General features: G+C 37.2%; 1 protein-coding gene across 3 annotated transcripts; it reads left to right on the top strand.

Moving 5' to 3' along the window:
- The first annotated feature begins 2,083 nt into the window (after positions 1-2,083).
- On the top strand, positions 2,084-73,257 carry LOC149830604 (protein SPIRRIG-like). Of its 3 annotated transcripts, none has more exons than XR_016433903.1 (19): positions 2,084-2,529; positions 4,371-4,440; positions 4,547-4,632; positions 22,425-22,560; positions 22,643-22,699; positions 23,182-23,358; positions 26,937-27,128; positions 27,231-27,296; positions 29,522-29,636; positions 29,817-30,973; positions 31,848-32,559; positions 32,665-32,767; positions 32,862-33,970; positions 34,086-35,736; positions 35,839-38,908; positions 70,220-70,528; positions 70,678-70,984; positions 71,076-71,222; positions 71,344-73,257. XR_016433903.1 is itself a non-coding variant. In XM_090016633.1 (19 exons), the coding sequence occupies exons 1-19, from the start codon at positions 2,369-2,371 to the stop codon at positions 72,556-72,558; spliced, it is 10,836 nt and encodes a 3,611-aa protein (XP_089872759.1). In that variant the 5' UTR covers positions 2,084-2,368; the 3' UTR covers positions 72,559-73,257. The 3 variants fall into 3 exon arrangements, 2 of the variants coding, with proteins under 2 accessions (XP_089872759.1, XP_089872760.1); XM_090016633.1 differs by having other exon boundaries at positions 35,839-38,904; XM_090016634.1 differs by lacking the exons at positions 2,084-2,529; positions 4,371-4,440; positions 4,547-4,632; ... (2 more) ...; positions 23,182-23,358; positions 26,937-27,128 and having other exon boundaries at positions 27,238-27,296; positions 29,481-29,636; positions 35,839-38,904.
- The last annotated feature ends 41,133 nt before the right edge of the window (positions 73,258-114,390 follow it).

The raw sequence follows: 114,390 nt of genomic DNA, 5'->3' as shown, positions 1-114,390 counted from the left end.
AAAGCTGACTGGTTTGCAACTAGGGATGTCATTGTCTGACTCAATTGGATTCAGAGTAATTGAATTTGTTAAGCCAAAACCATATCCGATTATAACCAGATGCAAATATGATTTTGATTTTTTGTGACCGAATCTGACAAAGATTCAAATTTCCAATTCATTTACATGTAAAAAAGTGGATCTGGTATAAGCGTTTCACAATCCGAAATTCCGAATCTGTTTTTCTTTTGTCGGGTCATGTTTGATCATGCTGATTTAGGATCCAGTTTCATCCCATTATATAAATCTAGTTCAAATTGGAATTTTGTTTTGAATCTGTTTCTATGATTCATACTGCATCCGATATGTAGGGTTTAAGCGCGTTCGGATACCTGACCAGAGTTGACGTCCCATAGAAATTAGACCCAACCTGACCGGACTGGATCTTGACAGACCTGTGGTTTTCAGGCAGGTTTAAAATCTAGATCCATTTTAAAATGGTTCAACTCTTAGATAAGAAAATTTAATAGAGACCCAAACCCCATTACACCTGACATGATCTTATTGCTGATCCATTCAGTTATATAAGATCTGCATCCGAACTGCCTTTAAACCAAACTCATCTTCTACTGGACCTGTTTTTGACCCAAACAATTTTGGACCTGACCTATCTGGTGATTTGAAATGTGTACCCAGAGCCAGTTTGTACTCAAACATGTTTCATACCTGACACCCAAAGGAACTGAACCAATTCGTGCTTAAAAAATGATTACACCTGATCCAATTTTAACCATATTCACTTAGACCCGATTTGACACCTAATTTTATATGTAAACATCATTAATATTATAGTTACTTTTATGAATCAAAATCTAACTACACCTAAAGATTATAAACCCGATCCATTTTATACCCAACCCTTTTCGTACCTGAACCTATAAAAACCTGAGCCAGGGCATACCCAAAGCCAAACCTGAACCCATAAATTCCTGACCGAGTTCATACCCAGAACCAAACTTAAACCTGAGCCATTTCAGTTAATGGAAGGGTTCAACTTTTAAAATGGATTTAAAAACCGGTCTGTTAAAATCTATAGCCTATTATACCTCAATCAAACCAATTGACTCATACAAATGTACTAGTTCAGTTATACCCAGACCCGAACCTGAATTCGAATAAAATTCGGGTTGGTTTTGGATCCAATATTTAGACCTCTTTCAAAATGAAAGCCATCGTTAACTGACCCAATTACACCTAGGGGGTGTTAATGAGCTAGAGTTTCACCGGACCTAGGTGGGTTCAGATCCAGATCCGACTTTGACATGTTGCAGTTGGGTCCCCACCCAGGTCAAAGTGGACCTAAGAAAACCATATCCAGATCCTATAAGAATGACGTAAACCAGACAGTGTCCATATCCAGTAAAATAACAGTTTGCATATTTTTTACATTGCAAAACTACTGATCTTAATGAGAACTCGGGTTGAATTGGATCTGTTATGAAACTTCATCAACCATGCCTGATTCCATTTGATAATTGGACCTCTTTTTACCAAATCTAGATCCTATCAAATTCGATATGGATCATGATTGTCTTGAACCAGCCGTTGCAACCCTGGTTTTAGGGCTGTCAATGGGTCGGGTTTGTATCAGGTTCCCAATCCAACCTAAACCCAAATCTCGGGTATGGGCATAAAAAACACTGACCCAAATAATATTCAGGCCAACCTGAATCCGATCGAGCAATATGGAGGCAAGATTTGGGTCATGATTTTTGCTGGGTATCCTAACTGATCCGAGTATTTTATATATGCATTTTTAATAAAAATAAATTTCTGAAATTATACGAGTCCTGTTCTGAGATTTCATTTTCGTGACCCGACAAAACCCGAACCCGGAGATTTGTTATTTGTGTGGGTCCGGGTATATCCTGATGCGTTGAGTACAACCGGCCAAGCATGTTTTTGGAACATAAATAAAAAAAAACCAAGCTAAGTATAATAATATTAAAATTAGGCGCATTTTGTAAATTACCAAAGTATAGAGAGAGATAGAGAGCGTTATTTCCTTTCTTACAAAAAAACGCGGGGGCGGAAAGCTCTTCACGTATTCTCTGTCCCCCTCTCTCTTCTTCTCCGGTCGCCGGAATACTCACTCCGGTCACCGGAATACTCACTCCGGTCAGTTTTCCATCCGTGCGACGCCCATTGAGATCTGATCGTCGGATCGATCTCTCCGACGGGAATTCTTCTCCGTCTTCTTCGTTCCCTCGCGTATTCTCGCGGGAGGATCGAAATGAGGGGTTTCGCGCTCTCTCTGGTGGTGGATTTCGGGAATCCTAGGGCTTAGACTCGGATCGACTGTGGCTCTAGGGCCACAGATGACAATTCGATGTTTCCCTCATCGGGCAGAAAGCTGAAATGGGCGTCATTGCTCAAGGACATCAAGGAGAAGGTAGGCCTCTCGCAATCCTCCGCGTCCTTGCTCACTTCCGCTGCCGTCGGAGAGGCTGACTGCTCGCGGCCAGATGGATTCTCCGGGTCTGCCTCGAGGTACTTTCTTGCTCCTATGGCGGGCTCTCGATTTAGTTTTCGTTGAGGTTTTCGATCTGTTTCTCTTGTTCTCGTTAGTTTTTTCTTGTGGATGAATGCGGTGAAGAATGATGACGCTTACGTTTGTGTTTTTTTCGTGATTTCTATGACTTAGAAAGATAAAATGATCGATTGATTAATCAAAAGGAGAGCTGTTTGTAGTTTCCTTTGAGAGATGATCCGAAATTTTACATTTACCGATTTGCTTATTTGTTATTTAATTAGTTTTTTGCGAGAAATTTCGGAAGTTGATAGATGGGAGGATTTTTTTTTCTGGATTAGGCTTAACTGGTAGATCAGTCTGTGGTTGATCATGCCTTTTGATGAAAGTTTTCGAAAATTGTGATTTTGGTTGGATAGTTTCTCGAGCAATTTTCGTTAGAATTGAGTTGATTAGATGCTTGCAGCTAATAATTTTCAGTAATTTAGACAAGGGTGATTGGAATTTAAACGTGTTTTGTAACTAGACTATTGATTTCACTCATGGTCTTGGAGTGGATGCTACAACCTTGAAACAGATGGGCATTGATGATTTTCTTTGCTTAGTAGATGGGACTCATTAGCATGGGTTGGACTTCAATATCTTTCAAATGGTACATGTATATATCTGAGGTAAAAGCGTAGTGGTACTATCGGTTCTTTGTTTCTGAAGCAGTTAAACATGAGTGTAAACTATGTGTTCCTTTGTAAAACTCCTATCGCCTTTGTTAGAGATGGTCTTGAACTCTGTTTCGAGAGAATTGGCTGAACATGTTGCTATCGACACTCGAGTAGGATCCTTTTGTAGGCCCCCATCTTGAGAATCTCTCAGTTGGCTCTTCTTAGCGCTTGGAGATTGACTGCCTGTTTTCTACAGGAATAGACCTTTATGTAATGAAACTGTCCTAATACCAAACTGGGTTTTTACTCATACATGATAGTTTCCACTATCTGATTGACAATGACCATAATGTTATGTAGCTGTAAAACACTATTGTTAACGGTGTTACTCAAGAGGAACTCTGTGTGAATCTTGCTCCCTTTGTTTTCTCTTTTTGATGCGTTCCTTCTGGAAGGCCATGTATAGCCTCATGCATTTGACATGTTATGAGAAATTTAATAGTGAGACTTTGACAGACTGTACTCCCTAGTATAGAGATTCCGTGTTGTGTGTAGACTCATTTTCTAATGGAAGTCTTGGAATTACTAAAGTATTTTTCTGTACTAATGCATTTATTCATCCCATGAATGCGTTCTATGACAACTGAAGTTTCCCATTGACCTTTTTGAAAGTTTAGACTTATGATTTTATAAGGTCACGGTAACCCTTTGTAGCTTAATATTCTTCAGGATTGCTGGGATGGTAATATATAAGGAAAATGAACTAAGGGGGATAGACATGGATGGAGGTGCAGACATGATATGTGTTTGAGGGATATGCAAAAATTGGGGGATGATTTCAGTATGGGGTTTACCACCCAGGGTGGGCCCCAATGTGGCTTGATCATGGATTCATGGGTGGGTTTTTTATCATCATATATATTATATATATATATATATATATATATATAAAATATGTATGTATGTATATACATGTATATGTATTGAATGGTCATTGCAGATGTATTACCTTCCACATTGGCATTCATAAACAAATGTGTCTGTTCCAACTGTTGCTCCCCTGCTTAACAAGATGATAGGCTAGTTCACTTCAGGATAATATGTGCCTGCGTGTACATGCATGCGTGTGTGCTTTCTTCCATGTTATACACATTCAAGCTTTTTACAGATTACTGAATCTTTTGTTTGGCCTTATGGTGCAGGGAAACGTATGAACTGGAGTTGGTCTTCAAAAGAAATTGGGAGCTATTTCGCTCATCCATCTCAGAAAAGGTTTCTTCCTGTGTAGAATTGATATATATATATATATATATATATATCCTTTTCCATCAGAGCGTGTTATTTTGGAGGCTAATGATGTGTATCCTTTCATGTGAAGGAAAAAGAAGATGCCCTTAATATGGCTGTTGATATCTTCTGTAGACTAGTGAAGCGGCAGACAAATGTACCTCAATTGATCAACATGTATAAGGCTTCTCGTCTCATGCTAATTCATATTTGTGGATTTCTTTTTTGGTACAGTTTGAGGCATGCTAATTGCATTTGCTGACAGACCATAGTTAGCAACATTTCTGATATTGTAAAAATATCACTTGATGTTATCATTTTTCTGTAACAACTGATAAAAATGTATAAATATGGTGATATTTTTAAAATATCTCCATATTATTCTTTATTTATCTCACATTTTGAATACTTTTCTAACTGTTTCTTTTTATTTCACGAGAAAAGACTAGTAGGATCCATTATTTCTCATTGTTTTTGTTATTCTTTGCATTTTCCACAATTTTTTAAATGCTTAGTTTTTTCTGTGAAAAATCAGCTTTTCTAGTCTTTTGAGAAAAACCCCTGCTGAGGAATTGCCAAGACTGATGATTTTGCAATAGACTGGGCTAAACCTAAAGCTGTTCCATATGCATCATGTTTTGTCCTTCTGGATTATATCAAGATTCGAATGCTTGTTAGCTGCTAGGAAAATTCAAGATTTTAAGGTATACACTAACTATGTTCTTCAATTTCTCAGAAATACTGTTGGTGAGGTCCACTTAACAATTGATCATTTTGTACTTCTTCTGATAATGTGATTGTATCTGTCTGTTAGCCCATTGTGATCTACATTATGTAGCTTGCATATACTGCATAGTGTGGGGTGGAAAGTTATCACAAGCTATATTTCTTTCTCTGAATGTTATTATTTTTGGGGAGAAACATAAAGTTATTAGAAACAATAAAGAACACAAAGAGAGTAGATAAATAAGGGCAACAACTAGTTGATGAGGGATCTCCACAACCAAAATAGAAAGCTAGAGCATTTGACCAACTCTCAACGGCCCTCTATTTGTAAAGCAACTTTTTTTTAGTGATTCAATCTTTTTCTGGATCTTTCAAGACTTGACAATCTCCTAGATTTTACTAGATCTTGAAATTTGGGGTCTAGGATCACTTCTGTTTTGGTTTTCTTTGCAAATGAGAAGGATTTTCTCATATGTAGATTTTTTATGTCATAGAATATATATGTATATATATACATATATATATGGGATAATATTGTTAAATTGTATCTCGTTTTATTGTACACACACACACACACACACACACACACATATATATATATATATATATATATATATTATTTTTCCATCATGTAAATCCCCAAGGGTATTTCTGTCTTTTATTCTTTTTACGCATATCCACATTAGTGTATATGTTTGTAACTTTCTTTTTTCTTTTTCCTTTTTCTTTCTTTCTTTCTTTTCTTTGTTGACTAAGTCAACTTGGAGGGGGTCCAAACTAGACGTTGGACCCCTCCAACGGTTAGATTTCTAACCGTTGGAGGGGCTCCAACGTCTAGTGGGAGCCCCTCCAAGGTTCTCTCTTCTTATAAATAAGGGTGAACCCCCTTCTTAAATGTAATTCAATGCTTGGGCCATTGTTCTCCATTGTTCAATAAAATTCTTTATATTTTTGCATTTGTGTTCCCTTTTTGTACCTTGAGTACATCTTGTTCTAAGTGTTCTTGTGCCTTTGTGCACATTTCCCTTTGTGGTGGTTGTGCTTTCTATGCACATTATCTATTTTGAGATATTTTCACATGGTATCTGAGCAAGGTTAAAGCTTGAAGATCGTGTTATTCCTCGTATTTGCAAGTGCCTCGAAAAGCGTGCCTTTGGTGTCTTGGTGAAAGACGTGGGGGCTTCTCTTCCTTCAATATTTTGGAAGTTTTTTACATCAAGTAAGATTTGAAAGATCCTTAGTGGTACATATTTTTTTTCTCCACTCTTCCCTCTCTAATGGGTGAAAAATAGTCTCATTTTTCACTTGGTTTTAAATTAAATGGCTCCAACTACCATGTTTTGGGCCGGGTGAAAAAGTAGTATTTTGTATAATATCACGTGTTACCGAATGTACCATGTACCGGGGCTGGATATCGTAACAGACCCGGACCCATATTGTAGGTTAAAACTTTAAATACAGGTTCTAGGTCACGATTTCATCAAGGAAATCATGACAGCCGCATCCCCTATTCTTCTCTTCTTTTCTCTTTATCACAAAACAGGTTCTAGACTTCTAGTAAAGAATCTCACATGGTATCAGAGCCGAGATCCACCTAGGGTTTGAAGGGGCTTCCAAAAGGTGCGACCAGAGGTTTGAGGTTTCGTTTTCTCTCCTTTCGTTTCCTTCATCTCACCTTTCGTTTTTTTTTCTGGAGAATTCACGTCTTACGTGAATCCCTAAAATCATCACGTCTCACATGAATCTCTTAAACTATCCTATTTCTTACTCTTGTATTGAAAAATCACGTTTCACGTGAATTCCTTTTTTCACGTCAATCCCTAAAGTCGACCCATCTTCTTCTTCGTCTGGGATATTCAGATCTGGTCGTGTTTTTGCACCAGATCTGAAGCACTTCATCTCTGCGCATTCTCCTTTTCACTTGAACCGGAACATTCAGATCTGAAGTTGCATCAGATCTGAAATATTAAGTTTTTTTTTTTTCTGTCCAGACTTGATATTTGACAGCAGATTTCAATCTGAGTTTATTTCTATCAAGCGTCTCCACTTTATAATATATTTCTTCTTGCTGTCACAACAGATATTCACATAGCAGTTGTCTGTCCACATCATACCCATCTGCGTTTTGTCTGAAAACACAATTAGTTTCAAATTCTGTTCAACATGTGAGAAATTCTTATTGCGTCAATAACAAACCTTATAAATAAAAAAAAGGAAGGGGAAATTTTAGGTCTGGTTCTTCTTTGAATCTGACAGTCTCTGATCGCCAGTTTCTTGAAGGTTGCTCAGCTTCAAAAAAAAAGGGGGCCGACCAGCAAACTTCTTTGGCAGTAGACTGGGCACTTCCTGAATACCCTTGTTAAATTTTTTGCACTTCGTGAATACCCTTGTTAATTTTTTTTTCTTCATGGATTCTCATTCTTCTCAATCGAGTCTTCCTTTGAGTTTCCTCAACCAGCTTATTTCTGAAAAGTTAACCACCTCAAACTTCTTGATTTGGAAGAGACAAATTATTCCTTTTATAAGGAGCCATGGTCTCTTAGGTCATCTGGATGGAACCACTCCAGTCCCGCTAGAATTTGTTACGAGAGAAGAGAAAGATGATAAAGGGGCAACTTCAATTGTGTATGTCAAAAATGCAGAATATCTTAACTGGGAAAGGAAAGACCAATCAGTAGTTGCATACATTACCTCTACCTTGTCTCAAGAGGTTCTTGTTGCAATTCCTGACAATTGTACAACCCTGCAACTTTGGGAGAGATTGGTTCAGACGTATTCACAAGTTTCACATGCGAGAATGGTTTTTCTCAAGAGGAAATTTCAGCTGCTGAGAAAAGACTCTATGACCATCATGGAATATCTAAACAAGATGAAGACTATCACAGACCAACTTGCAGTTATAGGGTGTGCAGTGAGTGACAGTGATATGGTGCAACAAACTCTGAGTGGATTGGGATCCAATTATAATATGATCGTCACTTTACTATTGTGCTTGCCTGCTCTTCCTACTTTTGATGAGTTGCGGGCTAAATTAATTCAGTATGAAATGACTCTGAAAGGATTTTCTGAAGAAACCTACGCTCATGCAAATTCTCAAGAAGTTTTTGCCACAGGGGTGACTTATGGTCGAGGACGGGGTGAGGAGGACAAGGGCGAAATGGACACGGAGGACGTGGATTGCTTCCCACTCCAAATATGTCGACCCATGCTCAGGGACAGAGATCTATCCCCACTTGCTTTCTTTGTAACAAAAGGGGGCATATCAAGGCGAATTGTTGACACAATCCTGAAAATAAAGAAAAGACTCCACAAACAACAAAAAAAAAGTCCAGCAATATCAGAGACAATGGAGAGATTAGAGATTTGTTGATATCCGCTTTGTCAGAATTGAATTTAAAACAGAATGATCAAGGAACTTGGTTCGTTGACTCAAGGGCAGCAATTCACGTGACTCGTGATGCAAGTAAACTTTTTAAACCTATTCTTTATTTTGGTAAAAATAAGATTGTCACTGGAGATGGATCCTACCATCTTGTTTCTCACGTTGGAAAATCTGTCATTCCCATGTCACATTCTACTTTTGAACTTTCTGATGTTCTTCATACTCCCAATATCAAGAAAAATATTGTCTTTGTTTCTAAACTTGTTGATGATAATCATTTTTCAGTCGAATTCACTCTCTTCTCTATGCAGGTCAAGGACCTTCGCACGAGAGAAACATTCGCTGAAGGAAAAATACAAGGCAATATGTATGTCTTTCAAGAAGCTCTATGCCATCCCGTCCGCTCTACTCATCTGGATTTGAAGTCTTCATTAGAGTTGTGTTCTTTCTCTTCAGCAAATGTTTTTAGTATTTCTGAATGTAATAAGCCTTTCCTATGACACAGTCGGTTAGGACATTGTGGGAGTCATTTTATTGAGAAACTTGTTTTTAATAATCTCATTCCAAAAGAAAGTCTCAATGTGGATGAGAAAAGTCAAAAGTGTTCCAGTTGTCTTTTATGCAAAAGTCATGTATTGCCTTTTCACTCTGTTAACAAGAGAGCTTCAAAGCCTTTTGAGATAATATGTTCTGATATATGGGGACCTGCCCCAGTTGCCTCTAGATTTGGAAGCAGATACTACTTAATTTTTGTTGATAGCTACTCTCGATACACCTGGATATATTTCATAAAAAATAAGTCGGAAGTTTTTCTTTTGTTTCAAAACTTTCTTTCCTTAGTAAGAAATCAATTCTTTGAGTCCCGGCAATTTTTTCAATGTGATGGAGGACGGGAGTTCTCATCTAGTGACTTTATTTCTTTTCTTCAAAATAATGGGATAGGAAGAAGGGTATCCTGTCCACACACACCTTAACAAAATGGGATTGCTGAGGGAAAACACAGGCATATCGTCGAAAGTGCAATGAGTATGCTCCATGACAGTAATCTGCCAATCAATCAATGGACAAAAGCTTTTCATTCTGCCGTACATGTGATAAATAGATTACCTATGATTGTTTTGAAAAATAACTCTCCTTATTACTGTCTTTTTGGAGTTCATCCTAGTTATCATGATTTACATGCCTTCAGATGTGTTTGTTATGTGCACATTGATTGGTCCCTAAGAAACAAGTTTCAGGACAAGGCTCAGAAGTGTAGGTTTGTGGGATATGGAGACGACTATAAAAGATATAGGTGTTATGATCCCGTTAACAGGCGTATCAAAATCTCAAGACATGTTGTCTTCGATGAACAAAATTTTGATCATAAAGCTGGCACAACAGATATTCCTTCTACCACAACTGAAGTTTATTATCCTTGGCTGAACTCAGAACTTTTTGCTAGTCCCAATGAAGTCTGTTCTTCAGACTGCGTGCAACCGGAAGAAGAAAGGTTTGAAACTATTGGTGCACCGAGATCACAGAATGGGGAAGAAGTACCATCATCGGTACCGGGCATTTCCTATACTAGACAAAGAACGACCGCGTCAGGTCTTTTAAATCACGCCCCAGCAGCTGCACCTACTTCCTCTCATATTCTTGAGGTCAGAAGATCCAATCGCATGCGACATCCTATTGATCGGTGGATTAGCTATAATAACTTCTCCTTGGATTTTCAGCTCTTTTTAACTGCCCTCAATAAGGAAGATTAACCTATTGTGTACTATCAGACAACCACTTCTACCAAATGGGTAGAAGCCATGAATGATGAAATGCAAGCCTTGCATGAATGTGGAACCTGGGAAATTGTTCCTAGACCACCTGACAAAAATGTTGTCGGATGCAAATGGCTCTACAAAATAAAGTATAAACCAGATGCGACCATTGAACGATACAAGGCAAGACTAGTGGCAAAAGGGTTCACTCAAGAAGCAGGACAAGACTATGATGAGACCTTTAGCCCAGTGGTGAGAATAAGAACGATTTGAATTATTCTTTCTTTGACTGTTGAACATGGATGAAAGCTAAGTCAACTTGATGTAAAAAATGCATTCTTGCATGGGGATTTGAAGGAGAAAGTTTACATGGAACAACCACCTGGATATCATGAGCAAGATTGTCAAACACATGTATGCAGGCTAAAGAGAGCTATCTATGGCCTAAAACAAACATCTCGTTCCTGGCTGTCATGAGATTAAAAAGCATGACTTTTTATGCTCTCTACTAGATCACTCATTATTTATTTTTAAAAGGCAGAATGTGATCACCCTATTACTAATCTATGTGGATGATATTGTCATCACAGGAAACTCTGGAGATCATATCAAAGAAGTGAAAAACCTATTAGGTCAAGATTCAAAATGAAAGATCTTGGTGCCTTGCGTTATTTTCTTGGGGTAGAAGTCGATAGCCGGGCTGATGACTTGACTCTCACTCAACACAAGTATACGATAGACGTTCTCAGCAAGGCAGTGGTATGAAAGACTGCAAACCTCTAGGAACTCCAAGTGTGCTCCACCAAAAATTAAGTACTCATGATGGAGACCTGTGTGAGGATCCCACCAGGTATCGTAGTCTAATAAGGATGTTACAATATCTCACATTCACTCGACCTGATATTGTTTATTCAGTTAATCAAGTGTCTTAGTTTATACATGCACCACGTACTGGACATATGAAGGCGGTTAAGAGGATACTCAGATATCTGAAAGGAACAATTGGGGATGGGTTGATATATTCTCCAAAATCGTCTGGCAAGGATATGCGTGAGCTTACTGTATATTGTGATGCAGACTGGGCAGGGGATCCAGATGAACGAAGGTCTACATCAGGATATTGTATCTTCATTGGAAAAAACTTAGTCTCTTGGACTAGTAGAAAACAAAAGGTCGTCGCTAGATCAAGCACTGAGGCCGAGTATAGATCTATGGCTGCCGCTACTGCCGAAGTCACATGGGTCAGGCAATTACTGATTGAAGTGGGAGAAACGATCTCTTGGTCTAGCTTGTTGTGTGACAATCAAAGTGCTCTCAACATGTCATTCAATCCAATACATCACAATCGCGCCAAGCATATTGAGATCGACCAATATTTTGTAAGACAAAAAGTTGAAGAAAAAGAGATCGAGTATGAATTTGTTAATACTGAAAGACAAGTAACAAACATATTTACAAAGGGCTTAACAAAAGATCATTTTTGGATGTTTAAAGGCAAGTTGTTCATGGTTCAAAACCATGATCAACTTGAGGGGAGGTGAAAAAGTTGTATTTTGTATAATATCACGTGTTACCGAATGTACCATGTACCGGGTCTGGATATCATAACAGACCCGGACCCATATTGTATGTTAAAACTTTAAATACAGGTTCTAGGTCATGATTTCATTAAGGAAATCGTGACAACCGCAGCCCTCGAGGCTCACATTAAGGGGAAAGGTCTTTGGGGATACGTCAAAGGAACCGTTCCCGAACCCGAACCTAAGATCACCATTATTGAGAGGGGTGAAACCAAGTTCTTGATGGTGAAGAGAGAGAAAAAGCCTTTGAAGAATACAACAAAAAGCATGAAGAATGGGGTACGAAGAATTACAAAATTCTTTCATGGTTCTTTTTTTCCGTTGAAACGAAAATAAATGCCAATATTTTGAAGTTCAAAAAAGCCTTTCAAGTATGAGAGTATCTTGAAAGAATGCATACTTCAAGAGACTTGACCCATAAATACTATCTCCAAAACAAAGCTTTAACTCTTCAACAAGGAGAAATGTCCGTTAGAGAATATTTTGCCGAGCTATCCACTATTTGGGATGAACTTGCTCTCCAAGAACCTAAATGGAGTGGAGAGGCTATTGAATTGAGGGCCAAACAATTAGAAGATGATCGTTTCTTCAACTTTTTAAATGGGCTTAGACACGAGTTTGAACAAACTAGATCCTCCCTCTTGTCTTCTTTCTCTTCTCCTCCGTTGGAAGATGTGCTTACCAAACTAAGTGGAGAAGAAACTAGATTGGGGATGAATAAAACCAATCTAAGTGTAAAACCCACGTTAAAAATAAATAAATAAATAATTATCGGACCCGAGCTGGGTCGGGTCAGGACCCGACCCGGGCCCGTTATCGGTAGGGTTTTAAAACCCGACACAGAGGGAGGAAAACAAATCCTCTCCCCTGTGCGCCGCACCTCACTCGTGCCGCTCCACCCCCCCTCGACAACAGGATAAGGGAGCCTTCTCCTCCCCCGCCTTCTGATCCTCTTCCCGCTCCCTCTGCATCTATCGGAGGCCCGACAGGTGGCCTACGGGGCCCCTGTCGTCTCCCCCTCTCTCTTGAAGTTGCCGGAGAGCCGGCAGGGGGCCAGTCACCCCTGCGGCACCCTCCTCTTCTTTTTTTTTTTCTCTTGGAGGGTGGCAGGGGATCGACACCCCCCCTGTCGCACCTTCCCCCTTATTTTGCCTCTGTTCCGTCAGGCAGGGGCCGGAACCCCCCTGCCATTATTTCGTTTCGTCAGGCAGGGGCCGAGGCCCCTGTTGTCCAGTATTGTCAGGCAGGGACCCAAGTCCCTGCCATTTGTTGTTTTCGTGAGGCAGGGGCCGAGGCCCCCGCCATTGGCTGTTTTGTCAGGCAGGGGCCAAGGCCCCTGCCATTTATTTATTTCGTTAGGCAGGGGCCGAGACCCCTGCCGTTTGATGTTTTGGCTGGCAGGGGCCGAGACCCCTGCCGTTTGATGTTTTGGCAGGCAGGGTCCGAGACCCCTGCCGTTTGTTGTTTTGGCAGGCAGGGGCCGAGACCCCTGCCGCTTGATGTTTTGGCAGGCAGGGGCCGAGACCCCTGTCGTTTGTTGTTTTGGCAGGCAGGGGCCGAGATCCTTGTCGTTCGTTGTTTTGGCCGGCAGGGGCCTCGGCCCTTGCCATTCACTGTTTTGTCAGGCGGGGGCTGAGGCCCCTGCCATCCGCTGTCCTGTCAGACAGGGGCCGAGGCCCCTGTCATTCGTTGTTTGGTCAGTCAGGGGCCGATACCCCTACCACTCATTTGATTCCGCCGACAGGGCAGGTCTTACCACTGCCCTTCTGTTCTTTTTGTCAACTACGTCATTATAACTCTCACACTCTTGCAGATTTACGCAATAGGTCCCGTTCGTGCTTCGCGGTCGGACCCTCGTATTATCCTCACGCATAGGCGTACGCAGCTACACAACATTCCGAGGTAGGATAAAGTCGCACAAAGGGCAATAAATGAACCTATTTAAGTTGAAATAATTAAGATGCCCATGCTAGATATGCTTAGATTTATATTGCTTCTGCATTACATATTTTCTTGTCTGCATATTTATGAGTCGATGTATGATTTTACTCTTTGAGTATTAATTTGCGTATTTGCTTATGTGGTTGAAGGTGGTTTCGTACTTTTTGCAATACTTATGCCCTTAATTGATTGTATATATACTTGCCTGTACGTTCCTATGGGTCGATGTACAATTTCATTCTTCGATCATTATTTTGCATAGTTGCTTATGAGTTGAGGTGTGGTTTCGTATTTCTTGAAATACTTATGCCCTTGTTTGCTTGCATCCATTTTTGCTTGCACATTTCCTTTGAGTGAGGTACGACTTCGTGTCTCGTGTATTACTTATGACCTTATGTGTTTGCCTATCTAAGTGATCAAGGTATGGTTTTGGTACCTCGTGTGTTACTTATGTGCTTTTCGCTCGATGTGCGGCATCACAAGTCGAGAGTTGTTTGTCGTCATGTTATAACCTGCATATGTTGACACTTATGGTAAATATGTACCTACATAAATGTAGTATTGTGCCGATCCTGATTTCACTTGTTTTCAAAACACTAGAAGTTGTGCTTGTGCATTTCAGTTCTTTAAAAACGAGTCTCCTTCTGCGAACCCGGTGCTCTTCAAAATGCACAACTTTTGCAAAGTTAAGTTTTAAGTCCTATCAGATTGCGAAGTCACATTTGGGCCTTTCCAAGTACACACTTGGGAGAAATGTTTTATAACCTTGATTCGAGTTGCGACCCAATTCGAATAACCCCGATCAGGGGCATGAGCCTATGAATGAGTGGGGTTCTGTTGAAGGACCCATTCTTCATTTATCAATCTAGTGTCGCATGTCGATACTAAGATAAATTTTAGATGTAAGATTGATGGTGTTGTGCCTTGCGTGAATGACTTAATGTGGCATTATGGCTTTTAAGGATGAATCGTGCCAAATGAGCACTCCTATATTCTTTGGATCTTTATGAAGTTGTGTGTTGGGTGTTCCTTTTGAGAATCCCATACACCTCCCTTGTTCAGTATAGCGTACTTTTAGACATGCACAACATGTTAAGTACTTTATTGATCAGACGAGATATTCGAGACGACCTTGCATCATGAAATATGCAAAATATTGTTGAAGTGAATTCAAGTCTTATCTTACCAAACTATGTTGTATTGATTCTTTTGTAGATAATATCTGTTGGGGTTTCTTTTGTGGAACCATTTCCCTTTCATCGTAGTTGTACTTTTGACAAGTACGACCGTACTTTTTGACAAGTACGTCTTCTTACGTTGCGATGATTGGATGAGTAGGTTGTGACAACCTTGACGAGTGCAAATAACAAAATGCTAAGATCACCTAAATGGGTGATGATTTCGCCTTCACCGGCAAGATACTCGAGTTTGGTCGAAAGACCAGAGTATGTAGAATGGGTCTTCAGTTAACTACCCCTGATGTACTCATTCGAACCGCTGACTCCTGTCAGGAGAGAGGACGGGAAGGTACAAAAACTTCGATGGACAAGCCAGTAATGGCAGTTACGAGCAAAAGACTCGGCTTCCCCAGTCATCGGAGTTAGGGGAAAGGGACTACCATAATTATCCTAGGTGGTAGCTCTCCATGTTCGGGATGCATCCATTGTTTATGCTCCTTTGGGGATTTCTCTCTTGGTCACCGACCGTCCCCTTAGGTGCGGACTCAGTCAGCTATCCAGGTTATCATAAAATACATAGCATAATAAACCCCCGGACCAGTCTAGGCTGTTTCTAGAGTCGTGCCTTGTGCGTACCCACTTGGCCAGTTAATATCGAAACATAATTTAAATCCGATCACACAATTTGTTGAGTTATGCGCGTATGAAAGTTATTGTGTACAACATGTTCAATACTTATGAAATTGTGTGTGTGGTTGATGAAGCATTGTACTTTGCTAGTTAAATTTCTTATGCAGTTCTTTGCTTGTAATAGTTAGCCTACTTGTGCCAGTAAAATGCTTGTAATAATTTTAGCATTGTGCTCATGATAGTTGCTTTGTGAATCTGGTGGAATTAAATTGCTATATAATTGCCTGTCTACTTGACATATTAAATTATTTTGCTTAATTATGTTCAATATTGTCCAGTATGTGCACCTACCAGTTTTTAGTGAAACTGACCCATTTTATGGGCAGGTGATGTATAGGTGATACACTCTGTGATGACACGATGGCGCGATGAGTTCAAGATAGAGCTCTTTCCCTGACGTTTCGCTCCTGAGGACATGGTAAATTTGGTATAAAGTGTATTTCAAAATTTCTCTTTTTTATTAAACCTTGAGTTACTAAAACTGTTTTAGTAAACTTGTTCTTGGTTTCAACAAACAAATTCTAAATCATTGAAATTGCATTTTAAAACCCTTTGATTTCAATAGTTGTGCGGAATTCGGTAAAGGAAAGTTTACGCTGTAATGCGCTCAAGGTCCATCGACTTGTTGTTTTAAAAATATCATTTTCCGCTGAAGTACTATTTAGACTCTGATAATTGTATGATTTCAAAGCTTTCTAAACTATTCTAAAAGTTATAAGTCCTGGATTTTTGGGGCGTTAAACTAAGTGTGTTGGCCGTTCCCTCTAAGGATGAGGATGAGGGTGCTTATGCCGTCTCAAGACCGAGTAATAATGTTAAAACTTATAAACCCCCTCATTTCAACAAAAATTAAGGAGGAAGAGAAAATGGTGGGCATTATGGAAGAAGAGATTATAGTAAAATCATATGCCACTTTTGCCAAGAACCGGGACACATTAATCCGGTATGCCCTAAATGGAAAAAGATGGTGGCTATGTCTACAACTTTCCAACCAACCAAAGAGGAAGGACCATCAACTTCCAACAATGCTACTTTGTCTCTAAATCAAATCATGAAAGCTCTTCAACCTCTCCTCAAGGGATCCGTTTCTGGAGCCGCCATGACCACCTTCTCTCCTCCCGGTAAGACACTTTGGCTCTTAGACTCGGGTGCATCTTTTCATATGACTCCAAATGTTTTTGCACTTTCTAAATACTCAGAAAATTTGTCACCTTCTTTTGTCTCTACCGCGAATGGGGCTTCTCTTGAAATAAAAGGAATTGGTGATTTTGAAAGACAAGGTTTTTTTATTTCTAAAGTTAGATTTATCCCCAAACTAAATTTGAATTTGCTTTCCGTCTCTCAACTATCGGATCATGGGTGTGATATCAAATTCTCAACAAATAAATGTTGGATACAAGATCGTCGGTCCGAGAAGTTGATTGGGGAAGACTCTAGGAAGGGAGATTTTTATCTTAAGGAATTTCTTCAAATTCCAAAACCCTCTTTTTGTAATGTTGCCTAACATAAAGATATAAATGTTTGGCACAAACGCCTTGGGCATCCAAATATTGTCAAGCTTTCTTATTTACATTTTGCTAAAATTTTAAGTAAAGACAACTTTAATTGTGATGATTGTATTTCTGGTAAAATGTGAAGCTTACCTTTTGGACAAAGAACTATGTTTTCAACTAAGCCTTTTGAAATTGTGCATTTAGATGTTTGGAGACCGACACCCGTAGTGTCTAAGGGAGGGTTTTCGTATTATGTTATATGATTTCTCAAGATATAGTTGGATATACTTCCTCAAACATAAACATGAGGTTTTCTCTACTTTTAAGGTCTTTCATATTTCATATGATGATACAAAATCAATTCAATAGTAAATTACAAATTTTTAGAATCGATTCCGGGGGAGAATATCTCTCAAATGATTTCAAAAGTTATATTGAAAATAATGAGATTGTTCATCAAAGGTCTTGCCCCAAAACACCTCAACAAAATGTGTTAGCCGAATGAAAACATATGCATATAATAGAAACTACAAGGACTTTGCTCATTTCTTAAAAAATTCTAAAAAGATTTTGAGCCGAAGTGGCTCTTGCATCGGTTTACTTCATAAACTGACTTTCATCCAAAATTTTGAATCAAATATCTTTATATGAAACCTTGTATAAAAAAGAATCCGATTACAATAGGTTAAGAATTTTTGGTTGTAAATGTTTTGTCCTCACCGACAAAAATGATAAACTATCTCCTAAAGCTATTCCTTGTGCGTTTTTAAGATATTCGAAAACACAAAAAGGTTTTAGGTGTTATGATATTAAAAATGCTAAACTATGTCTCAAGAAACGTAAGCTTTTTAGAAAACATGAGTGGTTTTGAAGAACACAAAACTCATGAAGATAATGCCGATTACTCTTTCTTGTTTGAACTATTATTTAGAAATGATGACCTTTTTAGCGATGATGAATTGAATGAGAATGAGGATATAAGTGAAAGTATTCTTCAACCCATCCAACATGAAGAAGAAATGATTGTTGAACCAATTACCTATACACATAGAGATAAAAGTACTTTTAAAAGTGCGATGGAGAAATATAGTGACCCTAGTGAACCTTCCAACCACTCTCGAAGAACTGAAAGATTTATGAAAAATCCTTCTAGATTTATATCCTATGAGTCTTTTTCTCCAAAACATAGGGCATGTCTTAGTGCCATTCACTCATATCAAGAATGTAGAAATTTTGAAGAAGCTAAGGAAATGATAGAGTGGAGGGATGTCGTGTAAGGAAACGGCTTTGAATATATTAGGTTCAATAATGAACCAATACACATGCACATAAAATGCGGATATACCCACTAAAGGGAAAAACACAAGCACATAATGTGCTAACACATAAACCCACAAAGGGGCAAAAATGCCTATAAGGCATAAGTTGATATTATTGAAGAGAGGAAGGGTGTAACACCCATTACATGGAGCAAAAGCTCCTCTAAAGGAGTGATTAAATTACAAGGGGGAGACCCCTATTTATAACAAGAGAGGAGCCACATAGGGGGCTCCCAAAGGAGTCATTGGGAGCCCCCAACGACTCTTTGGGGAGCCTCCCTATGTGGCGCAAACCACAAAAATGAAAAGATAAAAAAAAACAAAAACAAAAGTAAAATTACAAACATATTCCAAATGGAATATGCGTAAAAAGGGGAAATGACTAAACTACCCCTATGCCTAATAATAGAGAAATATATATTTTATATATATAATTAGGAAGATACATATGCATATATGTATATGTATCATCCTTTATATATATAAAATATATATAAGATTACAAAGATTGAATGATACATTTTAACAGCCATGGACAACGAACTTAAAGCCCTCAACAAAGCCAAAACTTGGGTCTTCCAATATCTTCCAAAAGGAAAGAAAATAATAGGATATAGATGGGTTTTAAAGTCAAAACCAAGAGTGATGACACTCTTGAAAGATATAAAGCTTGCCTTGTCGCAAAAGGATATAGTCAAGAATACGGTATTGATTACGAAGAAACCTTTGCCCCTGTTGCACGGATGGTCACTGTAAGATGTTTGATTACCATTGCATCTATTAAAAAATGGAATATTTACCAATTAGATGTTAAAAATGTTTTTTTTAAATAGGGACCTTAAAGAAGAAGTTTACATGAATGCTCCTCCTGACATGGTCGTGCCAAAGGAAAAAGTTTTTTGCTTGCAAAAAGCGTTCTATGGTTTAAAACAAGCTCCTAAGGCTTGGTATGATCGATTTAATGAAGGAATGGTTCAAGATGGTTTTACATCATGCTACACTGACACTGCTCTGTTTGTCAAAAAGTCTGATGTAGGTATTGTGATTAGACTGTTGTATGTTGATGATATGTTGATAACAGGTAATGACATAAGGGCATCAAAAGTATTAAAAACACTTTAAAAGAAAGGTTTGAAATGACAGACTTGGGATATCTAACATACTTTCTTGGTATTGAGGTAGCCTACTCTCATAAAGACTATTTTTTGTCTCAAACTAAACTTGCATGTGAGATTCGTGACAGATCAGGTATTACTGATGATAAATTCTGTGAGACCCCTGAAATTGTGGGATAAAAAATGAAGATCGATGATGGGATACTTTTGGAGGATCCCACTCCCTACCGGCAACTTGTGGGGTCCCTAATGTACCTTAGCATCACAAGGCCAAACATCTCAGACACCGTGCACACTGCAAACCAATTCCAGCATGCTCCTACATCCGTCCATATGGGCGCCGTTCTACGCATTGTTAGATACATAAGGGGAACTTTAAACAAGCGAGTTTTTATTTCTTCATCTTCTGAGTTAAATTTAATTGCCTATACTGATTCTGATTGGGAAGTTGACCAAAATAATCGTCACTCCACTATAGGTTTCTGCATATTTTTAGGTGAATCCCTGATCTCATGGAGATGCAAGAAACAACAGAAGGTGTCTCTATCATCCATAGATGCAGAATATTGAGCCATGACCTCAACAACCATGGAAATTGTGTGGATTTATCAACTGCTACAAGACATAGGGATTCAAGTCCAAGGACCCCCAAAGTTATATTGTGATAATAAGAGTGCAATCTACATTGCTAAAAGTCACACGTTTCATGAATGCACAAAGCATATTGAGATGGACTGCCACTACGTTAGAGAAACATATTTGCAAAAAATTATAGATCTTCCTTACGTCACCTTAGAATATCAGTTGGCAGACTTCTTCACCAAAGCGCTTTGCTCCCCAAGATTCAACTTTCTTCTCGGCAAACTCTCGGTCATTGCACCTTAAGTTTGAGGGAGGGTGTTAAATTGTATCTCGTTTTATTGTACACACACACACACACACATATATATATATATATATAAAGAGAGAGATATCATACGTATATGTATATGTATCTATCATTATATATATATATTATTTTTCCATCATGTAAATCCCCTAGGGGTATTTCTGTCTTTTCCTCTTTTTACACGTATCCACATTAGTGTATATGTTTGTAACTTTCTTTTTTCTTTTTCCTTTTTCTTTCTTTTCTTTTTCTTTTCCTTTTTCTTTTTCTTTCTTTCTTTCTTTTCTTTGTTGACTGACTCAACTTGGAGGGGGGTTCAAACTAGACGTTGGACCCCTCCAACGGTTAGATTTCTAACTGTTGGAGGGGCTCCAACATCTAGTGGGAGCCCCTCCAAGGTTCTCTCTTCTTATAAATAGGGGTGAACCCCTTCTTAAATGTAATTCAATGCTTGGGGCATTGTTCTCCATTGTTCAATAAAATTCTTTATATTTTTGCATTTGTGTTCTCTTTTTTACCTTGAGTACATCTTGGTCTAAGTGTTCTTGTGCCTTTGTGCACATTTCCCTTTGTGGTGGTTGTGCTTTCGATGCACATTATCGCTTTTGAGATATTTTCACAAATATTTGGTGCTATTGAAGGCTTGGAACTATTGAGCTGGAAATAATAGGCTCAGGCTTTATCAACTCAATCTGATCACTTTGCGTTGTATGTTCGCTAAGGATCAAACCTTGGATAGTGTTATTTCAAGCTAAAAATATGATTTTTTGAGTCATAAAATTTTAATGCATTGTAGCCATTGATTTTTTAAGCCTTTAAAAAACCTGCTTATATATCACAGTCACATGATTCAAAACTCATTTTCTACTAAACAAACCTTGTAGATCACATCCATAAGGTTCGATTTACAAAAATCTAAAAAATATGAAAAGATAGTGATTTATACTCAATAGTTCCATGCCTTCAATAGCACCAAATATTTACCCTCTCTCTTTCTCTCTCTCTCTATATATTGATATATTGAATAACTGCAGAAAACACCTCACTCACTCGCAAGCTCATAGGTGTAAAAACCCCCATCCCTTGCCCAGCAGGGAGTGCATCCAGCTTCTGCTTCACGGGAGGGGATGTGCATTTGTGGGTTTCAAACTCATGACATGGCAGCATATTTAGCTTGAAGGAACAAAGAGGAGATTCCCTTTTCAAATCCATAAGGAAAATCACACATACAAAGTTTTGTGATCTAGCTTGATGAGGAGACTTTTGCACTGGAAATTTTTTTGGAGCACCTTTGTTTTTTTTATATTTTTTTTTTTATTTTGGATCTAGATCTTAGTGATCTCTTTAGAAGAGTTTGGTAGATTTCTGTTGCTTGATTTCAGTTGTAACTGTTAACTTTTATTCTGCATAGCATGCCTTTTCATGTGAGTTCAATATAAGGTTGATCGATTTGTTTAAATATTTTATATTTCACTTCATTTGTTAACTTATGGATGGAGGTGATAGGAAAGGATATGAATGCTTTGAACCTCACCGAGGACATGGCATTGGATAGAAATGATTGGAGGAGAAGGATTCATGTGGAAGACCCAAAATGATTTTCTTTTTTGGTTCATATCGCCGACCCCAATTGTTTTGGGATGAAGGCGTAGTTGTTGTTGTTGTTCATTTGTTAACTTATGATTTGAAACCTGGTCTCTTAAAAATTTAGTTTGAATTTATACTTCTGGGCAAGCTCTGCTTTATGGTAGCTGACTATCATCCGGCAGGACCCACTTTACTATCTGAATCTATGCTTAGGATTTAGTCTTTGTAGTTATGTTTTGTAGCTTGTTAGAGCGAACACTTTTTTTGTTTCTTGAAACTTTTGCTTGCTAAACTTGAAGGTTTTTGATCTTGCAGGTTAGTCGAACCTCACATATTCTCTTTTGTCATTGGAAGAGCATTTGTTGCAGATATTGAAAAGTTAAAGAGCTTAAACAAGAACAAGTCTTTGCATGTTTCAACCATATTAGATTCTTTTACCAATGTCATCAAGGTCTTATTTTTCAGCAGCTATGTGCTATATTTTTAAATATATTCATCCTCTTCATCTTATCTTAATGTTATAATTTTGACAGGAAGGCATTAATCCTGGATTAAATTTACTGTATGCTGTTCAGGCTCTGGTTTCTGGGGTATGTATATGTTATCCACTAAGGGGCTGGATTCTTGTAAATGAATTTGTTCAGTACACTTCTGTGCTTGAGCATTTTCCATGCAAAGATGTCTTGATTGAATGGAAACTAAGACTATCAGTTTAAAGATTTTTGCATTTTGTATCCTAATATGCTATTAACTTATTGTCATAAAGTTTCAAATATGTTGGATTATTCTTACATACTTCCGTTATGTCATCTAAGAATTGTAAAAAAGATGGTCAATTAGTCTGAGATTATGAACATTTCTTCTGATTCCTACCCTACATTTGTGGTTCTATGAGCATTTTTCATTAGTGCGTGAGGCTTTGATTGTATATTATTACTAAGTAGGGGACTGTTTTTGGATTAAGAAAATCACGAAATACATTAAAAAGAAAACGTCTTGAATTGCTGTTCTTTTACTTATAATCTGAAGCCTGAATTTATGTCAGCTTCCTTTTTTTTTCTTTTTTTGACAGCCTCTTGATAAGCAACCACTTTTGGATTCTGGAATTCTTTGCTGTCTGATTCATATTCTCAACGCTCTTCTCAGTCCTGATAATGCAAATGATCAACCACATGCTGCTATTTCAGCAGCATCAATATCACAGGAGAAAGCTCAGAATGGCAATACCACACATGATCGCCAACTTGAGGTAACTTTTCAGTACGACTACGACATGTCTCAATAGTCTAGCCATGCTTTCTAGTTATATTGAATTCATTGGTGCTGTCTCCTCCTTCCCCTTCCTCTCTCTCTCTCTCTCAGAACATCTGGCACAAGCCAGGTGATACATCACGCATGCCTGAATAAGACCAAGGTGTGGTCAGGCCTGTGTTTTTTCTACACAAGTCTGCTTCGGACGTGGGTTGTTTTGACCCAGGTCTGTTTGACTCGGGATTCAGACCTGGGTCTATTTTACCTTAGGTTAGATTCAGACCTGGATCAAAGCAGACACAGCACACACACACACACACACACACACACACACATATATATATATATATATATATATATGGAAAAATATTTGCTACTAATGAAGGTAATGAACTAATGAGCTAGAAATCATACATATATAATGTATTATATTATATATTATGTATTATATTATATATTATGTATTATATTATATATTATGTATATTATGTTATATATAATATATATACATGGGCCGTACTTGGCCCAAGGGCGGCCAGTGTCAGGCCAGGCCAAAAGCCCGGTTTGGGCCGAGCTTGAGCCTAATTTATAGGCCCAAGCCAGGCATGATGCCCACCCCTACCCTTGATTTTTGAACCCCTTTAAAAACCTAATTACTTGTTATAATCACATGATTCAAAACAAGTTTCCTACTAAACAAACCATGTAGATCACGTCCGTAACATTTATCTACAAAAAATTGGAAATTTTTGAAGAAAAGTGTGATTTCTACTCATTAGTAGCCAATATTTACCATATATATATATATGCTGCAGTCATTTGTAGGTACAAATGTTTTTTTTTCATTTTTGGTTGCTTTTTATGAAACTAACCTGACAGATGAGATCTGCATGTTTCCTTAGTGGGAATCAGCTCTTAGATCATCCAATTACGACACATTGGAAGTTTTCTTAAGGCTTCAAAATCAACAATGTGATTCTTTCCCAGACCATAAATTCATGTTTTTTCGTCCAAAAAACATGATTCAAATGCTTATCTCCACTATTTTGGGCATGTTGTATCCACCTGTGAGGTCCGATTAGATCAAAACAAGCTGCAACATAGCTTATTCTCTGCACCTCCGCACCATGTTTTTTCAAAATTTCTGCGTCGCATCCTCCACATCTGCACATGCAACCATGTGACAGCTTTGTACTTATGTCCGACACTGACTCTGAAATGAAACAATAAAGAAAAGGTACACAAATACAATAGGCAATATGTCAAGAATACAAGCCACTATGGGCAACACAAAGGCCACTATGAGCAATACACAAGCCGCTATGGGCAATAAAACGTATTAAGGCACAAAAGAGGAGAACAAGAATACGTAAAAAATAATATTTTATTTATCAAATGCTCACAATAAGCTTGCATAACAACGAGGGCTTCAATGTCCTTTTTATAGACTACAAGGGGCCCAGAGCTAGCTGTTGAGAGTGCCCAATGGTTGGTCAACTAGCTGTTGGAGAGTGCCCAATAACTAGTGTAACAGCCAAAAAGCAACAAAAACAAAATGAAGAAATGAAAAAAAAGTATAAAATATATTATATATAATATGTATACAACATGTATATACTAGATAATATATACTCATTTGTGTGTGTATATATATATATATATATATACATTTTAACACTCCCCTTCAAACTTATGGTGAGATCATCTAAAGTTTGCTAAGAAGAAAAATAATAAAGGTAGGGGCTTTAGTGAAGAAATCTGTGATCTGTTATTTAGATGGTACATATGACAAATCAATGGTCCCTTTCAAGTGTTCTTCCCGTGCGTAATGGCAGTCCATCTCGATATGCTTGGTCCGTTCATGAAATGTATGATCATTGACATTGTATATGGCGATCTTGTTGTCATAGCACCACTTTGAAGGTTCTGAAATATCAACTCCCATATCTTTAAGCAAGGACCGCAATCATACAACTTCAGTTGTTGTTGTTGTAGCCATCGCTCTATATTCAACTTTCGTGGATAACGATACCTTCTGTTGCTTTTTATACCGTCAAGATATAAGAGAATCACGTAGGAACAACATAATCAATAAGATTTAAAGATGAAGAGGAAGACATAATATTTTTTATGTATCAGAAGAGGAAGACAACTTAGACAAGAAAAACTCTTTGGATATAATATTCTTTATGTATCAGACTATCCGCAATACGACACTCATGTAGACAGAAGTTGGCACATGCTGAAATTGACTTGCAGTATGTACTACATGCGCGATATTTGGTCGAGTGATGGACAAGTAAGTTAATGATCCAATAAGTTGTCTGTACGGTGTTGGATCATCCAGTGTATTCCCATCTTCAGCTCTCATCTTGGCATTAACTACTTCTGGTGTGTCAACATGTTTATCATCTATGATTCCTGAGCGTGTACCAAAACCGACTGCAAATTTCATCTGAGACAAAATGTATTCTCTTGAAAAATAGGCTTCTTTAATACCTAAGAAATATCTCACAAAACCAAGATTAATCATATCAAAAGTTTCTTTAATCATAAATTTAATTTCTTCAACCCCTTTCTTATTACTCCCAGTGATGATCATATCATTGACATATAGGAGTGGTATAACAAAAGTGGAACATGCAAATCTTACAAAAAGAGCAGTGTCAGTATAACATAATCTTAAACCAAGATCCAACATAGTTCTACTGAACCTATCATACTATGCTTTTGGGGCTTGTTTAAGCCCATACAAAGCTTTGCAAGACGGAGAACCATACTTTTCTCAATACTTAGACCAAAGGTAGGATCCATGTAAATATTTTCATTCAAATTTTCATTTAGAAATACATTTTTAACATTTAATTGGTATATGAGCCAATTTCTAATATATGCTACTGCAACTATAGTCCTAACAGTGGTTATGTAGACAAGTGGTACAAAGGTTTCTTCATAATTTCTTAAGAATATCTTTTTGCAACTAGCCTAGCTTTGTATTTTTCTAATGTGCCATCACTCTTTGTCTTTATCTTAAATACCTACCTACATCCTATAGTCTTCTTTCCTTTTGGTAGTGGTTGTATTTCTCAACTGTCGGCTTTATGTAGGGCCTCTACTTCTAAATTCATGGCATCGACCCATTCTTTTATGTCTTTGGCCTTCCTATAATTTGAAGGTTCATGATATGAATGTATAGCTAAAAGGCAAGATCTATAATTGGGTGAAAAAGATTCATAAAAAACCAAAAATATTTGGGGGTCTAGAGATATGTTCTGATCTCCTAAGACTAGGTTCTTCTATTTCAAGTGGTTGACTATATTTATTAAATGCACATTGATGATCCCCACCATCGCCTCTAAAGTAATATTGAAGCTCTCGAGTAGGTTCTCTATCAATAATTGGTTCATGAATCGGTTCCACATTATCATAAATATCAGTAGAAGCATCATCATCAACATTCTCACTAGAATCATGATTCACAGTGTTATCATTTTACTTAGGTAATAAATCAAACAAGAAAGCATACTCAAGATCTTCCTTAGATTCTTGAAAATCAAATCCTTTTTCTTTTGGCAGGTTGAAGGAATGATAGTGCATATAATAAAAGCATTGGCCAGCCAACCTTCAGCTGCACTGAGTTTGATTGACGATGATTCACTGCAGCTGCTGTTTCATATGGTGGCAAATGGATCTTTAAGTGTCTTTTCATGGTTCAGACTTGGACTAATTCCTTTGCATACCATTCAGCTCCATCGGCATGCTATGCAGGTGCAATGTCTTGTTTCTTGCTAGAACTTTGTATATAATAAAGCATGATGATATATCTCTCCTCAAGCCATTTCTTGATCCTATTACCCATGCCTTCAACAGATACTTGGTCTTCTTCTGGCTAAAGACAATGGGAGCACTGTAAAATATATACACAAGCACCATCTGGTTTGTTTTCTTTCCTTTTGTCTGAAACTGTGTCACTGCAACTCTCATTCAGAGATGGTTGTTCATGATGATGTAATACAATTTTCTGCTAACCTTCTTATGATGCTTGCTTAATAACAACATGCTTATTGTTTTTTAAATTACAAAAGAGAGCATTTACTGAGTTGTAATTACCCTAAATTGGTAGCTATCACATTATGCTATTTATTCATGGTGCAGTTTGCAAGCATTACTTATTCTTGTTTCTCTATCTTAATCTAAATATATCGTGAAATCCTCTAGGGTGAACTATTCATGGTTATTTTCATTGTTTATAACCTTTAGGATATTCAAGATTTGTCAGAAATCTGTTTATCAGATAATCCTCTGTATGTGTAAGATTTCTCTTTGGTACCTTTTTCAAACTGCAGGAGTCTATGATCTTTATCAGGGCAAGTCTCTTTATCATTCTGTTGCTTGTGTAGTAAATGATACTATCCTTTGTGCTGTTATTTCTCGATATTGGTTATTCCTAGTGATGGCTAGCAATCATTTCGTTAGTTCTGTTGCAAATGCACAGGTGTGGTAGTTTCTGTAGGCATTTACGCTGGTTGGTCAGATGTGTTCCAGTTAGATTATTTGATGGTAGTTGGACACTAACATTGACAGTTTCTTCTTGTGTGGTTGTGAATTGTAGAGGATGCATTGCCATCACTACTGATGCTACATGAGATATGTCACATAGTGATGCTTTCTTGTTAATACTGTTGAAATAACATAAGGTGTTTGCTTCTTTTATGATTGACTTGTTCTTTGAGTTCTGACTGCGGACATTAGTAAGGATACATGAATGATTGGTTCCTCATTCATTTCCATTCCATCCTTTTTGTGCTACTGAGAAAAATCCAATAGAGTATTATTAACATTGCTTCTTCCAGTTTTTCTACATGTTTGTCATGGCACATTTGGCTTGGCCACAGCAAGGTTTTAAAACCCGGTGACTCGGTGCATTCCTTGAGTGACTAGTGACTCGGCCGGGTCAACTCGGTGACTTGGCCGGGTCATGTTAACTTTATATTTTATATAAAATATATAAATATATGTATATATTATCTATATTTTATAGTATTTTACCAATATATTATATATAATATACATTATATGATATTTTTTATAATATATTTAATGTATACTTTTATTAATACATATATAATCATACTTTTATATATAATATACATAATATTTATATTATATTTCATATAATATATGTAATTATATATAAAATATATTATATACGTATATATATATATAATATATGTAATTATATATAAAATATATTATATATATATATATATATATATATATATATATATATATATATATATATATATATATATATATATGCATGACTCGCCCATGACTTGGCCGAGTTTTGTTAAAGATGAGTTAAACTTGGTTTTTGACCCGGTCACTGGGCGATCCGGGCCGAGTCAACCGAGTCACTGGGTCAACCCGGCGAGTTTTTAAACTATGGGCCACAGGCCTACTTTCTATATCTCAACTTGCTAATTATGTTTTGACTGTTTCTTCTTTTTCTAGAATCCATAAAGTGCTTAAATTTCCATATTCACGGAACAAATGGTTTTTATATGTTGTGAATTGGTTGAGATTTTCTTTTTCCTAGTGTTTCTTTGTTGTGTTTCATGCAAGATCAGGGGTTGGGCTGCTCAGGTTGAACTTAATAAATGAACAAATCTCAAGTCCGAGTTTGGATTTATTTAGGGAAACTTGTTGAGTGAGCTCATTAGAAGAACATTATAGCTTGTATGTGAATGCAATAAAATAGATCTGGGCATAATAACCATCTTCGTGTGGCTTAGATTTGGGGCTGGCAGGTACAGTTACTGTCCCCTATTGACCACAAAAAATAAAAGAACAAATATTTTTTGGGGTAAACTGGCTTGAGCTACGTTGAGTCAAGCTTGTTCATGCTGGGCTTGATCGAAATGGTTCAAGTTTGAGTTGAGCTCGAGACATTCAAACTGTACCAAGATAAGTTTGATCCTGGTTCAAACTGTACCAAGATAAGTTTGAATGGCCAATATTAGTTTTTTTTTAGCTGGTATGCAACCCTAATTACAGGGTTGCCTCATGCTTTGAATTTCATTTTTTTACAGCTTATTTTCTTTGCCAAATCTTATTCAGGAATCTCATCTTATATGGTACGCTGTTGAAATGCTTCTCAGATAAAAGTTTTCCTCATGGCTGTGAAGAATTTTAATCCTGAGACTGGTGATTCTGCATATACTGTTGGGATAGTAGACTTGCTTCTTGAGTGTGTGGAATTGTCATATAGGCCAGGTTTGTTGGATTATTTTTCTGCTCTTGTATTGAATAATTTATACCTTGTTGGTGGTCTATATTTCTTGAATATAACGTAATATATATTAGTAAACATTTAATTCCCTCAAATAATTACCTTTTTCATTGAATACATTATTTTCCTGAATTTGTGCTTCATTTCAAAATTTTAATGTGTAGAAGCTGGAGGCATCAGGCTCAGAGAGGATATCCACAATGCACATGGATATCAATTTCTTGTACAGTTTGCTCTTGTATTGTCTTCATTACAGAAAGTTCATTCTGTTGATTGCAAGTTAGCTTCCGATGAAACCTGTGCTTCAGATGGTCCACATGCACCTTATCGCATAACAAGCCAAAATTCTTCTGGCAGAGATCTTTCACTGCCCCACCTTTCACCTTCGCTGTCCAGGTTACTTGATGTCTTGGTGAATCTAGCACAGACGGGCCCAGCTGAAAGTACTACAGTTGGAGGGAAAGTTCTCAAATCCTCCAATAGCAAGACTACTGGCCATCACGGACAACTATCTGCTGAGAGAATTGAAGATACACGGGAGAAAGGGAGTACTCAAGTGAAAGATTTAGAAGCCATCCAGATGTTACATGATATTTTTCTTAAGGCCGACAGTGTAGATTTGCAGGCTGAGGTACTAAATAGGATGCTTAAGATATTTTCTAGTCATATTGATAACTACAAAATATGCCAGCAGCTGCGGACAGTGCCTCTTCTCATCCTGAACATGGCAGGGCTTCCCTCTTTCTTGCAAGAAAAGGTCTTGAAGATTTTGGAATATGCTGTGACTGTTGTTAATTGTGTCCCTGAACAGGAGCTCCTTTCTCTTTGCTGCTTGTTGCAGCAAGCTGTAGCAACAGAACTTAAGAATTCAATTCTTTTCTTTTTTGTAAAACTCTTGTCCTTTGATCCGCAGTACAAGAAAGTGCTGAGAGAAGTTGGTGTTTTAGAGGTTTTATTGGATGATATCAAGCAGCATAAGTACCTTTCTGGCATGGAGCCTGATAGTACAAGTTCTAGTATTTCTCAGAGTTTGTCTAGTTCAAACAGTTTCGCGAAACACAAATACAGCAAAGATTCAATTCTTTTTTCACCCAGGATAATGGGGCCTGCTTCAGGGAAGTTTCAAATATTTGAAGATGAGGGCACTATTGCTGTTGCATGGGATTGTCTCATTTCTTTATTAAAGAAAGCAGAAGCAAACCAATCAACTTTTAGGATGTCCTATGGTGTCACTCTTATTTTGCCCTTCTTGGCGTCAGATACTCACAGAAGTGGGGTTCTCCGGTTATTGTCATGTTTAATAATGGAAGATGTTCGACAGGTTTATCCCTCTGCTTTCTATTGTTTGTCTGTTGGTTTTATGAAATTAGGTTAAACATTCATATACTGCGGTCATGCTTATCCTATGAACATCTAACATGTTTATTTTCTTATATGCCAAAAGTCTCATCTTGCTTTTCTGTGTTGAAATTGTGCCTGTATAATTGTGTGCTCTTGCATTTAAGTAGTTTTTATGAATTTTTTTAATCTTATGTCACTTCCCATCCCAGCATCGCACTTGGTTTTCAGGTTCTACACATGGTCTGTTCATTTCAACTATTAAAGGATCATGTAAAACAAAGTTTCTTGGGATTTGTAATAGTTTTGTCCTCCTATTGTCAACTTCAGGCTAGATAATTAAATGGATAATTGTCTATCAAAAAAATTAAATGGATAGATTTATCTGACAAATTCTGTGGAAAGGGCAAGCTGCAAGTTGGTTTCATATGTAGTTCATTTGTTGTTTTGGACTATTATATTCCTTGTATTTTAAATACTTTTTTAGTTTGAATAGTGTGATGCATGCATGTATGCACCTATGCCCATTTGCTCACACATGAAAAAAAGGAAAAAACAGACATATTTTCTTGATTTCAGATGTTGTTTAGGTATGCCTTGGAATACAATGAAGACAGATCTAAATGGTACATTTTCCATGAAAGCATTTCAATTCCCTGAAAAAGCCAATAGTTTGAGGTGCTCAATGTCACCATCTGCTAAAACTTTTTCTGTTTTTTTTTGAATAGTGTCGGTGTGAAAATTTTGATAAAATCATCCCTAGATGGTTATTGCTTAATGAGGATGTGTTTATAGATTATTACTGTTATTTTGAAGAAAGGCTGTTTGACATGGCTGACTGTTATATACTGCTGCAGGCTCATCCAGAAGAACTAGGGGCACTCATTGAGATCCTCAAGAGCAGCATGGTTATAGGCATATCAGGATCTCAGTACAAGCTCCATGATGATGCAAAATGTGATATTTTGGGAGCCATTTGGCGTATCTTGGGAGTTAACCATTCAGCACAGAGGGTTTTCGGAGAAGCCACTGGATTTTCACTTCTACTAACAATACTCCATAGTCTTCACAGTGGAGTAGGGAATGATGATGGTCAATTTTCCTTAATTCATTTGAAAATCTTTTGTTTTTTACTGCGTGTTGTGACTGCTGGAGTATGCAATAATGCTATGAATCGAGTCAGCTTACATGCGATCATATCATCACAAACATTTTATGATCTTTTAAGTGAATCTGGTTTGATTTGTGTTGATTATGAAAATGAAGTTATCCAGTTGTTGCTGGAGCTTGCCCTTGAAATTGTGATTCCACCCTCCTGCATCAATAATGTGCTACAAGCAGAAAGTGTTCCATCTTCTGAAATTATTGAAGCTGGCTCAGCAGGTTATCTTATTAGTTCATCATCTGAGACCTGGCCTGATAAAGACCTAGTCTATAATGCAGGCGCTATTGTTGTATTGATCCGGTCGCTATTGCTTTTCACTCCAAAGGTTCAGCTTGAATTACTGAATTTTATACAAAAGCTTGCTCAGAGTGTCTCCTTCAATCAGGAAAATCTAACATCCATAGGTGTGTAAAATGGACTTCTGTTTTTTCTTATGTGTATTAATGAATTATTAGCTCTCTCTCTCTATTGCTTGCTCACTTTTTTTTCTCTGCATTATTCATGAGTAGGTTGTGTGGGACTGCTTCTGGAGACGATCTATCCATTTCTTTTAGGTTCGTCACCATTACTATTGCATGCTTTGAGAGTTGTGCAGGCACTTGGTGCATACAGGTACCTTGGCTGTTATTTTGTCTGTAATATTGTTCAAGCTTGCTAAAAACCATCCCTTTTGCTATTTTATGTAATATCATGTTCACTATGACAGATTGTCTTCAGCAGAGCTCCAAATCCTTGTTACGTACATCCTTCAATCGAAGCTGATAAATTCGGGCCACAGTCTCCTAGGAATGATGAGAAGGTTGATTGATATGGAGGAAATTACTTCAGAAAAGGTTGCCTTAGCACCTTTTCTAGAGATGGATATGAGCAAGATGGGGCATGCATCGGTTCAATTATCTTTAGGGGAAAGAACATGGCCGCCTGCTGCGGGGTATTCATTTGTCTGTTGGTTTTGGTTTACTAAATTTATGAGAAGTCATACAGAGGAACAGGAACATCAACATAAAGCTAGGACCGTAATGGCTACTTATGGAGTCCAGAACATGGGAAAACAATCACTCCAAATCTTTTCTGTTGGAACTTTTGAAGATATCAATACATTCTATGCTGAGCTCTATCTTCAGGATGATGGCGTATTCATTCTTTCAACAAGCAACTCTTGCTCTCTGTCATTTCCCAGTCTTGAGCTGGAAGAGAATAGGTGGCATCACCTTGCTGTGGTACATAGCAAACCAAATGCCTTAGCTGGTCTATTTCAAGCCAGTGTAGCTTATCTTTATCTCAATGGAAGGTTGAGACATACAGGGAAGTTAGGGTATTCTCCATCGCCAATGGGCAAACCATTGCAGGTAACAATTGGAACTCCAATTTCCTGTGCCAAAGTTTCTGAACTATCCTGGAGGCTGCGGTGCTGCTACCTCTACGAGGAGGTACTTACCTCAGGGGATATTTGCTTCATGTACATTCTTGGAAGAAAATACCAGGGCCTTTTCCAGGATCCAGATTTGTTGCAGTTTGTACCGAATGAGGCTTGTGGTGGAGGTATCATGGCTATCTTGGATTCCTTGGATGCAGAGTCACCTGCGGCGTCCAATATCCAAAGGCTTGACAGTGTTAGCAAGCAGGGAAACCTTAAGGCAAATGGAAGTGGGATGATCTGGGACTCGGAAAAGCTATCTAGCTTCTCATTGCAACTCTCTGGAAAGAAGCTTATATTTGCATTTGATGGAATATCCGAGTCCTTCCGAACATCTGGCACATTGTCCATGCTCAATATGGTGGATCCTATGTCCGCTGCAGCGTCACCAATTGGCGGTGGGGGTGTTATCTGAATTTCTATGTTTTTACTAGTTATACATATTCTCCTCTCAATTATGTTGGCATTTTCATAGTGGATGTTTGTCTAACAAGTGATATTACTGATTTTCAGGAATTCCACGCTTTGGTCGTCTTTATGGTGATATCTTTATCTGCAGTCCATGTGTAATTGGGGATAGCATTCGTGCAGTTGGTGGTATGACTGTCATACTGGCTCTAGTTGAAGCTGCTGAGACTAGGGACATGCTGCATATGGCTCTGTCTTTGCTTGCTTCTGCTCTCCATCGGAACCCTCAGAATGTGCATGACATGCAAGCATGTCGAGGATATCACTTGCTTGCTCTTTTTCTGCGTTGTAGGATGGCATTTTTTGACATGCAATCACTTAATATCTTTTTTCAAATTGCTGCTTGCGAGGCTTCATTTTATGAAACACAGAAGCCCCAGCAAACTCAAAACATGTCATTCTATAGCATAACAGCTTCTGAAGTCACCTATGATGATGGTGCTATGACAAAATCCATGGATGATTTTTCATCTATTGGTTCTCATGGTGATCTGGAAGACTTTGTGGAACAAAAGGATTTACTCAGTAATATTTCAGAGCTTGAAAATGCTGATATGCAGAAGGAAACTTCAAACTGCATAGTGTTGTCAAATGTAGACATGGTTGAGCATGTTCTCTTGGACTGGACGGTGTGGGCTACAGCTTCTTTTCCTATTCAAATTGCACTTGTAGGTTTTTTAGAGCGCCTGGTTTCTATGCACTGGTACAGAAATCATAATCTTGCAATCTTGCGGCAGATTAACCTTGTCCAACACTTACTTGTAACCTTACAGAGGGGTGATGTTGAAGTTCCTGTATTTGAAAAATTGGTGGTCTTACTGGGAGTTATATTACAGGATGGTTTTTTTGTTTCTGAACTGGAACTTGTGGTCAGGTTTGTGGTTATGACATTTGACCCACCAGAAGTGACACAACACCATCAGGTTACTCGAGAAACTATGGGGAAACATGTTATTGTCAGGAACCTGTTACTTGAAATGCTTATTGATTTACAGGTGATAATAAAATCAGAAGAGATGCTTGAAGAGTGGCATACCATTGTTTCATGGAAATTGATTACATATTTTCTTGATGAGGCTGTTCACACAACTAGCATGCGATGGGTCATGACACTTCTGGGAGTTTGCCTTTCTTCTTCTTCTACATTTGCACTTAAATTTCGTAGTATTGGGGGTTTCCAAATGTTGTCTCGCATCCTTCCAAGTTTCTATGACTCTCCTGAAATATACTACACACTTTTCTGTTTAGTATTCAGAAAGGCTGTTTATCCAAGGTTACCAGAAGTTCGCATGCTTGATTTTCATGCTCTCATCCCAAGTGATTTAAATAACAGTGTGTTAAAGTTTGTGGACCTTTTGGAATCCGTGATTGCCATGGCCAAAGCTACATTTGATAGGTTGAGCTTGCAAACTATGCTCGCTTACCAAGCTGGTGTTCATTCACAGGTCAATGCTTCCTTAGCAGCTGAGCTTATTGAAGGAACAAAAGACATGGGTGGAGAGCTTCAGGGAGAAGCTTTAATGCACAAGACTTATGCTGCTCGCCTAATGGGTGGGGATGCATCAGCTCCAGCTGTTGCCACTTCTATTCTAAGGTTCATGGTCGATCTTGCAAAAATTTGCCGCCCATTTTCAGCCATATGCCAACAAGCAGATTTTCTTGAATGCTGCGTTGACTTGTATTTCTCTTGTGCCAGGTAAATTTTCAGATAAGTATATGTGCTTATTCATGGATTTCAGTTAATACTTGATTTTTTTTCTTGTTGCTTTTCCTGAACTGATTAATGTATGCATTCTAGAGCTGCTTCTGCAGTGAAAATGGCAAATAATATGACTCCTCAGACATTGGAGGATAAGAACTTAAATGATTCTGATGACACACGTAGCTCTCAACATACATTCTCCAGCTTGCTTGATGAGCAGGAGCAGTCTGTGAAGACATCCATAAGTGTTGGAAGCTTTCCTGAAGGCCAGCTAAGTGCTAGTTCAAAAGATTTGGCTGGTTTCCAGCATGTTATATCTGAAGACTGTAGAGACCAAAGAACCAGCTCTCCTCTCAATTTCCGCAAGCCATTTTTGGGTACTGAGGTGCATGCTAATGGTCATATTCTTGACCAAGGATCTAGGATAACTGTTATATCTCAAAAACTTGGGTTTCAGAAGAATGATGAGACACATAGCCCTCTTCAGCAAGCAGATTCGTTCAGTTCTGCATCTTTAATCATGCCTGATTCCCTTGCTTTGTCTGAAAGATCCAATCTCAAGGTTGGGAGTGTCACACCAACTCCTTCACCAGTAGTAGCATTGACATCCTGGCTTGGTAGTACAGGCCATTCCGATAGTAAACCACAGGTTTCTGCTACTCCTTCCATGCGTTCTTCAGTACCTCGGAGTGAAGTGGAGTCATTGCAAGATTTAAGATGCGGCTATCAGGGATCCTTGGTTGCAAATGTGCTTTTCGCCATTAATCCACAACTTTTGTTGGAGATGGATGCTGCTGGTTCAGGAGGAGGTCCATGTTCTGCATCAGCTAGCACGGTTCTAGATTTCATTGCAGAAGTGTTTGCTGATATGACGACAGAGCAAATTAAAGCTGCACAAGTTATTGAAGGCATTTTAGAGACTATTCCTTTGTATGTTGACACAGAGTCTGCCCTTATTTTTCAGGGTTTGTGCCTCGGTAGATTAATGAACTTTTTGGAGAGGCGTCTGTTATGCGATGATGAGGAAGCAGAGAAGAAGCTTGATAAGGGCTGTTGGTTTGTAAATCTTGACACAATATCTTGTATGATTGTAGATCGTGTATATATGGGTGCATTTCCTCAGCCTAGTGGAATCATGAGGACTTTGGAATTTTTATTATCCATGTTGCAATTTTCCAACAAAAATGGGCGTATTGAAGAAGCTATACCTGCAGGAAAGGGCCTTTTATCCCTCACAAGAGGAAGCAGGGAACTTGAAGTATCCATACATTCACTCCTGAAGAATACCAATCGCATTATAATGTACTGTTTCTTGCCCTCATTCTTGAGCACAATTGGTGAGGATGATTTCCTATCAAGATTTGGCTTTCAAGTTGAACAACGAAAAGGTGTATTATCAAATCCTACAGAAGATGATGCTTCTGGTATTGATATTTGCACTGTCTTACAGTTACTAATCGCTCATCAACGGCTTGTAATATGCCCAACCAATCTTGACACAGATCTGATTTGCTGTCTCACTGTGAACTTGATATGCCTTCTTCAAGATCAGAGGCACACTGCACAAAACATGGCAGCCGATATTCTCAAATGTCTGTTATTGCATCGTCGGGCTGCTTTAGAGGAATTGCTTGTTTCAAAACCCAACCAAGGGCAACACCTAGATGTTCTGCATGGAGGTTTTGATAAACTATTGACTGGAAGTTCCTCAGCCTTTTATGATTGGCTTCAAACATCTGAACAAGTTATCAACAAAGTGTTGAGGCAATGTGCTGCTATAATGTGGGTACAGTTCATTGCTGGGTCAGCAAAGTTCCCTGGTGTGAGAATAAAAGGCATGGAGATGCGTCGGAGAAGAGAAATGGTACGAAGAACACAGGAGGTGTCCAAATGTGACTTAAAACACTTTGAACAGATAAATGAGAGGAGAAGTGCACTAGAATTGGTCCATGAGGCTATGTCAACTGAGTTAAGAGTTCTGCGGCAAGATAAATATGGTTGGGTACTTCATGCTGAAAGTGAGTGGCAAGCACATCTTCAACAATTTGTGCATGATAGAGGAATAATCCCAGTTCAGAGTTCCTATTTTACTAAGGAACCCCTCTGGCAACTTTGCCCTATTGAAGGACCTTATCGCATGCGTAAAAAACTAGAGCGCTGCCAATTGAAGATTGATACTATTGGAAATGTTCTGAACAAGTTCCGAGATTTGAGAGATGATCAACTAGCCAACCAGAATGATGTGGATTATCCAATTGATTCTGAAACAGATTCAGAATCAATTTTTCACATTTTATCTGCTGGTGCCAAAGAGAAGTACTTTGACGGAGTAGAATATTATGACTCTGTTTTTAAAGAAGCAGAGGAATTTAATATAGATTCCTCTTCTGCTCAAATTGGTCAGAATGGTGATCATTCTAGCAGCAAGAATGAACCAAGCGTGCACTCTGCCCTTGAGCTTGGTGTTAAGTCAAGCTCATTTTCGCTTCAAATAACAGAGAGTATTAATGCAAGATCTGATCTAGGTTCTCCTAGACAATCGTCCTCAATGAGAATTGATGAATCAAAAGGGGCTGACGACAAATTAGAGAAACTGCCATATGACAATGGTGAGTATTTAATTAGGCCTTATCTGGAGCCACTAGAGAAGATAAGGTTTCGCTACAATTGTGAACGTGTTGTTGGACTCGATAAACATGATGGCATCTTTCTAATTGGGGATATTTGTTTGTATGTAATTGAGAATTTTTATATTGATGATTCTGGCTGTATGTGTGAGAAGGAATGTGAGGATAAACTCTCTGTGATAGATCAAGCTTTGGGTGTAAAGAAGGATTCTACTGGCAGCTCGGGCTTCCAGTCAAAGTCACCTGCATCTTTGGACATGAAAGTTAAAACATTGGTTGGAGGAAGAGCTTGGGCTTATGCTGGTGGTGCTTGGGGAAAGGAGAAAGCATGCAACAGTAGCAATCTGCCTCATCCAAGGCGAATGTGGAAGCTTGATGGTGTTCATGAGATTCTAAAACGAGACTATCAGCTTCGTCCTGTTGCAATTGAAATATTTAGTATGGACGGTTGCAATGATCTGCTGGTTTTCCACAAGAGGGAGAGAGAAGAAGTGTTCAAGAATTTGATTGCAATGAATCTCCCAAGGAATAACATGCAAGTATTCGGTTGACCTTGTTCTCTCTTTTTGGCTCTTTTTCCTGTTTAGGCAATGATTATGCATTTTTATATGTTAAAATTTTTATATCTTCCAGAACTTAGCTTTCTTCCATGTGTTAATATGATAGGTCTACATTGTGGAACTACATTCTTGCTTAAAATCAACTGATTCATATTATTTAGTTAATATTTACTCTGAGTTCATAGTTAAAAACTGGAAACAAAATTGTAGATTTTTTTAGAGAAAGGTCTTGTGTTTCCTGATTGATATACATGTAAGGCTGGATGAATTGAGATAAAGTTTCTGTTTAGGTGCTAGTATTGAAACATGGAGACAATGTACATGTTAAGAATATCTGAGATCTGGGATCCATTGTACTTATTTTTGTTTATATTAGTGTACAAGGGTATATTTTTCATCCAAGTTAAAATAGTCTAGTGTAGTAATATTGTATATTGATCAAGGGTATTTTTGTACACGGGAATATATATATATATATACATATATATATATATATATGTTAAGAATATCCGAGGTCCGGGATCCATTGTACTTATTTGTGTTTATATTAGTGTATAAGGGTATATTTATCATCCAAGTTAAAATAGTCAAGTGTAGCAATATTGTATATTGTTCAGGGGTATTTTTGTACATGAGAATATATATATGAAAACCTAGAGGACATCCACCATATTCTATTCTGGTGGAGTTCTATCTTGCTGCTGTAATGAGATATTGCGGAAATATAAAGTCACCCCTTTTTATACAAGAGGGAGAAGAGAGAAGAGATGGCCAAAAGGCCTCAAAAGGAGAGCCCAAAAGGGGGCTCCCATAGAGTCGCGGGGAGCCCCCAACGGTCACATTTGTGACCGTTGGGGGCTCCAACGACTCTAAGGTTGGAGCCCCTTTTAGTCCTCAAAAGATATAAAAAAAAGAATTAAAAAAATAAAAAAATAAAATTACATTTTATCAAAAAAAGAAAATAGTTGTTTTCTAAAACAACTATGTGAAATTACAAAAATACCCCTATCGGGTATTGATGTAATACATGTATATATATATTAGATACATTTTAACACCCCCCCTAAAACTTTACGGGGAAATGACAGAAAGTTTGCCAAGAAGAAACATGAAGCGAGGAGCCGGAAGAGCTTTAGTGAAGAAGTCCGCCAACTGATATTCTGAAGTGACATATGGAAGAACAATGGTTCCTCGTAAGAATTCGTCACGAACATAGTGGCAATCCATTTCGATATGTTTTGTACGCTCATGAAAGGTATGATTGCTCGCAATATAGATGACACTCTTGTTGTCGCAACATAGTTTTGAGGCTTCGGTAATATCAACTCCCATGTCTTTAAGCAGACTGCGAAGCCATACAAGTTTCATTGTCGTGGTTGCCATAGCCCGGTACTCAGCTTCAGTGGATGATAGTGAAACTTTCTGCTGCTTCTTGCATCGCCAGGCAATCAAAGAGTCCCCTAAAAAGACACAAAAATCAGTAGTTGAGACTCGATCATTGGGATTACCTCCCCAATCTGCATCAGTATAAGCAAGAAGATTCAAGGAAGAAGAGGAGGATATAAATAGCCCTTTACTGATGGTATTCCGAATGTAACAGATGATTCAGAGAACAACACTCATATGCACAGTTGTAGGAGCATGCTGAAATTGGCTAACTGAGTGAACCGCATAGGCGATATCTGGTCTGGTGATGGTTAAATAGGTAAGAGACCCAATGAGTTGCCTGTAAGGTGTGGGATCTTCCAGAAGAACCCCATCCTTCAACCATAATTTGGCATTAATAACCTCGGGAGTCTCTACTTTCTTGTCATAAGAAATCCCAGACTTAGAACATATATCTGCAGCAAGCTTTATCTGTGACAAAATATATCCTTTAGGAGAATATGCAACTTCAATTCCAAGAAAATATCTGAGAAAACCTAAATCAGACATATCAAAATTATTTTTTAACATATTTTTAACATCAATAATACTATTTTGATCATTCCCAGTGATAATCATATCATCAACATAAAGCAACAAAATTACGATACTAGAACCTGCATGTTTAACAAAAAGAGCAGTGTCAGTATAACAAGAGTGAAAGCCTAACTTTATCATGATATCTCTGAAACGATCATACCAAGCCTTAGGAGCTTGTTTAAGACCATACAATGCCTTTAAAAGCCGAAGTGTTTGACCTTGCTTAATATTAATTCCGGGTGGCGGATCCATGTAAACTTCTTCACTTAAACTTCCATTTAAAAAGACATTTTTTACGTCAAGTTGATAAATAGGCCATTTTTGGTTGATGCTACAACTATTAAGGTCCTGACACTGGTCATTTGAGCTACGGGAGCGAATGTTTCTTCATAATCAATGCCATATTCTTGAGAGTATCCCTTAACAACTAATCTAGCTTTATATCGTTCTAAAGAGCCATCGCTTTTAGTTTTAACTTTGAAGACCCAGCGACAACCAATAGGTTTTTTGTGTGAGGGTAGATTAACTATTTCCCAAGTATTGGCCTTTTTTAAAGCATTTAGTTCAACTTGCATTGCTTCAACCCAATGTGGTATAGATTTAGCTTGATTATAGTGAGCCAGTTCAAAATAAGAATGTAGGGTTATTAAACACGCCCGATAGTTGGGGGTTAAGGAATCATAGGATACAAACCTATTTGGGGGTATTGATATTCTAGAAGAATGTCTAACTTGTGGTTCCTCAGTGGATTCAGAAATTTGAGAGTATTTTTCGAGGGCGCTAATAGGATTTTCTTGATTTCTTCTTGAGTAAACATTTATATTGGTATCGCTATCATGAACATTTATATTTGAATCACTATCATTTGAGGGTGTTATGTCAAGAGGGGATACCTCATGTGTATCGTTTATGTTTTTAAGAAAATCTTCTTGTATGTCATCAATAAGATCATATAAGAATATATAATCAATTTCATTTGTTTCTTCAATTTTATCAAAACCGTTTTCTTCTTCTAGAAATGTTATATCTTTTGAAACATATAGTTTATCATTCTTAAAATCATATCTATACCCTTTTTGATTTTCACCATATCCTAGAAAAACACATTCAATTGCTTTTGGAGATAACTTATCCCTTTTATGTAATAGGACAAAACATTTGTAACAAAAAATACGAAGACGATTGAAATCGGGTGAAAATTTAAAGAGTTTTTCATAGGGAGAAGCATTTTTTAACTTAGAAGAGGACATTCTATTGATTAGATAGGTTGAGGTTAGAACGGCTTCGACCCAAAACTTCTTTGGAATATTCCTAGAAACAAGTAATGTTCTAGCGGTTTCTATAATGTGCCTATGTTTCCTTTCCGCTAGGCCATTTTGTTGGGGAGTCCTAGGACATGACTTTTGATGGCAAATGCCATTTTGGGTTAAATAGTTTTGGAATTCGTGAGATAAGTATTCGCCACCGGAATCGAATCTTAAAATAGATATGTTATTTTGAAATTGATTTTGAACCTTTTTATGAAAATCTTTAAAGAAAGTAAATACTTCCGATTTATGACTAAAAAAATATATCCAAACATACCGAGTAAAGTCATCAATAAACGTAACATAATATGAATAACCCTCTTTAGACATAACCGGAGAAGGCCCCCAAACATTCGAATGCACCAATTCAAAAGGTCTTGATGAAAGAAAAGTTCTAGTTGGAAATGGAATAGACTTCATTTTTCAAAAAATGCAATCTTTGCAATTAATTTCTTTTTCCTTATAAAATTTGTTTCCAAAAGGAAAAAGATACATTTTGGAATAACTTGGATGACCAAGTCTTTTATGCCAAGTTTCCATGTTTTTTTCTTGGACATAAGAACAAAAATAATTTGTAGGGAGATCGAGATGGTCCATATAATAGAGGTCTCCCTTTCTATGGCCTTGCCCAATCCGCTTCCCGGACCGGAGATCCTGCACAAAGCAACCATTAGATGAGAAAGATATTTCACATCCATGGTCGGCAATTTGAGAAACCGAAAATAGGTTTAAATTTAGTTTGGGAACAACTCTTACTTTTGGAACACAAAAATTTTGAGAATCTTTAAAAGAGCCAATACTTGAAATTTTTAAAAAGGTTCCATTGGCCGTAGAGACACAAGAGTCCTTTGAATTGTTGCAAACATCAATAAGTGTATTTTCATGAGGGGTCATATGAAAAGAAGCTCCGAAGTCAAGGATCCAAGAATACGTACCGGGTGATGATGTCGAGGCAATAGCCGCACCCGATGTGGAGGAAGAAACTTTTAGTATTTGTTGGAGAGCCATAGATATTTGTCCAAGAGTTTCTTTGATGTCATTGTTCTTGCCTTCATCTTCTTTGGTGGTGGTTTCTTCAAGAGAGGCCACCTTAGGCTTGAAGGTTCCAATAAGCTTTGGACAAGCGGGTTTAATGTGACCCGGCTCATTGCAATAATGACAAAAAATCATTTTTCTTCCTTCATTGTAGTTTCCTTGTTTCCCAAAATGAGGAGGCTTATAGGTTCTAACATTGTTACCCGGTTTTGATACGACAAGGACTTCATCAACATGCTTACTCATGCCAAGCCTTGTCTCCTCTTGAGTGATTTTGGCAATAGCATCCTCAATAAGAGGAAAAATAGATCTATGGAGAAGTGAGGATCTCACTTGCTCAAATTCGGGATGTAGCCCAAAAAGGAATTGAAACAATCGCTCTTGTTCCATTTGTTTTTGCCTTAAATCAATATCTTTCATAGAAACCCATTTTGGCTCCAAAAGAGCCAATTCATCCCATAGTGGGTTTAGGGCACTATAATAGTCTTGAATGCTAGAATCACCTTGCTTGGTGGTTCTAATCTTTTTTTGCAAAAAGTATGCTCTCGCAAGATCCTTTTGGTTATACATACCCTTCATAAAGGACCAAGCCTCATTGGCTCTACGAAATTTAGCTATATTAGCACATACCTTAAGCTCAACATTGTTCATAAACCACGCAAGGATTTGCAGAAATATAAAGAGTGCATACAAGCACTTACAACAATGAATAAAAGAAACAATATCACAAGTCCACAAAGGGACAATACAAGCACAAGCCTTTAAGAAGGCAACAATATAAAAAGCCTCTTATTTAGAAGAGAGAAAGCTCTCTAGAATGAGAAATATATAAGGGGATCACCCCTATTTATACAAGAGGGAGAAGAGAGAAGGGATGGCCAAAAGGCCTCAAAAGGAGAGCAAAAAAGGGGGCTCCCATAGAGTCGCGGGGAGCCCCCAACGGTCACATTTGTGACCGTTGGGGGCTCCAACGACTCTAAGGTTGGATCCCCTTTTAGTCCTCAAAAGATATAAAAAAAGAATTAAAAAAATAAAAAATAAAATTACATTTTATCAAAAAAAGAAAATAGTTGTTTTCTAAAACAACTATGTGAAATTACAAAAATACCCCTATCGGGTATTGATGTAATATATGTATATATATATATTAGATACATTTTAACAGCTGCCACCACATTGTGTTTCTTCCTTCTCCTCATTGCTTGTTGCACGAATCTCAAGGCAAGTTACATAAAATTATATTATGGTGTCAGAGCGGGGTGAGACATAATACGACACTGTCAAATCGAAGACTGCTCCTTTTTCATAAAAGTTGTCCTTGTTCTTTTCTTTTCCTATTTCAAAACCCTAAGTATTCTTATCTCCCTCCCAAACATTTATCTTCTTTCTTTAAAAATAAAAACTCATATTTCAATTTATTTGTTTTATGTCTATTTGTTCCTTTCAGTTTCGGTTCTCTTGGGATCAACAAAAAAAGGGTGCCCTCTATAAAAATAGGTAAAAGCCCTAAAAAAAGGGGGCTGTGGTTCATATCTGTCTCTCTCAGAGAGAACTTAATATCTATCTTTCTCCAAAAAAAAAGCGGAAGCGAGCCTGATTATTGTTGAGGACAACTGAGCATCATTCTGATTATCTGTTCTCCTTATTGTTTCTTATTCTATGTTTTTCAGTTTCTTTGTCTCTTTTAAATATTCTTAGCATACTTTGTTTCTTTGTGTTTTCTCTCTCTCTCTCTCTCTCTCTATATATATATATATATATATATAGGGTTAAGATTTGCTACAGTCAATGAATGTGCAATTGACCTAGCAAATGGAGCGGAATACCCTTGTTTGATTTTTTTTCTCACATCTATCACCATAGATGTGATCTACATGTTTTGTTTAGCAGGAACCGACTTTTGGATCGCCGGAATGTTTTTTGGCAATCCAAAAATCAACGACTATGAAGGCATCAATTTTTTTGGACTCATAAAAACATGTTTTTCATCGAAAAAACATGATCCAAGAGTCTATCCCTTACTAAATCGAGCATACTGAACGCATCTATGAGGTTAGATTGTGTCAAATCAACTCTCGTCATGCGATTCAAACTAGATTGTAGGTACAATCAATTGTACCAAATATAAACTCATATATATATATATATATATTATATATATATATATTCTTGTCCTTCCTACTGTTTCAACCTCTATTCGTGTTCAATTGAGTTATTCTCTGCATTATTTTTTGTTGTTTGTGTCCTTTCTTGCTTTTGTGGCATCATGCAACCCTACTTTGAATTCTTCCTTCTTGAATCAACTTGTCATAGAAAAATTAGATTCCTCCAACTTCATAACTTAGAAAAAACAAGTTCTCCCATTTATGAGCTGTTTAGTTTTGATGGGGCATCTCGACGTGACTTTGTTCGTGCGTGCGGAGTTTGATGTGTCACAAGTTGCGAAGGAAGGGTAGTCTGATGAGAGCACTATAATGAAATAAAGATCTTCAATAAAAGCACAAATGCTCACAACAAGTGTCTATTAAAGACAGATTAACCATAACCCACAAAAGGGCACAAATAAGACAACTCAAGAGTAAAAATAATAATCTTTATTTCATTCACATAAAATGCTTAAAAAACATTGATACAATGAGAGGGGAGTTACCCCTATTTATACACATAAGAGAGAGAGGAAGAGATAAGCCTTGAAGGGACTCAAAGAGAGTCCAACAACTCTTAAACTAGTCTATAACAAAGTGTTGACTAGTTTGAGTCTAGTTCAAAATGAACTAGACAAACTAAAAAAGAAAAATAAAATAAAAGAAAAGAAAAATATACATAAATGTACATATATTATATATAATTATATATATACACTTATATATATATACACTTTTTAACACTCTCCCTCAAACTTACGGTACAATGATCGAAAGTTTGTTTAATAGAAAATGAAATCTAAGAGCGACGAGAGGTTTGATGAAGAAATCTGCTAATTGGTATTATGATGTAACATAAGGCCGATCAATAGTCCATGTAGATACTCCTCTTTGACGTAGTGACAGTCCATTTCGATATGTTTGGTGCATTCATGAAATGTTCAGTTGCTGCCTACGTAAATCACACTCTTGTTGTCACAGCACATGCGTGATGCTTTTGTCACTTCAACTCCCATGTCAGCAAACAATCTTCTGAGTTAGAATACCTCCATTGTTGTGGTGGCCGTGGCTCGGTATTCAGCTTTGGTTGACGAAAGAGAGACCTTTTGTTGCTTCTTGCACCACCACGAAATCAAGGATTCATCTAAGAAAACAAAAAAATTAGTGGTTGAATTTCTATTATTGTGATCACCTTCCAGTCAGCATCAGTATAAGCAATTAAATCTAATGAAGATAAAGCAGACAAGAAGAGACCTCATGAAAAAGAAGGCTTAATGTATTTAAAAATACGCAAAATTGCTCCCATGTAAACAAAAGTAGGAGCGTGTTGAAATTGACTAGCTATGTGTTCAAGGTGTACTATATCAGGTCTAGTAATTGAGAGGTAGGAGAGTGCTCCAATAAGCTGTCTGTAAGGAGTAGGATCTTCAAGAGGTTTTCCATCCTTAATTCGCATTTTGGAGTTGACAACCTAAGAAGTATCAACTCTCTTATCATTTGTGATTCTGGACCTGAAAAAATATCAAAAACAAATTTAGATTGAGATAATAAATAATCTCTGGCAAAATAAGCAACTTCAATTCTTAAAAAATATCTCAATAAATCTAGATCAATCATTTTAAAATGATTTTTAAGAAGCCTTTTAATGTTTTAACTCCCTGTTTGTCTCCTCTGGTGATGAACATGTTATCCACATAAAGGAGAATAATAATAATACATGCATTAAAAATCTTAATAAATAAAGTAGTGTTAGTCAGACAATTTCTGAATCCAATATCGAGCATAACATGACTAAACCTGTCATACCAGCCTTTTGGTGTCTATTTAAGACCATAAAAAGTTGTTTTCAAACAAATAACTTTACCTTTAAGAATACTTATACTAGGTGGTGCCTCCATATATACTTCTTCAAGTAGGTTTTCATTGAGAAAAACATTTTTGACATCTATTTGAAATATAGGTCATTTTCTAACAAAGGCTAAGGCTATTAAGGTCCTAACTGGGGTCATCCTGACAACTGAAGCAAAAGTTTCTTCATAATTTATGCTATATTCTTGGAAATATCCCTTGGAAACTAATCTGACTTTATATCTTTTAAGAGTTCCATCACTTTTGGTTTTAATCTTATAAACCCACCTACAACCTATAGGTTTCTTTCCTTGTGGAATATCTTGAATAGTCCAAGCCTTAGCTTTTTCTAAGGCTTCTAATTATGTTCTCATGGCTTCTACCCATTCAACATGTTCTTTAGTTTGAGTATAGGATAAAGGTTCTATATATGAGTGTATTAATGCAATGAATGCCTTATAGTTGTGAGAAAAAGATTCGTGGGACACAAACTTACTAAGAGGTTTAGTGACTCTAAATGACCTGGTTTGTACTTTTTAATATTTTTTTAGTGCACATGAAAGATTGAAATCCTTACACCTAGAGTATTGCAAACAATTGGTGTCCCTATGGGTTTGCTCTTCATTAATTACATTCTGTTCTGTATCTATGACATCTTGACCATCATCAAGGTCACATTCATAGTCACAACTATCATACTTTGAAGTCAAATTTATAAGAAAGAAATACTTGGTTACTTAGCTTATTCAAAATAAAAAAAACTTTCCTTTTCTAAGAAGGATATATTTCTTGATACATACAATTTTTCATTTTGAAGATCAAAACACCTATAGCCTTTTTGGTTATCCGCATAAGCTCGGAAGACACAAGGAATGACACAGAGAGAGATTTTATCATTTTTGTTAGTGAAAATAAAATATTTACATAAAAAAAACTCTTAATCTAGAGTAATCAGGAGTTAATTTAACAAGTTTTTCAATTAAAGTTATATTTTTTAAAGAAGATGACATTCTGTTAATGAGATAGGTAGCAGTTAAGGCTGCTTGAGCCCAAAATTCTTTTAGTATTTGGTTTGCTATTAATAAGGTTCTAGTAGTTTTTATAATGTGTTTGTGTTTTCGTTCGGCTAAGCCATTTTGTTGTGGTGTGTAAGGACAAGATCTTTGATGTGTGATGTTATATAAATTGAGATAATCTTTAAATTCTTTTTGACAAATTTTTTTTCCTTAATAGGTATGAAAAATAAAAGTATCATTTTAAAACTTATTTTTAACCATTTTGTGAAATGTTTGAAATTATAAAAAACCCTCAGATTTATGTTTAAGTAAATCCAAGTATGCCTAGAGAAATCATCTACAAAAATAACATAATATGTGTACCCGTCTTTTGATATGACAGGTGCTGGACCCCAAACATCAGAATGTATTAACTCAAGTGACCTAGATGTAACAAAAGTTCTATCATAAAATGATATTCTCTTTATTTTACCAAGAATACAATCTTTATAGGCAAAATTTTTAGAATTACAAAATTTTTCTAAACTTGGAAAATATTGGATTTTGGATATATAAGGATGACCAAGTCTTTTGTGCTACAGATCTAAGTCTAATTTCTGAACACTATAATAAAAAATATTCTTGGGTAATTCCAAAAAATCTATATAGTAGAGACCTCCTTCTCTATGGCCTTCCCCAATCAGCTTCTCTGACTAGCGATCCTGTACCCAACAACCATTAGAAGAGAAAGAGATGTTATATCCATAATCAGATATTTGAGAGACACAAAAGATTTAAATTTAATTTGGGAATATATCTAACTTTTGGGATAAAGAATCTTTTGGAGTTTTAATTTTTTTTGAAATTTTTTATTCTTTTTATTTCAAGAGATGTATTATCGGCTATGAAAACATTTGACACACTGGAGTTGTTATGACATTTGGACAAACTATTACTATTTGGGGTCATATGAAAAGAAACACCAGAATCAAGAAGCCAAGGATATTTACCGGGATCGAAAAAAGATTAAACAGCTACTCCAGTTGAGACTTCAGTTGAGGAAGATGCTCTTTTGAGAAGAGGTTGAAGTATTTTCATTAATTGCACCATAGATATGGGTGCATCTTTGTCTTTTGACTCTTGTGATCAACCGATCGAAGTTACTTTCTTTTCATCTCTTCTCTTTAATTTGGAGCATTGAGGCCTATAATGCCCCGGTTCATGACAATGGTGACAAATCACTATCTTTTTGTCATAATCATTGCTTTGTCTTCCAAAATGAGGCGGCCTATAAGTGCACATATAATTTTTCAGTCTAGACACGACTAGAACGGAATCATCTTCATTCTTTAGATTATGTTTTTTTAGTCTATTCTCCTCCACAGTTAATTCCTCAGTATTGTCAACAATAGAGGAAACTTTTTCTCTATGCAAAAGGGCCGATTTGGTGGTTTCAAATTCTGGCCTCAAATCATTCACAAATTGGTAAAAGTATTCCATATCAAGTTGTTTTTAGCGAAACTCGATATCTTTGGGACAATGCCACTTTGGCTCAAGAAGAGTCAACTCTTTCTAAAGTTCGGACAACTCATTATAGTATTCTCTAATACTTTTGTCTTATTGGGTCATAGTTCGCACTTTGTCTTGTAGATTGCACACATGCACAATATCTTTAAGTGTATACATATTTTTAAGGTATTCCCAAGCCTTATTGGCATGCTCAAACTTTGCGAGACAAGCATTTCTTGATATCTACGTTATTAATTAGCCAAGACATGATCTTAGCATGCTCCATCCTTCATTCTTTTCATTTTCTTTCATATGTAGATAATACCTTAGTTTTTTCTCTTTCCGTAAGGGGTACTTTTTTCTCGTTTTCTGTTTTTTTGAGGATTAATTTTGGTTTCGAATCGAAACCATCTCCTAACCCCTACAACCCTTTTCCCTAAATGTGGTGCTTCATGATTGAAGCTCAAATTACATAATTGGTATTATGTAGTTTTCTGGGCATGATGGTGACTTTATCATTGTCATCCATTCTTACAAGGGTGAGAGAGAAAAAAAAAGAGAGAAAAAGAGAAAGAAGAATGAGAAAGAGGAGAGCACAATCACTGTTCTACCATCTTTGAGTAGAGTCAACGATCTCTTTGAGCCAACAAACTACTCTTTTCTTCAACTATGTAAACACAAGAATACTTGAATCACCGAAAAGGAGAAGTGACAACTTCTTGCTTCAATGGCATGAAAGTCGAGGCAACAACTTTCTAAGATCCAAGTGTTAAAATAGTGCATGCGCATGGATCTAGATCCAGATCCATACGCACGTCAATCCTTTTAACTATGCAGCTGACGTCTTTTTCATTAATGGCATTTATGTAATATGATTGTTATGGTGTGATATTTTAGTCCCCATTGTAAAAGCGTTTTAATGTAAAGAGATTAGGGCTCGAAGGTGGAGTTTTAGTTTTGCCGCCCGAGCCATTGTGCATCTCCCTCTCTCCCTTTTCTCTGTTTCCTGTGCAGGTTGAACAAAGGAATAAACCCCTCACGATATCTCATATGGTATCAGAGCTTCGGTTGCGGAACCCTGCCAGAAGCATGTTCAACGAGATCTGAAGAAGCAGGTTTTAATTCATCTTCGTTTCCTGTTATTCTATCCTCTTTGATTTTTTTTTCTTAAATCTCTGTTGTGAATACTCGTTTATTCTTCTTCTTTATAATATTCTTCATTATCAACATCATTTGCCTCTTCTTCTTCACCATCAACGACTGCGGCTTCTTCTTCACCATCAACGACTGCATCAACGTCATCCATCAACGATTGCAGCCTCTTTGATTGCACTTACCCAAAACTTACTACGCCCTCTTCCTCTTTGATTCTTTTTCTTTCTGTGGGTTTTCTTTCTGCAATAAATATTTACCTCCATTCTGAATTTGTTAGCTTCGTGCTATCCGAAATCTCCATCTCAATCTAAGTTGTGAATCTTTTGTTTCCCATATTGCTGAAGTTTTTTTTTGTATTGCTGGACGTTCATATCAGTTTTTTTTTATATTGTTGTCGTAGTCTAGCATTCACCATTATATCAGATTTTCACAAACTTGTATTGTTGTCCTTTCTCTTTTTCAATCAGCAGTAAAATTAGTGTTTTCAGTGCAACGTCTATAGGCAGATTATAACAATTTACATTCTCAATTCTGAAAAAAAAATGAATTGCCTTTCAAGGTATTGGTTGCACAAGTACATGTTTTATTGAAGCTCTACTGATTGATTAGGTGATCTCAAATCAGTTTGTTTCTTTTCATCTGTCTTGTTTGCTTATTTGTTGTTTCATTGATATGGATTCCTCCTCGTTTTTTGGTCCCTCTGCAAATTTCTTGAATCAGCTTGTTATAGAAAAACTTATTCTAATTTCTTGACATGGAAGAGACAAATACTTTTGTTTATACGGAGTCATGATCTCGATGAACATCTGGATGGTTTTGTTCCTGTAACACCACAACTTATTTTGCAGGAAACCAAGGATGAGAAGGGTGACACGATTACTAAATTTGTTAAGAATCCAGAGTATACTGCTTGGAGAAAGCGGGATCAGTCTTTGGTTGCTTATATTACGTCAAGACTCTCTCAAGAAGTGTTGGCTACTCTTTCAGATGATTGCACTGCAGCAGATCTATGGAGTAAGCTATCTTAGACACACTCTCAGATATCAGAAGCTCGAGTTATGTACTTAAAAAATGAGTTTCAAAGTTTGAAGAAAGGCTCCATGACAGTTATGGAATACATAAGCCGCTTGAAGAGTATTGCTGACCAATTGACTGTTATTGAAAGTGATATTTCAGATAAAGATAAGGTACAACAACTCCTTAATGGATTGGGCCCTGATTTTGACATGTTTACCACAACTTTGTCATATCTTCCTCACTTGCCCAACTTTGACGACCTTCAAGCGAAACTTCTCGAGCATGAGATGATTATGAAACAAAGGGCAGAAGGAAATGAATCAGCTCATTCTCATTCAGTTTTGGCCATGGACACTTCTATAGGTTTTGGACGAGGGAATGGAGGACATTAAGGAGGCAAAGGTCGAGGACGTTTTGGGCAGGGAGGACGTGGTATCTTGCCTATACCTAATATTTCAGGTGCTTTTAATGCAGGGAATCAGAGGAGAGTGCCCACTTGTTTCTTATGTAACAAAAGAGGACATGTGAAAGCTGATTGTTGGTTTAATCTGCAGAACAGAGGAAAAATAAACAAAATTGAGAATAAGTCAGCTACTACTGTGGACACGAAAGCGCCATCTACAGATGTGCAACAACTTTTGTTATCAGCATTGTCACATATGACGATCAAGCAAAATGAACAAGGAGAATGGTATGTTGATTCCGGTGCTGCCACACATGTCACGGGTAATGCGGGTAAGTTATCTCACTTATTGCCTTATCTTGAAAAATGTAGTATAGTTACGGGAGATAAAACTTATCACTCCATTAGTCATACCGGCAGTGCACATATTCTTATGTCAAAGTCCTCATTTCACTTGTCCAATGTCTTTCTTGCTCCTAATATTAAAAAGAACACTGTCTCTGTAGCTAAACTTGTTGATGATATGAATTCTTCAGTCGAATTTACTCCCTATTCTGTTTATGTTAAGAATCTACGAACAAAGGAGACATTCGCTAAGGGGGAGCGACGAGGAAACATGTACGTCTTCAAGGAGATTCTCTCAGTTCCAGTTCTCCAGTTGAAGCCGTCCAAGCATTCTTCAGTGTCTTCGCCTTCAGAGTCTTTGTCTTTCACTCCATTCGAAGTTTTTTATTCATCTCATTATAATAAGCCAGATATCTGGCACAGTTGCTTGGGACATTGTAGTCGGGGTTTCGTTGAAAATCTTGTATATGATGGTCTTCTTCCAGAGTCTAGTTTATGTTCATTTTTAGAGAATAAAAAATGTTCATCTTGTGAACTTTGCAAAAGTCATGTTCTTCCTTTTCATATTATTAATAAAAGAGCTTCAAAGCCATTTGAGATTGTTTGTTTCGATGTTTGGGGACCCACACCTATTCCTTCTCTCTTTGGCAGTCGTTACTATGTTATCTTTATTGATTCTTATTCCCGCTATACTTGGATATATTTCTTGAAACATAAGCATGAAGTTTTTCAGATATTTCAGGAATTTCATTCGATGGTCAAAACAAAGTTTTCTTGTGATATTGTGCATTTACAATGTGATGGTGAAGGTGAGTATTCATCGAACGAGTTTATTGCCTTTCTTCGGGATAAAGGAATAAGTCAACAGGTTTCTTGCCCCCTATACCCCTAAACAAAATGTGGTTGCAGAGAGAAAACACAGGCATATTGTTGAAAGTGTGATGAGCATGTTACATGACAACAATGTGCCCATTAGTGTCTGGACAGAAGCTTTTCACACATCTGTTCATGTCATAAATCGTCTTTCTATGTGTAGAGAGATGCACCGAACCCTAGGTAGAGAGAGAGAGAAGGAAGAGAGAGAGAGAGAGAGAGAGAGAGAGAGAGAGAGAGAGAGAGAGAGAGAGAGAGAGAGACGGCTGCACATGAAGAGAAACTCGTTAATTAACATTAGGGCTCTCTCTATGTTAAATAGAGAGAGGCCAAAATAATAAATTACATCTAAGTCCCTTATTTAATAAAAATTTCAAATAACCTCCAAACTAAGAAGGTTTAAACTTAAACCACCTACTCTCAACACTCCCCCTCAAGCTGGAGCATAGATATCAATCATGTTAAGCTTGTCACAACATTTTGAAAAATTTGGTCTAGCAAGGGGTTTTGTAAACATATCTGCAACTTGATCTTCCAACTTTAGATATTTGGTAGTGATATGTCCAGCTTGAACCATATCTCTTACATAGTGGCAATCAACCTCAATGTGCTTTGTTCTCTCATGAAAGACAGGATTGTTTGCTATATATGTTGCAGCCTTGTTATTACACATCATGGTCATAGGAGAGGAAACCTTCACCTGAAGATCATGAAGAATAGTACGAACCCACATCAATTCAACAACTGTTTGGGCCATAGCCCGATATTCTGATTCTGCACTCGACCTAGAAACCATATTTTGTTTCTTACTTCTCCAAGAAATCAAGTTGTCTCCTAGAAACACACAGAATCCTGTGGTAGATTTTCTATCCACTACAAATCCTGCATAGTCAGCATCAGAATAGGCCACTATCTCTAGAGTTCCACCTTTCCTGAACAATAACCCCTTTCCAGGAGAAGATTTTAGATATCTGAGAATCATAATAGCTGCATTCCAGTGTACCTCAGTTGGTTTGTCCATAAACTGGCTAACTTTGCTTATTGCTAAAGCAATATCCGGTCTGGTCACAGTTACATACAGTAGCTTCCCTACTAGGGAGCAATAGCTTTTGCTATCAACCGGTTTTGACCCTTCTTCAAACAACTGAACTTTATGGTCCATGGGAATATTTGCTGGTTTGGCTCCCAACATTCCCGTTTCCTTTAATAAGTCAAGAACATACTTTCGTTGAGACAAAACCATCCCTTCACGGCTCCTGGCAACTTCTATACCCAGAAAATACCTGAGTGAACCAAGGTCTTTTGTAACAAAGTGTTTTTGAAGATGAGCCTTTGTGGCTTCAATAGCTTTCACATCATCTCCTGTAAGAATGATGTCATCCACATATACCACCATAACAACTATGCCAGAACTAGTTTTCTTGATAAATAGTGTATGATCGACTGCTGACCTATTAAAGCCAAAGCATGACATCACTTCAAACAACTTTTGAAACCATGCACGAGGACTTTGTTTCAAGCCATAAATCGCCTTTCTCAATCTACACACCTTCTGACACTCCCCCTCAACCTCGAATCCTGGAGGTTGTTGCATGTAAACGGTCTCAGATAGATCCACATATAGAAACACATTTTTCATATCTAATTGGTACAAGCTCCAACCATGCTGAACAGCTACTGAGAGAACAAGACGAATGGTACCCATCCGTGCAACATGCGAAAAGGTTTCAAAGAAATCAATACCATATGTCTGAGTATACCCTTTTGCTACTAATCTGGCCTTGTACCTTTTAATAGAACCATCAGATTTGTACTTTATTGTATATACCCATTTATATCCAACAATGTCAGCATCTGCTGGGGAATCAACTAGATCCCATGTATGCTGAGATACTAAAGCATCCATTTCTTCTTGCATAGCCAGCTTCCAGCGATTATCAAGTTCTGCCTGCTGATAGTTCAGAGGAATAGTTTATGCAGTTAAGGCTGAAATAAAAGACTTCATCTGATTTCCAATTCTGGCATCGAAGACAAAATGAGATATGGGATATAAGGTACATTGTCGTGTCCCCTTTTGTAGAGCAATAGGCCTGTTATCATCATCATGAAGATCATTATTGTCAGTAGAACTTACCTCAGGGGAAGAAGAAGATGAAGGCACTTGCGGAGGTGGAGCTCTACGCACATATACCAATGGAGGATTATGAAATCTGGAAGAGGATGAAGTTTGGTTCGGTAATGAGGACACGGATTCCAAAGGAAAAGGAGGTATAGGTAATGGAAAAGACTCAGCTGGTTCAACCTGCAGTGGGGAACCGATACTAGAGTAATGTGGAGTGGATTCCAAGAAAGATACATCCGCACTAATATACTCTCGACGAGAAATAGGATCATAACATCGATATCCCTTTTTGATTTTTGGGATAACCTATAAATATGCATTTTGTAGCTTGAGCAGCTAATTTATCACGGTCAGGGCCAAGTTTGTGTACAAAACAAACACATTCAAATATTTTTGGTGAGAAAGAAAAGAGTGGGGCATTAGGTTTTAGGATATGTAATGGAATTTGATCACCCACAGAAGACAAAGGCATTCGGTTGATCAGATAGCAAGCAGTGGTAATCGCATCACCCCAGTATAACGCAGGAACATTGGATTGAATCATAATGGTCCTGGCAACATCAAGCAGGTGCCGATGTTTTCGCTCAGCCACCCCATTTTGTTGAGATGAATAGGCACAGGAAGTTTGGGGTTGGATGCCATGATCTTGGTAAAATTGTAACAGACCTTTTGATTTAAACTCGAGAGCATTATCAGTGCGAAAAATCTTGACAATAGATTCAAATTGAGTTTTTATTTCAAGAATTAAGGATTTGATAATACTTGGAACTTCAGATCGTTCTTTTATTAAAAACACCCATGACAACTTAGAGAAATCATCAACAATAACAAGATAGTAACGACACTGAGTCCTAGTAGGAATCTTACTAGGACCCCATACATCTGCATGAAGAAGTTCAAAAACTTTATTACTAGACTGAGTCTGACTCGAAGGGAACGAGCTTCGATGATGCTTGCCCAGTTGACATGCTTCACACTGAAATGATGTGGTGGAAGGAATTTGAGGAAAGACCGAACAAAGCTTTGACAATGAAGGGTGACCAAGACGGCGATGCCACTGAACATGGCTGAATGAATGTTCCACGGCAGCATGAACATTACCCATTGGATGATGTAGGTAGTAAACTCCATTTGCTTCATAGCCTCCACCAATCTTCTTCCCCGTCAACAAATCCTGAAAATGACAACCCATCAGATCAAATATTACTCTACAGTTTTGTTCTTTTATTAGGCAACTAACAGAGAGTAAACTTTGAGGAAAGTTTGGAGCATGAAAAACATTTTGCAACTGTAATGAGGAGGATATAGAAATATTTCTCTGACCAACAACTGGGGAGAAACTCCCATCGGCTAATGAGACTCCTTGATGAGCATTAATATCCTTTAGATCTGAAAAAACAAGAGAATTTTCACACAAATGTCTGGATGCACCAGAGTCAATAATCCATTTACTGTCAGGTGGATGTAGATGATTTCCTGTTGAATAGGAAACACCAGCTACAGGCGGGGTGGAACTCACAGGACGAAGAGCTATCAACTCATCATATTCAGCACGACTGAGGGTGATACTACTGTCACTTGCAGAGATATTTTTCTGTACCTTTGTTGCCTCGAGAGTAGTAACATTTTCTTTAGGAGCATATGAATTTGATGAAGAGGTTGGCCGACCATGTTTATCCGAGCACCGATCTTCTAAATGTCCAGATTTTCCACATAATGTACATTGAAGCTTTCCTCTGCCTCCCATACCTCATCCACGACCTCGTCCTCTGATATTCTGAATATTTCCACGCCCATAACCAGAGGAGACAACTAGAGCAGATGACTGGGTCACAGGCTGTGATTGTGGAAGAGATATCGCAAGTCTACTCAGGTGATTGTATGCATCAGCAAGAGTAGGTATATCTGATCCAGTCAACATTTAGACTTTTGCAACAGAGAATTCTGAAGATAAGCCTGTAAGAAACCGAGCAACCATAGTTTGTTCTTGATGATCCTTCTGCTTCGAACAACAAAGAGGCCTGTGAGCATTGAGTCTTTCAAACGCAACTTTTACTGATGCATAATACTGGGCCAATGTTTGATCTCCCTGCTGTAAATTATATATCTCCTGTTCGACTTGCAGGATACGACTCACATTAGTCTCTTGTGAATACGTATCTCTAAGATTGTCCCACATCTGTTTGGCTGTATTATAATAAATTAAACCATCTGCAATATGGGTTTCGACACTATTCATGATCCATGACATAACTATGTCATTATCTTCATCCCAGGTAACATATTTTCCCACTTTTTCAGTGGGTTCTTCTTCCAATAAGATATGTTTTCTACGATGTCCAGATACCGACATCATGAACGTTCTGGACCACCTGGCATAGTTAGTTTCATTCAACCTTACAGAAGATCCGTACGAAAAGGGATTAGCAAATGCCTTATACTCTCCAATATGTTCCAATTTGGAATCATATTTCGAAGTTTCAGCCATACTGAAGATATACTTCTGTTTAAGCAGAGATAAAAATCTGGACAGACTTCAATCAACACAGGGAATAGCGTGTGTTACACTCACATGATAACCAGCAGCTGTTCACACACACAAAACCACGACAGTAAGAAACAACAACCCACAACAAGCGTAATTTCACAGCACAGCAGGGAATCAAGCCTACAGTTTCCACGACAGTAGTGAACAACAACCCACACACATGAATAATAGTTCCAATTTTTTTTTCTCAGCACAGCAGGGAGTCACGACCAACATAACTCTGCATATGCATAAACTGAATCATAACAGAGGCTGCTCCCATACATATAGAGCTCGACAGTCATATCTTAATCACTAGCACAACACAACAAGTGCGATTGCTATTTCTCCCAAATAACAGGAAGTCACGACAGGAAATAAAAAAACCTCGACAAGAAGATTGCTGCTGTGCCCAAACATCAGGATATTACGACAATAAAAACTTGGCAATCAAAACATCACGGCAGGAAATCCAGGAAATCACGACAGAGATAAAACTTGGCAACAGGGAATTAAAGCCACAAACTCGGCACCAGAGAAAACGAGGGATATCACGACAGCAGGGAATCACGACAACAGGGAATCACAGCAGGGATTTCACCGTAACAGGAATCACGACAAGAAAAAAAAAACAAGAAACGAGGAGCACGCATCCTGTTCCCTTAGATCTGATGACAGATTTGGGCCATGACCTTGGTCAAATCCCAAATCTGTTATTAGATCTTACACAGAAACATAAACAGCTGACCTGGAAAAAAAAAATTCGTTGGTGTAGAGAGAAACTCGGCAACAGTTTGATCACGATCGATTAAGCTCCCACGATCGTTGCTCTGATACCATGTAGAGAGATGCACCGAACCCTAGGTAGAGAGAGAGAGAGAAGGAAGAGAGAGAGAGAGAGAGAGAGAGAGAGAGAGAGAGAGAGAGACGGCTGCACATGAAGAGAAACTCGTTAATTAACATTAGGGCTCTCTTTATGTTAAATAGAGAGGCCAAAATAATAAATTACATCTAAGTCCCTTATTTAATAAAAATTTCAAATAACCTCCAAACTAAGAAGGATTGAACTTAAACCACCTACTCTCAACACTATGGTACTTCTGGATCAGAAATCCCCTTATTATACTTTATTTGGGCAACATCCCTCTTATGATGAGCTGTGTGTTTTTGGTTGTGTATGTTATGTGCATATTGATTTATCTTTGCGAAATAAGTTTCAGGATAAGGTCGCTAAGTGCAGATTTGTTGGGTATGCAGATGAATACAAAGGCTATCGATGCTATGACCCTACTACAAAACGTATTAGGACCTGCAGAAATGTTGTTTTTGATGAGCAAAATTTTCAGATCAATGACTCCGAAGAGTTGCCATCTCGAGAAGTAGAGGTATATGATCCATGGATGAGCGCAAATCTTTTTGTTAACACAGGAGAGACATGTCAGGTGACTTGTCCTTCCTTCGACTTGAGTAGGGAGTTGGATGACTCACAGATGTATGTTGAGCCATCCTCAGTTGAGCCACCTCCAGTTGAACGCTTCTCTGGACAGATATATACTAGAAGTGACATAAATACAGGATCAAAGGATGTGAAAATCATCTCTAATGCTCCAGCTCAAAGGCTGTCACGCATCAGGCATCCTAGGTGAGTTATGAGCAGTGTTTTAAAACTTGTCGAGTCAACTTGTTGACTCGGCTCGGCCCTCCAGCGAGTCAACCCGGCAAGGAAAACTCGGTTTGCCAAAACTCGGGCTTGACTCGGCCTGACTCGGCTTGACTCGGCCTGACTCGGGCGAGTTCTGGGATGTTTGAAATTTGTTTTTTGAGTTTCAAATGGTAATGATATATATACATATATGCAGTCTACTGTTTACTGTCTGTACAATCTAGTTGAAAAATCATAGGTGCAAGTTGTATCTAAGCAATCTAACCTCATATATGTGTTCAACATGGTTTATTTGCTAGGAATCACACCTTTATCATATTTTTTTATGTAAAAATATGTTTTTTTGAGTCATGAAATTTTGGCATATTGTAGGCCATTGATTTGTGAAGCCCTTGAGAAACTTGCTTACATGTTGACAAACTATTTGAAAAAAAAAATTGTGTTCTAATAGATTGTATGTACAATTGACTGCGTAAAAACATACATTGAAAAACTTACTCTATTGGAAAAACCAGGAGATTTTTGTATGCATTTGCTTTTGTCAAATAAAAAATGGTCTATTTTCAGTTTCAGACCTTGTTTACCTCAAAATTGGGATTGATATGAAAAATCAGATAAACTGTTGAAATGGAGAACCAGGTCTTGAGTAAGGCTAAAAGAGTCTAGTACTTTCTGCAAGCTGATGAAATGGTTTGGGAGTCGGGACTTAAACTTGCAAAATTAATGAATTTTTGCTTGTCGTGACCAACTGTTCTACATCTAATAAACTTTTAATCTTTAAACTCCCAGATTTCTGTGGCACATGACAAATTGACTGTCAAAGTGCTTGTATAGATATCAAATTCAATTATTCAAGCAAACCTCTATAGCTCTTTGCAGTTGTTTTTATATTCTTACAGACATTTGGAGACTATGTTTACTCAAAAACATGGTTTCAGACAAATTATATATTGTTTTTCTTTTAAAATCAAAAGTTAACAAAACCCGGTCCGAGTCACCGAGTTGACCCGCCGAGTCACGAGTCAATAAAGAACGAGTCGAGTTCCGAGTCACGGGTTTTAAAACCTTGGTTATGAGACATTTTCTCTTGATTTTTAGTTTATGTCTCAGCTCACAAAGCAGAATGAACCCACTTGTTTTAATCAAACTCTTCAATCCCGTCATTGGATTGAGGCTATGAATGAAGAAATGGAATCTCTTCATGAGTGCCAGACTTGGAAAATAGTACCTCGTTCAGAAGGAAAGAATGTAGTTGGCTCAAAATGGGTTTATAAAACAAAATATAAGCCCGAAGGAAATATTGACAGATATAAGGCGCGACTTGTTGCTCGGGGATTCACACAACAATATGGTGAAGATTACGATGAAACTTTTAGTCCGATAGTCAAAATGGGCACAATTCGTGTCATCATATTCTTAGCAATCGACCAAGGATGGAAGCTTAGCCAGATGGATGTTAAAAATGCATTCTTGCATGAAAATTTAAAGGAGAAAGTATATATAGAGCAACCTCCTGGGTATGCCGAGAAGGATCCTACTGCCTGGGTGTGCAAGCTAAGGAAATCTTTGTATGGGATGAAACATGCGTCTCGTTCTTGGTTTGAAAGTTTCTCCATTCAAATTCAAGGCTATGGTTTTAGAAGATGCTCTCTGGACCACTCACTCTTTATTTACCAGAAAACAGACATCGTTACACTTCTTCTTATATATGTTGATGACATTGTGATCACTGGGAGTTCAGATAATCATGTTCCAGACGTGAAGCGGTTTTTGATGAAAACTTTCAAGATGAAAGATTTAGGGGAGTTGAGGTACTTCCTTGGTGTGGAGGTTGACAAACAAAAACACACATTGACACTCATGCAACATAAATACACTCTTGATCTTCTGGAAAGAGCCGGGATGACGAATTGCAAACCAGTCAACACTCCGAGTGTATTACATCAAAGGCTGAGTTTTGAAGATGGCCACCTTTGTGTCAACCCTACAACGCATAGAAGCCTTGTAGGGATGTTGCAGTATTTGACCTTTACCAGACCTAATATAGTTTATGCTGTCAATCAGGTATGCCAGTTTATGCATGCTCCAACGGAAGGTCATATGGAAGCTGTGAAGTGCATTCTACGCTATTTAAAAGGAACTATATGAGACAGACTTGTTTATCGCAAGAACGATAACCTACATAAAGGACATGAACTCATTAATTATACATACGCAGATTGGGCAGGGGATCCATGTAAAACCCGTAATTTTTAAGGATTATTAATAAATAAAGAACTCATTTTTTTATCTTCAAATTAGAAATGTGTTTTTATCTTTTGATTTTTTATTTATTTATTTATTACATATTCATTTGTTCGTTCAAGCCAATCAGGGTATAATTTGCATTTATAGAACTATTTTGGGCTATAAATCACTATTTATATATATATATATATTATATTTAAATATATTTTTGATGGAGTTTGTAAATTATTGGAGTATATTTGTGTGTTATTTGGCTCTTGGTAATGATTTATACGGTAATTTGCTATTTTTGGCTAATTTTGTTATAATTGGCATTTTTTGAGTTTTTGGCATTTGCGATCGCACACAAAGGGTTCGTTGTATTGCTTGGGTAGCGGTCCTTGCGAACTTCGAAACTCCTCGGTCTTTTGAGTTTCGATTCATTGTTCTTCACATTATTAAGGTAGGATACCTTAACTGAACTTGTAGAGAGCATGTTTAGGCACTAATTGTGTAAGCATGATGTCCTTGCACTGAATCAACAACAACTACGCCTTCTTCCCAAAAATTTGGGGTCGGCGATATGAACCAACAAATAAAATCATTCTGGGTCTTCCACATGAATCCTTCTCCTCCATTCATTTCTATCCAATGCCATGTCCTCGGTGAGGTTCAAAGCATTCATATCCTTTCCTATCACCTCCATCCATGTCTTCCTAGGCCTACCCCGACCTCTTTTAACTAATATATTTTTCCATTTCCCCATCCTTCTAACTGGAGCATCATTAGACCTTCGTCGAATATGTTCAAACCACCGTAAACGATTCTCTCTCATCTTATTTTCAATGGGTGCAATGCTTACCTTCTTACGTATCTCCTTGTCGAATATGTCCAAACCACCATAAACGATTCTCTCTCATCTTATTTTCAATGGGTGCAACGCCTAACTAATATATGTCCTTGCACTGAATATTTAAATAAATTACAAATATAAGTTATGCTCACACACTTCACTTAGTTATGAATATCTAGGACTTTTGTGATTGTAATTCGGAGATCATGCTTGTCATGATTGTAGTTAGCGGAATATGGAGTGTGTTTGCGGTAGGTACACCTGTGTGGGTTTGAATGCCCGTGCACTTATGAATGTATAATATGTACGCAATGTGTGCCATCATACTTAGGTTTGCGCATACTATGTTGCTTTGTGTGTTTGTATGAATTTTATATATGGTGCACATATAACTATTATGGATATGTATAAGTCATGTTCGATACACAATGTGAATGTTATATATATTGTTTTGTCATATGATGGACTTATTTATTCTTGTATGGAAGAATACATGCAAATGTTAAAAATTGTTTTGAACTTGTATGTCTTGTTTGCTTGAGAAATATATGTGTATGATGTACGGTAGGTTGGTCAATGAGATTTTGATGGTATCTTGAGTAGAGTTTGTAGTGCTTCCGATAGTTGAGCAAGAGAAAAAGACTCCTTCCCTTTGATAGTTTCCTCCTTCTTTTGAGTAGCTTCTTCAACGGAGGCAACCTTATTTTTAGGTGCTTCATTCAACTTAGGGTAATTAGGTCTTATATGACCCGGTTCTTGGCAATGATGGCAAATGACTTTTCTATAGTTGCCATTATAATTATTTTGCCTTTCAAAGTGTGGAGGCTTATAGGCTTTTACATGGTTGCCGGGTTTAGATACGGCCAAAACATCATCTCCTCCTTTAATCATGCAAAGACGAGTTTCTTCTTGGCATATTTCGGCTATGGCATCTTCCAGGGGAAGAGGCTTAGATCTATGAAGAAGGGAAGATCTAACTTGTTCATATTCGGGCCTAAGCCCATGTAGAAATTGAAAAAAATGTTCTTTTTCCATTTGTTCTCTTCTTAGTTCCACATCCACACTAGAAACCCACTTTGGTTCTAGTAAAGATAGCTCATCCCACAAGGGTCCAAGAGTGCTAAAGTAATCCCTTACACTCGTTTCTCCTTGCTTGATAGTCCAGATTTTTTCTTGGAGGAAAAATTGACGAGCAAGGTCTTTTTGAGTAAACATACCTTTCATAAAGAACCATGCTTCATTAGCCATCCGAAATTTAGCAATGTTGGCGCAATTTTTGAGCTCCACATTGTTGATGAACCAAGCAAGAATCTTCGCATGCTTACTTTCCCAATCTTCCACTTTAGAATGGTGATCTTCAATGGCCTTCATGCGGGCATTTCTTTCAAGAGCTTTTTCTTTATCACCATCCATTTTGGTGAGTTGGAGTTGTGGTTCCGGAATGTTGCCCATAACGTATCCCCAAAGTTTTTTACCTTTGAGGTTGTTCTCCATGGCGGCGGCCCACATCATGTAGTTGGATCCATTAAGCTTGAAGGAGAGATCAATCTTTTGTTCCCCTTCCATTTAATCTCTCACAAGAAGACAAACAAAGAGAGATACAAAAAGAAAACAATATATAACTACTCAACTAGCTATATTAAGAATCAAGAGCATACACAAGGCTCTGATACCATGTAATGAGATATGCGGAAAAAACAAAGAGTGCGATAAGCACTTACAACAACCACCAATGGACAAACAAAAGGGATAACACCCAAATCCACAAAGAGACAACACAACATAAAAATATAAATGTCTCTTATTGAAAAGATAGAGAGCTCTCAAGAGTGAAGAATACAAGAGGGGGGCACCCCTATATATACAAAAAGAAAGGGAGAGAGGGGTGGCCATATGACCTAAAAAGAAGTGCCACAAAAGGGGGCTCCCCATGGAGTCGTTGGGAGCCCCCAACGGTCACAAATGTGACTGTTGGGGGCCCCATCCACTCAATGGTGGGGCCCCTTATGTGGGTAAAAACACAAAATAAAAAAGAAAAAAAGAATGTGTAAAATAAATACAAAACAAGGGGAAAATAACAAGTACCCCTATCAGGTACTTGTGAAATGACTAAAATACCCCTATCAGGTATATTAGACAATATATACATACATATATAGATTACATGTATTTTAACAGTGCTTGCCCGAGGCAGTTGGCTCTCCATGCCATGTTGCAATTTTCTAGATCCCTAAGTCGGCTCTCTGCGCACCTTTCAAGGCCCCAATCAGCTTTTTGCCATCTCTCTCAGAAGGTGGGTCATCATTTTCGCCAGATTCTCCTCCTAAGTCTGACCTTTCGTCTGCCCTTTCGTTTGCATGGGGTACTCAGTTTTTGCGTCGTGGGGAATCGCTCATGCTTCTTTTCCCTTGCATGCGCCATGATGGATATTCGGTCGTTGTGATGGCTACCAATGCTCTTCGCGGCTCATCTCCCATCTGCATGGTTTCACCATTACACGTCCAGCCTCCACCATGTCTTGCAATTCCAAGGATCCCTTCCCCCATATCTGGTTCCCCTATCATCCAGGAACCATCCCTCGAGCCCGAGTATGATCCTCCAAGCTCACCCTCCTCTGTCGATGCCGCTCCGTCGCTCCACCGCTCCGCCGCTCCCGCTAAGTCCTCTCTTCTCGGCTATAGGTATCAACGTGGTTGATGCCGTCCGGCTACTAGATGTCTCCCTTTCACAGCAACAGATCCTCAACATCTCCGACGTCATGCGAAATTCCATCAATACTATCGCTGACTATGTGCCTTCGTTTGTGGCTTCCGGGCAACATAGGCCGTCTGACCAATCGTCTCCTCCATTTATGGGGTATGTTTCATCCCATGCGCCTTGCGGTTCCAACCGTCGGGGTCGTCGTCGACTACCTCAATACTCGGCCTCCACGCATGGGCTCTCTCCTAGGCGTTCGACGCGATCGCGCACCCCGCGGTGTTTTCATGGATTTCAGCTATGAAGGCGTTGTGTTGGAATATCAGGGGCCTTAATTGTCCCTCTAAGCGCCTTTTTCTTGCGAGCTGGATCCGTCAAGAAAAGCTAGACCTCGTCGCTCTTTGCGAAACCTAAATGGCTGAGGTGTTGCGATCTGTTGTGTCTAAAATTTGGAGAGGTACTGATTTCTTATTCATGCCCGCCATTCTCTACGCGGGGGGTATCCTTATTCTTGGTAAGCCCTCCATTGACATTTCTCAACTAGACGTTGGCATTTTCTCCCTCTCGGTCGTTGTTCTATTGCTTGCTAGGCCTACATCGTCTGCGATCGTGGTAACTATCGTTTACAGCCCCAACCGACACCATCTTCGTGTTGCTCTTTGGTCCGATCTGACTAGGGTTATTCACTCATTTGGGGAGCAGCACCTTATCATGGGGGACTTTAACTGCTTACTGTCCTCCAATGATTCTAGTCTGCCGGTCTCTAATTTTGCCTCTATGCACGACTTTCAGGAGTTCATCCAACTGCACCAGCTTTATCCTGTTCTCCCTGTTGGTGAGGCTTTTTCTTGGTCTAACCACAGATCCTGTCCATACTACCGGTTGCTTGACCGCGTGTTCGTTTCTCCTGATCTTCTGGGTATTCTTTCGGACATCAACTGCTGTCTGCTTCCTCCTTCTATCTCTGATCATAGCCAAGTCGTTATTTGCTGGGGGACTGGTTTCTCTGTTTTCGAACCTTCTATTTTGAACAATGGTGGCTCAAAGAGCCAGATTTCGTGTCGGTCGTCCTCCGGTCCTGGAGTCGGTCGTGCTCTGCGATTAGGGGCTGCTTCTCGTTGCCTGATCAAGCTTTTTCGCCTCTCCTGCGACATTCGCTTTTGGCTTTCTTCCAGCACGATCAACAAATTTCGGCAACTGGGTGACTGGGAATCCGAGCTGTCTACAATCCATCACTCGCTGTCATTTCCTAAGGATCTCTTTGTCTCCTGTCTTGAGGGCTTAAAAGCCAGATCAGTTGAGTTGTCTCTTCTCTTGCATTCCTGGCGGCTTAAAGATGAGATTCGTTGGAAGCAAAGGTCGAGGGTGCTCTGGCTTAAAGCGGGTGACAGGAATACCCGTTTTTTTTTTTCATTCTTTCGTCTGGCATCGTCATAGGAGGCATGCCATCCCATCCATCTCCATTGACGGGGTCACCTACTTAGATGACCATGTCATTCCTGCTGTTACTCGCTATTTCAAGGACCTTTACGCTTCCAACTCGTCCGCCGGTGGCTCTATCGGTCGATCCTTGGTTCGCTTAATGAGTACCGCTCTTTCTAACTCCATGCAGGCCGCATTCGCAGATGTTGAAATCTTTTATGTCGTTCGGGATCTGTCTGGGTGGAAAGCTCCTAGCTTTGATGGTTTTTCGGTCGACTTCTTTCGTATCTTTTGGTCATGTGTTAAGAATGACATTTTTCAGGTCTTCGCTGAATTTCATCGCAACTGTCGATTGCCGGTCCACACTCATCTGACAATTGTCTCTCTCATCCCTAAGGACGCGACATCTTTGGACATCTCGAGATTCTGCCCTATCTCGATGTTGGGGGAGATCTACCGTATTATCATTAAGGTTTTGGTTAATCGACTCTGTACCGTCGCCCTTCGGATTTTCTCGGACTCCCAGTTTGCCTTCACCCCTCAAAGGCGGATTAATCATTCTTTTATTTTAGCCTCTGAAGTTCTGCATTCTCTGAATATCAGCGGCCAACCGTTTTTCTCTCTTAAGCTAGACTTCCATAAAGCTTTCGACTCGGTTCATTAGCCTTTTCTTTTCCACATGCTTGACAACCTTGGTTTTGGTCGTCGCTTCTCTAGTTGGGTGCACGAACTGGTTACTAATGCTCACTCTCAAATTAAGATCAATGGGGTTAGAGGCCAGCAGTTCAAGTTCGGGCGCGGTATCCGACAAGGTTGCCCTCTTTCTCTGCTTTTTAACGCCGTCACTGAAGGTCTTGTGGTCTTGCTGATGAGGGTCGTGGAGCATCGGCTTATTGACTTCCTCGGAATCGAGGATTTCCCTTACCATATTCTTACTTACGCCGACGACATGATTTTTTTCGGCCGCACCACCATTTAACAAATGTTGAGATTCAAGCTAATCCTCTAATTTTTCCTTTCGTTGTTCAGATTATCCCTGAACAACGGTAAATGCTGCCTGTCCATGTTTAATGTCCCTCCTTCTTTTCTTGCTATTGAGCAGCAGATTTTCGGCTGTGCCTCCTCAGAGCTTTCTATTTCCTACCTGGGTCTCCCTCATCAGCTATCGCATATCTCCTCTGCCGCTTGGAATGCCACTCTCCAAAAAGTTCAATCTAAAATCTCCTCCTAGCAGGCTTCCTACATTTTCATCGCTGGGCGCTTAACTCTCATCAGGCATGTTCTAACATCTATCCCAGAATTCCTTATGTCCATGTTCGTGATGCCCATTGGAGTGCACAAAACGCTCTCTCGTTTACTGGCGAATTTCCTTTGGTCAGGGCACAATCTTCAAAATAAGCGTCATCTGGTGGGTTGGAACTATTTGCCGCTTTCTAGGGGTCGGGCAGGCTTGGTGATATTTGACTCCCGAATGAGAAGTATCATCCTTGTTGTGAAGCAAAGCTGGCTCGTGCACCAATCTGGCTCTCCGTGCGCTAACTTCCTCCTCGCTAAGTACGGCTCCTTTGAGTCGCTCTACTTGGATCGTCACTCCCACAGTAGACGCTACGCTTCTCCGTTGCGTCGGTCTTGGATCAAAGCATGGTCGGTCGTCATTTCCAAGGAGGGTGACCCAGATCCTCTAGCCCAGTTTCTTCGTCGGGCTATTGCGCCCAGCGGAGCTTTCCGCACCAAATCTTGTTATCTTTTCCTCCTTCCTTCTGGTGCCGATTGGATCCCTGCAAGCCTTATCTGGGCCCGGGGCCCTACTCCTCGTTCGCAGTTCCTAGCATGGCTAATTATGAATGATCGGGTTCAGACAGACTGTCTCCTAAAACGTATCGGCTTTCATCTACCAAGTGTATTATGTGCAAGACAACTGAAGAATCCACTTATCATCTATTCTGGGCCTGCCCCATCTTTGGGGATCTTTTCAAGCATACCTGGAATCTTTCGAGAATGCCCAGTTGTTTTCAATAAACTGGCGCATTGCATTTTAGCAGACGTGCACACTATTTTGCGGTTCTCGTTCCCTGACCTTCAGCGCTTTCTGTCGCCCTGGACGCCTCCTGACCTGGCCTGAATCTTTCGTGTTTTTCGTTTACTTCTCCTGTATTTCTGGTTTTGTTCTTGCTCTTGATCTTGGCCTTCGGGCCTGTTTTCTGCTTTGATCTTTGGGCTCAATGTTTGTTGACCCTTCGTTCTTTCTTTAATGTTGATGCTTTATTTCGTCTCTCTCTCTCTCTCTCTATATATATATATATATATATATATATATGTGAAAACCTAGAGTACGTCCATATTTTATTTTGATGGAGTTCTCTCTTGCTGCTGCCATATTGTGTTTCTTCCTTCTCATTGCTTGCTGCATGAATCCCAAGGCACGTCACATCAAATTATGTTAGTACATTGTGTAGTTGGATGTGTAAGCCAGCATATAGTAGTTGGAACTGAATATTATAGTTGGGGAACAAACTGTTGAATTTATGGCTTTATATGGCTGTAAGTTTTGTGATCAAGTTATTGGAGTTCCACCTGGGTTGTGAGTAGGGTTGGATCTGGTTCTATCGGACCTGATTCTAAAATGGATTTCTGTTCTGGAGCTGAACTTGGACAGATTTGAATTGGGGTCCGTTTCTGGATATAAGACTTTTTATTAGACCCGTATGGGTCATGAGCCCTAGGTTTGCATGTGCTCAGGTTTAAACAGTTCAAATCTCTGTCAGGTAAGGTATGCATCAGGTTGCATGCATTTGATTGGGTAGGGTTTTGAGCAATGTTGTGAAATGTGTATCATAATTGCGAGAGAGTTGTATTGTATCATAATGTACAACTGGATAGAACTTTCTAGGAGGTGTTTTTTTCTGCTAGAGAAAATTTTCAGTTGTATGACTAATAATCTTGAATCATTACTCATGTAGACCATCTTGGTTAGTGTTTTTGGACATTCCACAAGCAAATCAAACTATTCTTTGTGCAGGACTCTATAATTGTCTTTGTTTTTCATAACTAATACTTGCTTATTAGTTTTTTGTGGTACTTTTGGACTGCATTATTCAGCTTCACTTTTGTCAAGATTATCAAATTTTCATTTTTTGGTTGGCTCAGTAACATTTTGTAACTGACAGTATTTATCATACAATAGGTTGGACACCACAATTTCTGGTTCTTCAAAGCAAGATAATAATGAGCGAGGTCGCCTTTTCAAGATCATGGCCAAGTCGTTTTCCAAGAGATGGCAGAATAGAGAAATTAGCAATTTCCAGTACCTTATGCACCTTAACACTCTTGCAGGACGTGGATACAATGATCTCACCCAATATCCAGTTTTCCCTTGGGTTCTTGCCGACTATGAAAGTGACACCCTCGATCTTTCAGATGCTAAGTCATATCGTAAGCTTGACAAACCAATGGGGTGCCAAACTGCAGAGGGAGAGGAGGAATTTAGGAAAAGGTTTGCTTGCATCTTTTCCTGATATTATGTCATATAGCGTGTTGTGCATTTGTATATTTCAATTTCAGTTTTGCACTCTCAACACCTTTTAAATGATAATGTCAAGAGGTGTTTATTGAGAGCCTTCATCATGTCCGTTTCTGTTTCAGGTATGATAGCTGGGATGATCCAGATGTTCCCAAGTTTCACTATGGTTCACACTATTCTAGTGCTGGAATTGTGCTTTTCTATCTTCTGAGGTTGCCACCATTCAGTATGGAGAACCAGAAGCTACAAGGAGGGCAGTTTGATCGCGCTGACCGTCTTTTCAATAGCATAAGAGATACATGGTTGAGTGCATCCACTAAGGGTAATACTTCTGATGTCAAGGAGCTCATCCCCGAGTTCTTCTACATGCCGGAATTCCTAGAAAACAGATTTCATTTTGACCTGGGTGAAAAGCAATCAGGAGAGAAGGTGTGCCTTTTTTACATCAAAGCTTGTACTGAAAGATGTATGTAAACATTAAAGTTGGCATGCCAGAAAATGATGTTCCACTGTTGTGCAGGTTGGCGATGTGCTATTACCACCTTGGGCAAAAGGCAGTGCCAGAGAGTTCGTAAGAAAACACAGAGAGGCTCTGGAATCAGATTATGTTTCTGAAAATCTGCACCACTGGATAGATATTATCTTTGGATATAAACAGAGAGGAGAGGTATAAGGTGTCATGCCTTAATAGTTTTTTGTCTTTTTTCTGGTATTTACCATTACCATCTTTGTGGTTTTCTTCCTGAAAATATTTTAACATGTTGGAATTTATGTCAAATGAATTGTAGGCAGCAGAAGCAGCTGTCAATGTTTTCTATCATTATACATATGAGGGTAGCGTGGATATTGATGCAGTCTTGGATCCTGCCATGAAAGCATCAATCTTGGCACAGATTAATCACTTTGGTCAGACACCACGGCAGCTCTTTGTCAAACCACATGTGAAGCGTCACTCTGACTGGAAACTGCCCATTCACATGCTCCGGCATTGTAACCATTTAGTTCCACATGAAGTTCGTAAGACAACATCTCCTATAGCACAAATAGTCTCCTTTTATGAAAAAATCCTTGTGACTGGTGCAAACAATCTGATTGAACCTGTTAGTTACAGCAAGTACATTGCATGGGGATATCCTGATCGTAGCCTGCGATTTATAAACTATGACCAGGACAGGCTTCTGTCAACCCATGAGAACCTTCATGGAGGAAGCCAACTGAGATGTGCTGGACTTAGCCATGATGGCCATATTCTGGTGACTGGTGGTGATGATGGTGTTGTCTCTGTTTGGCGGATTAGCAAGGATGGGAACCGTGGGCAACATCGGTTGCAGCTGAAGAAGTCTCTGTGTGCCCACACAGCCAAGGTCACATGTTTGTTTGTCAGCCAACCTTACACCTTGATAGTGAGTGGATCAGAGGATTGTAGTGTTATACTGTGGGACCTTAGCAGCTTGGTGTTTGTAAAGCAGTTGCCTGAATTTCCAGAAACTGTATCAACTGTATATGTAAACGACTTGACTGGTGAGATTGTCACGGCAGCTGGAATTCTGCTTTCTGTATGGAGCATAAATGGTGACTGTCTAGCAGTGGTGAACACATCTCAGCTGCCATCAGATTCAATCATCTCAGTGACAACCTCCATCTTTTCGGACTGGCTGGAGGCGAACTGGTACATCACTGGCCACCAGAGTGGAGCCATCAAGGTTTGGCGCATGGTGCATTCCTCAGATGAAATGCAAGCAAGCAGTGAGGCTAGTGGCAAGAGCAAGTCTCCCAGCAGTAGTAGGATTTCGGGAGGGGGTGTGGACTTGAGTGTGAAGACTCCAGAGTACAGATTGGTGCTTTACAAAGTTCTCAAGGCACACAAACATCCCGTGACTGCTCTACATCTCACTTCTGATCTGAAGCAGCTATTGAGTGGGGATTCTGGTGGCCACCTTCTGTCATGGAGATTGCCTGATGACAGTGTGAGAAACTCTTCTAACCAAGGGCGTGATGGCTAACGAAAAGACTAATGCTTCCCAACCTTCCCTAAACTCGGGTCCAATCTGCTTTTGATCTATCCTTGTCAAAGAACACGGGCATGGTGAAGCATGTGGAGGATATGCGTGCTGGCACAAGCGTGGATCATTCTGAGAAGTGGCAATGAAGGCCTGATGACCAGGTTTCTCATCTGGTATGGATCATAGAACTGGCAAGGACAGGAATTCCCAAAACACTGATTTTCTCAAAAAATAATACATAGTCGGCATAATGAGGACCTAAACTGCAGAGAAGCGATGCAGAGATCTGCTTGCCATCTTTGCAGGCCAGATGCTGACTGCAGGTATTATGTTGGTGTAACTGCAAATAGTTGCTAAAATGTCTGTTTGTATAGAGTGGCTTGAATAGGGTGCAAGCCTACTATGCCCCACTATAAGACTGGCAGCTTTGAATTTTGTTGATTCTTTGTATGGGTGCAACAGCGGCACCTCTTGCACCCTTGTTTTGATGTCGGCAAAATAAGAAAAGGGCTTGCTTTTTAAACCTTGCCTTGTTTTTAGGCAAGGGATAGTGTGATCATTTTGTAAATTATCTGGGGGGTTCTTTTTTCTTCACTCTCTTCTTTCCTCCGTTTCCTTTTCTTTTCCTGCTGAGATATGCTATTGTCCAGGAGAGTTGTAGATTTTGGAAGATGAAGCAATAGTGCATTGGGAATTCCATTTGAATGCATAGTTGGAGTGCAGTGGAATGTTGTTTCAAGTTTTCTAATGATGATTTTTCTTTATAATACATGGGGGAAGCTGATGCCGGTTCAGAAAACCAGCCAAGCTGGGGGTCCTGCCGAACTGAGGTCAGCTGCCCAACTACATAAAACCTACGAGGCCGCCTCCCTCCCCCACAGGGAGCCTGCTGCTTTGGTGTGTTCACAGGGGACACTGATGGTGGGATCTAGTGTCAAAGGTTGCCCTGCCATTCCCTGCATGTATGGAAAATTAACTGACCTGTTTGGATGCCTCTTTATTTTCCCTGATTTGGCTGGAAATTTGCCCATGTTGCCATCCCCAAAATAAAACAGGCAGATAGACACGTTTATTCTCTCTGCCCAATTTCTCCTGTCCAAGCACAGATTCAGGTGGAAATATAGTTTTGGGGTCTTGTCTCAGACACTATCTGGCTCCATTGGGCAAGACCTGGTTCTGGGTCCAGTTTCATTACCTAGAACCATCAACCATCTAAACAATTTTTTTGTTTTAAATGATCCATGAAAACAAATTTCAAATGAATGCATCCGTTATGATCAAAATTGTCATAAAAAATGGATAATCTAAAAAAAAACAATAATTTCCATAATATGGGCTATTTTATAAATATCAGTATTTACCATGATGTTAACATTTTTTATTTTTATTAATTTTCTATATTCTAAAATTATATATGTAAAAATTTCTTGAGATTTCCCAAAAACAAATTTTACATTTATTGCGCGATTTTCCCTTTCTAACAAAATCTTAATACAAATACTTGTAACATTGGCGCTCAATTGATTCAATGCATGCCTGATACGATCTGGAATCAGACTCCATTTTACCCACAGAAGGGTCCACTGGAACTAGGGCTGTCAAGGGTCAAGTCAGGGTTGACCCAGACCTGCCCATATAACTAATAATCAGGTTTGGGTTTTCCCAGTCTAGGATCTCACCTGAACTCGCATATATATATATATATATATATATATATATATATATATATATATATATATATATATATATATATATATACTAGAATATGAGAACTAATGTGTAAACCGTGATTTTCATGGTTTTTTTTCTCTTGAATCTAACCATACAGATGCGATCTACATGTTTGGTTTTATAAGAACCTGCTCTTGAATAATCTAATTTTGGTGCATAAATGCGATTTTTTTAAGGTTTTAAAATCAATGGCTCATAATCTTCATAAATATTCAAGCATTCAAAAATCACATTTTGTCATCGAAAATACACGATCCAATGGTTGATTCCTAGCAAATTCACCATGCTAAGCACATCCATGTGGTTGGATTTGCAAAAAAAGTGTTGAAAATGCCCATATTTCTAGTTCTCGTATTTCAGTTTTCATATTCTAGTATATATATATATATATATATATATATATATATATATATATATATATATATATAGAGAGAGAGAGAGAGAGAGAGAGAGAGTACAATCTGGGAGCACCTATTCCTACATACTAGAAATCACAGTTCTATATTGCATCTTCTCAATCAGACCTTATTGATGTATTCAACATAGATTATTTGATATGAATCATGTTTTGGATCGTGAATTTGGACAGAAAAATAAGTTTTTTTTAGTTACAAAATTTTAGTACATTGCGAGCCATCGATTTTGAAGATCTTAAAAAACCTATATGTATGCCATAATCACATGATCTAAAACTTGTTTTTCACTAAATAATAATTGAAAATGATTGACTATTCGGAAAAAATGACATGTTTATCAAAATGTCCTACAATTTTTGCTATTCTCCCCCACATTCAAAATCGTAAATATTTGATTTTAAAAAGACTTTTTTACCCTTCACACATGCGAAGTTTCAAAATATATACGATTTTTTTCTCAAATATGTGACTATTTTTTGCAGAAAAATCTATATTTTCAAATTGTATCTCTTTGATCTGATGTCGAAAACTTGTTTTTTATAATCGTTGAAAAGTTGAGACAAGACCTGTACCTTTTCTGTTTTGAGTTAGAACCTTTCTAAGGTTTTCATTGAGTTTCAAAACTAGAATAGAAGCATGGCCTACAGACTGAAACAGACCTGGCTGCACTTTTGTGTTAAAAATCAAGAAAAAAAATAGATAGATCAAGACATTAGCTTTCTAATGCCACCAAGATCACCTTGATCTGATAAGCAATTGAGGAGAAAAATTATTTAGAAGATAAAACATTCAATTGTTTCTATTATGATTTTGGAACTAAAAATTGGGAGCCCTAGAGAGGTTTTGGCTCTAACTCAAAACGAAGAAATTATAGGTTTGTACCTCAACTTTTCAACGACTATAGAAATGCAGGTTTTCGACTTCGGATAAGAGAGATACATATATAAGAACAAAGACTCTTCTGCAAAAAATATATATGTGATTTTTCTCGTATATATGTGATTTTTCTCATAAATATATGTGATTTTCCTCTTATATATGCAGAGTTCCTCCTAAACATGTAATTTCTTTCTAAATATGTGATTTTCTTCTAAATATATATGAAGTTCCTCCTATACGTGCAAATTTCTCCTAAATATATGCGGAGTTCCTCCTATATATGTGATCTTCCTCTTAAACATACAATTTTCTCTTAAATACATGTGATTTTCTAAGTTTAACAGGATGTTTGCACTTATTTTTATACAAACTTCTGAGGTATATGTGAACTTAGTCAGATATTTATGAGGTTTCAAGGTTTAACTTTTAACAGGATATTCACACTTACTTTTATGCAGACTTCCTCATTTTATGCATATATTTTGTGCGAACTTCCTCATTTTATTTGGATTTCTTCATCCTCGTATATATTTTATGTGAACTTCCTCATTCTCGCATATATTTTATGCAGTCTTTCTCATCTTCGCATATACTTTATGCAGACTTTCTCATCCTTGCATATATTGAATAGTTGTTTCTCTCCAACCCCTAATCAGATCAAAGTGATCTTGGTGAAGTTTGAAAGCTAATGTCCTGATCTATCATTTTTATTATTTTTACTTTTTTAGATTTTAGGCGCAGGTAGTCAAAAAATATCATAGAACAAACATAAAAAGTGCAGCCGCACATGTTCATCTCTTGTTTTAGGAACACTGGCGGGGCTATATCTCAACGCTCATTCATCGTTTTCCAGCAAATTTGGTGTTGTTGGAAAGATATTTTTGTTTAGTTTTTTTTTTTCCATAATCCTTCATTTTATAGGTCAAAACATTTTTTAAAGATAGATTATTTAGTTGTTCTAATATGCAGAGTATGTTTTTATTTCGATTTTGAAACTCAGAAATGAGAACCTCAGAGGGGTTCTTGGTTTTGACTTAAAGTATGAAAGTTATATTCCCGTGTGTTAGCTTTCAATGAAAATAAAAAATATAAATTTTTGACTTTAGATCAAAGAGATACATATCTGAGAAGAAAGATTGTTCTGCAAAAAACAATCACATATTTGGGAGGAAGTTCGCATGTGCGGAGGTTAAAAAAGTCTTTTTAAATCTAGATATTTGCGACTTTGGAGATATGAAGAATATAAAAAGTTGTAGGGCATTTTGAAAAATATGTCAAATTAGCCAAGTATGGTTATTTTCTGAATAATAATTATAGATCATATCTATAAGATCTTATCAATAAAAAAACTCAAAAATTTAGAAAAATTAAAGCTTCTATTAGGTTGCGGTAGGTAATCCGGGAGCACCCTATCTTTACCAATATATATATATATATATATATATATATATATATATATATATATATATATATATATATATATATATATATATAATACTCAGGTCGAGTACCTGTCAAAAATAAGGACCAAACCTGGCCCGCATTCGGGTCGACCAGAATATTATTTGGGTTGGCACTTTCCATGCCCACACCTGGGAATTTGGATTCAGGTCAGGTACCAGATACAAACCATACCCATTGACAGCCCTAATTGAAACTGGACTAAGCTTTGGCACAAGGAGAAAATGAATATGTTCCAGATCTGGGTCCAGTGGTTCTGTTTGTGGCTGTGTCCAAAATAGGTCTACCCAGGATCTAAGCCGAATATCCAAAACTATAAACCAATAGCTTTGGCCATCCTTCTAGAGAGACAATGGCTACTTGTCGTTTTCATGGGAGCCATCAACTAAGGCAAAGCCATGCTTAAGGCTGTCAATGGGTTGGGTTTGTATTGAGTACCCGACATGACCCGAACCTGAATTTTTGGGTATGAAGATAAAAAGTTTCAACCCGAGCAATATTTTGGGTACCCAACCCAAGTGTTTTATATGTATTTTTAGTAAAAGTATTATAAAATTATAGGGATTTGAGTTTGAGATTTCATTTTCACGACTTGGCAAGACCTGAACCAAAACAATTTGTTATTTGGGCGGGTCTGACTACACCTTGATGGGTTCCGTTGACAGCCCTAGCCATGCTCAGTCTATCCTTACAAATCAACGGTTACAATGATCCATGTTGACCTAGTGCTCACATTTCTCTTATTCTTTTTAGTTTTTATCACTAGATTTCCCTTTTTTAAGATGGTTAATAGACCAATACACGTTATGGGTCAGATCCGATATCCAACCATATCCATTCGGTATGTACACTACATACATGTAAAACTGTAGGCCACCCACCCATGGGAAGTGACTTTCCCGTGAATAGCATGCCCATGGGGGCAACTTCTTCCTCATTCCTCATGGGGTGAGCTGTGACCCACTTCTCATAAAATCACATGTTTAGGTAGATCCCAACATTTAATTTCCAAAAGGGTACTTGTTTCATCCGTGTGGAAAAGAGACCCTGGTATGGATGGGCAAAGGGCCGGGCATGGGCTTATAAATTAGGCCCAAGCTTGGCGCGATTAGGTCGATGGGCTTAATGGGTGGACCGGGCCAAACCGAACCAGGCTTTTGGCCCGGCCCATCATTGATAGGTCATGCCGTTGACCAGGCCAGCCCGATCAAGGACCTGATTCATTAGCGGGGTGGCCCGTTGCCCACCTCTAGATACTGACCACTTTTGTAACACCGGAAATTTTTAGAGTATTTTTAATGTATAAAATATTATTAATATGGTTTTTTATGTGAAATAAATATAAAAATATAATTTAGTTTAAGTTGAATTATAAAAGATATTTTATGAAAAATTAAAGTTTAATTTTAGTGAAATTCACATTTAAAATCAAATTTATGAAAAAAATAGAATTTAATAAAATAATTGATAAATTTAATCTACTTGAAATCAAATATGATTTTAGGTTTAATTTAATATGCATGTAATGTGATTGTATTAAATTAGAACGTGTTTTGATTGAATTTGAAATCCCAATTGAAAAGCCATATAGAATTTTAAATGAAAATTTTATGGAATGATATGCACCCCCCCCATGTGGGCCCAATCCAATGGATACAATACATTACTAAAAAATAAAAAAATCTAGAATTTGTATTTCATAAGGATCTTCTTTAAATCCAAGTCAATAGGATTCAAAAAGTTTTCTAATTTAAAACTTAAGAAAACTAGCCTTAGGATTAGGATTTAGATATTTTTTTAAGTTTAATTTTTAGGAAAGGAATCTCTCTAGAAGGGGATGCCCCATCCTAGTGGACCCTCCTATTTTGGGCTGGAATTTCTATTTCAAAAAAACAAAAAAATAAGGAAACTAAAGTCAAAACTTTATTTTTAAAAGAAAAGAAGGGGTTGGAAATTGGTCACTTCAAAAAAAAAACTTTAAGAAAGTTTTGAACAAGAGCGGCGCCCCCTCTTGGTGGGCCCACTTGTGCTTGGCTGAACCTTCTTTAAGACATAATTTAACCCATGTAAATATATTAATATACTATATAGTTACATTATGTAATTTACATAGGTTCAAAAGCTTAGAATATATATATATATATATATATTAATTAGGACATGATATAAGCAAGGGATTTGTTTAGGATATTTTCAAGATAAGTTTTAGGAAACAAGGGGCTGGAGTGGTACGAGAGAAAGATAAAAAATTATCAAAACACTATGTAAAGGGAGGCTCGTACATAGGGATGGCAGTGGACCGGGGGAAAGCGGGGCCCCACCCCGCCTCGCCCCGTTTGGACCGGGGATGAAGGGTATGAAACGGGGATGGAGGCAGGGGTGGAGGATAAAATCCATCCCCGCCGCGGAGGCGGGGCGGGGCGGGGGTGGACGTGCACTTTTCCCCGCCCCGCCCCGTCCCGTCCCCGCCACGATCCCCGCCTAATCCCCGCCCCAACCCCGCCCCGACCACTTTTCCCCGCAATATCCCCGCCCCGCCCCGCCTCATCCCCGTTTGGACCGGGGATGAAGGGTATGAAACGGGGATGGAGGCGGGGGTGGAGGATAAAATCCATCCCCGCCGCGGAGGCGGGGCGGGGGTGGAGGATAAAATTTTGAGGCGGGGTGGGGGTGGAAACCTTGTCCCCCGCCCCGCCCCACTGCCATCCCTACTCGTACACCCCTAGTTGCCTTTTTGAGATATATTTTCTCTCCAATTCTTCTCTCTCTTCTATGTTTTCTCTCTTTTCATCTCTTTCTTCTTTCATACATATTTAGAGAAGGGTGGTTAATCAAGGAGTTGCAGTCGCACTTCAAGGTAGGTAAGAGATGGATCGAGCCATCAAATCGATCCTTTTGGCTTTCACATCTACGATTTTGATGATTCAAGGTGAGGGATTTTAATCCGATACTGGTTGACTAGGATCCGTATCCATGAACTTACTTTGGGGGTAAAGTATGGTTATTGAGATTCTCTATCAGTCCCAACATCGTTGGGACTGACATAGGCCTCTAACTGTTAATGATATGGGTACAAGCGATTTTGGGTACAGTTTGAAATCAACTAAAGACACTAATCCACCATTAGATCAGCCCTGTACCAGGTTGGGAATGACTATGATCAGTCCCTAACTGGTCTGTGACTGATCGGTTCGTATAAAAAAAGTAGTACAAAATGCTACCCGGGTATTATATATATATATATAAAAAAAGAAAAACGTGTTTACTTTGATTCAAGGAGCCGATCCATCAATGGATCATTTCTGAATCAGAGTTGGAAAGGGTTCAGATTAGTCCCTAAAAAAATAGTTAATTACAAATCTTACTAGAAGAAGGTTACCGAAACAAAAAGACTAATATAAAAACATGGATTGGTAAATGATAGTATATGTTGTTGACTAGAAAATTGGTGAATTTTCTTCCTAGTTGTATGATAAAGCGGATTATGTGTAAAGTGTTTTAGGTGCCTCCAGCTTGGGCACTTGCCTAAGTCCTAGATGTGCTTTTGACTACAAAGGTATTCTAACTTTTAGTGGAAAGTGTTGGAGTAACCCACATTACGCGCAAGTTACCCATGTCCAGCACTCCTCAAAAAGGTGTCCCTTCAGATAGATACTAAAGATTAGAGGAACCATTATCTTAACTGTATCTTAACTGTTCCCTAACTAAAGGCTATAAAACACGTGTTAATGAGAAACCCATATCATGTGAGATAAGTGTGATCAAAAGAAAAACAAGAAAAATATCAAGATTTACCTTTTCTATCAAAGTGTTTTTCGACTAAAGAGGAAAAAAGGGATCTTGCTCACCGACTGCTAAAGGAGCCTGCGCTCATTGAAGAGCTGCAGTCCGGCTAAGGAGTGAAACTCACCTTGTTCCATGAAGCACCATCTGCCATTGCCAATTCTCAATGGCTTCTTGAGGTATACCCTCCACTCTGGTTTTAATTATGCGCAACTTTAATCCCAATAATGGATTATGGGCCCACAACCCATACCGTTGTGCATGCCTGTAGTTTACGCCCAAATCAAGGTTCTTATCGGTCACCGACAATTGTTTTTTTCTTCTGCGAGGAGCCTTCCAGAACCACCATCGACTGACAGCCATGAAGAAGGCAACCAGTCGATCTTCACTGGAAGTGAAGATCGACCGACCGGTCATGGTCGCCGACTCCTGGTTGCCACCCGTTTTGGTTTTCTTGTGGTGGCAGATCTCCCCTTTTCTTCCGGTGGTCGGCCAGACAAGGGTGAAGGCCACCCCCTTTTTTCGTCTGCAACAGAAGTCGCTGACCTTTTGCTGTCGGTGACATCTTCCGACGATGAGGTTTCGAAAGGGGGGTAGCAGTGACGATCGTTCAGGAAGAAAGAGAAAGACCGAAGGATTACGGGTTTCTGAAATCCTAATCCGAAAAAATGGATTTTTATAGTTTTGGGTCGGGTCCATATTTGGATCCAGACCTGCCCCACCCGAACTGATCCATAAGGTTCAACTGAATTGGGTCTATGCTTTGGGTGAGGGATCCAGTTTTCTCAGAAACCCAGACCCATGCCATTTTTGGATCTAGATTGGGTCCATAATTGGATCCAAATCCAACTTACCCATACTGATCCATAAAGGTTCTTTGGATTGGATCCGATTCTCTGGTAAGGGATCCAAGATCCTTGTGACCCAGACATGTTTTGGTTTTTGGATTCGGGTCGGGTTTGTGAAACCCGATTTAGGGTTCTGGATCCATACCCGATCCACTATGCTCTTTTGGATCGGGTTACTGTACGGATCCGAATCAGTTGACCCGTACCAACCCATAACGTCTATCGGGTTGGATTCGGATATGGGGTTGCAGGTCTAAGAACCTGAATCTGAATACCTATGTGTTTATGGACCGATCTGAGTCTCTCTAGATCCGGTTCTCAGTCATCTGAGACTGGTTCACTGTTGCAGAGACCAGTTCAGACTGTTACAAACCCGGTTCAATGATTTTTTAAACCGATTCAGACTCTAAATAACTGGTTCATTCAGTTTTAGGACCGGTTCATGGGGTCTTTCGGCAGGTTCATTCTGTTTTAGGACCGGTTCAAGGCTCCTTTTCATGGGTTCATTATGTTTTTTTTATTTGGATACTTTTCTTTCTTCGTTTTATGGGCGTAAACATCAAGTTGCAGCATGCTAAAGTTCATATTTTGTTAACGTGTTCATTTATTTGTAATTATGCATGTATAAATGAATGTATATTATTGGCATCAAGGATAGCTAGATGACTTAGTGAATTTATGTCACTAAAGTGACTGAATACACGTATGTTGTCAAAGTTTTGTCCTATCATATAGCTTTAGCTGATATTAATGTTGTGCTTAGATTCATGAAATGATAAATGATCCAAAGGTAGTTTTATCATGTTTGAAATTTAGGTAGGGTAAAATGAGACAAATGTGTTGAGATACATCGCACATGTGTATCCAAAGGTACCTTATATAGATGGTCTAGCTTCACATGAGCCTTAGTTTTACCAAATATGGTCGATAAGCGTAGTGGTTACGCGTATTGAAGTTCTTATCAAAGTAAGGCTTCAATGACCCCCTACACTCGCCAAAAAATAAGCATATCAAGGGCCTTTTTCATTTATTGCTTTTTTCATCAAGTTAGTCTTGTGTGATATCTTTTTTGATACATATCTTTTGTCATATAGTTCCTAATCCTGTGATTCTAGATGGCTCTAGTTCTATTCTTTTTCTTGATGGATTTAACTTTAGCGACTGAAAAGAAATTGTTCTTTTCACATTAGAGTATATGGATTTAGATCTGGCCCTAAGGATAGATGAACTTGCTGCCCTAACTGATCAAAGCACTGCTGAACAAAAGAGTGCTTTTGAGAAGTGAGAGCGCTCAAATAGGCTTAGCCTGTTGCTTTTGCAATCTAAAGTGACTAAGAATATCTGTAGTGCTATCCCACAATGTAGGACAGTGAGAGAATTTATGAGTGCTATTGAAGCACAATTTGTGAGTTCAAATTAGGCCAGAGCCAGTACCCTAATGTCAAAGCTTATATCTATGAAATATTCTGGAGGGAAAAATATTTGCCAACATATTTTGGAAATGAGAAACATAACATCTTAGCTGAATGACATGAAGTTGACTATTTCTGACTCATTCTTAGTGCATTTAATTCTGGCATCCTTACCCTAAGAGTATAAACCTTTCAAAATCTCTTATAACACACATAATGATGAATGAACGTTCAATGAACTTATATCCAAGTGTGTTGAAGAAGAAGAGAGATTAAAATGTGAGAAGGTGCAAAGTGCATATATGGCTTCTCATGGATCCAAGGTAGGACCGAAGAAGAATGCATTTAAGAAAAATACTAGGAAGAAGCCAACAGAAAATAAGACATCTCAAGGCAAGCAACCTGATTCTGCTCCCATAAAGTGCTTCTTTTGCAAGAAGGGTCACAAGAAGACATATTACATAAAATACAAGAAATGGTTAGAAAAGAAAGGTAATTTGTCATTTGTTTCTCATGAATGTAATTTATTATAAATTTTTGAAAATAGCTGGTGGATTGACTCTGGTGATACTGTTCATATTTTCAATTGTCTACGGTTGTTTCTGAATAGAAGAGAACCAACAATGCATAAGAAGAGCATCTATTCGGAGAACAAGATGTGTTCGCATGTGAAGGGTGTTGGGACCTGCATGATCACTTTAGATACAAGCGTAGATTTGGATCTTCATGATGTCTTTTATGTTCCATTATATAATAGAAACTTAATTTCAATTTTAAGACTAGATAAATTTGGATATTGTTTTAAGTTTTAAAATTATAAATTATTCATTTACAGAAATTCTATTGAAATTGGTTTTGCATCGGTTTATGATGATTTATACAAATTAAACATGAAGATCCAAACTCAAGAGTCCCTGACTTCTGAATATACATTGGTTAGAAATAAACATAGCATGATAAATGACAAATTCTACATGCTTTGACATCGAAGGTTGGGTCATATTTCTGAAAAGAGAATAAAGAGACTCGTAAATGAAGGAATCTTGAAATCTCTAGATTTTACCAACAATGACCTGTGCGTTGATTACATAAAGGCTAAGCAAACAAACACATATAAAGAGGGTGTCAAGCGTAGTAGTCAGATATTAGATATAGTCCATACGGATGTATATGGACCATTTACCTCCTGTTACATATGAGAAAAATATTTTGTTACCTTTATTGATAACTATTCTCAGTATATGTATCTCTACTTGATTTACGAAAAATCTGATGTTTTTCAAATGTTTAAGAAATTTAAGAAAGAAGTAGAGAAATAAATAAATAAACTTATTAAAATAGTCAGGTCTGATAAAGGTGATGAATATTATGGTAGGTTTACTGAGATGAGGCAAAGGAAAGGACCATTAGTGTGATTTCTTAAAGAGGAAGACATTGTGCCTCAGTATACTATGCCTGGTAGTGCCTATAAGAATGATGTAGCTGAAACTAAAAATCGTACGCTTAAAGAAATTGTCAGAGACATGTTGAATTATTCAACACTTTCCATCAAGTTGTGGGGTGAAGCCTTAAGAACAACTGTGCATATTTTAAATAAGGTGTCTACAAAATATGTGCCTAAAACTTCCTACGAGTTGTGGACAGGTAAAAAACCATCATTGTCTGATATGCACATATGGGGATGTCCTGCAGAGGCTAAGTTGTATAACCCCTACATTAAAGCCTTTGATTCAAGAACAACCAGTAGATATTTTATTGGTTATCTAGAAAGATCAAAAGAATACAAGTTTTATTGCTCATCTCACTCACCACGGATTGTTGAAATGGATAAGGCAAAATTTCTTGAAGATGGTTTAGTAGGATTGAGTGCACTTTAAAACCTTGGTTTTGAGGAATTATAGGATCCAATTTCACTACCTGTTAAAAAAAATACCGAAAGCTACCACATTATTATCCCTAATGATGATGTGGTTAATCATCTGGTTGTTGATGCACAAATCCAAAGTGAACCTATTATGGACAATGAAAAAGAACACGAACATGCTGAATAGGTTCAACCTGAGCCTGAAGAACGACCTGTTTGGAGATCCACAAGAATTAAGAAATCTGCCATACATCCTGATTATGTGGTATACCTTCAGGAGCCTGATGATTTCATAGATATAGATGATGACCCGTTGACTTTTATAGAAGTCGTTGAAAGCAAACAATCTTCACATTGGATAGAAGTCATGAAAGAAGAGTTAACTTTATAGCTAAGAATCAAGTATGAAATCTTGTCGAGTTACCTAAAGGAGTAAAACCCGTAGGGTGTAAATGAGTCTTTAAGACCAAAAAGAACTCCAAAGGTAACATAGAGAGACATAAGACAAGATTGGTTGCTAAAGAGTTCACCCAGATGAAGGGAATTGACTATAATGAGACATTCTTTAATGTCTCAACTAAGGAGTCAATGAGGATAATTTTGGCCCTCGTAGCTCATTATGACTTGGAGCTACATGAGATGGATGTGAAAATAACGTTCCTCAATGGTGATATGAATGAAGAGGTATACATAGATCAACCTCTTGGTTTCTCTGAAGATGATCATTTGGTTTTCAAGCTCAACAAATCAATATATGGACTTAAACAAGCCTCCCAACAGTATTATATTAAAGTCATTATGAATTTCGGGTTTACGAAAAACATTATTGAGAGTAAGTTCATCATATTGATGTTGTATGTGGATGACATTTTGCTTGCAACCAACGATATAAAATTACTTTTAGAGACAAAATAATTTCTTGCATCATATTTTGATATGAAAGATATGTGTGAGGCTACTTATGTACTTGACATAGAGATCCGTCGACACAGAGTAAAAGGTTTTCTAGGCCTCTCTCAAAGATCCTACATAAATAAGGTATTAAAGAGATGAGATGAAGAAATATTCTCTTAGTTCAACACCGATATCATAAGATGACAAATTGAGCCTAAAAGATTATCCACATAACGATATTGACAAAGCACAAATGAGTGCTTATCCATATGCATCAGTTGTTGGCAGCTTGCAATACGCACAGATTTGTTCTCGACCAGATATCTCATTCGCAGTAGGGGTGCTTGGTAGATTTCAGTCTAACCTAGGCATATTTTATTAGAAGGCTGCTAAGAAAGTCTTGCGGTATTTTCAAGGGATAAAAGACTATATATTGACGTATCATAAAGTTGATCACCTTGAGGTTATTGGCTACTCAGAAACGGACTTAGGAGAATGCCTTGATAGTAGAAAGTCTACTACTGGGTATGTCTTCTTACTTGCTGGAGGTGCAATCTCTTAGAGGAGTGGGAAGCAGACAATCACTGTTGCTCACACCATGGAGGCAAAATTCATAGCATTGTATGAGACTACTTCACAGGCCATATGGTTGAAGAACTTCATATCACAGTTAAAGGTGGTCGATTTCATCGATAAGCCACTGAAGGTCTATTGTGATAATGAAGTTGCGGTGTCCTTTTTGAATAACAATAAAAGTACTACGTCATGTAAGCATATGAAATTAAAATACTTTGTTATTAAAGAAAGGACAAAAAATCATCTAGTGCATATTGTTAATATTGGTACCAAAGAGTTGATTGTTGATCTTCTTACTAAAAGGCTAGCACCATAATTATATTTTGAACATGTATTGAGGATGAACTTGTTAAACTCTTTTTGACATATGCATATGAATAAAGTGATCACATTCAACTTATTGATTCTCTTTATGGTTGTTTGTTGTTAATCTCATAAGGATTAGAGATTCAACTAAGGATCTATAGAATAGATTTGTAAAGGCCAATCTATTCATCAAGTTATTCTCATAAAGTTTTTTGGTTAAGGGTTTATCGTTGGGACAAGTGGAAGAATGTTGGAATAACCCACGTTACGTGGAAGTTACCCACGTCCAGAACTCCTCAAAAAGGTGTCCCTTCCGATAAACACTAAAGATTAGAGGGAACAATTATCTTAATTGTTCCCTAACTAAAGGCTATAAAATAGGTGTTAATGAGAAACCTGTATCATGTGAGAAACCCGTATCATGTGAGATCAAGTGTGATCAAAAGAAAAATAAGGAAAAGATCAAAATTTACCTTTTCTATCAAAGTATTTTTTTACTAAAGAGGGATCCTGCTCACCGACTTCTGAAGGAGCCTGCGCTCATTGGAGGGTTGCAGTCCGGCTGAGGAGTGAAACTCACCTTGTTCTATGAAGCACCATCTGCCATTGTCGGTTCTCAATGTCTTCTTCAGGTACACCCTCTACTCTGGTTTTAATTATGTGTAACTTTAATCCCAACAAAAATTTCAAGGTAGAGAGCTCTTTAAATTGAAGAGACTATCATGCTTTTGCATGTACCGTCTTTAGTCCATTAAGAGGAGAATTGATGGCTTACCTGTTGAAAGTTCTCATTGAAAATGCAAGTCTGATGCAATAATGCCCAACGTGCCCAGCGTGCTTCATTATTCCATCTTAATTGTTTTACTCCTTTTATATATTTTCTTATGTCTGATAATTTCTTCTCTTGGGGTATAGTATCCTAGTTGGACTCATTGGCATCGCACTATCCTAACCTAGGTAAGTTGGGTTCAAATCCCACATAGGGCTACCCTTTGGCTTGACCATTGAAATAAAACATGTGTAAACAATTGCTGCTAGTTTCTCATCAACTGTTGAAGTAAAAAATCGGTTAAGGAGGCCTAATTTCTTACGATTGCCATTTCCGAGATGGTGAGCAAGGAGATTTGGGATGTCCATTCTCAACACGCTCATGCAAATCTAAATCATTTTCTCAAGAAAGTCTCAGTTTGCATGTGTTATATAATGTAATAGTTTAATAGAGATGCATGCTTGCATCACTTGTTTGATTGATCTAAAATCTGATTCCGATTTAATTAAGGGCTAGTTTGACGGAATACACATCTCTGCTTGATTTCGTCTACTCTAAAGTCAAAGATTTCTCAGATGTTAAGACCATCTTATAAAGCAATTTATGCTACTGGCCTTGTTCTAACTTGAGTCGGCTGCCCTAAAGTTGTCGCATCTGTTGTTGCCCTACTACACACAACAGAAACACTCTGTTGTGTTGAGCGGTGGCAACAACTACTGCACCTGCACCTGTATAGGTGCAGCTGGCTGAGGTCAGCCCGATCCCAGCTTGCCTCTATGCAACGGGTGACCAACAATGTGCGATCTTATTGGTGTAACACGACAGAGAACAAGAGAATATATATATATATATATATATATATATATATATATATATATATATATATAGTGTGTGTGTGTGTGTGTGACAAATTGAAAAAAAATATTATATATTATCTTACTAGTGAACATTTCTTTGGCTTTATTGGTTATTAGCCATGCAGTTGGCAATCGACCCCTACTCGGTAAAATGTTCGTAACTTCCTCGTTATAAAAAGTTTTAATGAACGGTTTGTGGCATATGAAAGATAACTAAAATGTGCATGTCGTGTATAAAAGTAAGCTTTGGTCTCAGTTTGTGTATAGAGTGGTGACTGCTGTAACAAAAAGGCAAATTTTGCTTAATCGGGTCCCAAGCTGAATATGGACCCGTTAAACTATGCAAAGTATAAACTTCTGATGTTAATGCATGAATTTGAATGCTACATTAACATGAAATTGTGACTTGAAAAGCTATGTAAATGCATGTTTTAAATTCTTAATAAGCATGACATTAAATGAATTGTTATTGCATGCCAATAAATGAATGAACACTACTATTGAGATTTCGCATATGCATGCGCATTATAGTGTGACATGTGACTATGTGTAGATGCATGTTATTAATCATATTCAATGCCTATGAATGAATGCGTAAGTGAAAGTGAATGTGTTATAATTTGCATCATAACATAAAAGAATTATTGACATTGAATCATGTATCAAAGTGCCCAAACTGGAGGCACAAATCTTAGTGATAGATTCATTATGTGTGTGCATAAAAAAATAATAGAATTAATGTAAATGAAAGAATCATATGTGAATATTAATTCTATTGAGACTTACAATAAGAGAGTAAACAATACTCCAAGCTTCATGAAACCAAGTTTTTGAGCATGAGAGGTTGCTCTTCCCCAACCATAGAGATAGGAAAAGCCTTCGCATTAGCCACAAGGTGTCAGGTTAAGAAATTCATGAGTGAAGTCTGATGCATCAGGTTAGAGGTGTTGGGAGCTCTCTCTTAATTAGGTCATTCCTCACCTAGGACTGATGAAAGGTGCCCGGCCAGGGTTAAGCCACAACTTGTTTGAATATACTCCTCTTGAGTTGTGGTCTTGATCCAACTCCTGTGTAGTAGTTAAAGGGCTAAGAAGTGAAACCCTAAGTATTTATACATTTATAAAGTCATGGCATGAATCATATAAAAATAAAACTTAAATAAAGTCAATTCAAGTCACTCATGCATGAAAGATCTCATGTTCTGCAATGGTAAGTGCATGCATTACTTATCTGCTCATGTATAAAGTTGGTATTTACTTATGAATTGATTTGTGATATGCATCAATTTAGTATTTGTTTATGAATTAATTTGTGATATGAAATGTGTGTTGAAAGCATGTGTAAAATGATTGTTTGTAAAGCCATTGAAGCGTGTTTATGTATATTGATTCAGTTTACCTGTTTACTTGTATTGGTATTCTCTACCAGGCTTTTACGAGTCTGACTAATTTTATCGTTTTTCAGGTGAAGTATGGTATATAGTCATGGAGTAGATGCAGAATGCTGGGACAACGTTGAGAACCAATAATATTTTCTTTTTTCAATGATAAACAATAACAACAACAACTACTACGTCTTCATCCCAAAACAATTGGGATCGGCGATATGAACCAAAAAAGAAAATCATTTTGGGTCTTCCACATGAATCCTTCTCCTCCAATCATTTCTATCCAATGCCATGTCCTCGGTGAGGTTCAAAGCATTCATATCCTTTCCTATCATCTCCATCCAAGTCTTCCTAGGCCTACTCTGACCTCTTTTAACTAATATATTTTCCCATTTCTCTATCCTTCTAACTGGAGCATCATTAGGCCTTCACCGAATATGTCCAAACCACCGTAAATGATTCTCTCTCATCTTATTTTCAATGGGTGCAACACCTACCTTCTTATGTATCTCCTCGTTCTGAATCTTATCTTTTATTATATTTTCACACATTCATCTAAGCATACACATCTCAGCTACACTCATTTTTTGAATATGATATCTCTTGGCAGCCCAACATTCTGTACCATATAGTAAAGCGGGCCTAATAGTCATCCTATAAAACTTTCCCTTCAACCGCAATGGCATTCTACATCGCACAACACTCCAGTTGTACTTTTCCATTTCATCCACCCAACCTTTATCCTATGATTTATATCTCCATCAAATTCTCTATATTTTTGAATGATAGATCCCAAATATTTGAAACAATCATCCACCGATATTTCTTGCTCACCAAGCTTCACTACACTTCCATCACTACTTCGTTGCTTACTAAACCGACATTCCATATATTCTGTCTTACTCTTACTCAACTTAAAACCTCTTGCTTCCAATGTTTGTCTCCATAATTCTAACTTAGCATTAACCCTAGCTCTAGACTCATAAATAAAAAAAATATTATCAGCAAACAACATACACCATGGCACATTTTCTTGAATTGATCTCGTAAGCTCATCCATCACTATAGCAAATAGGAAAGGGCTTAAAGCAGATCCTTGATGTAACCCAACCGTTATAGGAAAATTGGTTGTCACCCCTCTACAAGTGCAGACATTGGTTACTACTCCTTCATACATATCTTTAATTATACTAATGTACTTGAGAGAAACACATTTCTTCATCATTGTCCACCAGAGAACGTCCCTAGGTACTCTATCGTATGCCTTCTCCAAATCAATAAAAACCATATGCAAATCTGTGTTCCTCTCTCTATATCTCTCAATAAGTTGTCTAAGAAGATGTATAGCTTCCATAGTTGATCTTCAAGGGCATAAAACCCAATTGATTCTCTGATATCATGACAACCTTCCTCAACCTAGACTCAATCACCCTCTCCCAAAGTTTCATAGTATGACTCATGAGTTTTATACCACGATAGTTTGTGCAATCTTGTATATCACCCTTATTCTTATATAGAAGCACCAAAGTACTCTTCCTCAGTCATTAGGCATCTTATTTGTCCGCCAAATCTTGTTAAAAAGATTTGTCAACCATTCTAAACCTTTCTCTCCCAAGCATTTCCAAACCTCGATAGGTATACCATCTGGGCCAACTGCCCTTCTTGATTTCATTTTCTTCAAAACCTCTATAATTTTTTTCTTTTGAATCTTGCGCATGAAGTCACGATTCATCTCATGAAAAGGAATGGAGAAGTCTCCAAGATCCTGAGCATGACTTCCATTAAATAGCTTATCAAAATAATCTTTTCATCTCTCCTTAATCTCCTCATCTTTGACTAAACCCTTTTGTGTTTCATCTTTGATACATCTAATCATACCCAGATCCCTCGATTTCTTATCTCTCATCTTTGCAAGCTTATAAATATCTTTCTCGCCCTCTTTGGTATCCAACTTGTCATAAACCTCCTTATATACCTTATCCCTCGCGTTTCGAACTACTTTTTTAGCTTCCTTCTTTGCTATCATATACTTCTCTAAATTCTCATTATCACGAATCTTATTTAGATTTCTATAACACTCTCTTTTAACCTTAATAACTAATTTGACATCCTCGTTCCGCCATGAGGTATCCTTACCTAGCAGTGCACCGCCTTTAGACTCACCCAATACCTCCTTAGCCACCTTTCTTATGCCACCCGCTATCTTATTCCATATTGATTCTGAATCCTCCTCGAGACACCAATCAACTTCCTTAACTACCTGCTCTACAAAGATTTCTTGTTTAGCTCCTTTCAGTGCCCACCACTTAATTCTATGATCTATCTTATGTCTATCCCTTTTGCGGCATTATCTAATTCTAAGGTCTAAAATTAAGACTCTATGTTGTATAGCTACACTTTCTCCCTGTATAACCTTACAATCGATGCAACAACCCCTATCTCTCTTTCTAAGTAGAAAAAAATCTACCTGACTCGTATTAACCCCACTTTTAAATGTTACTAGGTGAGACTTCATCTTCCTAAACCAAGTGTTTGCTAAGATCATATCATAGAACAAACCAAAATTTAAAATCCTTTCTCCACTTTCGTTTCTTTGTCCTATACCATAGCCTCTATGGATACTCTCAAATCCATCCCTACTAATGCCCACATGTCCATTAAGGTCACCGTCGATGAAAAGTTTTTCTCCATAAGATATCTCTTGTACTACTCCATCTAAATCTTCTCAAAATTGACGCTTAATGAAATCATCTAAACCTACTTGAGGTGCATAAACACTAATAATATTAATAATATCCGTATCTAATACTAATTTAATAAGTAAAATCCTATCACCCTTCCTACGAACCTCAACTACATTATCTATAAACTCACGACTCATAACAATTCATACTCTATTTATTCATGTATACTAAATCTTATATCCCCAAGGTTCTATCACTTTTGCTTTCTCACCTACCCATTTGGTCTCTTGTAGACATAAAATATCAATCTTTCTCCTACACATAACATCAACTAACTCTACCAACTTACCAGTTAAAGACCCTATGTTCCAAGTGGCTAACCATAATTTTATGGTCTTCAACTAACTTCTTTACCCCTACTCGTCCAACAAAGTGAGGGAACCCTTGCCTATTTGACACCACACTCGGGTGCCGGTGTGACATGTCGCTTCTGTATGACGACCTAGCAACCCTTGCCCATTTATCACTGCCTTCGGGCCTATAGAGTACATCGTGTTGCCCAGTAGAGAACGCCCCAACAAAATTCTCATATTGGTTCATATTCATAGGGTATGACTAAGTTTTTATGCTGACTGTCACTGGCTTACCGCAACCCTCCTCCTTTATCCGGGCTTGGGACCGACAGTGTATAACAAAACAGTTATACACAGGCGGAATTTCTTTTTTTTTTTAGTTTTGAAAAAATATTTATTGTTATTTTAGACTAAAAATACTTTGATTTAAATTTTAAATTATTGGGACTAGATTAAATTTTAATAGTGTGCTATTTTTATTTTATTTCAGTTATGATAATTGTTCGTACTTTAACCTGCCCAAAATGACTCAAAGAAAAAGACTGTTATATCTGATTTTAAAAGAAAAAAAAATCATAATTTTTTTGGGGTTAAAATTTTAGGGTGTTACATTTTTCATATGTAGAACGCCCACAAAGGTGCCATTCATTTGGTAGGGACAATTTTCTTTAATTATCTATTTTTTATAACGGGGAATTCTCACCAAGAACTGGATCACTTAATGGGCCCTCCCCCCCTTTCTGCAAAGTAAATTCTGGATGGAGTCATCGACACCCAAACCTTTATGGAGCCCACCAGTTAAATGCACTTGCATCCCCGGTGGGAGTCGAAACTGGGATGGAGGGGTCAACTGGTACACAAACACTAAAGAAAAACAACAATATATGAGGGTAAAGATTGAGCTGTCGTTGGATTTTCAACCAACCCCGAAGGTGGAAATTGAAATCAAAGGAGGGCGAACTTTACATACACAGGTAATTATCTACGAAAATTGTTATATGATATTGTGTTGTCTACGTTCATTCAACCAAGCAAGTTCAGGAACCAGCTACAACTCCAGCAACGGAACCACGTGGAGACAAAGCTGGGCCTTGGTAATAGGTTCGATGCTCTCCAAGGAGACAGTGAGGAGGGAAAAACCCCACCCGAGTCAATCCAATCCAGAGGAACGTACACCATGACATTAATGATGGGGACCAACAACCAATCAATCCAATCCAGAGTTGATGCAAGGATGCCTCATCAGTGTACCATCCTAAGAAAGGACAACTTGAGCATGCCCTGTCTATCCCAGCACCTCTGCCCAGGACACCTGGATAGAGGTACAATTTCTAACTAGCCTCCTCAAAAACAGCAAAAAAGTGTAATCAATATATTAAATTCGGTTGAGAGAGAACCAAAATTTCCTCTTGGTTTCCCCAATCACTTAGGGAAACTAGACCACCAGAAAAGAACCCAGTTTGCCTCACCTAGATCAGATCTAGATAGTAAAGCTTCAAATATCTTGAACTGGTCCCAAAACAATCTCAAGCTTTCCAAACGGTTGTTGAGTAAGTGATGTAAACCATGAGTGCCTGATTTACGAGAAAATCTAACCAACTACGATTATATTTACTGTAGATCTTAAAAATGCGACAAATAACTAAAAAATACATGAATTTAATGCAAAGCAGGAAATGATTTAAAGTAGTTGAAAAATACTAAAATTCAATCCCAATTCTGAATTCTCAAATTGACTGTCACTAATCCTCGATCTTCCCTATATTTATAGGAAAAAATTTCTAATCTTAATAAACTCTCAAAATTGATAACCCTCTAAAAGATGAAACTCATCATAATCTAATAAAACCTAGATCTTAGATCTAAGATCCATTACAAATGATTTAAATACCAAACTAAATAATATGGATCTCTAATGAACAATTACAAACGTGAGAAATCACTAAAAAATAAAAAAATTTAACTTAAAGTAGGGAATAAATTGAAGTAAATAAAAAAATACTGAATTCAATCTCAATTTTGAATTCTCAACTTGGTTGTCTTTAATTTTAGGTCTTCCCTATATTTATAGAGGAAGAATTCTAATCCTAATAGCTACTCTAAACTAATAACTATCTAAAAGGTAAAACTCATCATAATCTAATAAAACATGGATCTTGAATCCAAAATTCATTATATGATCATATAAATGAAATGAACTCGGCTCCTACATCAATAAGGAAAGTAGAAGCACACCTAGGGGCCTTCCCCGCCCCTTCAACAGGAAAGGGGTTCCTACATGACGAGGAACCATACCACTAGGGCCGGCTACTAACCCCAACATCTAAAGAGGCCTAAACAGTGCCCCCATGGAGAAGACAAAAGATCCCTCGCAAGGACCATCCCCCATACTGGTCCCCATCAAGGGATCACATATAGTTTACATTATAATGGTTTTTAAGAATTAATTGAACCGGGTTGGTGTCTGCCTATCCCAGCTTGCCTTAATATATATATATAAGTAAATATTTTATTTTAACGCCATATTGAAAAGACCCAATGTATTATACTGATGTAGCACTTTTGAAACTAAAGCATTAAAAAAAAACAAAAACCTTTATTATATCCTCAAGTGCGCTAGGATGGTGTCCATGAAGATTTTATCGTATTAGATTTGTGGTGAAAAAGCTGAACATCCCAATATGTAGGTAAAAGAAGTGAAATATTCAAAGCTTTTATGTGGTATCTTTTTTGGTCTTTGAGACTTATCCATGCACAAACTAAGCTGCATATTGCCTTTATATCTTTTTTGGTCTTTGACACCCAAAAATGCAAACCAGTGTCTGTTGGTTTGTACCAACAGGAACCGAGATCGGACGAGTCCTGTGTAGTTTTCCTTCTTTCCCTTTTGGCAGTTGACTGGGGTAGGGAGGGGGACAAGGTCTTCATCCTCGCCACGTCTCAAAATTTTACCTTCCATCCCTGTCTTATCTTCACACTAGTTTTGATTTTAACCTTCATCCTCGATTTATTCTTCGTTTTATGAAGAAAGAAGAAAAATGAGAGCTCGCGCGTCTCATCAGAGGAAGGAGAGAAAAGAAAGATGAGAGATTAAAAAAAAAAGTTTTATGTTTGGGTTCAAAATATATATAATTTTATAATATATACAAGGGTATAATAAATTTATTTATTTTTTTAACAGAGATGAAGGCGGGGGCAAGAGTAACTCCATCCTCGCGATGGGTTTTGATTTTAACCTTCTTCCCCGTTCCATTCCCCGCATCATATCCTCCATTCCCGGTCCAAACGAGGCGAGGCGGGGCGGAGCCCTGTTTCTCCCCGATTCACTGCCATCCCTAACCACTGGCCTCCCTTCTTTTCCCTTTCCACCTCCACCGGCTTCCCCGCCGTCGTCCCATCCTTGCCGCCCCTTCCACGGCCTCCACCATCACCATCTCTCTTCGCCTTCCACCCATCCCCAACCCAACACGACATCCTAAACCCCACCTCCACCACCATGCCACCGACCACCGTCGTCCCCTTCCCCACCTCCCACCGCCCTTTCCTCTGCCTCCCCGCTGGCCACCGACCCTTCCTCCACCTCTCCTTTAATCTGCAGAGGACCCTAGAGCCCTTGCTAGACGATGTTTCCTCTCCTGACGCCCCTTCCAACACTATTTTCTCTGTCCCCTGTGGCTACTGCTACCACCCCATTGCCTCATGCCTTCATCGGATCTGCCTTCCACCTCCATGACTGGTGGTCTTCCTCAGAGAGAGAGAACTACATGGGATCGGACGGCTCCTGTTCACAGTTTGCTTGTTTGCATATTCTACTATATGTGTGTGTGCGCCCACAATAACTCAGGTCAGGGTGACTAAAGAAAGTCACCAAGCTGAGGACGTGTAAATACGTGTCCTTGTAGCGATACTGAAGCTGGGTCAGGGTGTACTTCCTCGATATCCAAGGGGAACATGGGATTTTTGGACCAATGAGCTCACTAGTGAGTAAAGTGGATTTTCCCAATTAACCCCAAAAAAGTGCATCTTTCTATGAAATATCGTGGGTTGTCCTTTGTCTCACTTTGGAAAAAAAAAAAAGGGAAAAGTCTTTAGGATGTTAAAGACCCAAGAGCAATGTTGTCAGTATTGTTGTGAGTAGATATCATATCGGCCAAGCAGTTTTGGCTTATTTTTAAATATTTTAAAAATGGTTTAAAATCATTTTTAATATTATTTTAATGTCTTGTGACACGTGTTAAAAATTAGCCGATTCAATTCAAAATCGGAATGGGCCTCTCCTGAATCGTTTTCAAAACGAGTTGAAGCTGACAACATTTCCCAAGAGTTAGTGAAGCACGTACAATTTGTGATTACAAGGACGTCCCTTCACAAAAAAAATTTGCAATTTTTTCATATTTACAAAAGTTCTTAAATGGCATTTTATGGGCGTCTTTGTGGAAGATTTTAAAAATTCTTGAGTTTTTACTAAAAATATTAGTGAAAATAGACATTAAAAATACAAAAAAGTGGAATAAAAAATTACAGATGAAGTTTTTTTGAGGAGCATGCTGATGAAATCAAATATATTGCGATAAGATCATGCTATATTCATTTTAATGACAAAAATATGATAATTCCAACACGTGATTTTATTGTCTTTGTTATCTACCAAAATATCATATTTATTATTTTTCAAAATGTATATCAATGATTGTGACTATGGTGAGAAAAGGCATGCACCCTTGAGGTTTTTGTGAGCCACTCTTGCAAACTTTAGATATAGATAAAAATGATCAAAATCATCGTGGTTTATGTCTTAGCTACCTGATAGCCCTTTATATCTTAAATTATCAGTGGAGTGAGAATTCTCAATTAAGCATGCTTCCTTCAATTGCTTATTAAATATCTACCACTCCATTGGCCAATCGTAATCCTCTTTTTCTCTTTTTCTTTTTACTTTTTTCTTAATTATTTTTTACCTATAAATATAGGTTACTCTTTTTCTATAAGTGAAAAACTTTAAAACTTTAAAAATTCACATGTTATATATATATATATATATATATATATATATATATATATATAAGAAATCTGTATTTAAAATTAGTATACTCAGTTTTTATGTTTATAAAATATGTGTTTATATATATATATATATATATATATATATATATATATATATATATATATATATATATACACACACACACATACACTTCGTTATATTATTATTGTATTATCAGTGGAGTGAGAATTCTCAATTAAGCATGTTTCCTTCAATTGCTTATTAAATATCCACCACTCCATTGACCAATCGTAATCCTCTTTAACTCTTTTTCCTTTTTCTTTTACTTAATTATTTTTTACCTATAAATATAGGTTACTCTTTTTTTATAAGTGAAAAACTTTAGAACTTTAAAATTTCATATGTTATATATATATATATATAAGAAATCTGTATTTAAAATTAATATACTCAGTTTTTATGTTTATAAAATGTGTTTATATAAATCACACACACACATATATATATATATATATATATATATACACGTACACTTCTATAATTCTATAAAGTTATATTATTATTGTATAAGTATGATGGGAGCTTGCCCTGTAAGTTTAACATCTCACTTGTTTAGTGTGGCATTTCTCGCCTAGAAAGAAACAAAGAATAGAACTAAAACGAGTAAAAAATACCACGTAAAAAGATGGTGCGTTTTTAAGAACAAATTCGGCGAAGATTCTGGCTTCCCTTTTTGTCGTTGAAGCACACTGTCCTTTTTCTGTGCCTACGTTTCAACCCCGCGAGGAAGTCAAAACTGAATCTCGATTACGAAATCTAGGCTCTTTATGCTACTTGGTCTATCTTTTTTGTTTGTATTTAGAGAGAGAGAGAGAGAGAGAGAGAGAGAGAGAGAGAGATGCTTGATTTGTCATTTTCTTCATAATTCTTGGTCACTTGTAGATTTGTCAATTTTTAGATGATTTTTTTTTTTTACAATTTCTTTTTTGGTTGGTTATTTCTGCATTTCTTGGCACTTTTACAACTTTTTAGCAAAATTTTTGAGTTGGGTGAAGTCCAAACCAACATATTCAACATTTCAAGTCATAACCAACCAATAGAAGAGTACACTTTTATTTTTCCTACCAACACATGGGAAAAAAATCGATTCTATGACATGCATGGGTTGCATGTGATGAGCCATTGGGCCCTAATGGTTTCATCCATGAAAGCCATTAAGACCACAAGGAATTAAATCCATGAGGGGTGCAGTATTAAATGGCAATGGCAGCTCCACATCCCATTTTGCTTTACCTGATGGTTGAGTTGTTATTTCCAGGAGACCTAGAGAGGGAGAGCACCCTAATGAAAGTACTTTTTGGGGATAGGTTTAGAGTTAGGGCTAGGGCTAGGGCTAGGGCTAGGGCTAGGGCCAGTGTTTAGGAGTTTAGGGCAGCAGAAGTCGGTACAGTTTGTAAATCTTTTTGAGTAAATGACATTAACCGAGCCCTTGCCTAGTTGGTATCATTAGTTAAGATGGCTAATAAAAAATTACATTGTTGCCATCATTGTTTTCTTCCTCTTTTCTTTATTTTTTTTTTCAAACTTTGTTTTGGATGAAAAAAAATCATTATCTTAAAAATAATTAAGGGTTAACTTTGTCAGTCAAGATGACTAAAAGAGAAGGGGTAGAGAAAATAGGCAGAAGCATTCATTCTCTCAACACTATAAGCAGGAGCTTGTTGCATATCAATTTTTTTGGCAAAATGGGGCATAATCCATCTATATCAATCAAAACTTTGTGCATTTTAGGTTCAACCAGTTATGGCAAAAAGAAAGACCTAATTCCAGATGATAGACCCTCACCAAAAACTCTGCTATCTAGGGTTTCACTGCAACAGTCGTGGGAATGGGACAACCCTACTGGGTTACCAAAACAATTCTACGTTTGGCATGCCTGGATCCATGTGGCTTAAATGTGGTGAGAGCAGATCAGGTGATCTGTCAAATCACTTTAAGATAGGAGCTATAGTGGCAGTTGTAAATGCCACTATAAGGTATGAACGGCCATTACCTAATGCTGCTAAAGGTAACCTACAGCTGCAGTTATAATTGCTTCATCCAACCTCTCTGACAAATATCGTGAGATTTATAAAAATCTCACCATAATATCGTCAGAAATTGCCTGAGTTTAAAAAGTCAGTTTCTGGGGAGATTTTCAAACAGTGACAAATATAGCGATATTTACATTTTTAACAAATCTTTATGGTAAAAACTGCCCGAGATTTTGATTTTTAAATGTGTTTTATTTATATTTTCTTATAATTGTAATTTTTTAATATATATATATATATATATATATATATATATATATAGTCACTAGAATATGAGAACCAGAATATGAGAACTGAAAATATGGGCATTTTGACACTTTTTTTTGCAAATCCAACCATATGGATGTGTTTGGCATGATGAATTTGCTAGGAATTAAATATTGGATAGTGTATTTACGATGAAAAATATGAGCTATTGAGTTTAAAGCTTTAAAAAAATCTCATTTATGCATCAAAATCAAATGATTCAAGAGCCTGTTCATATGAAACCAAACTTGTAGATCACATATGTACTGTTAGATTCAAGAGAAAAGAATAAAAAAATGATAAAAATTATGGTTCACACATCAGTTCTTATATTTACAGTTCTCTCTCTCTCTCTCTCTCTCTATATATATATATATATATATATATATATATTAGTAATGAGTACATGCTAAATAAAATATGCTAAATGAAACGTGCTAAATGAATTTTTTCAGGGTTTTTTGTTTTATTTTTAAACCGAACATATGTGATCTATGTACTTAATTTTATAGGGATCAGCTCTTGAAGTGTTCAATTCCGACACATAGGTGGGTTTTTATAACATTTGAAAAATCAACTGTTCAAAATCTTTGTAAATTTTTGAGGTTCTAAATACCATTTTTTCATCGAGAACACATGATCTAGGTGTGGATTCCTCACAAATCGACCATGCCCAACACATTTATGGGGTTGGAACCGTGACAAAAACATAAGAAGAGCAGAAAAACCCATTTAGCATGTTTCATTTAGCATGATTGCATTACTATATATATATATATATATATATATATATATATATATATATATATATATATATATATATATATATATATATATATATAGTATACCATTCATTGGACTTTTCCCGTTTATTATGCTTCTAAAACTCAGTTATGAGCCCATTTAATTAGTTGAAAACTTAGTCATGCATATTAAAAACTGCAATTTTGAACACACCCATTAATCACAAGTGAGAGAACCTATACATTTAATATAATGATGTAGAAGTTTCTGGCACTTTCCATCTTTTTTCTACCTAGTTGGGAATTCTTAGGCTAAAGAATCCCTCGAGCTATTTTCAGTTGCACCAAACACATCAATGTAGGCATTAAATGTCCCATTTTGTTCCTTGCATGGACCAGACACAGGCGTCCAAGACACAAGAGTCAGTTCAGAGAGGGTTCAGACTCTTGCATCCCGAGTTCGATGCAGGATGTGGGGCTCATTCTGCCAGGATGCAATGGTCCCGACGGACTCAGGGCTATAACTAGGATTCATGTGAGGGGGAGGGGGGGGGGGGGGGCAAACATGGGCCTAGCAAAAAATAAAATAAAAAATTGTGCGATAGTCGGGGGCAGCGCCCCGAAATTTTTTTTTTGAGATAAAATAAAAAATGGCCACAATTATTAATAAAAATCTATTTCATATGGACAAATCAAACTATCTGCTGCAGTCTTTCTCAACCTCAACGAAAAGTTCTTAAACATTATCTAATGGCAATATATAACACTGGTGCGATAGTTTGAAGTTCATAACAATGCATAAATTGTATTTATGACAAAATAAATTAAAATACAAAAGTACCAACTAAAATGGACCCTGACGGTTACCCGCAGCATAACATTCATCTATAAGAGAATCTATAACTAAAGTCATAGTATATTCTCATTCGATGTACAATGTCATACGGTCAACAAGAAAATCGTCGTCCATTTTGTTACGAATTTCCGTCTTCACATGCTTCATTATTGAAAATGCTCGTTCTGTAGAAAGCAATAAAAACAATATGCTTTATCTTCTGTCGGAGAATACTCTAGCCAACGAAACTTATCATACCAATGTTCTTGACATCGACGCACTTGTTTACTACATTGTCTACTTGGGTATTGTGCAAGTTGTGATTGAAAAGGTCTCGCCCTAAGATAAGTCTGTCTAATTCGATCAATTTCATTAATAGGATGATCACACATATGCTTTCTTTTACCCGGATCTCTTTCAATATAAAAATCAAATTCAGAAGTTAGATTCGGAGATGGAATATGCTCAGGTGATGAAGGAATGGTTGGAGTAGGACTTGGAGTTTCCTCGACTTGTCCATCTGAAGAGTTGTCTAACTTCAAAAAAAATGATAACAAGTTTTTCTTTAATTAGTGCTCGAAGATTGTCTTCTTTCCATTTCAAAATCTACAAAAATAAATAAGATACTACATGAACATTCAGTAAGTGTATGACATTTTGTGACATTTAAAGAATTTTTCATGCAACAGTTATAAGTGCTAGGCATGCAGAAATATAAAAGTTTTTCTACATTTTTTTTGAATTATTCTTGAGAAAGAAATCAGGTTTGCTTTACAAATTTTTTTTAAAAAAAGTGATAGCATTTTGATTATAAGATTTTGATTCATGTCAGTAACAAATTATGAGATTTTGATTCATTGCATGGAAAATGTTCACATTGATCAAATAAATACTTTTGTAACAAGTACAATAAATGAATGACAATGGTAATGTCAATGAAATATCACAACTAGGATATTTGTCACATAAAGCACTAGTTTAACAGGGAAAAGAACTATAATTCCAAAGTACAAATCAAACCAAAACCAGATGGACAGATTCCCATCAATAATGAAAAGCCAATCAATTACTAGAAATACTAGGGTTAGAGGTGGACCATTAAGATATTGTAATGTCCAGAAAAAAAATATTCAAGATTTTTTTATTTTAGAAAATTAGTATATCTTCCCGCTCAAAGAAAATCAAGAAAGCACCACTTGAACAAAAAAATGGTAGTGGGTAGTTTACAAAATCAAAATGTAATATTGTGGTCGTTAAAATGTAATATTGTGGGCAAAAGAAAGAGGAAACATGTGATAGTTCCCACCTCCCAATCAACAGGAGTTCAAAAGAAGAAACATGGGGTAGTTTCCAATCATTCACTCTGGTCCATTCCTCAACTTTGAAGATGAAATTCATATCATGTTCTTACAGAGATATGCTTCTCTGCACACACAGCTGAAGGCAACAACGAGTTCCGTTAATGGGCTTATGTGACATAATAGTGAAAGCAAGAAGCAAAGTTCTTCCAATATAAAAGGAAATATTCTTGTAAAGCTTCAATCTAAGCTTTAAGTGGGAAAAAAATGTTTCATTTTCAACTTTCGCATGAATTTCTCAGAAACTGAAGCAATACATGACATAAAACAACTATGAATTCATACCATCCTGTAAAATTCAAGCCCATCTTTCGTTAATTAGTAACACATTCACTTTCAGCTATTCTCTACCAAATCGTCATCACATATTGCAATAGTTTTAAGCCATATGTCAAGAAAACAAATAACAGAACGAGACCCTCCAATCCACAAAATAAATAGAAATAGAGGCATCAATTCCCAATCAATTATCATTTTAACTGGATCAAACACTCGATTACAGGGGAAAACATATTATTCTTAAAAAAAAAAAGCAAAAATAAAGAAGAACAATATCATAAATCCCATAAGAAATGCAGAGGCGAGACCAAAACTTCTAATTAGGTGAAAAAAATTCAACACCGACAAGAAATAATATACGAAACAGGCAACCAACTCAATAACTCACATACCCAATAAGGAACCCAAACATAATCAAGAGAAAACAACTTGAAAAAATGAAAACTCAATCAAGAATTCCATAAAAATCGAATCACAAAGGCATTGCAATAAGAAAGCGAGAAAAATGAAAGGGGAATAATCGGTAGAAGCATTACCCGCTAACGAGGGCGATCATAAATCGGTATCGACAAAATTCGAGGCTTCGGAGAATGAAGAAATCTTCAGATTGGCAACAAGATTTTGGGGCACTCGATCGATGGGAATCACATTGTGGTACATACTGTAGCAGGGCATGGCCTGTGTGGGGGTGATGCCATGATGGCGTCGATGAGAGAGAGAGAGAGAGAGAGAGAGAGAGAGAGAGAGAGAGAGAGAGAGAGAGAGAGAGAGAGAGAGAGAGAGTAGCTAAGGGTTGAGGTTCCACCAGGGTTGAGCAGGGCCTCTGACGAAGGGGGCTCAGGTAAAAAGAACCCCCCATTTAAAACCCTACCAGGTTTCGGATCCGGGTTGGGTCTGACTCGGCTTCCGAGGTAGGACTGGGCTACAACCCAGTCATGCCCCCCCTCGCTCCGCCTATGGACGGACCATTCAAACCTGCAATTCAAGTATTTGATGCATGAGTCCAGTACACTAGAGTCAGAGGGAGGGAGTCAATTACACTTGTGTTCTGTGTTGCGGGATGCTGGGCCTACTGACAAGCTAAAATGGTCCCGTGGGACTATTGCATTCCGCAATTCAAACGGCCCCACAGGGGTGGTCCCTTGTCCTAGAGGCCTAGAAATTAAAGAGTTCGGCATGTTTGAGTCTTTTCTTCATGTATGAGATATTCCTGTTTATTGTAAAAAGGACGTTGGACATGCCTTTCTCCATGGACAAACAATGGCACCTAAATGTGATAATTTTCTTAACTATTTTCATGCAAACAATTAGCTGCTGTAAGTGCTTGGGGGGAGTATCAAACCTGGCAATTTTAGGTAGCAAGCAGTTATAAGCAGTATGAGAAATGAAGCAAGCTACATTCAAGGCAGATCAGGTCATAGGGCAGATTCAGGTCATAGGTCATATCGAATATAACTGATCCCAGATGCACATCACACTTTACACACACACACACACACACACACACACACACACATATATATATATATATATATATATATATATATATATATATATATATATATATATATATATATATATATATATAGAGAGAGAGAGAGAGAGAGAGAGAGAGTGAGTAATGCACTCATTCTAACTACCTTCTGGTTCTGCCCCCTCAAAAATTATTGTTTTTGGCATTTTTTCTCACATCTTACACCAAAGATGTGATCTATAGGTTTTGTTTAGTGGGAACTGGCTTTAGAACATTGGAATCTGAACAATATGAGGGTTTTCTAGTGATCCAAAATCAATGGCCATGAAGGTACAATTTTCTCAGGACAAAAACATGTTTTTTTGTTAAAAAATCATGATCCAAGAGTCGATTCTCACTAAATCGAGCATGCTAAACATATCTAATGGTTCAAATCTATTATAAAACACTTTAAAACTCTAGGGCAGAATAGAGCAGAAGAGAAATAAGACCTAATATGTTGAGTTCACACACACACACACACACACACACACACACACACATATATATACCTGATTGCTTGGGACTGTCAATTTTCAATGTTTTTTCAAAATTTTGACCTTACAGTTGTGTTCAACATGATTGATTTAATAGAAATTTATACTTGGGATAATTTGATTATGATGTATGGATAGGAAGGTTTTAAAATCAATGGTTTATAATTTTTTTAGGTTTCAAATACCAATTTTCCATCCAAAATGCATGATTCAAATGTCAGTTTTTAGTAAATCAATCATGCTGAACACATCTTAAGGTCAGAATTTCAAAAAAATACCGAAAAAATTCTTAGTGGGGAGGGTTGGTACATTTTTTATATGATAGGTTTCCATTTACTAAAGAATTTTATACGGAAACAATTGTATTTGAAGCATACAAAATTTATGAAAATTATAAACCATTGTTTTTTTAACCATAAAAATAACCTATCCATGCATCAGAATCAAATGATCCAAGTGCCAATTTCTAGTAAATCAATCATGTTGAATGCATATGTAATGTCAGAATTTTAAAAAAACAAAACAAAAATTGATGGTCCCAAGCAATCTGGTAGGGATGAAGTCGGGTAGCTTCCCACTATCCATGAGAGAGAGAAATTGGACCTGCAGAGTATTAAATGAAACATGCTAGTAGATTTTTAATATTTTTTTTAAATTCTGACCCTACAAATGTGATCTATATGCTCATTTTTATAGGAATCACTTTTTGGAGCATTTGATTATGTGCATGAATAGGTTTTTATAAGGTTTCAAAAATCAAATGCCCTATAATTTTCATAAATTTTTGAAGCTCCAAATACCATTTTCTCTATTCAAAATGCATGATCCAAGTGTAGCTTTCTAGTAAATCATGCTTTGCACATCTATGGGGTTAAAATTTTTAAAAAATTACACCAAAAATCCAATAGCATGTTTTATTAACATCGTGCTCATTTATCTCTCTCTCTCTCTCTCTCTCTCTCTATATATATATATATATATATATATATATATATATATATATATATATATATATATATATATAAGGTTTATGTTTAGTGCGATCGTTTGTATTTGCCAACAACTTAGCAAATAAGGTGAAACCCCTTTGTTTGAGTTTTTTCACATTTAACACCATGGATGTGAACTACAAGTTTTGTTTAGTGGGAACCAATTTCGCAATAATCTGACTTGTATACAAATTTTTTCAACAATTCAAAAATCAACAACTATGAAGGCATCAATTTTTCTTGACTCATAAAATCATGTTTTTTTCATAAAAAAACATGATTCAAGAGTCAATTCTTACTAAATCAAGCATGTTGATCACATTTATAAGGTTAGATTGTGTGAAAACAACTCGGTTCATGAGATTTAAACTACATTGTAGGTATAATCATTTTTATCAAAGATAAACCCATATATACAGGGGCAGATCCAAGATTGTAAACTAGGGTTGGCACAAATACAAAGTAAAAAAAAACAAATTACAAACAATATGTTTCAAAAAATCAAATCAAAACCTTATGTTCTACAAAAATACATAAATTATTTGTTTATGCTAGTTGATAAAAAAACCTTAAATGTTCTAACCGAAATCAAATCACACAATATTTATAAATTCATGTCTAATGGTAATTAGAAAGAAAAAACACCAAAAACCTTAAAACTATAAAGTAAACATTTATAGCATTTGAAAAAAACACTAATATTTTGATAGGATTTCGTAAAAAATGGCAAAAAAAAAAAACAAAAGGTAATAAGAGAACTCTCCCTCAACTTCAAGATACTTATAGGTCAAAAAAGAAATCATAAAAAAGAAGATCAACATATTCATGCAAAAGCTAAAAGCACATAAATTTTCACTGATTGCATTGCAAAATAATCTAGAAAATGGAAAAATAAAATAATCAAGTAGAAATCCAAAAAATATAAAATTTTACCAAACTAAATGGTAAATAAACCACAAAAACATAGAAGAAGCACATAAATGCAATATAATCAAGTAGAAAACCAAAAACCATAAAATTATATAAATTGCATCTTTTATAAAAATAGAGAAGAAGCAAGTGCAGCATAATCAAGTAAAAAATAGTAAAAACATAAAATATTACCAATCAGTTTAGAAATTGAATAAATAGAGAATCAACAAGTAAATGCAACATTATCGAGTAGAAACCCAAAAAAAACATAAAAAATCACCAATCACATTGTGAAATGAACCATAGAAATTGAGAATCAACACGTAAATGCAACATAATCAAGTAGAAAATAAAAAGACATAAAATTTCACCGATCACATCATAAAATGAACTACATAGAAAGAGAGTCAACAAGTAAATGCAACACTATAATCAAGTAGAAATCCAAAAAAATATAAAATTTCATTAGTCGCCCCTTCGGGTTGGACACGAGTGGTGGCCACCCTGACCCGGGGCACTACCCACCTGCACTCCAGGTTATGGTGGGCACTCTCACCTGCACATTGGGTCGGGTTGGGCATTGCCCACCTTGACCCATTAACCTTTAGGGGATTTTTTCGGGTGAGAGTGGGCACATGCCCACCCTAGCTACAAAGTGGCTCCGCCCCAATATATATATATATATATATATATATATATATATATATATATATATATATATATATATATATATATATATATATATATATATATATATATATATAGTGAGAGAAAAACATGTAACAGTGGATGAACACATCATCCACTGTTATCAGACGATTATTTCTCTATGTTCGTGCGTGAATCTATGATAATTTTTTTTTCAAGTTAAAACAATAATTAGTGACGGTCACGACCACCACTAATTCCTATTTTTTTCATAGCATATTAGCAGCAGTAGTGACTGTTTCCAATGCATTGATTTTAAAATGCATCTGACGTTGTTCGACGTTAAAGTTGTCCAACATTATGACTTTTCCTATATATATTGGTGCTATTGGAACCATTGATCTGAAAAATCATACTATGCAAACTTTATTGACTCAATCTAACCACATACGTGTTCAAGACAGTTTGTTTACTATGAATGAAACTATGTGACATGTTATTTTTTATTTAAAATAAGAGTTTATGAGTCAAAAAAATTTAGTGTATTGTGGGTTGTTGATTTTTGAAGACCATTAAAAAACATGCTTACATATCACAATCACATGATTCAAAACTCATTTTCTACTAAACAAACTTTGTAAATCACATCCATAAAGTGCAATCTACAAAAAAAAAACTAGAAAATATGAAAAGAAAGTGATTTATACTCAATAGTTTGCGTATATGGGAAAAGATTTGCTACAATGGACTTTAAGTGCAATAGACTTAGCATAACACAATTTTTTTTACCATATCTAACATCTCCTTTTTAGTGGGAATCAACTTTTGAATTGTTGGAATGTGACTTGTGTACAAGTTTTTTTTGGTGATCCAACAATCAATGGCCCACAATGTAAAAAACTTTCTTTGGTCAATAAAACGTGATTCAAGGGTGGATTCCTACTAAATCAACCATATTGAATACATCTACAAGATTAAATTTAGTCAACTTGCATCATTAGATTTCAACTAGATTATGCCTACATTCGATTAAATATACAAAAAAAATGATTGCACTATCCTCAATTTTGGCATTTTTTGCAAATATCAAGAAATATGTTAAAATTCTTGGCATATCCAAAATCACTAATTTTTGACTTATTTAAGATGATTTTACCCATTCTCACTTAATTTATGTGGACCACCTTACCTTAGAATAAATATCTGACAAACCTTTAAAATATTAGAATTTAACTAAGAAAGTTCATAAGGTATTTGCACGGATTTTTTGACTTTGAAACAAATAGCATGCAAACTTTCGAAAGACTAAAATCTAATTAAGGAGATTCACATAATATTTGTGTAAACCTTTGAACTTTCACACAAATATCTTATGAACTAATGAAAGACTAAAATCTAAGTAAGGAGTTTCGTATATCTTGTGAACATCTAAAAGATTAAAATCAAACTAAGGAGATTTACATGATATTTGTACAAATCTAATTTTGACCTTTGCACAACTATATTTTGAACCTTTGAAGAACTAAACTCTAATGAAAGATATTTACATAATCTTTGTGCAAACCTCTTGGCCTTCATACAAATATCTTGTGAACTTCTGAAAGACTAAAAATTGAACGAAGGATATTTACATTTGATTTGTGCAAACTTCTTAACCTTTGCACAAATATCTTGCAACCATTCAAGAAGTGTTGTATCTATAGTGAGATTGAATACAATAGGCAAAAATACATTTAACAATATATTTTGGTACTTAGTTGGATTTGTATGATGGTTCACAAGATATTTGTGCGAAGGTCAAGAGGTCCACATAAATATCAAGTGAATCTCTTTAGTTGAATTTTAGTTTTTCAAAAATTTGCAACATATTTGTATAAAAACTAAGAGGTATGTGCAAATTATATGTGAATCTCTTTTGTTGGATTTTTAGTTTTTTGAAGGTTCACATTGTGTGAAGGTTAAGAGGTCTGCGTAAATAGCAGGTGAATCTCCTTAGTTAGATTTATCTTTAAGGGGTTTGTAAGATATTTGTGTGAATGTCAAGAGGTCCACATAAATTACATGTGAATCTCCTTTGTTGAATCTTTAGTCTTTTAGAGGTTCATAAAATATTTGTATGAAGGTCAATAAATATGTAAATATCACCTGAATCTCCTTAGTTAGATTTCAGTCATTCAAAGGTTAGCAAGATACTTGTATGAAAGTTAGGAGGTTCATGCAATTATCAAGTGAATCTCCTTAATTAGATTTTAGTCTTTTGAAGGTTCACAAGATCTTTGTGCAAAGGTCACGAGGCTTAGACCAAAAAACATGTAAATCTTCTTAGTTAGATTATAGTCTTTCAGAGGTTTGCAAGATATTTGTGCGAACGTCAGGAGGTTAACACAAATACCATGCAAATCTTCTTAGCTGGATTTTAGTGTTTTGAATGATCATAAAAAATTTGTGCTGGTCTGGTGGTTTGTACGATTTACATGCAAGGGTAAAATGGTTTTAAATAAGTTTGAAATTAGTGATTTTAGATATACAATTTTTTTAACATGTTTATTGGTATTTGCAAAAATGCACCAAATTTTGAAGATAGTATGATATATGTATATATATATATATATATATATATATATATATATATATATATATATATATATATATATATATATATATATATATATATATCACTTTTTGGTTACCTCACGGACCTTTCAAAAATCACAGTTGGTATTTATGTTTGATTGAATTGATAAATGTGTTCATTGCTTATTTACTACAAAAAAAACCTTTGAATCAAATTGATTTGGCGAAAAACATGAATATTATCTAATTTTAATGTAATACTAAAAATACACATTCGATCATGGAAAAATCTACTTGAGCCATCTACTTGGTCATCAACTAAAAGTTCCTTTTGAAAGCACAAAAGTTTGTGTCGTTTCCATACTTTTTTTGTTAAGCCGGTTTGGCCTTAAAGTCAGATCTATATATCGTTTTTGGTTCAAGTGAGTGAAGTGAGCAAGTGTCCTAATTACAATTTACTTATTACCTTTTGTTTTGGGGATTTCTTTTGACCCTTTTGTATCAAGTAGAATATGATGAAGGCTGCAATTTATGAAGGTTTTTTTATAATAATTGGGATACATTTACTTAAGGACTTTATTTTCTTTAAAATATATTGTTAGCATACCTAATTATATCATTGCTTTAAACGTGGGCATGATATATATTAGTAATGATAGGGTGCTCTTGGAGCACCTAGTCCCACCTAATAGAAGTTTCAAATTTTCAAAATTTGAGTATTTTTTTCGTTGATCTTATACTATTTACAATCATTACTTAGTGAAATAAAGTTTTGGATCATGTGATTATGACATACATGTAGCTTTTTTAAGATCTTTAAAAAACAATGGCTCACTATGTACCAAAAATTTATGACTTAAAAAAACTTGTTTTGTTGTTCAAAAAACGTAATCCAAAACAAGATTCCTATCAAATAAACTATATATATTTGGTGCATTGAAGGCACAAGCTATTGAGATGGAAATCATAGGTTCAAGCTTTATTGACTTAATATGCCTATAGATCTGTTTGATACAGTTTGTTCTCTAAAGATCAAACATTGGATCATGCAAATTTGATCTAAAAATATGTTTTTTTGAGTTTTAAAAATAAAAATCATGGTCGTTCATTTTGTCTCTCTTGCTCACATGATTCAAAACTCATTTTCTACTAAAAAGACTCTTGTGAATTACATATATAAAGCTGAACTAAAAAAGTCAATATTATAATATATATAGCTCTTAGGGATGGAAGTGCACTGGGGCGGGTGCGGGGTACAAGCTCTCCACTTCTGCCCCATCTCAAAATTTTGCCTGTTTTGATTTTCACCTCCAACCCCTATCCATTTTCCTTTCATGTCCTCCATCTCCACCCCAAACCAGGTTGGTTCTAATGGATCTCCATTTTCTCCTGGTACAAGATTTAAATGGTCAATGTTCTTTATATTCATTAGAGAAAGGAGAGGAAAGATTTAGGGTTAGAAAGTAGAAACTTAGGTTAGAAAATATATATATATATATATATATATATATATATATATATATATATAATAATAATAATAATAAAGGTATATTTGTAATTTCATTAATGAGGATTGGAGACAGGACAGGCGAGGGCAAGAGTAAGTCCATCCCCGCAGGCGTTTTGATTTTCACATCCATCATTCTGTGTTTGATGTACTCCGTCCTCAACTTAAATGGGGTCGGATTTAAACGGATCCATTTTTCCTCCCTGTCCACTGCCATCCCTAGTAGCTCCGTCCCTTCAAAAGCGTCCAATATTAACTCTCTTCTATCTAGATGCAGAGAGCGAGGATCTACTAATTAAAAAAAACAGAGCGTTACTATCAATGCGCCGGTGCTAAAGTTAAAGCTTAGCGGCTCTTACATCTCCACATTTAATGAAGCACGCCGATACCTGCTTCAGACACCAGAGTCCGTGAGTCTCTCTCTCTCTCTCTCACTCAAAGAAAGCCGTACCAACGATTCGGATACCTACCATTGGCTCCCCCCCCTCTCTCTCTCTCTCTCTGGTTTTCTTCTACGTATAGCCCATTTCAATTATCTCTTCCACCTTTTTCTTTATGGTTATTATTAATCTATCACCATATTAAATATACGTGTCAATAATTCTTCAAAAAAAGTCAATACATAAAAGTTAAGAAATTTACCTTTCCTTTGTGTTTTGAATAAATATGTTTTCCCTCCGTAACAACCCATAAAGGAAGATACATTATTAACCCATTAATGAGGTGATCACATGAGCCCACAGCTCATTTGGTTGCCTCATTCAGGATCTTACGGTGGGTTCTTTATTTAGAACGAACGATGGTCCACCAATATGGTGTTCATAAATGATAAATGTGGATGATTAGATGCGCAAAGATTGTTGTGTCTCCAATCTATGCTTGGTCCTACCTCCTAAGCATCATCCATGCGCATGTCTCTCCTTTAGTAGTTGCACATTAGTTCATTGCCACCATATTCTCTTTATTTTATCGCAAGATTTTTAAAAAACCAATACAATCTTGAAAATTTGCAATCTTCTCAAAATATTGCTTATTTTATCAATGTCACATTTTATCGTGATACTATGGCATTATTAACAAAATATTTTGATTTGTACGTTTTTAATGATTTTTACATTTTTATATATTTTAATATTTAAATATACGGATATATTTTGGCTAGAAAACAAAATTTTTAATTTATCACAAGAATTTTCATTACCAAAAAAATCACTATAACGAGATTTGTGATTATATATGATTACCACATTTTCTTCTGGCTTTTTTTGAGATATTTTTTTGTTTGCTTTCTACTGCAAAAGGTGACCACGCACAGCCAGGCCTCTCTCTCTCTCTCTCTAAGTTATTACATCCTTACGTTCAAACTTTTTAAAAATTGACTAGTAAAGGCCATGTTTGTCATTAAAATAAGCTGGAAATGCTGAAATAGCATGAAGATTACAGAAAAGCATCACCTATACCGCTATACGTCGCCATTTTGAACGTCAGCTTTTTATGGGGAATTTTTACTATTTTGCTCATTCAAAAAAGTCAAGCACCATACTTGTCATTTTTTCCAATAATCATGTGTACGATGAGATTGGGTGGATCTCTAGTAATAACAGGAAAAACCAGTGGTGTTTTGTTAGGTTGATTCCTATATAACTAACATCAAGGCAGGAGCTTACCGTCGTCTTCTCTTCTTTTTCATTCTTCCTATTTTTTTTAATATTGTCACTTGCTTTGAATAGTTTATTATTGTTCTTGTTCCTTCTTCTTGATGAGAGAGAGAGAGAGCTAGAGTCTGTTGGTCATGGAGTTGGAGGTGTATGATGGAGTGTCTTGACTTGAGTGCCATAAGAGAATCGGTGAAGCTGCCAGCATGATCTGGCCATATGGAGGTAGCCAGTGGGGTTCGAATCCATGGCCTCGGCTAGGTCATGCTGTGGCAGCCTCACCTCTTCTTTTATCGGCAAACCCTAATTCCTTTGATTGTGCAAACAATGGCTACCTACAAGCATAAACATGAACAACTCTCGGTGAGTATTATAATATCCCTTCATTTCTCTCTTCATTAACATGATGAACATGACCATCATCTTTTGTTATTGTTCTCAACCATTTCTTCTTTCTGTTCATACTCTCCCTTTTGTGTGCTGGTGACCTGATTTGTGTGTGTATGTGTGCACCTATTAGTTCTCTTCATTCATCATGACCAACATGCCTTGCATTTTGTGTTATTGTTGCACCTATTTCTGCTTTCTTTTTACGTTTCCCTCTTACATGCTGATAATTTGTGTGTGTGTGTGGGTGAAGCGCCTCTCTAAAGCTGTTCATTCATCATTACTTACATGGTTAGCGCAGCCCCCCTCTAAAGCCGTCCATTCATCATTAAAAACATGCTTAGCATTTTGTGTTAATTGTTGCACCCCTT

Source organism: Nuphar pumila, chromosome 8, assembly GCF_984573655.1.
Source record: "Nuphar pumila chromosome 8, dmNupPumi1.hap1.1, whole genome shotgun sequence".
In the NCBI taxonomy this organism is placed as follows: Eukaryota; Viridiplantae; Streptophyta; class Magnoliopsida; order Nymphaeales; family Nymphaeaceae; genus Nuphar; species Nuphar pumila.
The sequence above is the reverse complement of the archived record's forward strand: the minus strand, read 5'-3'. Positions and strand labels throughout refer to the sequence as shown.

Bases quoted from the DNA above. Each gene is read 5' to 3' on its own strand.
- LOC149830604 (XM_090016633.1), top strand. From the start codon at position 2,369: ATGTTTCCCTCATCGGGCAGAAAGCTGAAATGGGCGTCATTGCTCAAG. The intron at 2,530-4,370 runs GTACTTTCTTGC...CTTATGGTGCAG, and splicing joins TTCTCCGGGTCTGCCTCGAG to GGAAACGTATGAACTGGAGT. The intron at 4,441-4,546 runs GTTTCTTCCTGT...TTTCATGTGAAG, and splicing joins GCTCATCCATCTCAGAAAAG to GAAAAAGAAGATGCCCTTAA.